The sequence below is a fragment of the Gossypium hirsutum genome, chromosome D11 (genome assembly GCF_007990345.1).
Source record: "Gossypium hirsutum isolate 1008001.06 chromosome D11, Gossypium_hirsutum_v2.1, whole genome shotgun sequence".
NCBI classification, from domain to species: Eukaryota; Viridiplantae; Streptophyta; class Magnoliopsida; order Malvales; family Malvaceae; genus Gossypium; species Gossypium hirsutum.
Genome location: NC_053447.1, coordinates 65,356,130 through 65,475,622, shown reverse-complemented (window position 1 = coordinate 65,475,622; position 119,493 = coordinate 65,356,130). Strand labels below are relative to the sequence as shown.

At 31.1% G+C, this 119,493-nt stretch overlaps 11 protein-coding genes, 1 long non-coding RNA gene and 1 pseudogene across 17 annotated transcripts; 7 read left to right on the top strand and 6 right to left on the bottom strand.

Moving 5' to 3' along the window:
• Positions 1–15,157: 15,157 nt before the first annotated feature.
• Positions 15,158–15,628, bottom strand: LOC107935645 (uncharacterized). The gene has a single exon (XM_016868268.2). It carries the CDS (start codon positions 15,626–15,628, stop codon positions 15,158–15,160), a length of 471 nt encoding a protein of 156 aa, XP_016723757.1.
• A 9,874-nt stretch (positions 15,629–25,502) lies between these two features.
• On the top strand, positions 25,503–30,306 carry LOC107935667 (cold-responsive protein kinase 1). Of its 3 annotated transcripts, XM_016868293.2 has the most exons (9): positions 25,677–26,008; positions 26,358–26,424; positions 26,548–26,607; positions 27,741–27,872; positions 28,100–28,215; positions 28,348–28,558; positions 28,638–28,875; positions 29,030–29,180; positions 29,630–30,306. In XM_016868293.2, exons 4-9 carry the CDS (start codon positions 27,797–27,799, stop codon positions 29,996–29,998), a joined length of 1,161 nt encoding a protein of 386 aa, XP_016723782.1. In that variant the 5' UTR covers positions 25,677–26,008; positions 26,358–26,424; positions 26,548–26,607; positions 27,741–27,796; the 3' UTR covers positions 29,999–30,306. The 3 variants fall into 3 exon arrangements, with proteins under 3 accessions (XP_016723780.1, XP_016723781.1, XP_016723782.1); XM_016868291.2 differs by lacking the exon at positions 26,358–26,424 and having other exon boundaries at positions 25,503–26,008; XM_016868292.2 differs by having other exon boundaries at positions 25,509–26,424.
• A 2,061-nt stretch (positions 30,307–32,367) lies between these two features.
• On the top strand, positions 32,368–36,162 carry LOC107935621 (uncharacterized). Its single transcript, XM_016868244.2, has 5 exons — positions 32,368–32,459; positions 33,240–33,432; positions 33,608–35,030; positions 35,320–35,474; positions 35,766–36,162. Exons 2-5 carry the CDS (start codon positions 33,340–33,342, stop codon positions 35,964–35,966), a joined length of 1,872 nt encoding a protein of 623 aa, XP_016723733.2. The 5' UTR covers positions 32,368–32,459; positions 33,240–33,339; the 3' UTR covers positions 35,967–36,162.
• Positions 36,163–37,344: 1,182 nt separating this feature from the next.
• Positions 37,345–39,519, top strand: LOC107935659 (uncharacterized). 3 transcript variants are annotated; one of them, XR_001694236.2, is made up of 3 exons: positions 37,345–37,437; positions 37,575–37,665; positions 37,768–39,519. It is a non-coding gene; the product is annotated as an uncharacterized lncRNA (long non-coding RNA). The 3 variants fall into 3 exon arrangements; XR_001694237.2 differs by having other exon boundaries at positions 37,345–37,482; XR_001694235.2 differs by lacking the exon at positions 37,345–37,437 and having other exon boundaries at positions 37,489–37,665.
• Positions 38,012–42,022, bottom strand: LOC107935658 (sodium/calcium exchanger NCL). The gene is made up of 7 exons (XM_016868278.2): positions 41,499–42,022; positions 40,343–40,528; positions 39,696–39,877; positions 39,371–39,516; positions 38,988–39,264; positions 38,598–38,906; positions 38,012–38,517 (listed from the first exon to the last, which is right to left on the bottom strand). Exons 1-7 carry the CDS (start codon positions 41,884–41,886, stop codon positions 38,269–38,271), a joined length of 1,737 nt encoding a protein of 578 aa, XP_016723767.2. The 5' UTR covers positions 41,887–42,022; the 3' UTR covers positions 38,012–38,268.
• An 11,521-nt stretch (positions 42,023–53,543) lies between these two features.
• LOC107935654 (basic leucine zipper 61) lies at positions 53,544–56,426 on the bottom strand. The gene is made up of 4 exons (XM_041104876.1): positions 55,856–56,426; positions 55,601–55,691; positions 54,741–54,867; positions 53,544–53,829 (listed from the first exon to the last, which is right to left on the bottom strand). Exons 1-4 carry the CDS (start codon positions 56,308–56,310, stop codon positions 53,669–53,671), a joined length of 834 nt encoding a protein of 277 aa, XP_040960810.1. The 5' UTR covers positions 56,311–56,426; the 3' UTR covers positions 53,544–53,668.
• Positions 56,427–58,332: 1,906 nt separating this feature from the next.
• On the bottom strand, positions 58,333–61,667 carry LOC107935665 (probable E3 ubiquitin-protein ligase ZFP1). 2 transcript variants are annotated; one of them, XM_016868289.2, is made up of 7 exons: positions 61,484–61,667; positions 61,289–61,345; positions 59,870–60,716; positions 59,326–59,690; positions 59,123–59,224; positions 58,864–59,031; positions 58,333–58,739 (listed from the first exon to the last, which is right to left on the bottom strand). In XM_016868289.2, exons 3-7 carry the CDS (start codon positions 60,681–60,683, stop codon positions 58,593–58,595), a joined length of 1,596 nt encoding a protein of 531 aa, XP_016723778.2. In that variant the 5' UTR covers positions 60,684–60,716; positions 61,289–61,345; positions 61,484–61,667; the 3' UTR covers positions 58,333–58,592. The 2 variants fall into 2 exon arrangements, with proteins under 2 accessions (XP_016723778.2, XP_016723777.2); XM_016868288.2 differs by having other exon boundaries at positions 59,870–60,719; positions 61,484–61,638.
• Positions 61,668–70,337: 8,670 nt separating this feature from the next.
• On the bottom strand, positions 70,338–72,804 carry LOC107935626 (uncharacterized). Its single transcript, XM_016868247.2, has 4 exons — positions 72,198–72,804; positions 71,878–72,090; positions 70,840–70,865; positions 70,338–70,765 (listed from the first exon to the last, which is right to left on the bottom strand). Exons 1-4 carry the CDS (start codon positions 72,549–72,551, stop codon positions 70,549–70,551), a joined length of 810 nt encoding a protein of 269 aa, XP_016723736.2. The 5' UTR covers positions 72,552–72,804; the 3' UTR covers positions 70,338–70,548.
• Positions 72,805–76,113: 3,309 nt separating this feature from the next.
• Positions 76,114–76,653, top strand: LOC107935644 (cell wall / vacuolar inhibitor of fructosidase 2). The gene has a single exon (XM_016868267.2). It carries the CDS (start codon positions 76,114–76,116, stop codon positions 76,651–76,653), a length of 540 nt encoding a protein of 179 aa, XP_016723756.2.
• A 2,372-nt stretch (positions 76,654–79,025) lies between these two features.
• LOC121223249 (cell wall / vacuolar inhibitor of fructosidase 2) lies at positions 79,026–79,565 on the top strand. Its single transcript, XM_041104384.1, has one exon. The coding sequence runs from the start codon at positions 79,026–79,028 to the stop codon at positions 79,563–79,565; it is 540 nt and encodes a 179-aa protein (XP_040960318.1).
• A 1,169-nt stretch (positions 79,566–80,734) lies between these two features.
• Positions 80,735–81,274, top strand: LOC107935643 (cell wall / vacuolar inhibitor of fructosidase 2). The gene has a single exon (XM_016868266.2). It carries the CDS (start codon positions 80,735–80,737, stop codon positions 81,272–81,274), a length of 540 nt encoding a protein of 179 aa, XP_016723755.2.
• A 9,574-nt stretch (positions 81,275–90,848) lies between these two features.
• On the bottom strand, positions 90,849–96,241 carry LOC107935630 (probable disease resistance protein At1g58602; annotated as a pseudogene).
• Positions 96,242–104,038: 7,797 nt separating this feature from the next.
• LOC107935637 (probable LRR receptor-like serine/threonine-protein kinase At3g47570) lies at positions 104,039–104,903 on the top strand. The gene is made up of 2 exons (XM_016868258.2): positions 104,039–104,534; positions 104,860–104,903. The coding sequence occupies exons 1-2, from the start codon at positions 104,039–104,041 to the stop codon at positions 104,901–104,903; spliced, it is 540 nt and encodes a 179-aa protein (XP_016723747.2).
• Positions 104,904–119,493: the final 14,590 nt, after the last annotated feature.

Below are 119,493 nucleotides of genomic sequence, written 5' to 3'. Positions count from 1 at the left end.
AAATATAATTCAGCCACCCATAACCCATTATGTTGCTAACATCAATAGACAAAAAATAGTAAAAAAAAGTTGAGAAAAGAGCGAAGAGGTTTAAAAAGTAAATTTTAAGGGTTTTAAGTAAGGTTTTCATAACCAGATTAGTAATGTTCGGATGCTAGATTCAACCGATTCGCATGTCAGTCGAACCAACTCTTTATTTCATACTGATACCATAGGATCCAATTATAAAGAAAGTGCTTTTAAGGATGTGTATATATTGTAGTAAAATCGTGATTTCATATTGAAATATACAATATAAAAGTCAAATGCTCAAATTGAGATCAAACATTTTAAAAATGTTTAAACATAAAGTGTGGCATATTGGTTATTCACCTCGTCCTTTAATCATATATAGTCAGAAGTTCAATCACTACTCATGAAATAGAGTACATTTCATGGCTAACCATTTACCTCTTTAAGGAGCTCCCGTGGCAAGGGATTTAATCACTACTGCCGATGTGAATACTCTGATTTTGACCAAAAACGTTTTAAATTTGTTCATAATAAGAGCCGGTTTTTTAAATGACTTAAATAAAGGTTTTAGATGCACTTCAACCTAGCTTAAAATACATAAATAGATGAATGTAGACGGATTAGAATAAAATATATAACAAGTGAGCCCTATATTACTCCTAAGAAAAAGGAAAAAATGAAGACATAATTTGGAATTTAATATACAACATTTGAAAAGCATTTATTTTAGCCCATTTAAAAATATTTGGTCTTTTTTTTTTACTAATTTAAAAGGTTTGATCTTTAAGTGAGTAATCTAAAAAAGTTTGATCCAATTTGAGCATCTAGCCTATTATAAATAGAAAAGCTTAATTAGATTTGTTTGTTACCCGAGCTCGAGCATGACTCAAAAATCATTGAATCAAATTCGAGTTCACACTTAAAAGCAATGGAAATTCATCCAATAACCTGGGCAAAAACAACATATCAGTACAAAAGAATCCTTTCTAAATCCTCACTCTCCATGGTAACAAGTTACTTTTTTTTATTGGGGTCACACGATTTGAATTCGTATCAAACGAGCGTCTAGAAAGAATTTTAACCACCGCTCTATACAAACCAATATAGCAACAAGATACATTAATTATTCATTTTAGACTGGTCCACTATGTACATATATTTAATATAAACTAGTATGGTTCACCTATGTTTCTCGGTGGATTGATTATTTGTTTGTGTCAAATTACAGGGTAAAAATTGAAGATTAAAGTATACTCTAAATTTTTGGCAAAAAAAAAGCGTATACTCTAAATCTCTATACACTTCTTACATCTGGAACTTAGTCCCCTACTTTTTTTCTCAAAAAATCGGTCCTCTACTTTTTGGATCTAAAATTCTACTTTTAAATTATAAATAACCACATAACATTTTAATAGGAAAGTTAACTTGTTAACTATTTAGACTAATTAATAATATTATAAAATATAGAAACCAAATTATGTTAGAAATTAAAGTGCAAGGATGATATCTCAAATTTAAGCACAATAGAGAAACCAGAACTAAAATTTAACTATTTTTCTATAATGCAAAGAAAAAGAAGAAAACAACATCGTCACGCTATTTTTTGGATTTTAAAAGTTCAATTCGTTGTTGTACTATTAAAATTCTTCTATTAATTTTTTTTAGTGTGAAAATGATTATTAGTATTTTTCTTAAAAAGTACTCATTTGAACTCATCATAATAAACTTTTTTTTTATTAAAATAGTGTTATCAAAGAAAATCGACGTTACCATTTTGATTGAAATATTTATCAATATTAACTATTTAGATTTACTAATGATATTATAAAAGTAGAGGGACCATTTATGTAAAAGAAAAAGTTAGAAGTATATAGATTAAATATCAAGTTTCAGCATAATTTAAAGGCAAAATTTTGAAATTTGATTAATAGGAAGCCACATGTCACTAAGGATCTCAAAACATTTAAATTATGTATAATCACATAATATATTTTAATAAAAGATTAATGATATTAATTATTTAAATTAATTAATAACATTATAAAAATATAGAGATCAAATTATATTATAAATAAAAGTGTAAAAATTAAAAACACCAGGAGACCAAAACTAAAATTTAACAATTTATTTATATTGTAAAGAGAAAGAGAAAGCCACGAAAGACACGTGGCAGATGGAGAACAATTATTTACATCACAACTTATGTTAGGTTAATTATTTATTTATGTCAATTTATAAAGTAAACTTTTTGAAGGTTAAAAAATGTTTTAAATTTTTATGTACATTTTACATTTGAAATTTAGTCAATTATTTTTATTTTAAAAATATAGTTTCTACTTTTTGAATTTAAAAAGTGCAGTTGTTACCACCATTAGATTTTTAAAAAAATATTTACTTGATAGTCATATAACAATAAAAATATTGTTTAAAATACTTATTATATTTTTTCTTAAAAATATCCATTTGAAATCGTCATGATAAAATAATTTTTTTCATGTGTTTACAGCATATTTCACATTCCATTTTCAATTCACTATATCACTTCAATTTCTCAAACCATGTCATTTCAATATCAATTATAGACATTTATTATTTATTTACCCTTATTAACACGACTTGAACTCGGACGGATAGACGGATCCAACCAACATACCAGTTTGGCACTCAGTGCCTTACCGAATAAATCTGAAGTAGTAAACTCGAAGTCGAAGAAATCTCTGAACTCTTTCTATCCTATGGCATGTCATATATATCAGACTCAGCCCGATATAGTTAATAGGGTTCCAATTCACTTTCCAAATACAACCAATATCTAATTATCATATTTGCACATTATCACATTTATATATATATATTCATTTCAATTCAAATAATCACTACATTCATAATATATATACCAATTCAACCCATTTCAATCAACTCTAATTCAATTCAATATCAAAAGTTCCAAATACTCACCTCAATCACTTACCACGTGCATTAAATCAAAATACAACAATTAGTAACTAGGTTCGGATTATAGAAATACAAACTGTGAATTCCAAGCTATTCGACGTCGATTTTATTCTCCCCTTTTTAGTTAAGGATTCCGGTACAACGTTAGCTACAGAATTAAAACAATTAAAATTTATCAATACAACGCAATTCAATTTCATATTGAATATTTCAATTTTTACTCAATGTTAGCCTAAATTTCAATTTAGTCCCTTAATCGAGACTAATTTTTATTATTTACATTTAATTCTATATTTCCATACAAATTTCACTTTAAAATAATTTAAATTCTTATTTTCACTTAAACCCCTAAATTTTAATTTTTTTCATAATTTAGTCCAAATTACTCAAAATTTACAATTTATTTTACAATTTAATCCTTTTTCATTTCTAGCTTAAAAATCTATCAAATTAATCCCTAATACTAAAACTATTTAACATTAACAACATTTAAAATCTTAACAATTGCTAAAATTTCGACATAAGTCGGGTAGCCCTAGGTACTAATATTTAAAAAATATAAAAATTACAATAAAAAAAAAACTAAATTAACTAACCAATTAATCGCTTGTGAATCCAAGGCAGTGCGTGACTTATTCTTTCTTTTCTTTCTTCTTTTTACTTTAATTTTGCATGCCACTTTCTTTTAATTTCATTTTCATTTCTATTTCCTTTTATTATACTAATCATTATGATATAATAATACATATATACATTTAACTTAATAGTTAAGATTTCTTATTATTATAATATGTGCCGTCGACTATGCATATTTATATAGGTATAATTACTATATTAGCCTTTAATTAAATTTTAATCTATAATTCAACTTTTAACTCTAATGTGATTTAGTCATTATACCTAATTACTTTTAATTCAAGTAAATTCGCTTAACCGAAACCTAATTAACTACACAACTAACTTTGTAAATATTTATTAAAAATATCTACGAGTTTGATTTATGGAAACCGAGTCCCAGGAATATACTTTCCGACACCCCTGACTATAGGGTCATTACAAATAGTGTTCTTGAGAAAAATTGACCTCAATATTTTGATTGAAATAGTTAACAATATTAATTATTCAGACTAACTAATGACATTATAAAAGTATATGGACAAATTTATGTCAAAAATTAAATTATAAAGATTAAATCTCAAGTTTTACCATTATTAAAGGTCAAAATTAAAATTTGACCATTGTCTTATAATATAAAAAAAAAGTGGTGCAAACCTAAAAGAAATGGAAAGCCACGTGTCAATCTTTAAAACTCGTACAGTATTCAAGTTATATATAACCACGTAATGTTTTAACCGAAGAGTTAATGATATTAATCACTTGGACTAATTAAAAACATTATAAAAGTATAGATATCAAATAATGTTAAAAATTAAAGTACATAGATTAAATCTCAAAATTAAGTATATTGGAGGGACCAAATCTGATATTTAACCATTTTTATAAAATGAAAAAAAAAAAAGGGGGCCATGAGGTTGCGGCGTGGCAGCAGAAGGAAGGTCCGTTGAACTCATATATAGGCATATAGATACAGGATATCTTAATTTAAAAAAAAATTCAAAGATTTAAATTTTAATATAATGATAGATTTTATTAAATACCCAAAACAAACTCTTTTTTTATTACAAATATTCCACGCTCCTTCGAAAATAATTACTTAGTTGGTTACCTGCTCTAGATTAACTAATTTTACCTAATAAAGCAAACCACAATGAATAATAATATTCCAAACACCACTTTTGCTCTGGGTTGAAGTCAGATAAATTCTTACAGATTTAAAATTAAATTATATGTTTTTACGATAGTAAAAATATAATTTTATTATTTTTAAAAAATAAATTATTATTTTATTATTTTTAGAAGGGTCAAAATGTAATTTTATTATTATTAATTTAAAAGTTTATAAATTATAAAGAGGTCCGAATGAAAAACTTTTTATTTTAGGGAAATTGGGTACCTACTAGACCTGTCTATGGGTCGGGTTGTCTGAAAAATAGGAGGGTTTAGGCAAAAATATAAGTTCAAAAAATAAGTTTGGACAAAAAAATAATACCCGTTTAGAAAACGAGTCGGACCTCAGGTAAGACTTTTTTGACCAGGCTCGGCCCGACCCAAATTTACAAAAAGAAAAAAAAAAGGTGTTTTCTTTTTATTTTCTAAGTGCTTTTGCTGTCATTTCACTATTATATTGCTACTATTTTGTTGTTATTATTTAGATATCGTATTATTCTTATTTTATTGCTAATTTTACTACTATTTTAGAGGCATTTACTTGTTAAGTTGCACATATGTTAAGTGTTATTTAAGTATAAATATTTTTTTAAAATTTATTTTTAAATTATTGGAAAACATTTATTTTAATATTTTAGTGTTTTTAATGTATTATATTTTAAAATATATATATAAATTTTGTACGGTCAAACTAAATCAAGTCTAAATTTTAACATTTTTATCTAGATCAAATTTGGACAAAATTTTAAATCCATTTTTTTTGTGAATCTAAACTTATTGAACATACCTAAAATTTTGTCAATACCCTACTCAACCCATGTACAAATTTATTACCTACCCCAGCCTGCTCCACCACTGCTTTTGACCATTTTTATTGGGAAAGGTATATGGTTTTACATCTCGATCTTTTAACTTTTAAAATTAAATTAATTGAAGTCAATACCAGGCTGGTTTGCCAGGTTAGAATGGATTATAGGGTCTTTTCAGTTAGGTGTATATAAATATATTACTTATATTTTAGTTTTATGGAATAATTTATATTAAGCATCAATAAAATAGTGGGATATCTTCAATTTTAAAGATATATAAATATGATTATACATTTATTCATATATTAAGTTATATATTTTCTAATTTAATTTTAATTAAATTATTTTAAAATAATGAATTTTTTTATAAAAAGACAGACACATTGAAACTAATATGCAAGAAAAAATGGTGAGCAAAACAATTAAAAATTGAAAATACTGAAATCAATAATTAAAAATAAAAAATTGGTAAAAATCATAAGCAAAAAATTGAAATCAACAACTAAAAAGAATTTAAGAAAAACTAAAAAAAAAAACCTTTAGCAAAAAATTGAAAATTGAAAAATTATAACTACCATTGCTGGTGTTATCAAATTTTAATATTTGATTAAAAATTAAATAATGTTAAAATAGAAAATGAAAAAAATTTGACTATTAAAAAATGGTTGATGATTAAATTTAAAATAAAAATTAAAAAAATTAAAACATTATAAAAACTTTTTTTTATAAAAGTTTGAATCGATTTAAACTACCTTAAAGTTACAGTAAGTTAAAAAAGATATCATATATATTTTATTAATACTTGAAAATTATGTATTTTGTCGACTGAGTCTCTTTTTTATAGAATATTTTAAGATAATCTTTAATTTATGTGGTTAATAAAATTTGGAGATTATATTTTTTTTCTTTTATTATGTTTACCAAAAAAAAGTACAATTTTTCTAGAAGCCCTTTTCTATTGGTTGATTTTAAATATTTTGAAAACTAAAATTCAATCCTTTTTTTTTAAAGTATGAAAATTGGTTTAGTTTTTCAATTATGACAAAATGAAAGGAAATTAGTATTACAAATTTTAAACACAATATAATATGATGGAAAACCTGATATAATAGGAATATGAAGGTGTGAACAATTACAAAATTAATTGTCAAGATCTACTAGTTAATAATTTACTAATGGATAGTATTTAGTATATTAATAGGGTTAAATCTCAAAATTAGACATGAATTCTGGTTTAATGTGGAATTGTATGCATGAATTTTAATTTGGTGCAATTATATACATGAAATTTTGATTGTGGCTCAAAGGTATGCTATGAACTTTAGCTTTGATTCAATCATGTACATTTAAAGAAATAAATATTTTAATTTATTTTTATATCGGATATATATAATTATTTTTTATGCAATATATAAATATAAAATGATGTTATATCAATAGTTTGTGAGAATTTGATCAAATTAAAAATTCATGTACAAAATTGCACAAAATTAAAATTCGTGTATACAATTACATATTGAACCAAAATTCATGTATAGTTTTGAGGTTACCCCTATATTAATGACATATTCTTTTAGTTCTATAAATAGAGTGTTTGAAAGTTCTGTCCCATAGCATGCCAAGAGCCTAAGACCTTCAAACAAGGAAATGTTATTGGAAAATTCTAAAAAGTGCACATTGAGGCTAAAAGAATATGTACCATTAGATTAAAAAGTAAGTAATGTGATCTGAACCTTTCAAAAAAAAATAGTAAATTACACCAACAGTCACTCAACTTTAGGGTATTTGACAAAACAGTCATTTGGGTTTTAATTCAGTCACTCAACTTTCGAAAAATAACAAAACAGTCACTACTAACCATTTTCCGTTACAAACTTAACAGAGCTACCATTTTCCGTTACAAACTTAACGGAGCTGCCATTTTCCATCCTTCTCCCTCTTCCCCACCATCCCTCCCCCTACTCTGATTCTCTCTCCCTCTCCCCCTTTTTCTCACCATCCATCCTCCTACTTTGATTCTTCCCCTCTCTCCCACCATCTCAAAATTGAAAATGGTGCATTAAAGTTGCTCTTTGTCCTGTTCTATTATTGTTTTAATAGCAAAACACACACACACACAAAGAAGAGCTAAAAAGAACAATGTCGCAAAGTAAAGTGACGATGGAGGTTGGAAACGACGGCATTGCAGTTATCACCATCTCCAATCCTCTTGTTAAGCTTTAGCTATTCCAAGTAAAACTTTTGATTTACCTTTTTTTTAATTTCTTTATTTTTTATTTATGATTCTGTGATTTTTTTTTTGAATTTTGTAGTAATTGATGGACTGAAGGAGAAATTTGCTGAGCCGACGAGGCAAAACAATGTTAAAGCTATTGTTCTCACTTGTGAGTCTCGAGTTTTTAATTGAATCATCATTTTATTGTATGTTGATTCTTCGAATTTAGCTCGCTAACTTTTGTTTTTTGGTTTTTTTTTTTTGAATTGGTTGATGAAGGCAAGGGAGGAAGGTTTTCCAATGGTTTTGATATCAAAGTTTTCACGAAAGTTCATGGAACCGGTATGAGTTTATTAGTTAGGCAATTTCATTTGAGTATGAATTTAGTGATTTTTAAATTAATTACTTAAGTTTAGTGAGGGGTGGAAATTTAGAATATCTGAGTGTGAATTTAGTTCAGTAATGAAAAAAAACTGACATAAAAAGAAAACAATAACAGAACAGAACAAAGAGCAACTTCAACGCACCATTTTCAGTTTTGGGATGGTAGGGAAGAGGGGGGGAGAGGGGGAGAGGGAGAGAGAATCAGAGTAGGTGTAACAACCTAATTTTCAGTGGTGTTGGAAACAGTGATTCGAGATCACTAAATTCGACTACTGAGTCTTAAAATTTAATAAATTAGTAATTATGGGTCAAGTGTGAATTTAGAAGAATTTTTGAATTAGTGAATTTTGTGATTTATTGAATTTTGTGATTTAAAAAGAATTTAATAGGTAAATTGAGTCTAAAACGAGGTTTTGAGACCTCGAATTCATAAGCCGAGCCATAAATATTTTATAAATATTTATGGAGTGTCATTGAGTTAGTATAAAAGTTTCGTTAGAAAATTTTAACGTTTGAATAGTCAATTAATTAAAAAGGGCTAAATTGAAAATAGTGCAAAATTTGTTAACTTGTGATTAAATAGCTTAAGTAACTAACAAGGAGGGATTTAAAAGGCAATTAGGCCTAAAGTATATGGGCTGGACGGTTGGGTAAAAAAATCAGCAAGAAAGTAAGGAGAAACAAGGGTAAAATTGGAAACTTTGCAAATTAAACATAAAAAAATAAAGACAAAAGTGAAAAGTCTAGAGATCTCTTCATAATTTATCAGCAAAAATGCCATAGGAGGTCTGAAACAAGCTGGTTTCTCATATTTTTATACCATGTGAGTTCAATCTTTGCTTTTTCCTTGAAATTTTTATGTTTTGTGCCTTTTACAACTAGGTCCAACTATTGAATTCATTAGTTTTTGATTCCATGTGTAATAGCCCGATTTTTAAAAATGTTGAAAACAATGGTACGAGACCACCAAATTCAGAAAATAAGCTCATAAATTTTATTATTTAATAATTACAGGTCAAATATAATTGTTAAGAGATTTTTAAATTAGTAATTTGTGTTTTTTAAAAATTTATCAAGTTAAGAAATTGAGGAAAAGAGGTATCGAGACCTCGATGTTATAAATCGAGCCGTAAATATTTTTATAAATATTTACGGAGTGTCAATATGGTAGTCTTAAAGTTTTGTCAGAAAATTTTAACGTTTCGGCAGTCAATTAATTAAAAAGGACTAAATTGAAAAGATGCAAAACTTGCTAAAGTGATTAAATAGCTTAACAATTAAATAATAAAGGACTAAAGGAGTAAATGGACCAACTTAAGTGGCAGAGGCGGCATACCGTTAAAAAAATCAAAGATTTTTATGTATTTAAGGATAAAATTGGAATTACAATAAAGTTTATGTGGCCAAATTTTATTTTAAGGATTTCAAGACCATTTCTTCTTGAAATTTCGGTGGGAAACAGCCATGGCAGAGGGTTTGGAGCTGGTATTCCATATTTTGGCTTCAAGTAAGTTTAATTCTTGCTTTTTCCTTGAAATTTTTATATTTTTAGACTTTTACAATTAGATCCAACTTAGTATTCTACTAGTTTCTCATTTTGTTGAAGGTTTTGGAAGATAAAAATGATAAGTTCATATGATTTTTGTTATTTTATGATGAAATTGAGATCTTAATGGATGTTTAAAGGTGTTTTATTAAAGAATTTTGGATGAAAACATGTTTTAGGGATTAACTTGAAAAGTATTGAAATTGTGGAGAAATTCTAAAATTTCATGGAATCCATGGGCTGTTATTGATATGTATGAGAACTATTAGGCTTGGATCAAGGGTTGAATTGCAAGAATTTCATTTTCCGAGCCTAGGGATGAAATTGTCATGTGTTAAAAGTTTAGGGTCAAAATGGTAATCAAAATGTTGCACTAAAACAGTTTTGGGCAGCAGCAGTGTGCCAACTTTGAAAAATCACCAAAAATCGTGGGAATCGAATTAGAATATGAGTAAAATATGAAATTAAAGCTTATCGAGTCTAGTTTCTCATAGAAGAAACGGTGTAAGCAATGGAATTGTAAATCATGACATATAATAAATTTTGTGAGGCAGAGTCAGAATAATTTTGGAATCCCCTGTTCTGACTTTGGAAAATCATTAAAAATTGTACAAAATTAATTAGGGGTTAAAACTTATAGTTTTAGAATCCTAAACGAGTCTATTTTCATTATAAATAAATGGGAATACCATCCAAATTATGTACAATGAGATAATCAATTTTTAGTGAAGAGAGGTCAGAAGTGTCGAGCAGTGCAGCAGGGGAAACTTTAAAGAATAAACTGTACTTATTGGCTAAACCAAAAATTATAAAAATTTTATGGTGAAAAGATATGTGAGTCTAGTTTCAGGAAAAATTAACAGACCTTAATTTGGAGCTATGTAGATTGAGATATAAATAAATTAGTGACTCTGACTCAGATAGACAGCTTGAATTTACATACAGGAAAATAGTGATAGTATGGAAAATGTTGCTTAAATGTATTATACACATTAAGGATGTGGAATGGAGAGGAGGAGGAGGAAAATTAGAGAATATATAAATGATTTGTCTATAATTGGTCATATGTTCGATTATAATTGATAAACGATGAAATAGAAATGATACTTATATTTGTGCATTATTGGTCATGATTTAAGCTCATGGGGAAAATAAAGTTTTATAGTATGTGTGTATGGTATATATATGTGTGTGTGGTAATTTAGATATATGGATGTATTTTGGTTGTGGATTGATCATGATGATAAATGTTAGGTATATTTGGTCTATTAAGTGACATAATTGAGAAGTATGATAGGTGGGTCATTCTATGTGTGAGATGATGGTATAATTTGGCTTGGTTAAGTAAGTTAAAAGGATGATTACATCATTGAGGTTGCACTGATTAATCTGGTTTATGTGATAGCAATATCAAATACATTTGTATTTGATGCATGATAATTATTTAATGCCATGAGAATTTGTTTATTGGTGAGGTTTAAAATGTATCTATATTTTGTTATATAATTTGTTTTGTAATTTATTTGACAAATGATAAAAATTAACTCAGTTACTATCTGAGGTGAATTATGATTTGGGTAGCACATCTATATTCTGCAATAATAGATAAAATATATTTATGTCATGGGTGAATGGTTAAACACTTGGGCTAATTTAAGGTGTATATTTAGTAAGGGTAGTTGGTAATGAAGTAACATGTTTTGATTTAACATCGAATAGAGAAAATTTGTTCCATCTTTGTGGCTAATATTGATAGTTGTATGGGAGATGAATGGATAATGTATATGTGACACTTTGATATATTACAATAGTTAAATAGGAAAATGTGACGACATGAGAATATGTAATGATACGGATCAATTCAGGTACTCGTGATGAATTCAATAAATAAATGGAAATTTTTAAATTCATACAAGGAAATGAAAGATTGTGAGTATATTGGGCTATGTAAACCCTAATTAGCGAATTAAGAATAACAATTTGAAAGTTTTAGTTTAGATGAAATTTTACATCTCGGTTTAATATGGTTAAAAGTGTATATGTTCTGGTAATACATCGTACCCTATTCCGACATCGAATACGGGTAAGGGGTGTTACACCATGGGTGATTTTTTAAGTTACCATGAATAAGTTCTGGAATTTTATGATGAATTATTATAGATTTTAAGTTTTAATTTCATTATATTACGATCTTATTAAGTGATTTTAGTAGAAAATGATTTTTAGGACCTAATTGTGAAAAAAAGTTAGGAATTGGGGTTTGTACTGAAATTATGAATATCAAAGGCTGTTTATTAGTCTAAAATGGTTGGATAAGGTGTTAATTGAGAAAAATTAGATCAATTGAAGGGTTAATTGAGTAAGGACAAAATTGTAAAAATTGTAAATTTTGGGGGTAAAGTGTAACTTCAAAAATTGAAAGGCATAAATTGTGAAGTAAATTAGTATTGAATTAGATGCTAATGAATGGAAAATTTTATATTATAGATCGGGAATCCAAAGATAAACGCGGAAAAGAGAAAGTATTGAACTAGTTTCTGAACTTTTACAACTCTTGCAAATTGGCCCAGGCAAGTTCATATGGCTGAATTTTTATGATTAATTGTTAATGTGGAAATGATATAATGTATCAATCTGTATATTATTGTTGAATTATGATTTTGGTAAAAATGAGAATGAAATGAGATTGTTAGTTTAAATTAAGAGATACGCAGGATTGAGTACATACGTTCAGTAACCAGTGATGAATTGACGGATAAGTCCATGGTGGATCCATGGCAAAGTGTGAAAAATAGGTATGGTATTTCGATAAGAAAAACCATACTGAGTTGTGAAAAGTAGGTATGGTATTTCGATAAAGAAAACCATACTGAGTTGTGAAAAGTAGGTATGGTGTTTCAGTGAAGAAAGTCATACTGAGTTGTGAAAAGTAGGTATGGTATTCCCGTGAAGAAAACCATACTGAGTTATAGCAATGTGAAATATTCAAGCAAATCGAGGCACCGGGCAAACGATGTACTCAAATCCGTAAGACGATCTTTAATTTGACAGGTATTTGTAAGTGCAATTGAAGCTAAATGTTGGAATATAAGTTGACATCTGACATCGAGCTCGATTGGATAGATTCACTGTTTGAGATTGTGGTTGCCAGGAAATGTTGAATTTTTATTTGTCTATTAATATTGTTAGTGAAATTGTGGTAAGATTTTATTATGAGCCTATGAACTTACTAAGCTTTCGTAAGCTTAGTTGTGTGTGTCTATTGTTTCTTGTAGATTGATATATACATATACGTTTGGAGGATCGGATCTACATCAACGATCACACTATCCAGATTTACTCTGGTAGATTTTGTTACACAACTTTTTTATTTATATGGCATGTATAAGGAGTTGGTCAGTTTGTATGTAATCTTATGATATAGCTAATAAGTAACAAGTAAATATTTGATAATGATTAGTTATTGAAATGGCTATATAGGAATGTGTTTTGGTGTTGTGTCTGCTTAAATGATAGTTAATGAAAATTAATGATAAAAGAGTAAAAATTTGCAATGAAATAGTTTTTTTACAGCAGCAGTGATGTGATTTTGAAAAATCACCTAGGATAGTATAAAATGAATTAGAGGGTGAATGATATATGGAATTAAAGTTTGTTGAGTCTATTTTTATATAAAAATAACGATGTAGCAAAAGGAAATATATATTTTAAGATATGTGAATTTTAGTGAGACAAGGTCAGACCTGTTTTTGGAGTCCCCTGTTTTGAGTTTAGAAAATCATTAAAAATTGTACAAAAATATTTTTGAGCTGTATCTTACATTCTTAGATTTCTTAAGGAGTATATTTTCTGTAGAAACAAGTGAGAACATAATATAAAAATCCTAGAATGAGAAAATTTATTTTTAGTAACAAGAGGTCAGAATAGTTGAATGGTGAAATAGGGGAGACTTTAACTAATAAACTGTACTAATTGGCTAACCAAAAATTCTAAAAATTTTATGGTAGGAAGATATATGAGTCTAGTTTTAGAGAAAATTTACGGAATTAAATTTTGAGCTTTGTAGCTCGAGTTATAATTAATTTAGTAACTGCTGCGCGATTGGACAGATTTGCTGTAAATAGTAAAATTAATTTTCAAAGAAAATTTTAATGCTCCGAATTAGTAAGATAAGCTAAGTAATGCCTCGTGATCGACTCCAGAAAAGGTCTCGGCTAAGGGGTGTTACATTTTTTTGGTATCAGAGCTTAGGTTTAGCTGATTCTCTGAATGAATGTAATGAGTAAAGTGTCAAAAATACATGCCATATAAATATGTGATAGTGTGATGTGTATGATCCGATCTGATTTTTTGTTATTTTTATAGATTATAAAGATGTCAAATAGACCTGAACATGCTGAATAGGAAAAAGATAACTGTAGAGTACAGACCTCTGAACAAGGAACAAGCAGTAATGTTCCAATCTCTCTGGTTCAAGAACAAGATCTTAAAAATATGATATATGGAGTGATGAATCAATGGTTTACCGATGTAATGCAAGGAAGAACTCAAACTCAACAACCTCCTCCCCCTACTGCACCACCTGTGGCACCCTCAGTTGCTCCTCTGCCTCATTCGACAACTGAATCTAGTAAACGTTCTTCGATTGAAAAGCTTAAGAAGTTTGGAGCTGAAGAATTTCGAGGAAAATCGGACGATGACCCTGTAAAAGTTGAGTATTGGCTACAAAGTCTGGTAAGAGTTTTTAAACAAATGGCTTGTTCTCCGGATGATTATCTGAGATGTGCTGTGTCTTTGTTAAAAGAATAAGCATATAATTGGTGGGAAACGGTGGAAGCAGTAGTATCTGAAGAGATGCTTACTTGGGAATTTTTCCAGAGTGAGTTTAAAAAGAAATATGTCGGTAATAGATATCTGGACAAGAGGAAGAGGGACTTTCTTAACTTGCGACAGGGAAATCAAACGGTAGCTGAATATGAAAGAGAATTTGTATACCTCAGTAAATATGCTCGAGATATTGTGTCGACTGAAGAAAAAATGTGTATTAGATTTGAAGAAGGGTTAAATGATGAGATTAGAATGATGATTGGAGGCACAGAAATTCGAGAATTTGTTACTCTGTCAGATCGAGCCCAGGAGATGGAAGAAGTATATAACAGAAAGAAGCAAAGAGAGAGTCGAAATAAAGAATCTTTCAAGAGGAGTTATTCCAGAACAATATCGGCAGTTCCAGCTAAAAAGTTCAAAGATGATTTTAGCCGGCCTACTTCAACTTCGGAAAGATTGAATAAAAGTAGGATAATTCAAGGGAATGTTGGATTAACTATTAAACCTGCAGCTAGTGTTAGCAGTGTACACTTTCCCTTGAATTATCTTACTTTTATTCAATCTTTCCGAAGTTGAAGTAGGCCGGCTAAAATCATCTCTGAACTTTTTAGATGGAACTGCCTATATTGTTCTGGAATAACTCCTCTTGAAAGATTCTTTTTTTCGACTCTCTCTTTGCTTCTTTCTGTTATATACTTCTTCCATCTTCTGGGCTCGATCTGACAGAGTAACAAATTCTCGAATTTTTGTGCCTCCAATCATCATTCTAATCTCATCATTTAACCCTTCTTCAAATCTAATACACATTTCTTCTTTAGTTGGCACAATATCTCGAGCGTATTTACTGAGGTATACAAATTCTCTTTCATATTTAGCTACCGTTCGATTTCCCTGTCGCAAGTTAAGAAATTCCCTCTTCCTCTTGTCTAAATATCTATTACCGACATATTTCTTTTTAAACTTACTCTGGAAAAATTCCCAAGTAAGCTTCTCTTCAGATACTACTGCTTCCACAGTTTTCCACCAACTATATGCTTCTTCTTTTAACAAAGACACAACACATCTCAGATAATCATCCGGAGAACAAGCCATTTGTTTAAAAACTCTTACCAGACTTTGTAGCCAATACTCAGCTTTTACAGGGTCATCATCCGATCAACCTCGAAATTCTTCAGCTCCAAACTTCTTAAGCTTTTCAATCGGAGAACGTTTACTAGATTCAGTTGTCGAAGGAGGTGGAGGAGCAACCGAGGGTGCCACAGGTGGTGCAGTAGGGGGAGGAGGTTGTTGAGTTTGAGTTCTTCCTTGCATTACATCGGCAAACCACTGATTCATCACTCCATATATCATATTTTTAAGATCTTGTTCTTGAACCAGAGAGATTGGAACATTGCTGCTTGTTCCTTGTTCAGAAGTCTGTACTCTACTGTTAGCTTCTTCCTGTTCAGCATGTTCAGGTCTATTTGACATCTTTGTAATCTATAAAAATAATAAAAATCAGATCGGATCATACACAACACACTATCACAAATTTATATGGCATGTATTTTTGAACACTTTACTCATTACATTCATTCCGAGAATCGGCTAAACCAAAGCTCTGATACCAACAAAATGTAACACCCCTTACCCGAGACCTTTTCCGGAGTCGAGCACTAGGCATTACTTAGCTTATCTTACTAATTCGGAGTATAAAAATTTACTTTGAAAATTAATTTCACTATTTACAGCAAATCTGTCCAATCGCGCAGCAGTTACTAAATTAATTATAACTCGAGCTAAGAAACTCAAAATTTAATCTCGTAAATTTTCCCTGAAACTATACTCATATATCTTCCTACCATAAAATTTTTAGAATTTTTGGTTCAGCCAATTAGTACAGTTTATTAGTTAAAGTCTCCCCTGTTTCACCATTCGACTGTTCTAACCTCTTGTTACTAAAAATAAATTTTCTCATTCTAGGATTTTCATATTATGTTCTCACTTATTTCTACAGAAAATAGACTCCTTAAGGAATCTAAGAATGTAAGATACAACTCAAAACTATTTTTGTACAATGTTTAATGATTTTCTAAGCTCAGAACAGGGGACTCCAAAAATAGATCTGACCCTGTCTCATGAAAATTCACATATCTTAAAATGTAAATTTCCTTTTGCTACACCGTTATTTTTATATAAAAATAGACTCAACAATATTTAATTACGTATATCATTCACACTCTAATTCATTTTATACTATCCTAGGTGATTTTTCAAAATCACATCATTGCTGCTGTAAAAAGACAGTTTCATTGCAAATTTTTACTCTTTTATCATTTCTTTTCATTAACTATCATTTAAGCACACACAACACCAAAACACATTCCTATATAGTCATTTAAATAACTAATCATTATCGAATATTTACTTGCTACTCATTAGCTATATCATAAGATTACATACAAATTGACCAACTCCTTATACATGCCATATAAATCAAAAAGTTGTTTAACAATATCTACTAGAGTAAATCTGGATAGTGTGATCGTTGATGTAAATCCGATCCTCCAAACGTATATGTATATATCAATCTACAAGAAACAATAGACACACACAACTAAGCTTACGGAAGCTTAGTAAGTTCATAGGCTCATAATAAAATCTTACCCCAATTTCACTAACAATATTAATAGACAAATAAAAATTCAACATTTCCTGCCAACCACAATATCAAACAGTGAATCTATCCAATTGAGCTCGATGTCAGATGTCAACTTATATTCCGACATTTAGCTTCAATTGCACTTACAAATACCTGTCAAATTAAGGATCGTCTTACGGATTTGAGTACATCGTTTGCCCGATGCCACGATTTGCTTGAATATTTCACATTGCTATAACTCAGTATGGTTTTCTTCACGGGATACCATACCTACATTTCACAACTCAGTATGGTTTTCTTTATCGAAATACCATACCTACTTTTCACAACTCAGTATGGTTTTCCTTATCGAAATACCATACTTAATTTTCACACTTTGCCATGGATCCACCATGGACTTATCCGTCAATTCATCACTGGTTACCGAACGTATGTACTCAATCCCGCGTATCCCTTAATTTGAACTAACAATCTCATTTCATTCTCATTTTTACCATAATCATAATTCAACAACAATATACAGATTGATACATTATATCATTTCCACATTAACAATTAATCATAAAAATTAAGCCATATGAACTTACCTGGGCCAATTTGCAGGAGTTGTAAAAGTTTAGAAACTAGTTCGATACTTTCTCTTTTCCGCGTTTATCTTCGGATTCCTGATCTATAATATAGATTTTTCCATTCATTAGCATCTAATTCAATACTAATTTACTTCACAATTTATGCCTTTCAATTTTCGAAATTACACTTTACCCCCAAAATTTACAATTTTACAATTTGGGCCCTACTTAATTAACCCTTCAATTGATCTAATTTTTCTCAATTAACACCTTATCCGACCATTTTAGACTAGTAAACAGCCTTTGATATTCATAATTTCAGTACAAAACCCCAATTCCTAACTTTTTTCACAATTAGGTCCTAAAAATAATTTTCTACTAAAATCACTTAATAAGATCATAATATAATGAAATTAAAACTTAAAATCTATAATAATTCATCATAAAATTCCAGAACTTATTCATGGTAACTTACAAAATCACCCATGGAATCAAAAACTAATGAATTCAATAATTGGACCTAGTTGTAAAAGTCACAAAACATAAAAAATTTCAAGGAAAAAGCAAGAATTGAACTCACATGGTATAAAAATATGAGAAACCAGCTTGTTTCAGACCTCCTATGGCGTTTTTGCTGATAATTTATGAAGAGATCTCTAGATTTTTTCACTTTTGTCTTTATTTTTTATGTTTAATTTGCAAAGTTTTCAATTTTGCCCTTGTTTCTCCTTACTTTCTTGCTGATTTTTCTTACTCAACCGTCCAGCCCATATACTTTAGGCCTAATTGTCTTTCAAATCCCTCCTTGTTAGTTACTTAAGCTATTTAATCACAAGTTAACAAATTTTACACTATTTTCAATTTAGTTCTTTTTAATTAATTGACTATCCAAACGTTAAAATTTTCTAACAAAATTTTTATACTAACTCAATGACACTCCATAAATATTTATAGAAATATTTATGGCTCGGCTTATGAATTCGAGGTCTCAAAACCTCGTTTTAGACCCAATTTACCTATTAAATTCTTTTTAAATCACAAAATTCAATAAATCACAAAATTCACTAATTCAAAAATTCTTCTAAATTCACACTTGACCCATAATTATTAGTTTATTAAATTTTAAGACTCACTGGTCAGATTTAGTGATCTCGAATCACTGTTTCCGACGCCACTGAAAATTAGGCTGTAATGGAAAATGGGAGAGCGATGGGAGAGCAGTGATAGAAGGATGGAAAATGACAGCTCCGTTAAGTCTGTAATGGAAAATGGTAACTCTGTTACGTTTGTAATGGAAAATGGTTAGTGGTGACTATTTTGTTATTTTTAGAAAGTTGAGTGACTGAATTAAAACCTGAGTGACTGTTTTGTTAGCTACCCCAACGTTGAGTGACTGCTGGTGTAATTTACCCAAAAAAAATAACTTATAATTCAAACCAACCTACTTTTTCTTAAGTTAGAATTACAATTCATAATCACAAATAGTGCATATGTATGACAATAATAGGAATCAATTAATTCAATACATTATATAATTACAATTAGAATCGAAGTATTAGAAAGTACAAGCGGATGGACTACCTAACATATTATTAAAATACATTCAGTTTGGACTAAAATAAATTTGGATACGATTTACATGTAGTGGGACTTAAATCCAAAATAAAATCTAGATTGAGAATTCACACATGCGTAAATGCGCATGGTGAGACTCAAACTTGGATACTTAAAATCCTAGGACCTTAACCTTTGCAACAATGTCAATGCTTTAGTAAAAGTACAAACGGATAGACTAACTAATTACCTAACTGATGATTGGAATACATTCTATAAAATCTAGATTGAGAACTCATATATAAGTAAATACATATAATAACACTCAAATTTGGATATTCAAAAGTCCAACAATGTCAATGCTTCACTAAATAACCTGCTTTATTGGTTAACTCATTAAAATTTAGTTACTTTATAAGTGATAATAATTTTGTTAAAGAAAATAATAAATTTTAAGAAGTTAGTTAAACATTACAAAGGTATAAAAACTTCAGTAACTTTGTAAAAAATTTGGTAAATTTGTTTACAAAGTAAACATTAGTAATTTTGTAAATATTCAATAATTTTATAATAGGTTTAGTAGTTTTATAAGAGATTTAATAATTTTGTAAGAAATTCAATTATTTACAAAGTTGTAAGAAGCTAGATAAACATTACAAAGATGTAAATTTTTCGGTAATTTGGTAAGAGATTCAATAATTTACAAAATTATAAGAAATTAAGCAAGTATTAGTAATTTTATAAGAGATTCAAAAATTTACAATGTTATAACAAACTAGGTAAACATTAGTAATTTTGAAAGAAATTCAGTAATTTTGTAAGTGATTCAATAAATTTTAAGATGTGCAGTAATTTGTAAGGATTCCAATAATATATATAGTAAGGAATTCAATAATTTACTAAAAACATTACAGTGTTATAAGAAATTTAGTGATTTACAAGGTAAGCATTACAAATTTGTAAGAAATTTAATAATTTTGTAAGAGATTCAGCAATTCAATAATAATTTTAGTAATTTATGTTGTAAGAAATTTAATAATTTACTAAAACTTTACGATGTTATATAAATTCAACAATGTTTTGACATGTTTCATGCACAAATGAAAGTAAGGATCGACATAAAGGTAAGTTGCACAAAAATTATCAGAGTAGATGATCGAGTCACAACAAATGACTGAAACTCAAAAGAGAGACTAAAAGTTCACATGAGAGATTATTGGTCCAATACAGCTCGGTAACAATGGAAGCAACGAAGTTGGTATTCCGTTTTAGTGGAGGGATGAATCATGACTATCTGCTTCTTTGGAACTACATGAGATTAGAGTACGACCAATATAGGTCATATAAGGATCGATGAAAGTGTGGTCAACTTTGTTATCTACCTAGTCAACCTCGAAAAAGCATGAATTGTTAGTATAAGTGATTCATCAATTGTGGTCTTTTTATCCCATAAAAATTCATTACGCAACTATTAAAGGATTCCTCAACTACTTCCATGCACTTTCTTTTTCTTTTTTCTCACAAGTGATGTTGATTGGCGGGAACATTAATGAACGCAAATTTTTACGTCCCTGCTCAACGGGTCGTTCTTGCAGTCAAGCTCCCTTTTGTCTTTGCATTGGAGGGTCAATCTCCGTCTAGCCCGAGGAAACCTTTGCATGCCTCCGTTACCTTTTGGGAGGCCTACCCCCATAGAAACTGTCTACCTGAGACAGTCCCTTGGTCCATAGGTCTTTGACACAAGGTTAGAATTCTAGCTCTTCCAGAGTGGTATCCCACTGATGGCTTGGGCCCCCCGAAAGGAGGCCTTCTTCGCCTTCCACCTAAGCTGCGCAGGAAAAGCCCAAAGCCAATCCCAAGGAACAGTGAAGCTTCATAAGGTCTTAATGTCAAGGTGCGAGTAGTCCGCATCTTCACATACATGTCTATTTTACTGAGCCTCTCTCCGAGACAGTGCCCAGATCGTTACGCCTTTCGTGCGGGTTAGAACTTACTTGACAATAAATTTTGCTACCTTAGGACCGTTATAGTTACGGCCGCCGTTCACCGGGGCTTCGGTCGCCGACTCCTCTATCATCAAGTCACCAACTTTCTTGACCTTCCGGCACTGGGTAGGTGTCAACCCCCATACATGGTCTTTACGACTTTGCAGAGATATTTAAATTTTGTAATTATTTCTTTTAATAGTGTCATTTTTAAAATTTAAATTTATGTACTTTTTCAAAAATATAATTTTTTTACGATTGTATTCAACCATTTACTGGTACTGCATGAGTAAATTAGAATAGATTGGACTTTTACTTTTCTTATAGAAATATATATTATTAGTCAATAAAATACAATTTAATTAGCATCTTTCCATTCAAATGGATCTTCATAATTTAAATTTGAAATATACTATTAATTTGAAATTAATTACTTTTGGTTCTGGCTCCATATTCTATTTATCTTTTAAGTTTGTTATTTACTCACAAAATTCTTTTTCTCAAATAAAACAAATTAATTTGATCCAATTGCGCAAAATAGATGATATTCTAAATAAATATAAAAAAATGAGCAAATTTCATTAAAACTTATGATTTCACTAAATTGAACTTTGTACCCTTGATATGACAAAAATTGCACATTTGGCTAATTTCTATCCACAAAAAACTTCAATGGATGAAAAAATAAATGTTTGAAGCTTTCATTGAGTAATATAATAATAACAATTTTAAGGTTAATTTAAGTAATAATTAATGAAGTAGAAAAAGCTTCTTAATTTTGACTTTGATTTTTATATAATTTTATTTCTTTTTTCTTCGAAAAAGGTTAACTCATAGTCCATGAGTTCCTTTTTGACTCGAATAAATCTTCACCCTTCATTCTTTTAAAAATATTTTTTTTGTTAAATTCTTTAAATATATAAATTTATGATTTTGGTTTAAGATTTAGAGGTTTATAACATAAGATTTAAAACTTAATAATAAAATATGTAACTTATAAGTGAAAAAACACGTGTAAATTAAAGAAATATGTATTTTTATAAAATTTAAGAATTTAGGTTGTGTTTTTTTTTAAAATTTATTAGTATATGCCATTTTTGGATAGAGAAAGTGACTATGTCAGCTAAAAAACGCGCACTATAGAACATGTTTTCACTAAAAATTAATAATTTATTTCTTTTGGTTAGATGGTTCAATGTTAGTGTTTGTGTCTTTGAATTCCGGTTCGATCTCTCTCTTACTTACATTTATATTTTTTATTTCATGTTGTTTCAAGCTTTTTTTAATTAATATTTTTAACACGTTAGTTTTTTGGGTTAGATAGTTAGATAATTGCGATTTCATCTTTTAAGTCTCAAGTTCAATTCCTCTTATAAGCTTTTTAATATTTATTTTTTATTTCATGTTGTTTCGAACTGTTTTTTAATTAATGTTTATAATTAATAAGTATATTATTTTCAAGTTAATTTATTTTATTTTATTTTTAATTAATAACTCTTTTATTTATAAAATTAAATAACAAATATGTAATTATCTTTTAAAAACATCATAAAATTCTTATATATATTTTATATATAATATTCACATGTCAAAATTTTAATTTCTCCGCCTCTATTATGGGTATGGTGATTTCTAATATGGATTGAAAAATAAATATTACACATATAAAAATAATGATATTTGCAATAATTATTTAATTTTATAAATAAAAGGGTTATTAATTAAAAAATGAATTAAAAATAATAAAAACTTGAAAACAATATATTTATTAATTATAAACATTAATTAAAATTAAAAAAATTTAAAGCAACATGAAATAAAAAAAACATATTAAAATGTTTGTAAGAGGAATTGAATCTAATACTCAAAGATGAAATCACAATTATCTAACTATCTGACAAAAAAAAAACTAATGTATTAAAAATATTAATTAAAAATAAAAAAAAGTTAAAACAATATGAAATAAAAAATACAAATGTGAGTAGAAGAGAAATCGAATCCATAACTCAAAGTTAGATAAAGATAGTAACATTTAACCATCTAATCAAAAGAACTATATTGTTAAATTTCAATGAAAAAGCATATTATAAAAAGCGTTTTCAGCTAATGTAACTAAAAGCACACCTGTAAGAATTACTCGAAAAGCAACATCTTAAATAATGAAAAAATATCACCATTATCTTAAACAAAATAGAAAAAGAGGAAAGAAAAAATGCCTGTGGGTCTTCTTTTCTTTTTGGTGAAGAATGCATGTGGGTCATTAAGACTTACGGATTGTGAGCATAATGTTGTCCTTTTTATTTTATAAAAACATTAATTAATATTTGAATTTTAATTGAATAATTTGATTTTTATAATGTTGACTAGAAATTTCAAAGTCATTGACGTCCAATCGCTGGGCCGATTAATAAAGGATACATCAATAATACATGTGTTCACACGCTGTAAACATTTATGGAAAAAGTCATTCTTACAAAATAAATAAATTAAATTTATGACAATTCAAAAAGGTTAGGTTTCAGTTGAAAAGACGAAAAGAAAAAAGTTTAAGGAGGATAGAATTGTAATTTGATTAATTTTTTATTTTTGAGAATTGATTAAAAAATATTGTTAACATGTACTTCAAAAGGATTATTTTAAGGTTAGTTATGAGATTATAATATCACCCAATATTGTTACAAATGATGAATATGTTAATTCTAAATAGTAAATTTTTGGTGAATTATAAGAGGAGAACAAAGCTCTAACAGTAATGCAATTAGCGCGAATCAAATCCAGATCATACTTGAAGTGTTGCTCTAAATACTATATTAATGGATATTGGCAATGTGTTAAAATTAAGTATAGAAAAAAATATTGAAAAATTAAGTATTATAACTTAAGTTATAAAATATTATTGATATATTATTTAAAATTAAATAGTGAATATAGTTAGATTATTTGATAAATGATAATATAATCTTAAATGAAATGAAATAGAATAAAATAAAAATAATTGAATAAGTAGGTTTCTATCTACTTATAATTTTTTACAAAAAATTCTATCTAGTAATTTTTATTTTAGGTTATCAAACGCTGTTTAAAAAATTAATTTATTAAAAATATTAATTTTTAATTGATTAATATTTTAACAGGGTCTTAGTATTTTTATTATGTTAAAAGGAGATATCGACCCCTAATGTAAAATCAATCTATTTTGTCAGGCCCCAATAAAAAAAAAAGGGGGGTAATTGTTGGACCAAAGATATATTCATAGGTATTACTCGGTCAAGAGACTCTTTCATTACCTTCATAGTCTTTACTAGCCCAACCTCTTTGCACTATTCATGATGTACATTGCTTGCTAACTTAAGCATGACCCCTAAGTTCACATTCATCTTGCAAGAATTTGAGAGGTTTCGAACCATTTCACCTTCTCAACACTAAAAATGTTTTTATTTTGACTTCGTTCCAACTCTGATAATCGAAATATTATTAAAACAAATAACTTGGTTTATAACTGAAAAACAATTCCATTCTAACGTCTGTTATAATAGAATCAAACATAACAAATTAGAGGCATGGCTAGGAGGGCTGGCAGGGGCTTCTGCCCTCTAAAATGAAAATTTTTTTATTTAGGCCCTTTAAAAATTTTAAAATTTAAAATTTGTCAAGATAAAATTGCACTTTGTCCCCCTAAAAATGATAAAAATTTGATTTAATACTTTAAAAATTATAAATATATAGGCTATTAAAATAGTAAAATTGTATTTTTACCATCGTAAAAATTACAATTTAATTTCGACCCCCTTAAAAAAAAATTCTGACTTCACTTCTGTAACAAATTAAATGCAAAGTAAAGCTAGGAGCAAAAGTAATGAGGGAAATAACACTTAATATTTGTTAACGTAATTCAGATTTACTAATCCTATTCTGCGAAACTTCACTTAGAAAATAATTTTATTCCACAATCCGTTCGAATAAACTATCGTTAAAGCCCAAACTACCATTACATTGACGGATATTTGCAACCCCAATATCAAACCAAAATTGTTACAAATCATAATATTAAATATTAAATCTTAATTTTAATCATAATAAATGGACCAAAACTGAAATTTTCCACTTTCCTAAAATGCACCAAAAAAAAGAAAGAAAAAAGAAATAAGAAAAAAAAGATGGGGGGATAGTGATTAGTGAACACTTGTTTATAGATTGTAGACAGTTATTTATGATACGTCAAGAAATATATCATTAATTATAGATACCTTATATTATTAGTATTAGTGAAATTTTGTATAATGTACTCAAATCATTCAAAAACGTATTCAGATATAAAATAACAAATCATCTTTACAAGCAAGTCTTATCAGAGGAGAGATAAGGCGGATTTGACTTTTCAAAATCAGAATTTCTCGGATACGAAAAAGATTTTCACATGGAGATAGTAACTTATTTTTCTTAATTTTTTTTATTTTTACAAATCATATAAAATAGCGTCATAAATCATGAGAATTGATTCTTTCCAAGAAGTTTCAGGGACGAAATTGGGTTTTTCTGTAAAACTTTTGGGGATGTCTCAGAATTTTGCGCTTGTACTTACATCATATGCCTCGTCCAATTTTATTCATTAATGCCAACTTGAGAAATGGACCAGGATTGACTGCAAACTATATTGTTTAGTTTATTACATGATGCTAAGCTTGTCTAAATCATTGGTGTAGCTTTTGCAAGAGTATCTAAGGTGAGTTTCCTTTCTGGGTTTTGTTTGGTGGCCAAGAAATTCTGGGTTATGCTTATGCTTCTTACAATCATTTATCCTAAAAAATGTCATTTTTAAGAGTTTAATGTCTTCATCTTTGGTTGGTTTACTTGATTATGCTAAAAAAAGTAGCTTACTTAGCAAAATTCTGATGCTTGGTCTTCATTGGTGTTTGTTTTTGTTTTCCTTTCTTGGATTCTCTGTTACTCAAAAGCAGAAATTCGAGATTCAATTTTTCTGTATGTTCTTAACAAAACACAAAAAATATGAATGCTGGTTTTCTTTTCTTTTCTTTTTTTGTTATTTTGGGCTAATGTTATAGTGTTTTTAGCTTTGAATTCTGGTGAAAAGGACTTTTACAAGTTCTTCAAGTTTGTGTAATGGAAGATTTTACAATGGTTAGCCATCTTTTTTATGCCTTTTCAAAATATGTTTTTATTTGTAGTTATAATGATTTTAGATCAGGTTATAATTTCTTGTTAGCTCAAAATTTGACCTGTTTTTGGATTTTGATCTCACAGGGGGGCTTTCCTGGAGTCTCTTTTAGGTCTTATATACCTTTCAACTTTCAAGCAAATTTGGTATGTTTCTAAAATAATTCAATTAGTGATTTTGTTAATGTAATTGTGCTCAAAATCCTCTTTAGATTCGCCTGAACCGATTTTCGAGTAGGAATTTTTATCGGTTTATTCGTTGAGTTATTCAGGATTTCTTTTGACTTCCTTTTGTTTGAACTTATATTAACACCTTTACTATTTGATCCTTCATTCAGTTCCATCATATTTTCTTTCATATACTAATGATGTACACATTTGTAATACTATCTTGAAATTGTTCAATGATCATATTATTGTGAAGAACTCTTACAAGTCTTGTATCGAACTTTTCACCTGTTAGCGAAGTCTTGCTAATGTTGTACTCTTGCTGTTGTCTTTGTTTATGTTGAAAATGGCCAACCATGCTGCTGTTATGTTTTTGTTAAAATGCATGGTACTATGATGATTTTGTTGAGTGCATACAGCTTGTATGCATGCTGCAGCATTTGTGCATGCTGCAGCATTTGTGCATGTTGCAATGTAATTTAGTTTGGTTGAGAATGAACTTTGATGTTGATGTTTTGATGGGTTGATTGAGCTGATAAGTTAGCTTATCCATGTGTACAAGCAATGTTTATCAAGTTACTAGGCTAACTAGTGGTAGTAGGTAGTATTTGCTGATGTATTTTGACTATAAATGTATTGTTTTCATATTGAATGAGTAAGCATATCAGTTGTGAAGCTCAGATTGCTTCCTTGCTGCACGTTTGTGAGCAAGTAAATTGTTTTTGTTTCTTCCTCCTTTGTTCTCTGTCTTGTTCTCTTTCTTTTTGCTGCTGCTATTGTTCCAACAGTTTACGAGTTCTTTAAGAGGTAGTTTTTCCTTTTTATTGCTTAAGATACTTAAAATGTCATATCGCATGCATAAATTGTCTTCCCCTATGCTTCTACGAGTGTAATCTACGGAAAAAAAGTTATATTTGATCTTAACACAGAGCTTATATTAAAAGGATGTTGATCATCATCATACATTACTCGCAGAGATAGATTGACCTTTTTATTTATTGTTTTTCTTTTCCTATAGGAATGGTTTAACAGTTATTTAGTATATGATAAGGCGATTCTATACTCTTTATAATGGACATAGGGGATGATGCCTCTTGTTTGGTGCTTTACAGTGGTTCGGTAGAGTTCCCATTTGTGTTTAGGCATTCAGGCTGAACAGCAGCTGGTGATGACTTGTTGCTCGTTCTTATTTTCACGAAAGAAGACAGCTCGCTCAGCTGAACATACAACAGAAATTGATGATGGTATGCTGCTAAACTTTTTTAATGTCTTGACTATAAAATCCGGCTTGGCTGAGGATACTGAATTCACTGAAGTTTAAGTGAATTCGACATATTAGGTTTTGACTTCTTTTAGAATTATTGTGCCCCGAGCAAGATGAAACCCGCCTCCCGTCCCGGAAAATGCTTCCAAGTTCCTTCCATGTGTATAATTTGCTTGCAAATGTTCCTAATTCATACACATTTTACAGAGGTTTCAGGTATTCAGAACACTAAACTCTTTCCTTACAAGGAGCTGAAAATGGCAACTGGAAATTTTCATTTCTCCAATAAAATCGGAGAGGGAGGTTTCGGTGTTGTCTACAAGGTGATTGCCAAGTTCGTTTTTTTCCCTTTTTTTTTCAAACGAAGGCTTTAATAAATTCTTAAATAAACTAAGCCTGTTTTATTATTTTAACATCCAATGCTAACTTCTTAGCAATCGTTTTTGTTTGAATAGGGAACTTTTAGAGATGGTACTGTGGCCGCTATAAAAGTTCTGTCAGCAGACTCAAGGCAAGGGGTGCGAGAATTCTTGACTGAAATAAATGTGATCGCCGACATAGAGCACGAAAATCTGGTTAAGCTGCATGGTTGTTGCGTGGAAGGAAACCACAGAATTTTGGTATATGGCTATCTCGAGAATAACAGCCTTGCACAAACTCTTCTCGGTAATTTCTTCTATTCCGGATTTGTCTTTGTTAACTGCTTGAACAATAGTAAGCTAAGGCATTTTTTTTCTCGTTTTAGGTGGAAGCGATAGCAGTATGCAGTTCAGCTGGTCTATGAGGCGTAACATTTGCCTCGGTGTTGCAAGGGGGCTTGCTTTTCTTCACGAGGAAGTTCGACCATATATTGTTCACAGGGACATCAAAGCCAGCAATATCCTCCTTGATAAAAACCTCATGCCCAAAATTTCGGATTTTGGTCTGGCTAAGCTGTTCCCTGACAACTTGACTCATATTAGTACACGTGTTGCCGGAACAACGTATGTTCTTAAATTGCTGTATATGCTTGTCTATTCTATCTCTCATGCTTAGATTTGAGTTAGAGTAACATAGATTAGATGCATAAGTACCTTTAATCTAGGACTTCCATTCAGCATTATTAATTTGATTTTATCTTTTTTGTGGTTTATATAGAGGTTATCTAGCACCTGAGTATGCAATACGAGGTCAGCTAACGAGAAAAGCCGATATTTACAGTTTTGGTGTTTTGCTATTGGAGATTGTGAGTGGTAGATGCAACACGAATAGGAGATTACCTGTGTCAGATCAATATCTACTTGAAAGGGTATGAATTTCCCATATGTTCTCATCGTTGTAGCCTTCCTTGCTAGTGTCATTCGAGTCTTAATATATTGTCTGCATTACACATAGCTCGAGTAGTCTCTAAATGCAGAAACATATGAATTTCTCACTTTGAGCTTTCGTATTCAATCTCCATTGATCTTACAGTTTTTGGCTTAAACAAACATTGAAACATTTGTGTGTGTATAAATTGTGTAATGTGGAAGTGTCTCCTTATGTTACTCTGCTTCATTTTCCTAGAAGTATCCGAGACCATTGCCCATGTCTGACACATATGCGGAGCTGGTATGATCATTCAAATATGGAAAAACTTGTTAACCCGTATCCAACACTTGCCTCATTAACCCAAATGTGTTTTGTGTTTTTGTGTATTTTTGAGCTTCGTAGGTTTGAATTCAGTTTCTTGGTTGCTAAGTCGATTTATAACTGCAGGCATGGGACTTGCATGACCAAAAACAACTTGCGGAATTAGTCGATGTGTCAATGGGTGGAGACTATAACAATGAAGAAGCTCATAAGTTCCTAAAGGTCAGCTTACTTTGCACCCAAGACGTGCCAAAGCAAAGACCATCCATGTCCAAAGTGGTGAAGATGCTAGCCGGTGAGGAACCAGTGGATGAACAGAATATATCAAGACCTCGCCTACTTTCAGAATTCATGAATTTAAGAGCTCACAAAGAGAAGTCCGACCTGACTTCAGAAGGCACAAGCAAAGAAGGGATTTTATCTTCATCAACGGAAAATGTTACCATGTCGTTCGCTACAATGACATTCAACTCGATATACGATCGAAGCAATTAGGTTTGGCGTGATTAATCTTTTGGTATTCTTTGGCTAATGTTCTGATTTTTTTTTTCTTGTTACTTTTTTTTTCTTATTAAAAGTCCAGGCCTCCGGAAAGCATTGGCCAAAGCATACCTTGTTCGCCCTTTCGGTTTCTTCGATTAGCAATGCTGGAAATTTATGTAAATTGTAATCAATTGAACCCTAAAATTTTGATTTTTTTTTTGTGAACTCAATTTAGGAGTAAGAGTAAGAAAAATGTACTGCAAAGCCTGATTGGATTGCTATACTTGGTTACTTCATGTGAATAAAAATGCTTTGGTAAATTTTTCATCTTTTAACTACTTTGACTCATCTTATACAAATATTGATCAATGTTTTTTCATGTCTTGTGCGTCAAATATAAATATTTAATACGAATATCTTAAAGAAAATGAAAACAAAATAATATTCCTATAAATGAATCACCCTCATCATTTGAATTCATCAGGAGTTGGGGTGGGTGTGTTTGGGTGGCAATGTAGGGGGTGCTGGTGGGCATGGTTCTGGACTTGGTGGTCCATATGGTGGACCAGGTTCATCTCGATATGGTAGGTTGAGTGGTGCTGGTGTAGGTAGTGGGTTGACTGGAGCTGGTGCTGCATAGGTTGCCACCGAGTTCTGTCAGGATGCCATCTGATGGGGTATCCGGAGAGTACTCATTATAGCATGTATTCTTCAGCTGCTTTTCCTGGTCAGCATCACCAAGGGGCTGGGACATCCCCTTTAGCAAGAGTTCCACCTGGTGGAATGTGTTTATGCTTGCTTGTGTGCTTTATTGTTGATATTGTTCTGTCTGATTGCTTGAAACTTTTTCTTCTTTTCAAGCTTTGTTTGTTCCATCTGATGTTATTTATAGCATTCGTGTTACAACTGTTGCTCTACCTGGCATTATTATGTGTTAAAGTAGTTGCGTTGGCAGGAGTTTTACCAGTATTCTTCTGATACAATATTCCTTTGTTCACAGTGGAGGTATTTCCGGTTTCCTTAATGTGTATAAACTTGATGGATGCCTAAAAAAGAAAGGATTTTTTGAGTAGTTTCGTGCAAAATAATGCAATGTATAGGAGCAGCAACTATTTCGTTTAGGGTGCCCGTGATTGGTCAGTTGCTTCTTGATGTGGTGGTGCTAGTTGTTGAGTCTTGATGTTCATAATGCCCAAAATGAGCCCTTGCTGTGATCTCTTACCGTTTCATTGGCAACACATGAAACGAGTAGCTTTCCCCATCTTTGGTGACTTTCTTTGTTAGTAGATAATTATCGTGCAAGGTGGAATAACGGATCCTACGGTCTGCATGCATTGTAACTTAGGTGCCTGCCTTGATAGGTTCAACGTGTGACATGCTCGGTCGCCAATTTCGACATCTGCACCTGTCTAAGTCCTTTTGGCAGAACCCCTCCAAAAGAAGTTCTTGTTGCAAATGATGGTTTTAATTTATTGGTTAGAAACCCTTTTACAATACGATTCTTTTGTTAATCTTAAATGTCTTCTCTTAGATGTTAAATGGAATATATATATATATATACACACACATAAAATATTGGTGGGTACGAAAGTTGAAAGTGTGACATGTTTGTGATGGTGGTGGGTGGAATAGATGCTCTGTTTTTAAGCTTAAATTTCAATGGTATCTTCTCTTTTTCGTTTTGGACAATTGATGTGGAACACTGAGAGAGGGAGGGTAAAAGCAGCACAAGAGATAGAAGATGGAATCTGGTGGAGCACTGAAAATTAAGCCAAAGATGTATCGTGCAAATGATTCAGTATAAATAACTCTGCTAAAACATTCTTGTATAATTCCAAAAAGACAGCAAGCTTTTTTGATAATCGAGGGAGGAGAATGTGGTTATTTGGGATCAAACCCAAACTTTCATGTCTATAATATAATGTTTTTGTTGATAAGTGATAAATTAAAGGGATAAATATCAAAATTATACACAAATTTTGGTTTAATGTGCAATTATATACATAAATTTTTTATTTGATTCAATTCTTACAAATTATTAACACTATTATTGATATTACATCATTTTATATTTGTATATTACATCCAGAAATCATTAGATTAATTCCATATAAAAATAAATTAATATATTTATTTCTTTAAATATACTTGATTAAATCAAAATTAAGGTTTCATATATATGTTTGAACTACAATCAAAGTTTTACGAGTATAAATACACCAAATTAAAATTAATGTATCAAATTGCATATTGAATCAAAGTTCATATATAGTTTTGATATTTATCCCTAAATTAGAATTAGAAATAAAAGAAGGAAAAAACGGTGCCGTTTTACTCATTTTAAAGTAATAAATTACTACTAAAACCCCTCCGCTTTTTCTCATAAAACCATTTCTCTCTCTCTCTCACTCCAAACTCTGTTGGCCAAAGAAAACCAATGGCATCTGCCGTCCACCAACTGCTCCGGCCACCGGTATGCTACCGTACCTTCTTTGTCTTCTGTATATCTGGGTTTTTCTTATATTCCTCAGTCTTTTTGTTTTTCATGAGTAAAAATTCATCTAAAGATCGTTACTTTTCATGAATTTGGGTTCTCTTCCTATGCTTATCTATGTTTTTATACCTATATATTGATGTAAAGTCAAATTTTATTTATAAAAAAAGAAGAGTTGAGAATTCTGTAAAAGATTCAGTTTTTGGATGATTTTCATGCTGTTTATTCTATGTATATGCATGATACATGCATGTATGTATATGAAAAAGTGATGCACATTATCACTCCCTTTCCCACTGGAAAGTAAATGTAGTAAAATGAAAAATTACTTCTTTTTTGAAATGTTTGAAAGCAATATAAAAGGGGAAACAGTTTTCTCTTTGTTGTTGTTGGTTTTGGAGTGATGATGTTTGTGGGTAGCTAAATATGTGGAAACAGTTTTTTGGGAAGTAAAAACTCAATAAATTGAGTATATAACCAAAAAAAAGTTATTAGTTTTCTTGAAAATTGTTTCTCTGAGATTGTTAGCTATGTAGGGTGTTATAATTTGAATGCTACAATTTGAACTGTCAATTTGAAGAATAAGTGATGAAATGCTATTTTCATTACTTACAATCTATTTACACTTCTTAATTGGCATTGAGCTTACCTCATACGAAGTTTTTTTGAGCTCTGATGTTGATGGTATCATTTGTTTAGGATTGCTTGCTTTTCTTCAAGTTCTCTGAGTGATCACTATAATTTTTGTGAACTTTTCAGGCTAAATTAAAGATCCCGAAGCATGAATAATGGCATATACCTTTTTACTATTACTGAGATGTATGTGATATTGGCTTTGCCAGTTTGATATATCTCAGTGATGGATTTTAAATATAAAGGCATAGGCTGGGTAGGGGATGTTTATCAGACGTTTGAAACGCTGTGCCATGAGGTGGATAATATTGTGAATCAGGTATTAATTCTTTGACCAGGGAACTGCTTCCCCCATTTCCCTTCCATCTTCATCACCTTTGCCGTTATGACTTGGCTGAATGAAATCATGGGTGATTGGTAGTGTTTTATGACCTAAGAATTTGCATTGCTTGGTTTGAAATTCTTTAATAATTTCATAAATAACTTATCTGCAGGACTCTGTCAAGTATGCTGAAAATCAGGCAAAGAGTGTGGGTAAAAGCATGAAGAGATTTTATTCTGATGTCATACATGATATATTACCTCCTTTAAAACACGAAAAAGAAAGGGCGGCTTTAAAAAGAAGTGCTACAATCGATACCTATGTTAAATCCACAGCGGCTATTGAGGAGGATCACATATACACTGTTGATAAGCTATCACATGTTGAGGCTGTTGCAGTAGATCCCATTGAAATGCTGCTTGGTCATGCTTCTAATGAACTTTGCCTTTCAGATCAACTCTGTACTCCGGCATTTATTGATGGGGCAGAGTCAGACATGATGCCGGGACAAACTAGCGATGGTTTGAAGAATACATGTTCCGATGTAAACATAGAAAAAAATGGCCTAATGGAGAAAACATCTGGGTCTGATGTTGTAGAGTTGATATCTCCTAGCGAGGAAGAATCCTTTGGAGCTTCATTGGTGAATGAATGTATTGATTGTAAAGATAAAAATACATGTGCGGTTGTGGGTGAAGTTTTTCATACTATTTCAGTGCATGATACGGAGTTTCTAACCCCTGAAGAAGAGGGAACAGTTAATGGTAGCATCGCTGTTGATGTGGTCCAAAAACAGCTTTGTTGTGCTTTTGGTGAGCTTTGCCTTGTAGACCAACCAGGTAATTCTAATTCTGTGGGTTCCCTTTTGGGGAAAGGACACGGAACTTCAAAACAAGTCGATGTTTTGAAAGATACAAAACCTGAAGTGAATATGGAAGCTGCCACAATGGAAAAGTCTTCAGCATCTGAGGTGTTGGAGTTGATCTCTCCTGTTGACAAGGAATTCTGTGGTGCTTCATTGTTGAGTGAATTCATTGATTGTAATGATAAAGAACCATGGCAGGTTGAAGCTGAGGTGTCTCCTGCTACTACAGTTCATAATGTGAGAATGCCCTATGCATCTGATGTTTTGGAGTTGATCTCTCCTAGCGAGGAAGCATCTTTTGGAGCATTGATGGTTCATGAGTTTGTTGACTGTAATGATAAAAGTGCATGTGTGGTTTGCACTGATGTTTTTTGTGCAACTTCAGTTCACAATGACCAAACCACAAGAACGGTTAAGAATGACCTTGCAAATGACTCTGACTGTGTCTCGGATGCTTCAGCTGGTATTACTTCTTTGCAAATGTCTTCTTCAGCCATACGTTGTCATGAAAATATGGCCGAGGTCAGAGTTGGTTCTTCTTGTGCTTCAAGAATTAAGGACTTCTGTTTGCCTCAGAATCCACCAGACAACTTACCTGCATACAAACATCTTTATCATGACTCCATTGATGCGTTATCTTCCTTGTTGACCCCACTTTTATCGAATGAGAAGAAGTTGACCGGGGCATTATCCATTGTGTCTAGCAATGAACTGTCCATGGAATCACTTGGTTGGTGTCCTGTTCTTATGTAATGATAAAGATTTATTTTGTTTCTTTATATAATTGGTTTTCATCTCATTATTAATTTGGCAGAAGCTGATGTCACTAATCTTTGCCCAAGATAAATGGTTTCCTTTAATGTTATACATTTTTTGAGGACTTGATTTGAACCATACAATAAAATGTTCTAATTTACAGTAGCTTTTGATATTTTTCGTTGGAGTGAATGAAAGAACTTCTGACTTGAAAGCTTTATCTAGTTCATTACCTTCTCTCTAATTTTGAAAACCATAAACAGGATCAATAGATGATTCCATTGATGATGTCAGTATATCTTCCATGGATACCATTCAATTATGTGACGAGATGAAGCTTGAGGATAGCTGTGTAATCGTTGACAGCACTGCACTTTATGCCGCCTCTCTTATAATAAGAAAGCACAGATCATACAAGGTTTCTCTCCCACTCTCTCCCTCTTTCTCTCTCTCTCACACACACACACACACACACAGAGTTAGTTGGACTTGGGTGGAAATGTAGGATATGGCTATGTTTCTAACACGGATAATAGAGGTATACGTTGAACATGGGTGCAGACACAGTACTTCAAGTACACAAGCTGCCTACTACTTTGTTGCGTCGGTCTGTCAGACAGTTGTCTTTGATAAATGATAACCATCTCGAGTCTGAGTAACATTGATCTTGCTAATTCGAGTTGCTTACTTTGTTGTTCTCTTTCAATAGAAAAGGATCCAGGATGCTTTAACTTCAAAAAAGAGGTTGGCAAAGGAGTACGAGCAGCTAGCGATTTGGTTCGGAGACACGGACACGGGATTAAACCACGAATGTTTACAAACCCTACGGCCATCTTGCACGATGGCAATATCAGAGTGCAAAAATATACAAACAGAAGTTGTAAGTGATTCCGAGTGGGAAATCCTCTAAGTAAAGAAACTCGGGTTTCCTCGAACCTTTTGCTTGTGCCATTAGAATGAGTTTCAGTGTGAATAATCACGTTCAAAAGTTTCACCTTCTGTGAATAAGCATGTTTAATCAATCTGTCTTGTACATCAAGTAGTTTACCTTACCATAAGTGGCTCAACATTTCAACTCTTGATGGTATATATTTTTCTTATATGTATATTCAGAGGGCAGGAGCCAGTTTTTCTTCATAATTAAGCTTTGAGAGCTCTCTTTTTGAGACAAAAAGGCCACAGTTTGGGATGAGGGGAATGGTTATTGTGTCTGAGATTTGAACCTGAGCTTGCTAAATACCTTCTTTTAAGAGTGATCGTATGAATCAATTGGACTTAGTCATGAGTTCGATAACTCACTTTTAACTATGCATTCATTCGGGTCTGGTTAATATAGGATTTTGCTACTTGAGGCTTCTTAAAATTTATCATGTAATTTTTTGTTATTAAAAATAAAATTTGAAATAAAAAATAAACTGAAAAACAAGGAAAAAAAGTTTTTTAAAAAATCCCAATCCCACCTTATTTTTACTCAAAAAGATTGATTCTTCTTAAAAAGAAAGATTGGTCCCTCTTAAAAGGGATTCTTAAAAGGTCAGGTTGCTCTCAAAAAAGATTCATTTTTCTTAAACAGAATCTCTCTAAAAAAACTTAAGTAATAATAAAATGAGTTCCCTTATGTCTAACAAAAATCGTTATGTTTAAGCTAATATTTATTATTGATGTTTATGGGTCGGGTTAGGTTCGGGTTAAGTTTAAGTATGATACTAATATATTTTATGTTTATCTAAGTTTGACTCAAAATATGTGCCTAAAATCTTGCCCAAGCTTACTCATATTTGCAAAAGAGCAATCTAAATTCATTTTAGGCTTATTCATATTATTTTTATTTTTTTTAAAAATATTTATATTATTTTAATTTAATATTTAATATATTTTTTATTTATTAAAACTTTTATTTTAATTATTTTAGTATTTACATTAGAGTAGTATTGTATATTTAGTATATGTTTATTTTCCTAATGTGTTATAAATTACATGATACATAAAAATAACATAATATAAAGTATTACAAACTTAAAAATGGATTGCGTTGGGCTTGGGCCTTGAATATTCAAGTCCGAGCCCAGGTTATATTTTAAACCGGCCTAATTTCTTATCTAAGTCCATCTTTTGGATCTAATTTTTGCCTTAGCCTATTTTTCGAGTCTAATATTTTTGTTCAAAACCATCTCAAATTAATAAAAATATTTATATTTAAATTTAATTATAAAAATATATTAATATTACTCTAAAATCATTTTTTAATTATTTTTAAGCAATAAAACGGGCTGAGATGAGAGCAGACCGAGTTGGCTGCCCAACCCATCTCGGATAAATCTTTAGGGAACCAAAGTACCAAACACTGCAGCTGGAAAAGTGACTAAAATGGATGGAAGAAAGTGAGTGCAAAGACATTTATAGTGAATTACATCAGATACCAAATGGTTTGATTAAACAAAGACTAGCATTTTAAGTCAAGTCAACATTATACTGTATTTTTTAAGATGATAACTAAGCCAGATGTTTTCCACTGCAGGCTGCAGCAGCTTCTTTTCTCTCTCTGCAATTCAGTTCAACTCCCTAGGCCTAAGCTACCTTCATCAGCTCCTCTTTTGCTTCCCATATGTGTACGAGCTTTTGACAGTAAACTTGCATGCTCTTCTTTTTCGACATCACAGCAATTGTCTCAGAGTCTGACTGCAATTTCTTTCTTGTTACATCACATGCAGGCCGAGGCTGCCTTCAATTCGACTGTCTTAGCATCTCAATATTGACGTTCCAGGTACTGTTCTCTTTTTCAACTGAAATCCGTCATTGCTGCTCTCTTTGGAAGACTGGGTTGGGTTTAGTTTTCATTTTACCTTGCTTCTTTAAGATGGGTTGAATCTAAAACTCCCTTTTAACATTTAAAAATGATTCATTTTTCGAATAGCTATGAATGCTTTAAAGAAGATGGAAATGGAGAGTTCGGAGTATCACAAAAATAAATATTTTTTTATTATTGTTGCTTAAAAAAGAAAACAGAAAACTGACATAAATGGAGCTAATATAAACTGAGGTATATACTGCTCCAAATTACAAACACCATAACAACAAATCCGGAATAGTCTTCTCTGAAAACCAATGTCTAAGGGAAAAAGAGTTTGACAAGTTCATACATTGGGAAAAACCATGAAGGCTCACAAACAAATGGCTTTACCCTCCTAAACTACCATCTCTATTCATTGAACCTACGACCAGCCGAAGACATAATCGAGAACATAAACGAGCGCCAAGGAGAAAGGATAAAGGATGTAAGCGATTGAACATGTCCAAAGAGGGAAAGTAGTTCGGAAACTAGCGAACGCGCCCATCACAATGCAAACAATGAGAATCACCAGCACTTCGGATGAGAAGTCCCATGTCAATCCCCGGACGTAAACGAGTGCCAAGAAAACCGACAGGCAGAGAACGTTATTCATGGTTACTGCTCCGTAAAGCTGCATTGAGGAATTCGAAGATTAGGATTTATTTATACGGCAGCTTGATGATCAGACAAGTGGGGTAACAAGAAACTAACCTCGGAAAATGTTAATGATGCAGTTCTCTGCTTTTTGCGGGTAGCGAAGATAATGGCTGATACGGCTTCACTAGAGTTCGTAGCCAATGGCAATGCAATAAATGAGATGAAGAACGATGGAATACTTGTTGCGGTTGAAAAGTTATCGACAGCATCTACGAGTGGATCAGCAAATGCAGCTGCAATCAAGGTGCCTACTAGGAGCATCAGTACTGCTTTGAAGGAGATCCACCTTGGGTTTTCAACATGTTCAACAACCTCATCACTTTGTTCCTCTGACCCCAACAAAGCATGTTCTCTCTTGGTTTGCTGCAGATTTGCACGATAATTCGAAGAAATTCAGTTTGTGTTAATTATAATCTCTAGAGAAGTTGCCAATGGTCGACTTACCTGGTGAAATTGGTCAATAAACTTAAACGTTCCGGCGTTAGGTTCGAGATAAGCACCCCCAGTTTGCTTTGCTTCATTAATCCACTTTGTGATTCCTTTTACAAACTCTTCTTCTTGAATATAAGAGTCGAGGGAGGTATCAAAATCTGCCATTACTTTCATCACAGCGTCTTCCTTGTCGAAGTCTATCTCTTCAAATCTGATTCCTATAATCAATGCTTTCAACTCGGAAGGTGAAAGATGACCGTCACGGTTCTCATCGATTGTCTCGAACAACCTATCCAATGTTGTTCAGAAAGTTTGTAAATGTTAAGAGTAACCGGAAGGAAGTACCAGGAGAAATTGGAAGCTTTTGCTTTAATGTTAAAAGGTTCAAAACTAACTTTCTTATGATCTCTGTGTTAGGTTCACCATCCTCGGTAAGAAGCTTTCCAAAAGCTTGCTTTTTCAAGTGTCTTAAGATCCCCGATATAACATGTTTGTGCTTCGCAAAAGCTAGTCGTCTTCTCTGGATCCATGGCTGAAATACCTGCAAATTACATATACCATAAGATACAACTACTAGAAGAGTAGAAGTGTCATGAAGGTATGTCGCTCTAACTCTTCATTTTTCTTTAAGCACTCATTTAATAACCGTGTCTAATGCATACCCGAAATAAGATATTGAAACATGTGATGATGGAATTCCTTCTTGAAAAGTTTTATTACCTGATAAACACAATAAGAAACCAACATTGATACTGATATGATCAGTGCAATCAAAACTGCTAGGTGTCTTCCTGAAGTTGAATTGAGAACTTGGGGTAGTTGAACAATAACAAAGGGGATAATTGATATAGCCATTATACTTGCAGCATAGCAAGTCCAAATATCGGTACTCACACCAGTCTCTGCAATATTGTACACACTTTAGATTAGCAAATATTCTGCCATTGAAGATTAGAGTTGGACCTAGTTTTCCAACCCATTTTCTGAAGTTATTTTGACTTGTGTTACTTCGATTTTTCATTTTTTCTTGAACTACTTGTATTTGACACATATAAATACATGTTTATAGGGATATGGCATACTCACATTTGACATTTACTCGTACCAAACACTTGCACTCAAGTCAGTAATATAGAACTCAGTCAAACAGACTTGGTAACTGTATAATGCTTGCTATAACAATCTATGTTGCTTCAACTCATTTTTTCTCTAAAGTACCCATGTCTGCCACTTGTATTTGACATATTCAAATATGGGTATAGGAGTAGGATTCCCTAAAGTACTTCTGAGTCCAAGTATAGAAGATAATAACTTCGCAACCAGTCATAGTAAACTATCTAAGAATGATGTAAAGCAGAGTTGTGCACCTGTTAGGTGAAATCCTTTAGTAATAGTTCCATCAACCGCAACTGAGTCGCGAATATCACACCGGCCAACAACAACACAGGAACCCCATATCACAGTGAGAAGCATGACAGTTGACCCTGCTAGCAACCCCATTCCTACGGAGACCTGATCTTGAGCTGTTTCTGCTGTTCCAGAAAGTCCAGATACTGGCAAGAACAAACCAAATTAAAACCACACTAGATGTAAAACTACTAAGTAAGTGAGGCCAAATGATGGCCTGATAATCATTTAAAACTAATTGCCTCTATGAATCAATTACTAGTAACATAAGCAACATGCTTTGGACCTCATTGAGTTTTTATCTCTTAATTTCATTTTTTTCATTTATTTAACTGTTTTTATATAGAAATTAGTAGTGTGATTGTTAGTATGTTGTAGCTCATTTTAGTGAGTAGTAATGGCATGCTTGATAAGGGAAAAGGAAAGTAAAACAAAGTTATTTTCCTCCCTTCATATAATATCCATTTTCTTTGTAACAAAAATATTTATATATAATATATCATTAGCTTATTAATTATATTTCATTCTGTAAGACTAAAATCTTGCTGGGAAAAGAAAAAAAAATAATCTGGATAGAGTTTACTTTCACTTCAAAAACCCATTTTTATTTATTATTGTGGGGATAAAATCCAATTCTTGAAAGAGTCAAAAAGGGGTTGCTAAAAGGTCTATTGAAAAGAGACATTTGGCAATGGCAGCAATAAATTATTCTATGCACTCTGAATCATATGAAAATGTTTAAACATAAGTTCCAAAAGCATAATTTTATATATAAAAAAAAACTTACACTAAAAATAAAATTTTCTAGAATAATAACCCTTCAAGTAAAAAAAAAAAAAAAGAAGGAAAGAGGGTAACAAGTAAACAGAAAATTCAACCCAAAATTTGCTAATGTTCCGGGAATCTTAAAATCTGAATATTTAAGATCTGGGGTGTTCAAAGATTCTTCCTAGGGAAAAGACAAGATCTAAAATTTTTCGACTTTCCTGATCCATTTTCTGATCAATCAACCAATGAAAACTAAAGATACAGAGCAGTAACACCTATTTTCTCCTCAACCAAACAAATAGAATAAAACACAATTCAAACAAAAGAACAAAAAGACTTCAAACTTACCAAGAATAAGCATTGCATCGGGAAGTGCTCCAAGAATAGGCAAGAACAATCCTCCGACAATACCAGGACCGAGGATCTCAAGCAAAAGCTCACTTCCATTAGACAAGTAAGTAGCAGCTAAAAACATAAGGTATCCATAAACAATGATCAAAAACAAGTTGCCGAGAACTGTGGTGGTACAGGGTAAGAACCCATAGGTTTGTTCACACGATTCCTCCGCTGAAAACAGGGGCTTGAGTGAGAGGAAAGGTGGGTTTTTGACGGTGGAGATTCCATCGGAAACGAGATCGGTGGGGGATGAAGGACCGGTGATAAAACGGGCAGTAGATGGGAAAGAAGAGAAATAAAAGAGGAAGATGAAAAGGAGCAATAAACGCTGTGGAGCCATGGCTTTCTGAGGGAATTCTAGGACATGGGAGAAATAGTTTGAGACTAGTAAGTGTAGGATTGAAGCATTTATCTATGTATACGCGCACTTACGCAACTTGGCACCGTTACAATTTTATTGCCAATACTATTACTTAACACAGTTGACAAAGGTCCAACTTCGGGTTAAATGTAATATATTAAATTGATCATATTTTTATAATTATATTGTATTATCAAAACAAGGGCTGAGCGTTTAATCAAGTTAAGTCAAATCGAGTGAAATTTTTTGAGTTAATCGAGTTAACGAGTCTTATTTTATCACTAATTCGATTTGAAATTTTTTCGAATCGAGTGAAATTGTTCGAAATTAAAATCTTATTATAGTATAACTAATTCCGTGTTAGAGTACATAATTTTGAAACCATATATATTTGAAAACTTTTTCAAAAATCAAAATAAAAAAATTTAAGGTACTTTAATATGATAATCTTGAATCATTAATTAACTTATTGCCGAAATTATTATTTTACCATTTTAACTTTTTTTAGATTTTTTTTAAAATCTAAATTTTGGAAATTTTTAATAAACATTTTGAATTTTTAAAAATTATTTTGATTTTTTTGTAATTTTTGTTAAGAGAGACCAATTTGCTCATTTTCAAAATTGGCAGAGCCCAAAAGGATATTTACACCAATTTGTTATTCAAATTATTTCAACTGTAAAATTCAACTCGAATCGAACTCGAAACTCGAATTGTTTATTCTAGTCGACTTGAATAACTCGATTTGATCAACTCGACATTCGAAATATTTTTCGATTTTTTCGAATCGAATCGAGTTCTCTGTTCACCCCTAATCAAAACATATTTTAGAACTATATGCTCTTTTTGATACAACACCTAGAATTATCCATACTCCCTTTCTAACCCTTAACTAGGAGGATAATGCGCTTCAGTGTACTCGAATTCACGTCCTCCTAGATTGACAATAATGACGATACCAATAAAACTAAGATCCAATCGATAATATTCATTATTTGATTAAAAACCAAAATTTAAATAATTTTCTTAATCAAGATCCCAACTTAATTAAGCATATTAGGAAAGTATAAATAGATAATTGTATTTGTTTATATAAAAAAACTGAAATTGACTTGATAAATCCAAAATAATATAAAACAATTTTAGTTTTATATTATTTATTTACATCATAGATTAATGCAAATTTATTTTTTTGGTAAATATGTCAATTTAATTTTAATTTGAGGTAATCTTTTTCTTTTCAAAATTAACAAAGCTAAATCATGTAGAGAGTGTGAAATTAAAGGGTAGAGGGAACAGAAAAGGAAATATATTTATTTTTTATATATTGTTTTGGTAACTAAATCCAGATCTGATGTATTTATTTATTATTACTTTTTTAGTCCACCAAGATTCTCGATCTGTAAGAAATACGTACTTTTTAAAAGGTTAAAATTGTGCCATAAGTCCCTCTATTTTTTCAAAATTTTGAAATTTAGTCTTTGTATTTTCTTTTATTTTCATGAATTCAATCTCTCTACTTTTTCATATTTTAAAATTCGGGTACAATTTTTAACATTGTTGATTTTTTTTAAATTTGTTAATGTGGCATTTTGAAATAGAAGAAATATTCACTTTATACACATGTAATTACAAAAAAACGTAATTAACAAAAAAAATTACCAGTACCAATAGAACTAAATTTTTGAAAATAAAAATATAGAGATTAAATTTTAAAATTTAAAAAATATAGAGATTTATGAAATATTTAAAAAATATTGAATGTGGACACCAAATATCAGAGTTTATATCACTTATCTCGAATTTGTAATGATAAGTGTACGAGGGTGTTCATGTCTATTTATATTTTATATAAAATCTAAAATTAAATACATGATAGAATTTGAACTTAACATAACATGATTTTCAATATCTCAACTTTATCATTTTAACTAAATTTTTTTTATTTATTTGATCAATTTTTATTAAATATATTTGTTATATATATATATTAAATTTAATAACTTTTAAATACCTTCTATGATAATTTATTACAACTTCCATTTATTTATTTATTTTCACTATTTTAAAGAAAAAAATTACTTTCTTGGAATTCTATAAGTGAGTCTTTAAATTTTATTTAGAATTTTTTTTACTACTTAAAATTATTGTAAATTAAAATTTGATCATTAAAACTAAAATTAAAATTTCAACATAATATAATTATTAATCCTTTTTTTTCAATTATGGCAAACATGATTAAATGGTAATAAACCTAATCCCATTAAAAAAAATAAACCTACCCCAAAAGTTTCCATTTACTAATTAATTATATAGAAGGTGTAAAGGACCTTCCCTCTGTTGGCACATGGCACCTCATGCTGTGGTGTTACTTTTATTATAGATTCATGACCAAATTTTAGTTTTGGCCTTTTTATTATGTCTTAATTTACGATTTAATCTCTATGTTTTAATTTTTAACTTAAAAGAGAATGGTCAAATTTTAGTTTTGGTTCCTATGTTATGCTGAAACTTGAGGGTTAATCTATATACTTTAATGTTTTTTATATAATTTGGTCCCTCGACTTTATAATATCATTAGTTAGTCTAAATAGTTAATATTGTTAATTATTTCGATCACAACGTTGAAACCGATTTTTCTTTAAAACACGGAAAAAAATTATTATGATAAATTTGGACGAGTGTTTTTAAGAATTTCAACATTATTTTTATTCTTACATGACTACCGAATGAATATCTATTTTTAATTTTAAAATGTTACTTTAGTAAATTTAATAGAATAATTTTAATAGAGATAATAATTGAATATGAATTTTTAAATTCGACAAGTAGATGACTAAATTCTTGAAAATAAAAGTAGAAGACTAAATTCTAGATGTACGTATAGAGACTTAAAAAAACATATTTTAACCTATAATTTAACACAAATGAATAATCAGTTCAACACGAAGCGAGGAATAGTACTAGTAATAAACTATTTTAGTTTTCGAAGGGCATGTAATGAAATAAGAAAAAGTGGAAGAGTTGCTAAAGAAATTGCCCAAAAACTTGCCTAAAGAAAAAAAAGGTAAAAGCCATAAAAATTGAAGATGGAGACTTTGATTGTGTTGGTAATACTGATTATGTGAATTCTTTTTAATTATTTTGAATCGAAATATTAATTTAATTAATTATTTAATTCTTAAAATTGTTGGTATAATTGTCATGAAAAATAATTACAACAATGACTGACAAAAAGTAATGCAAGAAAGTTTGAAGGGATAGATATTTTATAAAATAATTATGTAAAGGGTAATTTTATTTAATAAAAAATAAATATAGACAAAAAAACCCCTCAGGTAGGACACAAACTAATAATTATTATATGCCAAGCATCATAAAAGAATAATTAAATTCCATTTATTCCTCGATTTTAGAATATTTTATTTCTGGTGGTCAAAGTTTATTTGTGTGGATATTACGTGGCCTTTTAGCTAACTGATGTTACACGCGGCGACACGTTATTATCACGACTTTGATTTTCATTTCATCAAATTTTGGGATTTTTCGCCACCTAACTCAAATCTCATTCATTACTCTCATTAGATAAGGATAATTATTGTGGATTTTTTATTACAATATTCATAAAAAATATTTAAGTTTATTTTTTAAAATATATTTTAGAAAAAAAATATTTTTTAAGATTATTTTGATATTTATAAATGTCAAAATTCGCGATGTAATAATGGAGATTAATTCCCTCAAGAGTAGACAATATGTGCAAATTAAATAGCTACCACCCAACCATGGCTGGATTAAAGTTAATATTGATGGTGCCTCAAGTAGGATTGGGTATTGGTTTGCGATAGGTGTTATGCGGGACTTTCATGAGAATTGGATAGTATGGTTCAAAAGATTTATTGGGAGGAGTTCTACGATTAATGTTGACTTGTAGGCGATCATCATGTCTAAAGAAGATATGCTGAATGAATTTTAGCAAAGTGGTTGTTGAAAGCGATTGCTCGACTGCTGTAGAGTTGATCAAGGACATCTCCATGAACGTTCCTTCTATGGCCCTCATTTAAAAGATTGACGAAGCAAGAAAGCAACTTTGGATGGTTAAATTCTAATATGCACCAAGAGAAGGTAATATGGTAGTTGATTGGCTAGCTAAAAATTGCCTCGTACTAATGTTAATTTAAGAATTATTGAATTTCCTAATTCTCATGTCAAGAGATTATTATTAAACGATAAATTTAAAAATTCTTTTTATAATAAGCGATTGATTAAAGACATTCGATTGCTTTCTTTTAATTAAATAAAAAAGTTCGTATGAATTAAGTTCTTCACAAAATTTATTTTTATTTATCAAGAGAAGTATCGATAAAATATAATAACAAAACCTTAGCCCTAATAGGTGATAGGTTCAACTAACTCATATAATACACCGTACTTCCCCACTTTAAATACTTCACTTATTTTCTTTTGTTTTTATCGAAAATCTATAAAAAAAATTCTTTCAAATTTGCTATTTTCTCAATATTTGTAGGTTTTTTATTAAAATATTATAAAAATTGCTTAAACTTATTTATTAAAAGAAACATGTCTTTTAAGATTATCTTTGACATTTATTGATGTCAAGGACTGTGCAAATTAAATTTTCCATGAAATTCATATCTTTATTTGTGAGGAGAAGGATTAATGAAATATAGAAATACATAATCTATTTGTCGATAAAATGATTGGAGGTGAATATAAAGGGGGCACAAACAAGGTTTGACAACCTCTTATTTGTAGCATGAACCCTAGAATGTCCCCCTAAAGCACTGCTATGAAAATGACCAAACAATGCCCTCTTGAGATCCACATTTGCCCCCGCAACTAAACTCCCTCTTTCTCCTCTTAAAACGACCATCCGATGTATATTTAGCTTGGCTTCTAGGAAAAGCTTGTATTTGAGGCACCAAGTCAGAAGCTACATACTACAACCAAAGAAGATAAGATAGCCTTACCCTTAATTGGCCTTCTGGACAATGCATTAGCTACCATATTGGTAGCACCTTTCATGTAGCAAATCTCAGTCATAACCCAGCTTTTTACCAACCCGCTGTTGTTGAAAAGGGGTTACAGCCTGATTACCAGTGAGAAATCTCAAACTCTGATGATCAGTGTAGATTTTAAAATGTTTTCCTACTAAACAGGGACTCCATTTCTTCACAACAAACAACACAACTAGCACATCCTTATCATAGATGGATAGGGCTTGATGCCTTACTGAAGTAGGCCAATGGCCTGCCCCATTGTTGCAGCACTACACTCACCCCCCACACCAGAAACATCAATTTCCACCTCAACGGCTTGAGTGAAAAATAGTAAAGACAGAATAGGGGCTGAACATAAGCCCTGCTTCAACTGTTGAAAAGCTGCTCCAGCAGAATCAGACCATTGCCACTGATCCTTCTTCAAAAGGTCAGTTAGCGGTTTGGCTAATAACCCATAGTGCTTCATAAAACGTCTGCAATACCTTGATAACCCCAAGGAAGCTCTTAAATCTTTGACAGATTTGGGAGTAGGCCAATGCAACATAGACTGAACCTTTGACTGATCCATTGCCACATTACCTTTAGAGATGATATACCTCGGATACTCAACTATTGTGGCCCTAAAAGAACATTTACTTCTCTTAGAAAATAACTTATGTTGCCTTAACAAAGTCAGAACCTCTCTCTAGTTCTCAAGATGTCTAGAACAATCTTAGGAATAGATATGAGTCGGAAAAACTGAAAAACAGACCTTAGAAAAAGTCAAGGAAGTAGTTCTAGACTTCTTACGGCCAGCAGCAGAGATAGCTGAAGACGCAACCCTCAATGGCACCACAATGAATGATATAAAGAAGGATGGTATGTTTGCTGCCTTTGAGAAGGTTTGAACACTGAATATCAATGGCTCTGCCAATACTCCCAATATAATTATCCCAATCACCATATACGCTATAGCTTTAATCCATGCCTGTTTTGATCCATTCTCACCAACTCCATTGCAATTACTCTCTTCTTCCACCAATTTATCTGTTTCCTCTCAAGTTCTCTAGCATTTCATAAAGCAATTATAAGCATTTAATTAGTCAAGTCAAAAGAAACTAAGTTATCTATGCTTGTGTTTAGATATAGATCTGTCCATAAATTGGATGATCAATTTGGTCCGATAGGTTCAATTAGATTCTAATTAGTCTTTGGCTGGCTTGGCCTAAATTCGATTCAAATAATAAAAATAATTTGGTTAAAATGTACTGTTAGTTCTTGAACTTATATGGAATTTGAGATTTAGTCTCTATATTTTAATAGTTCAAAAATAAATCTTCTTACTTCTCCAATTTAAAAATCCTAGCTCAACTATTATAGTTATCTGTCAAAATTTGCTAATTTTAACTTATTTATTTTCTGTCAGTCATATGTTACATCAATCATATGAGGACAGCCTAATCAAAATTTTAAGTTGACAAATTTTGTTGAAATGTAAAGATTAACAACCCATTTTAACCAAATATTTTAATTTGAATTTAATTACTATATATATACTAATATAAATGTATATTTTTAATATTTTATTAATACGTGCACAATAAAATTTGAAATTGGGTGAGGACTAATATATAGTTCTACTGATGTATAGAGAAAGAAAATATAACTCCTTTTTGTCCTCGCTCATTTTTAATTTTCAATTTTTGTATATTCAACCCTTAAGTAGTAGGGGTTGTAAATCTATCTTACGATGTCGACTCTGTTAATTTTCTCCGGATAAAGGTTTGGTTGAACTTGGAAAGTAAAATCTTGAATTTAGTAACTCAGTATGAGAAATTATGTTTGTTTGGAAAGAAAATTAGACCTAGAAAAGGAAAATGAGGACTTACTTGGTAGAAATCATGTTGAGGCTGAATTTCTTTTTGAGATGTTTTAAGCCACTTTGAAATCCCATTGATGAAGTCGTCTCCACTTGTGTCAAGATCTTCAATTACTTTGGCAACTATCTGATTTGGATTTAAAGGGACTGTCTTGTTCTGATATGCAGTTATCCCCATCTTTATCACTTGTTTCCGATTGCCTATTTCAATAATAAATACACTATCTAACAACAATAACAATAATAAAAACACTATCTAATATAATTGTCGAAATTGATTATGCTCTAGCTGTTGAAGCTCTTAATGATAGGCTCGAAATACAGATGAATAGAGATTTGATTATGAGAATTTAAAAACTTTGTAAGAGAGATTGGAAGGTGAGAATTCAGTAAGTCTCGAGGGAGGCAAATACCATTGCTCACACTTTGACTAGATTGATTGAAGAATGATGGTCAAAATTTGATTTATGATTCTAATGTTTGTTTATACTTGATCTATAATTATCTTCTAAACAAATATTAACGTCAGATATCTACACCTTCTTATCTATATATGATCATATCTGAATTTATTCTAAATAGGGTTAATAGCACGAATGACCCCTAAACAATAGCAAATCTTTCAATATAATATATATTCTTTAAAAATGTTTATTTTGATATCTTAAATATCATCTATTATTAACATCTTTAAATAAGAGTAACACATGTCATCATTAACATATCACTTTCATTTTTTTTAATTAATAGAATTTGTGGCACCATCGTTGATACATGTCATCATTTGTGGTGCCATGTGTCAAACTGTTTTAAAAAAAATTACGATTTCAAACTAATTACTTTTTATTTGAAATGTGGCACCATACAGTGGTGCCACATGGCATCATTTTATTAAGTCACTTGTTCTTTTTAAATAATTATTTTTAATTGACATATGGCACCATACAAAATGTCACATTCCATCATAAAAGCTTGCCACATGTACTTTATTTTAAAATTATAAAATAAAAATAATTATTTTTGACACATGGCACCACATAATATTTTCAAAAGTCAAATTTTAATTATAAAAATTTAAAAAATAATTATTTGTTCTGACGTGTCACATCATTATATGTGACCACATATCTTCTTTCCAATTACGTTAATGGCAGGTAACTTCTTTCCCTAATTTTTCTTCAATTTTTTTTTTGGTACCAAGAAAAGTACTAATTTTTGCAAAATTTCTCATTTTTTGGTGCTAAATTGAAGAAAAAAAACAAGTGTAGCTCTCAAGTTGAAGTTTCTGTGAATTTTATATTCCATGTTAATATAATGTTGGGTTAAACTATAAAATTAATCCTTCTATTATTAAATGAATCTATTTAATCTTTATACTATTAAAATAACATTTATTATATCAAAGATATCTTGAAAATTATCTTTTCAATTTTAGTTCAATTTCATTTACAGAACCATCTTTAAAAAAACAAAAACTTTGTTAAGCAAAAAATGATTTTTTTTAAACAATAAATATTAATTCTATTCTAATTTGACATTATTTAAATTTTTTTTACTAGTACAGGGACTAAATTGATTCATTTAATAGTAGAGAGACTAATTTATAATAAAGGGACCTCTCAAGTAGATTCACCTAAAATGTTACTATCTAAAATTCAATGTTTTAATTATTATATATCATTAGTACAAGGTTTGGTGATTATCTTATATATTATGGAATTTCATAATCCAAAAATAAAAAATAAAAATTCAATGGTAATATTTTTTTATTAAGATTTATTTATCTTACAATAAACTTGGCCGTAGAATAAAAATAATTTTTCATTGATAATTTACCAAAGAATAATACTACGTGAGGTGTTATGAAAATTGAATATGATCTTTTATTTTTTTTAACCTTTTAGGAGAACAAATAAAATGGTACGAAGATTGTTGATTGAGTATTAGTTTGATTGACATTGGTATTATTGTTAGCATGGGAGGACATGAGTTCGAGTATGCTGAAGCACATTATCCTCTTATTTAAGGGTTGAAGAGAGGCTATAAATAATTTTAAGAATTTATATAATAAAGAGCAGAGCGAGAGATTTAATTGTTTGAAGCAATTATAGTTGCAAATTAGACCGTGTTTCCTTCACTAAGTAATATATAAAAGAAAAAGAGTAAGTAAACCGTAGAAGGGATCGTTCATCCATATTCCACATCCATGCAAGGTTTCTTGATATCGAAGGATCCGATAATAAAATTAATTATAATGAAATTAAAAATAATGGTGTTAGAGATTATTTATTGTAATGTTAAAATTAAATTAATAGCGAATATGTGTCTAAATTTAAAAGTAATAATGATATTGAGTTTGAAATAAAGAATATCACTTGTATTATATAATTTAATGTGTATATGTGATGGGGTTAAAATTTTAACCAGATAGATTACTTTGCCTTAGGTGATTATGTTGCTTCAAATCCACCTAAGTTAGCCGCACGGAAACTTAATGGAAATAAACTCTTAAGCGAAGAAGAGACGGATGAACGATAGAAAATATCACAAGAAAACAATGCACACAAAATATTTGGATAAATGCTCTAAAAAATATTCAATTACTTTGAATGAAGTATACAATTCAGTGATTACAAATGAGGAGAATATCTCTATTTATAGTTGAGTTCCCTAGATCCAATAGTACCATTTAAATTACATCAGTGACTAAGATTAATACCTATCTAAAAGAGAACAATTCTAAGGGATTTAAACTCTATATAATCTTATCCCTTAGGATTACAAATATTCATCACGGTCACTTTAAATTATTGGAGTGTTTACACTGAACAACCAATGCTTCAAGTAAATGAGTTTCTTCCTTTGTTCCATGAATCAGCTTAATTCTGAGTTCAATTTAATCATTTGACCTTGTTGGGTGATTTTGTGCGCATTCATCATGAATTTTAATCCGTGGTCCGTGACATATATATATATATAATAATTAAAAATAATGTTTAAATGTAAAAGAAATCCTCGTAAAAAAATTAAACCGCTAATAAACAAATTATACTCAATTAGGGCCTTAAAATAAAAAGTTAGCAATCAACTAAGCCTTTTAGTTTCATTCAAGCCTTAATGGTTTTGTTAAGTGGTGACATGACAAATAGGTGTGGTTTAGGGGCTTAATTGATTTTTTTAATTATTTTACAAGAAATTTTTTAGCATTTATGGAAGTATGGTGCGACTGTTAGAGCGGATCGTAAAAGGGGTACAGGAGGGTCTTGCCCTCTAAAAAGTTTTGAAAATTTTCATTTCTTTCTTGAATGTTTTAGAAAATATTAATTAAGGCCCAAGGTTTTTAAAAATTCTCATTGTACTTTTTTTAAATTTTTAATTAAGCGCTCTTAATATTTTTATAAATCCTCATTAATCTAATAAACAATTTAAAAAAATTAATTAGACTTTTTTTTAACAAAAATTCATTAAATTTTAAAAATTCTACTAAACCTGCCACTGAGTTAGCTTTTTAAGAGTAGAAACATTGTTGTTCAAAAATAGCATGGCGAGTGTGTCGCAACTCCCAAGCCATCTTCGGGGTTGTGGCATCTGGAATATGCTCTAGCACATCCTCTTTCAACCGTCGACTTCAAAATAAACAATTGCCTTGTTGCTTTTATAATTTATCTTCTGCTTTCGATTGTGTCACCTCGCTACCGTTGACTATCTCCCATAGATCTTGTCTTTGCATGTATCTTCCCATCATGTTATTGTAGTTTTACTAGTAGTTTAGCTTTTTCGTTCAGTCGATAGATTGTAGGTTCATCATTATGTCGACGACAAAACTTTTACAAATCTACAATCGAAGTTTTTAAAAAATAACCTCACTCTAATATCAAATTGTTGAAAATAATAAAATTATAAAAGTGGTATACATTAGAACTCACAAAGACGACAAAGCTTCCAAGGAGCAATATATATATTAATCTTTAAATTAAAAATTTTTGTTAGAGTTTATATGATTCGAATATCGTAATTTGTTGATGAAATAAATATAGTGATAAAATATGGGTATCTTATTTGATTTGGTACTTGTCAAATGTTTTTACTAATTACTCCAATATATTAATAATGTTATTTTTTATGAAGTAGCAAAAATAATCAATGTATGACCGGCATATGACAAATGATATTTTTTTTATATGTTCAATTAATTTTAATTTTATTTATTTAATTAATTGAAAATAATAAATTTTTTTAATTTGGGGATTTTAAAAAAAATCTTATTTAATATTAAATTCATTAAGCATAGCTCAATACCTATTTTTTTAACATAAATTTCCTCTAATATTAACAATATTTTTGTAGCATAGCAAAATTTTAATAACACCGTTAGTGTTTTACATAATTTGTATAATATTTAATAAATTTAGGTACCAAATTGAACCTAAAAAAAAGCTTAGGTAACAAATTAGGGAAAAAAATGCCAAGTTCAGGTACCAAATTGAGCACAAAAAAATTTAGATACCAAATTAGGAAAAAGTATCAACTTCCGGCACCGAATTGGGTCAATAAAAAATTATTTAGGTATCAAATTAAAAAAGTATCAAATTCAGGTACCAAATGTTATATAAAGCCATTAAGTTTATGTTAAAAGATATCTTAAACCCAATTATATTAATATTTCATAATAAAATTTATATAAAATATATTACAAAAATAAAATAACAAAATTCAAAAAGATCTTTATTATCTTTGTAAAAAAAATAAACCACACCCACAAATGTTAATTAATCAATTTTTTCAAAAAAAAAATCCAAAGCATTTCACATTTCCCTTTTTTTTCTTAGCCATAACTTTTCATTGCTGTTTCCTTTGATCTCTCGCTCCTCCTTTCTTTGAATCAACTTATAAGTTGTCCTTCGTTCGGTGGCGGTGGCAGCAATGGTTGCTGCTGCTGCGGTGGTGGTGGAGGATGGTTGTCGTTCATATTCTTGAGGCTTTGTTGTTGTTGATAAACTTGTGTTAGTCTCTCAATTTCCTTCTTCAATGCTTCTTGGTGAGCTGCTCAAGGTTTTAAACATATCAATTTAGTCCGTATACTATCTAGAGAAATAAAAACTTAGAGTGGGTTTGATAGGGATTAAATCAAAATTAATCTATCTATTATTAAATATATCAATTTAGTCCCTATACTGTTAAAATGAAATAATATGTTAGAATTGTAACAGAGTTAAAATTTGTTGTATAAAAATATTTTGACTTTTTTTTTAAGTGCAATTCATTTCTAAATAAAAGATTTCATTTACAAAATCATAAAAACTTTTAAAAAAATTAACTCTATTAAACAATAAATGATATATTTTAAAAAATAAATGTTAACTTTTTCCAATTTGACATTATTTGATTTTTTTAATAGTATAAGGATTAATTTGATATAATCCCTATAACATAAAGATCTCTTAGGTATTTTTCACCTTTTTATTTACATTCTCTTTCTAGAAAAAATGTTTTCTAGGAAAATTAAAAATTAATTCTTGAAAAATAAAAATATGTTAAAATAGAAAATAAAAGATTCATTATTTTTGCTAAAAATGTTTTACAAAATTAGAAAAGTTTTTTTTAAAAAAAAGACTTTTAGTTTTAAATTTAATTGATAAATTGATTGGTTGAAATTCATATAAACACAAATATATATTTTTCAACAACTTTTAAATATTAAATCACTAGTTTAGGTTGAAGTCCATATAAATGTAAGCCTTATTTTAGTTTATTTATTATGTTTTTATTATGATAAACTATATAATAGATGTATTTCTATATTTTTATTTTCATTTAACCAACCTAGTTTTCAATATTGAAATTTCAAAATTTGTAAAGTACAGTAAATTAAAATTAGAATAAGGACTAAATACAAAATTTACCCATCAATTAATAATAATAATGAAGAATAATTAAGGAAGAAGGAGTCGTACCATCTTTAAAAATCTTGTCTTGAGCCAGAGCTGCAATCCTCTGCTTTAAAGCACTATTTTCAACAGTAAGAACCACTCTTTGATGATCCAGAAATGCAACTCTTGGTGATAATGTTGATACTTCAGTCTCCATTTTCCCAACAAATACAAGAAAATTAAAATTAAAATTAAAACTAATTAAAACAACAAAAATATTGTTGTAAATAAACTATGGAACCAAAAAATTTAAAGATTACAAATAGTAATTAGTATAATTTATATAATTAATTATGTATTATTAATGTTATCAAAACTTTCAATTTATTATTATTATTTTGACCAATCTCATTATTAGTTCTGATCATATCTCTTCTTTTTAACAGAATGGCTAGAACTACCCATAATTTCTTCCTAACTTGTGTCATCCTATATTGAGACAATGTCCATACCAATTAAGTTAAGAAGAATACAATTGACATTAAAATTTATTTTTTAAAATAAACCCAAAATTTCTAATTTTCTAGGGATTATATAAGTATTTTAAATAATGAAAATTTGTCTTAATGAAATTTTTATTTTTCACGGAAAAATATGTTTTAATAAGCTGGTTGGTAGTTTAATTTTTCAAATTATCACTTTTTAATTCAATTGATTTAATCTACAATAATTAAATAAATAATTATAAAATTATAAAAATGATTTTTTTAAAAAAAAATTTGGTGCAATTGATGGGCTGGTCCAGTCAAAAATATTTTATGAGTTTTACGTATTCGATAAAAATTTTGGTCCACGGATACCAATAAAAAAAATTAACAGAAAAAATTGGAGAAAAATAAAAATAAAAATTACAGCTCTTTTTATTGATTAATATGTATATATACCTGTAATGTTGTAACGCTTCTTTCAAGCTCTGAAATATATTGCAGCTTTCTCACTCTTGATCTTTGAGCTGATTGCCGGTTTGCCAGAATTCTGGTTTATCACTCAAAATAAATTATTTATTTATTTTATTATTAACATAATCAAAGAATTGTTATCTAATGCCTGCAGATTAAACAACTCATTTGTTGAAAGAATAATATTTAAGCTGTTTAATTATAATGGGTTTTAATTTTTTTTAATTTTTAATTTTTTACCTTTTGACCCTCTTTGGATCAGTGATAGGATCGCCGCCGTTGGAGGTTGATGGAGGCTGTGTTTCATGTAATTTATATGAGCTTTCCACCTCTCCTGGTGTTGGCTTCTCGTCATTGTTGCTATTTTGATCAGACATCAGCGGCGTCGATGACGAAGAACCCATTGTAGTAGCCGGCATTGTCAAGGAGACATCGTCGGAGAACATTGACTTGAGCTGCTCGTCGTCTAGGCGCTCAAACATGTTCGGTTCCATCATCATGGCATTACCGGCCCTATTTTCTTCCTCTAATGGTTGGTCAAGGAATGCTATGAAGTCGCTCATAGAACGGCGTTTGGCTCCGCGACGCATCGACGAGAAGTCGAGGAACTCGTCGGCCCACGACAGTTGATGGTTAGAGTCTTTCATCATGGTGCTGGTGGTGGAGGAGGAAATGAAGTTTGCCATTGTGGGCATGTTTCTTTTGATGAGGAAAATAAAGCCAATTTTGGGTTAATAAAATAGGGTATTTTTTGAGGTACATTTTTTCCATTCTATGTATGTATATGTTAAAGATAAAATATCTAGATTAAAGGTCGAATCAATAAATTTTTAATAATAAATAAATATTTTAAAAAAACATATATTCAATTTAATACTAACTTTTTCTATAAAAAAACTCTTTTATTCAATGTAATATTAAATTAATTAATTGTTCAATTATTTAATATTAAAATAACCATGCTTCCTATCAGCTTATGAAACATCAACTATAAGGTCATCACCAAAATCATGGTCCAGAGAATTTGGCCTCTCAGAAGCTCATTTCCCCTTTGCTAGGGTAGATTTGTGCATGGTCATCAGATAACTTGTGATTGTACAGGAAGATGATTCCATGGTGATTAAACTTGATATGGGAAAGGCATATAACAATGTTGAGGTTTCATTCACGAAGTGCTTACTTAAATTGGATTTCTCTTATTACGGATGGTATTTTTTCTTCCACCCTATCGGTGTTGGTGAATGGGCTTGAGAGTGTTATTCCTTCCAGGGGTATTAGACAAGGGCCCCTTGTTGCCGTATATTTTCATTCTTTGTATGTGTTATGGTGCTCGTCATCTTCGATCTGTTATCTAATTATCTGATTGGTCTTGACCCAATTTGTATGGTTCACATCTAGGGTTCGCATGTGAGTTATTTGCATTTTTTAATGAGCTCACACAAGGTGGGTTCGCACCACTATGCACGTGAATCCACATGTAAAAAATACATGTTAATCCTAAAATATGATGTGTTGGCATGCATAGGACTTACCTGCGACGTCACATCATCCAGGAACCGTGTCATATAAGATTTGTATGTGAGGTGTTCACATCCTTTCATGAGCTTGCATGGGGTGGGTTCAAACTACCATGCACACAAACTCACACGTAAAAAACACATGTTAATCTTAAAATAGGGTATATGTTGACATGCAAGGAAATCTACCTACGACGTCATATCATTTAGGAACCGTGTCTTATAAATAGAGAAACCAACACATTTTAAACATGTACTAAAACACTCGACAATATGCAATATAATAAGAATTGAAAACCGATTAAGATCTCCAAAAGAAGCTCTAACTTGACCCATCTCCTCTCTGCGAATGACATTATTCTCTTTGCTAAGACAGTAAAGAAGATAGTTGAGCCCATTCAGAAAGTGCTTAGCAATTTTTGTCATGAATCGGGTGTTGGAAAAATAATTAATAATTATAATTATATAAGTTTTTTGGTACAAGCATTTATATAAAATTTAATAATTAATAATTAATAATTTGTATTATATAATTTATTAAAGTTCATATAAGTTGAAATTACTTTGATTTTGAGTCATGTTTTTTTATTCATATGTTGCATGTTATAGTGTTCCAAATCTACATTTTGTTTGAATTTCCTTAATTAATCGTTTTAGCCAACTATTTCTTTAACTATTAGTATATTTTTATCGAATTGGCCACCAACCCATAATTAGGCTTAATTATAATCGGGTCGGCCTAGTTCGAAGTAATAATACAGAATTTTAGATTCGTTTTCTAGGTCCAATTTAAAAAATGAATTTAAAATTTTGTTCAAACTCAATTTATATTAAAAAATTAATTTCGAATGTAGCTGTAATAATTTTTTATATAAAAATAAGTTTTAAAAATATAATACATCAAATAATTCTACTTGATAATCGACCTATGCAAATAACGGATATTATTTTTTATTAAATCTATTTTTTGGACGGAGTTTCGGAACATGTACAGTTGACTATATCCCATTGTCAGCTCTGCTCATAATAATCTAACCCCCATTTCGGATGACGACTACGATTACTTGTTCAAGGGGGAGTTGGATCAGAGATTCGGGTGTCGAGGTGTATTTGAACCTTGAAGCCAAACTTACGTACAAAAGAAAAGAAAGAAGAATTACCATATATCCCTATTACATAATGAGACTGCATTAATAAAAATTAAAGAAAGGAACAATGAAAACCCATTATATAGCCCTGCAAGTTAATATTACATAAGAGACTGCATAAAATTTGAGTCTGTACAATTATTTGATAATTACAGAGCCAACAAATAAATGATTTGACTGTTAGATATCTGCAAGTTCATGTACAAAATACTTGGACAAATTATCAATCAGGTTCATAGCAAACAGATGAGTCATAAGACTTCCGGGAAAGTTTTTCTCCGCCATCAACCCTTCTTATGTAATTTATTACTTTTAGACATCCTTGGACTTGGTGGTTAATGCCTCGGATTTGCAGATGGGGCAAACGTTCTTCACAAACAGCCACTTACTTAAGCAACCTGCATGATACTCGTGACCACAATCTAGAGTTCCAATTTTCTCTTGGTTCTTGTAATCCTCCTGCGAATTCCAAGAGAAATGGCAAATGACATGTTAGGAGCGAATGGTGATGCGTGATGAAAATGTGTGCTTCGAACTTGAAGAACGAAAGAATAGTATGGTAGCTATAAGCACACTGAATTACCTGGCAAATAATGCAAGAATCCGGTTCTTGATCGATGGGTGCCACCTCTTCCAGATTAATGTTAGTTACAAATGTAGAATAAGTTCTTGTTTTCAATTTACTTCTAATGGTTTCCTCTGATAATCCGGTGTTAACTTTGCCAATCCGCTCTCCCAGAGCAAGTAGCTCCTGTGGCCATTTAGAAAATTTTCCAGAAAACGGTTGGTAAAAATAAAACCAAACCATGCAAAAAGAATGACATTAATCAGCTTCGACTTACCTCATAAGACATATCTTCTATATCCAACCGCATATCCCTATGATGATCGATCAAATTCCCGAGTTCGTCATAAAATTCTGGGAACTCCAGCATAGCAACACCCTGTATCAAATTGACCAAAAGATACCACTATAGTTTCAGAAGTGAAAATAAACAGAAAACAATGAGAAATAACATTTAATAAATGAAAATTTGGTACTTACATCTGGTGGAATAACTCTCAAATGAGGAAGATTGCGGTATCTCAAACTTGTCTCAGGTACAGCCCCACCTTCTCGGCGAGAATGATATATCATAAAGCCAGTAGGTGGAACCGGCCGACGATTCCTACGCCCCATCTCCAAATTATCTTGTGATGGATTCATGGTGCTCTGTGAGGCATAATTTGCTGGAAAGCGATAAGGAGCTGCTGCTACTTGTGGGTGAAGATTAAATCCGTGGCTTCTTACACCCTCAATAGGTGGTGCAGGGTGATGGTGGTTATGGTTCCGAAGGTCAAGAGAAGAAGAATGTGAAAAGTTCATGGAACTTCTATACCTAGTCTCGATAGGTCCACCAATGTTACCACCTGGATAAATACAAGTTAATAACGTGTCCATGGCAATGAGCTTCAAGGTAAGAACAGACTCAAAAGACCTCAAGTACAAGGAAGCCGCAAAAAATGGAAAATAGAAATCCATGACAAACAAAAAATTAATAAAATATATAATAACCTTGGAGGAAATAATATAAGGTTTGAGAAACTACCATGCATATAAGGAACAGCGGGAGCTTGAGTCCAAGCTGAGGCTCCTCCATCTGTTATTGCTGGCTGAAAGGGCTGAGCCATGTAATTTCCTTGCAAGAAATGGTTAGCACCATGCATCAAAACAGGATCCACGGCGGTCGCGCCTAATCTGTTCCTCACACTTCTTTGAGACCCTGCATCTCTGATTGGTGGAGGGTCGTTCCCCCTATACTGAGGAATGGTGAAGGATGCAGGATCAACTGGGACAACCCCATCAGGATGCCTGGTATTTAGCTGTGTAACTGAGGAACTCGAGCTTGATGAGGCATTAAAATGCTGAAAGTTTGCTGGAATCCCTTCAGAAGTCTTTCTCTTATACGAGCCTCTAACATTATTCATGAAGTGGAAATTCCTAGCATATTCATCAGCAGAAACTCCAACGGGACCGTAATTGCGAGAAGATGGCATCTGATCTAAAGGTCCATGATTCATAGGAACACCGGAAGAAGGGGTAGCCACATAGGGAATATAAAAGTTGGAAGCATTTCCGATACCAATATCAAGGTTTGGAGGATGTTGACGATGTTGAACACCAGGGACAGGGTACTGGGGCATCCCATAGAACATACCATTTTCATAATGCTCAGGCAAGGGATGAGCATCGAGACTAGTTGTGTTCCCAGGAGCTATCACTGTCATCGGGATATCAGGTGGCGGGTAGTTCGTGATATTGCCCAAAAAGGTGCAAGGCTCATGACGGAGATAGCCATGGCCTTGCTGATCCATTTCTAAATCAATCATTTGGCTAGGGCATAGCATATTTCTTTCGCCCATGGTGTTCCAATAAATTGTAGTTGCAATTTATCCCTACTTCAAAATTATAAATCATGTTATCAGTTTCTTTCTAAGATCATCTCAATTCTAAATTTCTAAAGGTTAATATTCCCCATAAATATGATACTGTCATTCATCTCCTATCTTATCATCAACCATACAATAAGACACCATAAACATCATTTAACCTTTAATTTTCACTCGGAAAAAAGAAGCAGCTAAAAGAACCATCTTTACTGGCAAACCCATCATTAAAAACTTCAACAGAATTGAATATATCAAGCTTACATCAATGGGGGGAATTTCCAATATCCAGCAGTAATACTATATTAAATATGCTGATTTAATTGAAAAAAAAAACCCAAAAAGGATTTCAACTTTTTATTCCTAATTATCCTCAATCCTAAAGAATCCAACACAAATGAAGCTTGGTTAGAACCCACAAAAAATAAGTTTGAAAAGGAAAGAACTTTTCAAAAGTATATCTTAATTTCACCAAAATTGTTAAATACCCATTATTTATAGAACAATTATCAAGGCACGCAAATTCAAAGCATGGGAAATGAAAAAAAAATGGTTTGGTTTCATTTTTATCTCAGCCGTACCTTATATTCATAAACAAAATCACAGCCCAGAGACAAAGAGAACACCTGCTTCTCAACCTGAAAAAACCCAAAGAAAAAAGATGAACTTTTTTTTTCCTGTTACTTGGAAACGGATTAATCAGAATCCAGACAATGTATATCGAAGGATTCAAAGATTAACCGCTAAAATCTCATGAAAAATAAAGAAAGACCAACCTAATTGATGCGAAATTAGGGAAAAGAAGAGGAAATGTGATCGAGAGATCTGAAAAAGATTGAAAATTTTTTAAAACAAAGAGAAAAAATATTGAAAATAGAGAGAAAAAGAGAAAGACATTCCTACTTTTATCTAGCCCATAGTTTTTCGGTTTTTTTTTTAAAATAAAATTTCGTTTAATGGTTTTTTTGTTTGAATTTTAATAAATTTATTTTTATTAATCATTTTATATATTTATCTTTTCGGTATAAAACGAAATGATTAAAGAAAAGATGATTTTTAATTATTGAAATTTTAATTGTATAATAAATCAACTATGAAGTCATTAAATTAGAAAATGTATAATTAAAGCGGTAATTTGTTAATTTTTTATATAAGTAAATTGGTTCGGTTTTAAGTTAGGAATAATAATTTTATTATTTGTTGTTTTTGTTATAACCATTAAAATTACTTATGGTGCATCCTAACCCTTAAATAATAGAAAGATAATGTATTTTAATACATTCGCCTTCTTCTATAGACAATAATATTAATATCAAACGAGCTAAACCTTAATTGGTTACAAATATTAAATTTATATTAAAAATTATTTAACATACAAATTATATTATGTTATTTGATAAAATTAAATTTGTTTTTCAAAATTATTTATTTCTTCAATTTAATCATATAAATATTTTATTTTATTTTTTATTAATAATATTTCATAAAAATCAAATATAATAAAATAATAATTTGGATATCTCACTTTTTACATACTTATCTTATTCATCACTTTTTATTAAAAAAAAATTATTGATTAAAATTTAATAAGATTACTAAACATATTTTTTAAAAAAATAAATATTGAAAAAATTCATTTTGGAATTCATCATCGGATTGCCACTCAATTACCATATTTTGGCATTGTTTTTCGTTACATTTCGGGTTTCAAAAGTGTTTTTCCACCCAAACGCAACAATTGAGATTTAAGTGTTTTTTACTTTTGTATTTGAAAGTAAAAAATTGTCAAAATACCTTTATTTACATTAACTATTTAAAAATATAAAAAAATTAGATTAATTTATATTTTTGTATCATTATATTAAATTATTTAAATATCATTTATTATTATTTTTAAGTTTTTTAAAATATGTATAATTAATTTTATAAATAATTTATATTAATTACTTCAAAAGTATTTAAAGCTTACAATTTATGTACCATTAAATTAAATTATTTAAATATCATATAATTTAATTAATTTTTTTAACATTAATCTCATTATAAGTTAATCTTTAACATTTCTGCTCTTCTTGATACAATGGTTAGAACTACCCATAACCCCTCCCCAACCTTTAAATAGAAGGATAATGCGTTTCAGTGCACTCGAATTCACATTTTCCTGCACTGACAAGAATGCTAATGCCAATCGAGTTAAGACTTAATCGACAACTTACTTAATTTTTAACTTTTCATTATCATGTACAAACAATATATTTTAACCTTAAACCACACATTTTTACAACAACAAACACTAAAAATTAATAAATCACGTTTTTTCCCAATACTTTTCGACGACATTTTTTAAAAGTAGTATTATCTTGTCAACAAGAACTAGCCCTTCGTTTCTGCATGTCCGAGTATTCCACAACAATAACAAAAGATCGGGAGATGCTTGTATTTGATCATCCCCTTCACCAAAGTAGCAGTTTGGGGACTTAAATTTCCACTTGTATGCGCAACTAACCTCCTTTAGCCACCCATAGATATCTCAAAAACTCCGATGTGCATATCTTTTGTCAGCCATTTCAGCGGCATCCCATAAACCCTCACCCAAAAGGAAGCATTAAAGTATCATCAATTGGCCTAAGATCACCATTATAGTCTTGGAATAGAAATAAGTGTTTATCAAATGTCCAAGGGTGACCGTCCAATACATAAGGTGATGGAAATTTAGGTAATCATAGGTGTATTCCCCCACCATTTTCAGCAAAAGATACGTTTAAACGTGCTTATTACGATAGCAATAATGCCAAATAAATTAAGATTGAATCTACATCTTTCAGCTTCTTACATCTGATAACCAACCTACCTAAAATCGAACTCCTAAGCAAAAGCTATTGGCCATTAGGATTTGGCTGCCAAAGGGGTTGGGTTTGGGGGAAGAATTGGCGTAGAGTGAAGGGAAGGTACAAAGAAATTGGGGGCCTAACAAATGGTTTTTAATATTGGATGCGATCAAATGTTAATGTTGTGTAAGGACGAGTATTCGATCAAATTGAGTAAAAAAGTTTGAATTAATTGAGCTAAAGAGTCTTATTTTATCATTTTAATTCGATTTAAAAAAATTTCGTATCGAGTTGAGTGAAATGAAATTCAAGTTGAGTCGAGTCAAATCCAATAAAATTGTTCGAGTTAAATTAAAAAAAATTAAGCATGTCAAATTAAAATCTTGTTAGAATATAACTAATTTCATGTTAGAGCACATGAATTTGAAACCATGTATATTTTAATACTTTTTCAAAGCAAAATAAGAAAAAAAGTATTTTAGTATGATAAACTCGAATAGTTAATGAAATTATTTAGGTCCTAAAATTATTAATTTAGAAAAAATTAATTTTTTTAACTTTCTCTGTATATTCTTTAGGATTTTTTGTTTTTATAATTTTTTTTAAAATGTAAATTTTAGAATTTTTATAAACATTTTGATTTTTTTGTAATTTTTATTGAAAGAGACCAATTTGATCATTTTCAAAAATGACAAGGATTAAATGGGTATTTACACAAATTTGTTCTTCGAATTATTTGAGTAATTTTAATTATAAAATTCAACTCGAGTTAAACTCGAGACTCGAATTACTTATTTGAGTTGACTCAAAAAATTTAAAAAACTCTATTCAATTAACTCAAATTCAAATTCTCTTTCAATTTTTCAAATAGAATTAAATTTTTCACATGCCTTATCCATCCATTCCTATGACAAAAAAAACGGCTTAAAGCATGCAGTTTTCAACACATTTTGGTATGTGGGTCCTCGAATTCCTAGCCGCACAAACACACACAAAAAGAAGAAAAAGATAAAAAATAAAAATCAAAGGAAGAGTTAAAAAGGGGTATTTATTTTCTCATGGATGTTAATTTCATACCCATATTATTTATATTAGTCAAAATATTTGTAAATCGAAAACAAAAAGGTATTTAAAATTCATTTTGATATAACTAATTGAGTGTTAACTCGATTGGTATGAGTATTGTTATTAATACAAGAGGATGTAGATTCGAGTGCATTAAAGTGTATTAAATATTAAATATTTACAATTTATTTAATTTATTTATAAATATTAAATATTTTAGAAAACAACGATATTGATACCAATACGCATCAATACTAATAAAAAACAATACATCTATCAATTGTAAAAATATCATAAAAGATATTTGTATTAAGAGTTGGATTGCATTTTGCATTCTTTACTAAAAAATGGGTAAATAGATCCATGTACATTAGATTAAAGAACAAGTTGGTCATTCATTTAAAAATTACATCCATTTTTAGCTCATATTACACATAAAATGAATAAAATATTTAACATAAATGATCAATTACTCTTTGATCTAATATATAATAATTAATTTATCATTTTTAATAAAATACAATTCGACTCTTGATATAAAATCCTTTAAAATACTATTACCTCTATCAATACAATAAATACCACCTTAATTTTTATATGTATGGTATAGGTAATCTTTTATGTCATAATACATTAAATCATTAAAAGAGAGGGGGGAAGGGAAAAAATGATTGGACCACACTAACTACATTGGTAAATTAATTATGTGAAGCCCTTTACTCAATATTTGTTGAATGTTGAATAATTATTAATTTAAAGGTTGAAAGTTAGGCCATTTGAGCAAATGATGAAGTGGCCATGTTTTTCTTTCCTAAAAAAAAAAAGTAAGAACTTCAACATGATGTGAAAAATGTTTATACATGATCTTCATCATTTCATTTCCACCTTTCTTCCTAGATGTCTATCAAATTTCATTTCCCATGGACTAAATATTATTTTAAGGGTTTATGATTCATCTTTTTCTAAGAGGGTTAGTAATGTATCAAAATAAAGATAATTATATATGATAATTTATTTTTGATATATTGTCTAGAACTTTTTTAAAGAGGATAAAAATTACAGATAAAGGAGGCTTCGGCTTTTCACTAAATGAGTAAACAAAAGGAGTGTATAATAAGGAGAAAATAATCCTAAATGTACTAAACGTACAATACCAAACCTTGAAAACAAAACCCTAGCTCGGGAACAAAATTCTCTACATAGTTACCATGAAACTCTCACAAAAACTCATATGAGACTAAATCTTGCCGCCCTCAAAACAAAATTCTCTACATAGTTACCATGAAACTCTCACAAAAACTCATATGCGATTACATCTTGCCGCCATCAAGAAAAGCCCTTGCTCATTGGCATATCAAAATAGAGATACAATGGTCCCTTCAAATAGCCTTAGATTAGAGCTCTAATCATATAAAAATATCCCTGGAATAATCAAAATTTAATTGGGAGAAGAAACCCAGTTTATGTGGGGAACACATCGCAACATCCACATTCGTGTCATCATGATGTCGTCCATCTCTGCGACGTCGGAAAACTTCTTGTCATGACGTCGCTATCTGTTTAATTGAAAATACAAGGCACACCTCACAAAATACAGTCAAAATATTAATATTAATAAAAAAAAAACTAAAGAAGGAAAATACTACACATTACATTCAAGAAGATATTGTATATGTTTATCATTTTACTTTTAAGAGATTTCTCACCCATTCCAGGTTCTATTTTTGATTAAAAGTATATCAATTAATTATTTTTCGATGGTGAAAATATTTTAAAAATTAAAACTATATTAATTAAATTATTAAATATTTTTTAAAATTATTAATTATTAAATTTACTTGTAAAATTGCATAAAATATTTTCAAAACGATTAAATATAAAAGCTAAAAATTAGAAATACCACTATTATTAATTAATATTTATAACACACTATTTGGTGGGTTCTCTGGATTAATGACTAATTATTTGATACTTATAAATGTAATAATTTTAAATTTAATCTTTAAATATTAAGAGATAAATCTCAAAATTATATATGAACTTTAATTTGGTGTAATTATACATGTGAAACTCTAATTGTAATTCAAATGTATACTTGAAACTTTAATTTTGATTTAATCATGCACAGTTAAAGAAATAATCATATCAATTTATTTTTATATTGGATAAATATAATTATTTATTTATGCAATATATAAATATTAAATGATGTTATATCAATAATTATGTTAATAGTTTATAAGAATTGGATCAAATCAAAATTTCATATATAAAATTACACAAAATTAAAATTCATGTATAATTGCACATTAAACTATAGTTCATGTATAATTTTAGGATTTATCCCAAACATTAAATTATAGTTATTTTGATTAAATACAGAGGCGAATCTAGGGGGCTGGCAGGCCCCAGCCCCTCTAAAATGGAAAATTGCTATTTAGGCCATTAATTTTTTTTAAAATAAATTAATAAATATAAAATTGCACTTTGGCCCCCTAAAATTATAAACATTCAATTTAATCATTTAAAAATTATAAAGATATAGTCTATAAAAAATTAAAATTTCATTCGGGCCCCTAAAAAATTGTTCTGGCTTTGCCCCTACTTAAATAATGGTTTAAAAAGGCACACACATTTCAAAATTTAATGCAATCATTTAATAAATCGGTTGATGACTTTTATTTTAAAAATCGAAAATGGAGTCGCCACCAATCTTTTTTTATTTAGGCTCGATTGGATCACCTCAGGGCTCAGTCATTTTAATAAAGCGTTAGATTTACTAAAACGGTAATATTTGGTCTTACAAATCAAGAAAATGAGTTCGAAAGTCAATTACGTATGAGGAAGGATTAACACCCTCATAACGCCCAAAATTGGTACCTAGTTGATTACTTGATATTTTGATGTTGGAAGTTGAAAATTAGAAGAGAAATTAAAATACGATCCCTTTTTGCATGATATTCTTTTTAAGTAAAATCACTTAACTAAATTAAATTTTATGAACAGGTCTTATTTCGAGTTAGTCGAGAAGAAAAGATCATACCCCGTAAGTTAGGACATGATGCTTTGAATCCTCGAAAATAAGAATAATCACCATTTAGTCCTTACTTAAATCTCGTTTTTATTTTTTTAAATAGGATATTCGATTACTTCAATTTTAGAATGAGACTATACCCTGTAAGTTAGAAGCACGACTCCTAAAATTCTAAAAATAATAAATATTGCCTTGATTTTAATTATTTCCTATATGTCGAATAAAATGAATATGATTTTTAATACGATGTACAATTAATTTATTTAAACATTGTTTGATTATGAGCAATGCTTAGCAAAAAATAGAATTGCTATATGAGTACAAATAAAATAATATTACAAATAAATAATAAGAAATAAAATAATAGTAGCGATGGCAATAATAGTACAATATTAATAATACAGCTATAATAATAATGATAATGACATTGATGAATAATAATGAGAATGACAATGATAACTCAAAAATAAAAATAAAATAAAAGATACATAATTTAAAGGGGTAAATATGAACGACATGAAAGTGTCGGAAATAATAAAAGGATGATAATAAAATAAAAATAAAATAATAATGATAATAATAATAAATATGCAAAGGATTAAATTGAAACCTAAATGAAGTTCAAAGTATAAATTTTTTAAAAAAAGATAAAGAACAACAGACAAGGGACTGAATTAGGACAAAATAAAAAGTTCAGGGACGTAATATGTTATTTTCCCAAACCCAGCATGCGTCATTCCCTCGTCAAGTCAACGCTAGGTCAAGGGATTGAATAATAAGAAAATAAAATAAAATGGATAAAAATAAAACAATATAGGGAGAAATTGCAAGAAAGCCAAAAAGTGGAAGGACTAAGACATAAATTAGACCCTTTTTTAAGAAAACACGCAAATCCTAATGATATTCAGGTTGGGTCCTTGGGTCACGTCAAAACGACGCCGTTTTGGGTGCCTGAGGTCAAACCCAAAACTACACCATTTTAAGGGCCTATAAAAATCAAAATTCCTAAAAAAAATAAATCAAATTTACTTGTTTCTAAAAAAAAAAAAAACTTTCTGCTCTCTTGTTTTTCCCTCAACACTCTCTCTATGTTCGACCATAAAGGACGGCAGACATTCGTCGTGGCCACTAGTCATTGGTGACAACGACCGTCACCTCTGCTGGTAGGAGTTAAAATTTTTTTTCCGTTTTGCCCCCTAGGACCCAGATCTAAAGGCAATGCCTTCTAAACTTAAAAAATTGTTACATTTCCTTAATATTTTTTAAAAATAAAAAATAAAAAAGATAAATGTTTTTAAAGTTATTTGTATAGAAAAAGTTCACCCTAAATATATCAAATAAAAAATAAAAAAATAATTGAGAGAATCTTACCTTCTTTATTTGTTTTTGGTTTAATTAGTGGGTTTATACTTTTATATTGTGTCTTAGGTTGAATAACATATTTAACAATATTATATCCAATATCCCCTTCAATCTTTTTCTTTTTTACTTTCTTATACTTCCATAAAATAAGGTTGGATGCTTATGCCGTCTTTTTGTCTATTTTGAAGGCTACCCTACACCATTATCTTCAACTTCTTCTTTATATATATTTTATCTTTTTCATTTATTTTTTATATGTGATTTAATTTAATATTCCTTTAATATGGTAAGCATTATGTTGAATATCAACACCAATTTCCAAAAAAAAAATATATTTTGTTAGTGATTTATATTGTATAAAATGTAGCTTGCGTATAGATGTTTAAAATGTTTTTTCAGTACAGAATGAGTTTTACATTGACTAGAAACAAAAGGTAAAATAATTATGAGTTTATATAAAACACATACCCATACTATTTAAAAAAACAAAGACGATGAGACTTTGATTCTATATAAAACCTACGTTGTAATTCCTTCCAGTGCTGTGGGTTGGTGTTTTAAACCTTGTTTTCTTTCCTTTTTGAAAACATCCTTTCCAAGCTTTTATTTATGACTTAAAATATAATTACTTCAAGAACATGAGATGACACAATATGAAGCCCCCTCTTAAAAGAACCAACTTTCTCGTACTTATCCTTAAAAAATTATTTATTTGAAAAATCTCAAATTTAAATATAACACAATGATAAATTCGCATAAATTAAGTTTACGTGAAGGTCACTGAATGATTAAATTTAGTGTAATTGATTATATAATTATTGTAATTAATGGATTCTATTTTTCTTTTTGAGGGTGACATCTCTCATTGAAGTCATTGTAATTGGGACAATTGAGACATTTCTCAAAAGAGGGTGAAATTTGGAAAAATTACAAATGATATATTCCCTTTTTTCGTTCAAATATAAATTCACGATTGTTTTATGATGTCCAGAAACACCCTAAAAAATATAAACTAAAGTTTCAATTAAAGTTATTCATAGGTCGAACCGTTGCTCGATTCTAAAAAGTTTCAAGCCCAAGTCATTTTTTGGATCAACCGGCCCAAAGGCTCACTTTCACTATTCAAAAATTAATATTTTTTTATTATTTAAAATAAATTTGGCCGAGTTGGGATTGAACCAATTCAAAACATAAAAATTTTAATCCAAATCCGGTCCAAATCAAACTGAGCCTACCTGCTCAACCCATGAACAGTTAAAAGTTTCGTTACATGGATTATATCATTTGCCTTTCTGAGATTAACTAAAACTATAGTTTGTAAGCCTTAAGAAGAGAAGCAAATTGTAACAATGGACCGTCCATTGCATAATTCCAATAAATATTGTGAATGTTTTCTGCTGTGTAAATGGATTTACAATACAAAAGCCTATGTCCTGTACTTTACAATTGATTATATTTAGATCTAGTAATCTGAACACTATAGAAAGCTAGTAAAACACGAATAAACCATAAGTGAAAATATACGTAGTCATTCTTGCTCCCCATTTCGACTCTAATCCTCCCTCTCCCTGCTACTGCTCAATTCACTAGCATTTTGTTTTACTGAACTTACTGACCCTACATTCTCTTCATCTTTATTCTTATTTGCACTCATCATGGAACCTTCCATGATTGGATTTAAGGCAAGTTGACCAGAATAAAGGAATAAGCCAATAGAATTGAAGCCATAAACAAATGTTGCAAGGTAGCACAATCCATTCACAATTGTCCTACAAACAAAACATGTTTAAGGGATAAGAACAACATTCATTTACGGACAAGAGAAGTAATAATAAGGAATTACCTGATAGTTATTGTTATCTGACGAACCTGCAAACCATGGAGATGAAAAATGTTTGAGAAGAATGACAATGCTTTAAGTAAATAACAATGGCATCCTGTACTACATGAGGTCTTCTATTGTCCATTCTGGTTTTTTTGTCAAAAATCAAAATTGGTAATAGGCTATGGTTATGAACTTACACTCCACAATTTCATAAGCATAAGCTCATTCCATTGTATATATCATTGTAAATACGTTTAAGCACATTCGAACCCACATTTTCTTAACTGCTGTAATAATAATGATGCCAACCGAGTTAAGGCTCAATTGGCAAAGTGAATGATTTGACCTTACTTTATCATATAAAATATATAGTAAATATATGGTACTGATAGTCATCTGTAAAGGCCAAGACTAACTAGGAGTATTAGTTAAAGCTCTTGTTTAGCACCTAACTAACAGAGGTTCAAATCTGACATCCCTTTCCTCTTCTCCCAATGATCACAAGGTACATCAAACAGATTTAAAGGTATTCTTATTGTCCCACATAAGTCCACGTCTTTTAGTATCATGGAGGCGTTTATACTAGAAGTTAGATTGCATTTTATTTCCTCTACTAAAAAATTGGGCAAATTAGTCCCTACACGTTAAAGATATTCTTATTGTCCCACATGAAGTCTATGTCTTTTAGTATCATGGAGGCATTTATACTAGAAATCAGATATGCTTGTGTCATGTGTACCTTATGTTAATGTACAATGACCAGTTTTTAATAGCAGAACGGGATGAAATCATTAATAGAAAGACCAATTTACTCTTTAATCTATCTTACAATAACTAATTTGCCCTTTTTTGAGTAGCTTTTACCAATAGCTTTTCCATTCAATAAAGAATGTTGTGGGACAACACCACATAATGCCTATGGACAACCAAAACCCTTTTCTATCAACATACCAACATAGACACATGGAGTGTTCAATACAAATGAATCACTGAAATAATTAAGCAACTAAAAGTAACAAGAAATGATTAAAAGCAGGGCAATTAAAAAGAACAAACCGAGAAATTATCAGAGACTGTTTGGCGATTAAGAGCAGCCTCAATAGTAGTAGTGAACTTATACAGAAAAACAGCAATAACACCAGCAATTAAGCTTCCCAACAATGCATCAACAGGTGATGGTGTGGATAATTTTTTGTTTTTAATCGAAGCGGACCCCATTGCTTTCAACCTATTCAATGACTTTTCCTTCAATGATTTCGACCTCAATCTCTACATACACCAAAAAAAAAAACAAAAAAAACAGAGAAACCAAATTGAAATATAGCAGATAAGGGGAAAAAAACCCCAATTTAACACAAGCTAAATAGGATACTCACAAACTCTTTAGCACGCTTAGCACGGCGTCTAATGGATCGAAACAAGAAGGCGGCAATGGCACCGGAGAGCAAAACGGTGGTGGCAGTTTGGAGAGGAGAAGAAGAAGAAAAGGAAGAATAAGATGGTGGTAACTCAATTGGAACCTCTTCTTCTTCTTCTTTTTCTTCAGCTATGGGGGTAGTGAAAGGTTCTTCTCGAGGTAGAGCTAATAATGGGCGAAGATGGACATTGGAATGGGGAAATAAAGGGGAGAAAAAAGTGGGTTTTTGGAGGAGTGGGGAGCAAGATGGGTTATGGAAGGGAGGGAGAGAGAGAGGGGAAGGAGAAGAAAGGGAAAGGAGAGATTGAAGCATTTGCAGGAAAGTGTTTTTTAGTTTCAGAGAAGGAGGAGGGAAAAAGGATGAATCTTTTTTCCTTATTTTTCGATGGGTTTTGATTTGAGTTGTTTGTCATCAAAAATCTTTCATGGATATTTTCCCCCTTCTTCTACTGCATTGAAAGTGAAATGAATCTGAATGGTTTGAAGTTTGCAAAATATCTGTTGGATGTTACCGTTGTTGTCACTGTTAGGTCCCAACAGCTTGAAGGTGTTCTTTTCTCAGACATGCATTTTTTTAGAAAATATCTATTTTACATATTAAAAAACAGGGTAAACTCCACGGAAGTCACTAAATTATTAGTGAATTTATATTTTGGTTAGTTAATTTTAAAAAGTTTAAAAATGGTCACTGGACTATTAAAATCTCTCTTGTATCGTTTCTCTATTCACACCACCTGGACCAATAAAAAACTTTCCTTCCCATTCTCTTTAACAATTTAGTCTTATTTCATGAAATAATTTTAAATATCTCGAATCTACTTATTGATGGGTATTAATCCAACGTACGGATTGTTGAATTGTTGCTTGAAGGCCGCTAGCTAAACTTTTATTTTTTAAATTTAATAGCTTAGTGACTTAAATAAAAAACTTTTGAATAGTTCAATGACTTAAATGAAAATTTTTGAATAATTTAGTGACTATTTTATAAAATTTTAAAATTAAACAATTAAAATATAAATTTATTTATAGTTTAGTGAACTTAAGTGTACTCTCATGATAATAACAAAATAATATTTAAAAACAATAAAAAAATTATTAAAATGGAAAGCTCTTTGAAGAAGAGAACTGTTTATTTAAATGGAGAAGATGACATTTTTATTTATGTAAATTTAATATTTATTTCTTTTTTATTAATCACATTGAACATTTTATGAAAGTACATGTACTAAATGTGACAATATTATTGTAATTTATAAGATTTAAAAAAAAATCTTATTTTATTGTTTTTATAATAAAATTCATTTTTACTAATAAGTATAATTGTTTTTACCAAAAAAATATTTATTTTTTATAATTTAATTTATTTTAGTACAAATTTTTATATAATAAAACATGGACCTATCTATTTATTATAAACATTTTAATACAATATTCAGAATCCAAAATTTTTCAATTTATTTAAAATTAGCATCTCTATTTAATATTATATTTCAAATTTCGTAATAAAAATATTAATTATATATAATTAATATGTATTATTAAATTTTTTAATGTTAGGATTAAATTTATATTATTTTTAAAAACAATTATATCAATTAACACTATTAACCCGTGCAATGTACGTATATGCAAACTAGTTATTATATATTTTATTGTTAAAATATATTTATTATTTTGAAAATATGCATTCATTGTACGTGTCATCTACTTATTATAGATAAAGTAAATAGTATATATTTGGTTAATTATTATAAAATATGAGCTGTACTATTACTTAAGGCAGTAATCTACAGCTATTTCTATTAATGTTCATGTCTGTGGTTATAAGGCAACTTTAATCGCATAAATTTTTTTACAACATCTATTTTTATGATATTTATTTTTCTTTATAATTTTCATTTTAAATAAGATTTAATATATTATTTAATGATTAAATTAACAATTTTAAAAATAGAAAAATTTTATTGATCTAACATCGATAATTTAATATGTAATTTTAATATTTTACAATCTCAAGCTCAATTTAAAATGAATGTTATAATGTAATTAACGATATTTAATATATTGTGAGTAAATCAAATAATAATACACTATCTTTGTAAAAATAAAATCAAGCGTTTAATTCACTGAAAATATATAAAATTCTACACTATCAGGCCTATAGCAATATATATAAGTTGTTGCAAACAAGAAAATCACCATTCACTCAATCAGAACACAAAGAAAAAGGCAAAGTTGTAGCTTGGGAAACTTCAACAATGGTGAATTTCAGGCTTTGTCTTTTCACTATTTCCTCCATTACCTTAACCTTCACATTGCAACCATTTCATGTACTGTCAGATGAAGCAATGATAATCAATGTCTGCGACAAAACACCCGACCCTAGTCTTTGCCAGACATGTCTTAATAGTGATCCGAAAAGTAAAACAGCCGATTTTAGGGGCTTGGCAATGATTTCGATCACATGCGGTACACGCGATGCCGATAAACTATACAACGATACGTATAACCTGTACACGAGCACGAATGATACTGCACTTCATAACCTTCTCGATAACTGCTGAATGAGATTTATAGGCGCACGAAATGGTATAGACGGTGCCGGACGGGTTCTTCGCGATTAAGAGTCCAATGCTACGAAGTTAACTATTACTCGGAATGTTATTCCGATGATTACATTTTGTTCGGATCATTTTAAGAAGAACCCAGAAGTGGCTGTGCCGAAATTTATAATTGATGAGACGAATGTTGTTAGTACTGATTGTCAGATTATATTGGGGATTTTGAATAACTTTTAGGCAGTGTGGTTCATGTGGAGAGAGCAGCAAGATACAAGATTTGAACATGGTTGTAATACTAATAATATGCTTTAATTCCCTTCTCCCTTCCTTTTGTCGTTCATCAATTTTAGGTGCTTTCAAAAGCTTTTTGGATATTATTGATCAGATTTGTTCCTTTTGTAGTTTATTACTCGGGATAATTCCAACAAGAATTAAGTTAAACAAAGATGTGATTAAAGTTCCAATAAATAAGTTATATTAGTATATTCTTTATTAAAGACTTATTTCAAGACTATGTTTATGAAATTAGATATTCAACCAATAATTATATGAAACAGAGATATTATCCCTTTCTAATAGTTTTATGCAACGTCAGTAGTTTTAGCCTGAATTTTAGTATTTTAATTTGGATTTTTTTTAGGATGAAAATACTGATATTCAAGATAAAAATGCTGATGTGGCATAAAATTATTGAAAAAAAGGATACAGATGACGTATCGTCATTGTCTACAATCTTATCCCAATAAATGTTGAGGATTAAAGGAGAAGGGATGGTATAAAGCTATGATTCCACGTCATCTCTATCTATTTTCAATAGGATAATGAAAAATTAGATTTTTCCTCCTGATTTTCAGCAATTTTCTCCGGAAAAAATTTAAATCCAACTAAAAATACTGAAAATCAGGTGAAAAAATCTGATTTGTCATTATCCTATTAGAAAGGGATAGGATAACGTGGAATCACAGTTTCATATAATCTATTCTCGAGTTAAAGTTGCAGTTATATCAATTTTAAAACTTGTCAAGTATCTTTGTGTAGTTTAATGGTTGTTGATAAAAAAAAATCAAATAATTAAGTAATTATTTTATAATTTTTCATGGTTAAATAACAAAAAGAGAAATTAATAATTAAGTAATTACCAATAGAATTTACCTTAGCTTGTCAAGGCAACTTAAACGCATAAAAGAAGATATATAGTAGAAAAAGAAAAAACCATTCACGTAAGGAAACCCTAGCAATATAAATATGTTATTGCAAACAAGAAAATCAGAACACAAAGAAGGCGGCAAAGTTGTAGCTTGAGAAACTTCAACAATGGCGAATTTCAGGCTTTGTCTTTTCACTCTTCCCCTCATCACCTTAACTTTCATATTACAGCCATTTCATGTAATGTCTGATGAAGCAATGATAATCAATGTCTGCAGCAAAACACCTAATCCTAGTCTTTGCGAAACATGTCTTCACAGTGATCCGAAAAGTGCAACAGCCGACGTTAAGGGCTTGGCAACGATATCGATTACATGCGGTACACGTGACGCCGACAAACTATACACCGATACGGATAATTTGTACACGAACACGAAGGATCCAGCACTTCATAACCTTCTCGATAACTGCTGGTGGAGATTTCTGGGGGCACGGGATAATATTGACAGCGCGGGACGGATGCTCAGTGATAAAGGGTCGGATGCGGCGAAGCTAGCTATTACTCGGGATGCTATGCCGATGATTACATATTGCTCGGACCTTTTCAAGAAGAGCCCAACAGTGGCTGTGCCGAAGAATATTATTGATGAGATGAACGTTGTTAGTACTGACTGCCAGATTATATTAGGGATTTTGAGTAATTTTTAGGTAGTGAACCGTAGAGAGCAGCAAAATACAAGATTTGAACGTGCTTGTAATAAATAAATAATATTGACTCAATATAGATTCTGCATTTTCCCAATTTTTTTTGGACGAGTCACACGAATTGGTGTTAAATAAAAGCTATAATCACCATTTCATATAAATTAAGAAAAAAAAATAGTACATCAGGATAAGTAATTACAGGAAAAGTAAATAAATTTAAAATAAAATATTATTTTTAAAAACAATTATATCAATAAACACTATTAACCCGTGCAATGTACGGATATGCAAACTAGGGGTTTTTTTACTGGAATAAATTAAAAAAAATTATATACTGAAATAGGTTGTCAGATAGATTAATTATCGAAATGACATTTTTTTAATGGAGCCTATCTGAAAGGCACCAATGAATATTTTATATTAAATTTTTTTAATAGCGCCTATCTGATAGGCGCCAATGAATTTTTTATATTAATTTTTTCTTTTAATAAAATATCATTAATTTTTTTCCCAAGTCAGTATATGACCTGGGTATAGATACAAGAGTAGTGGCGCCTATCTCAAAGGCGCCAATGGTGGAGCCTATTTGAGAGACGCCACTATAGTTGTGTCATGTTGAGAGGCGCCAATGGTGGGGCCCATAGCTGCTTATTTTTTCTCTATATATACCCCCGAAACACAGATATAAATTTTAGCAGAAGAACGGAAGTAAGAAGATAGGGAGAAGAAAAAAAGAAAGGAAAACAAGAAGAAGGATAAGGTATTTTGGTATATGTAGATTAGCCAGTCATAATCGGAGCAAATGTCCGCTCCGAAACTACCATGTTGGACAATCGTCTCAATCGGGTAGAAATTGAGATGTAGTTCATTGCATGTTGAGATAATTGAATCACAAATTTGTTTACAATTTGTTGCAGTTAATCTAATTTGAAATTGCAAAATAAAAAAAAACCATAAAATTTTATTTACAAAAAAGGCAAAAAAGTCATTATATAAATAAACAGTTGACTATTTAAATTGCAAAGGCAAAAAAAATTAAATTGATAAATAAAATGCCAAAAAATTCATTACATAAATATGAAGTTATTATTTATATTACAAAACCCCCTAATATGAAGTTATTTATATTACAAAACCCCCTAAAATAAGAAGTTATTTATATTACAAAACCCCTTTAAAAATGTTAAGTATAACCAATTTTAATTTTTTAATATATTCAATATATTTTTTAAAAATATATTTTAAAATTTTAAAATTTTAAAATTTTCTCTGTAAAATTTTAAATATATTAAAAAAATCTTTTTATTGTCTTTACCTATTAAAAAATATATTAAAATTTTAAAATTGGTTATTCTTAAAATTTTTTTAATATGTTTAAAAAATTTAATATATTAAGTATATTAAAATTTTAAAATTGGTCATTGGCGCCTCCCTCTGAGGCGCAATTAGTGGCGCCTATCTGACAGGCGCCACCCGAAAACTCATTTTTTACCCATATTTTGACTCGTTGACCGTATTTTGACCCGTATTTATATTTAAATATTTTTAATAAAAATAAAAAACAACATTTTATTTAAACAAAAAAATATAAAATATTCATTGACGCTTCTCAGATAGGCTCCATTAAAAAAAATATACAATTTCGATAATTAATCTATCTGACAATCTATTTCAGTATATAATTTTTTAACCTATTCTAGTAAAAAACCCTGCAAACTAGTTATTATATATTTTATTGTTTAAATATATTTATTATTTTGAAAATATGCATTCATTGTACGTGTCATCTACTTATTATAGATAAAGTAAATAGTATATATTTGGTTAATTATTAGAAAATATGAGTTGTACTATTACTTAAGGCAGTAATCTACAGCTATTTCTATTAATGTTCATGTCTGTGGTTATAAGGTAACTTTAATCGCATAAATTTTTTTACAACATCTATTTTTATAATATATTTTTTTATAATTTTCATTTTAAATAAGATTTATATATTATTTAATGATTAAATTAACAATTTTAGAAATAAAAAAATCTTATTGATATAACATCGATAATTTAATATGTAACTTTAATATTTTACAATCTCAAGTTTAATTTAAAATGAATGTTATAATTTAGGGATGTACGATGTAATTGCCGATATTTAATATATTGTGAGTAAATCAAATAATAATACATTATCCATGTAAAAATAAAATCAAGCGTTTAATCTACTGAAAATATATAAAATTCTACACTATCATCAGGGCATAAAATATAAATCAATAAACCCTAGCAATATATATAAGTCGTTGCAAACAAGAAAATCACCATTCACTCAATCAGAACACACGGAAAAAGGCAAAGTTGTAGCTTGGGAAACTTCAACAATGGTGAATTTCAGGCTTTGTCTTTTCACTATTTCCTCCATTACCTTAACCTTCACATTGCAACCATTTCATGTACTGTCAGATGAAGCAATGATAATCAATGTCTGCAACAAAACACCCGACCCTAGTCTTTGCCAGACATGTCTTAATAGTGATCCGAAAAGTAAAACAGCCGACGTTAGGGGCTTGGCAATGATTTCGATCACATGCGGTACACGCGATGCCGATAAACTATACAAAGATACGTATAACCTGTACACGAGCACGAATGATACTGCACTTCATAACCTTCTCGATAACTGCTGGACGAGATTTATAGGCGCACGAGATGGTATAGACGGTGCCGGACGGGTTCTTCGCGATCAAGGGTCCGATGCTACGAAGTTAACTATTACTCGGAATGTTATTCCGATAATTACATTTTGTTCGGATCATTTTAAGAAGAACCCAGAAGTGGCTGTGCCGAAATATATAATTGATGAGACGAATGTTGTTAGTACTGATTGTCAGATTATATTGGGGATTTTGAATAACTTTTAGGCAGTGTGGTTCATGTGGAGAGAGCAGCAAGATACAAGATTTGAACATGGTTGTAATACTAATAATATGCTTTAATTCCCTTCTCCCTTCCTTTTGTCGTTCATCAATTTTAGGTGCTTCAAAAGCTTTTTGGATATTATTTATCAGATTTGTTCCGGTATGTTTTGAACAAAATTGAAGATTTTTAGTAGTTTATTACTCACGATAGTTCGAACAAGAATTAAGTTCAACAAAGATGTGATTAAAGTTCCAATAAACAAGTTATATTAGTATATTCTTTATTAAAGACTTATTTCAAGACTATTATGAAATTAGATATTCACATTAATTATAATTTAACAAGCATATAGGATGACTTGTTTGGTTTGTATATTCGAGTGTGAGAGAATTTTATTTGTTCATCTAATAATTGTATGAAACAAGGATATTATCCCTTTCTAATAATTTATGCCAAATCAGTAATTTTATCTTAAATTTTAGTATTTTAATTTGGATTTAATTTCTTTTAGGATGAAAATGCTGGTATTCAAGATAAAAATGCTGATGTGGCATAAAATTATTGGAAAAAGGATACAAATGACGTAAAGTTACTGTCCCATACAATCCTATCCCAATAAATGTTGAGGATTAAAGGAGAATGGATAGTATGAAACTGTAATTCCACGTCACCCTTATCACTTTCCAATAGGACAATGGCAAATTAGATTTTTCCTCTTGACTTTCAGTATTTTTCTCCTGAAAAATTTAAATTCAACTAAAAATACTGAAAATTAGGAGAAAAATCTAATAGGAATCACAGTTTCATACAATCCTTTCTCAAGGTTAAAGTTGCTGTTATATCAATTTTAAAACTTGTCAAGTATCTTTGTGTTAGTAATTTAATGGCTGTTGATAAAAAAGAAAAAAATAAAATAATTAAGTGATCATTTTATAATTTTTCATGGTTAAATAACAAAAAGAGAAATTAATAATTAAGTAATTACCAATATAATTTACCTTAGCTTGTCAAGGCAACTTAAACGCATAAAAGAAGATAGTAGAAAAAGAAAAAACCATTCACGTAAGGAAACCCTAGCAATATAAATATGTTATTGCAAACAAGAAAATTACCATTCACTAAATCAGAACACAAAGAAGGCGGCAAAGTTGTAGCTTGAGAAACTTCAACAATGGCGAATTTCAGGCTTTGTCTTTTCACTCTTCCCCTCATCACCTTAACTTTCATATTACAGCCATTTCATGTAATGTCTGATGAAGCAATGATAATCAATGTCTGCAGCAAAACACCTAATCCTAGTCTTTGCGAAACATGTCTTCACAGTGATCCGAAAAGTGCAACAGCCGACGTTAAGGGCTTGGCAACGATATCGATTACATGCGGTACACGTGACGCCGACAAACTATACACCGATACGGATAATTTGTACACGAACACGAAGGATCCAGCACTTCATAACCTTCTCGATAACTGCTGGTGGAGATTTCTGGGGGCACGGGATAATATTGACAGCGCGGGACGGATGCTCAGTGATAAAGGGTCGGATGCGGCGAAGCTAGCTATTACTCGGGATGCTATGCCGATGATTACATATTGCTCGGACCTTTTCAAGAAGAGCCCAACAGTGGCTGTGCCGAAGAATATTACTGATGAGATGAATGTTGTTAGTACTGACTGCCAGATTATATTAGGGATTTTGAGTAATTTTTAGGTAGTGAACCGTAGAGAGCAGCAAAATACTAGATTTGAACGTGCTTGTAATAAATAAATAATATTGACTCAATATAGATTCTGCATTTTCCCAATTTTTTTTGGACGAGTCACACGAATTGGTGTTAAATAAAAGCTATAATCACCATTTCATATAAATTAAGAAGAAGATCAAATAATACATCAGAATAAGTAATTACGGGAAAAGTAAATACATTTAAAATATAATATTCTTAATTAGGTATGTAAATAAAATTTTTATATTTCATAATTAATTCATTTTTACAGAATTATTTTATTCATAAAAAGAAAAAATTGTACATAAATATAATAATATATTTTAATGAATTATTTATTAGAAACTTAGTATATAAATTATTGTTTTACTTTCTATATTTATTTTTATATAAAGTAAAAAAAAACCATTTTTATAAAATCTATAAAAAATTATAATTAAAACCACTTTACTTATAACATAAATTATTATTATTTTTAGAAATAAAAGGAATACATACTAACATATATTGCAATTAGATAGTGGCACATAGAGGTGTTCATGGGTAAGATTGGGTTGGGTTTGAGCCGGGTTTAAGTATGATATTAAATATTTTATGCTTGCCTAAACTTGGCCAAACCCTGGGCCTAAAATTTTGCTCAAACCTATCCATATTTGCAAAAGATTAATTCAAGCCTATTTTAGGCCCACCCATATTATATTTTAAATAAATTTTTTAAAAATATTACTTTTATTTTAATACTAATAATTTTTTATTTATTGAAATTTTTATATAGTCATTTTAACATAATTTAATATTTATATTAGAGTAGTATTATATATTTAGTATATGTTTTTTTTAATGTGTTACAAATTATATAATATATAAAAATAACATAATATAAAATATTATAAACTTAAAAATGGATCAGGCCGGACTGGGCACGAGACTCGAATGTTCAAACCTAAGCTCGGCCCATATTTTAAACGGGTCTAATTTTTTGTCCAAGCCCATTTTCCGAGCCTAATATTTTTACCGAAATCTTCCAAATTTCAAGCAAATTTTTGAGCCTGGACAGGTAACTCAACCCGTGAACAAGTCTAGTTACACTTATCATTCATTGCCACGGTGGCGCTACGGCGGTGGCGCTACGGCCAATAGCCATGGCCGGTTAGAGGCCTGAGAGAGAGAGCGTTGCTCTCTGTTTGTTTTTTTTAAAAGAATGATGAAACTGATTTTTTGAGGTTTTTTTTTATATTTATATTAAGCTTGAAGCGACGTCGTTTAAGCCCCCATGACCCGCGCGCGATCTAACCCGCTCCAGGGGGATCCGCGTGTTTTCATGAAATGGGTTATTTACGCGTAAGGCCCCTCTGCTTTTGTGCTGTAATGCAATCGGGTCTTTGAGGTTTTTATATTTTGGCAGTGTAATTTTTTGATATTTTCATTTCAATCCGCGCTGAAACGCTGTGCATTTGGGGTTGGGAATATTTCCCGATTAGTCCCTCGTGCCTTCAGCGCGTTCTATATCAGTCCTGGGTTACTCCTTTTTAATTTATTTGCGATTTAGACCCCAAAGTTCTGTTTTCAGTTTAAATTAGTCATTTTCTTTGTGTTATACTTTTTGCTATTACATTAATTTATTTCAATAATGTAACCATTATTTTTACTATTATTGTTTTTATATATTGTTATTATCATTATCATGCCTATTATTATACCTTTGTAATTTTAGATTTAATCACATACATATATTTTTTATATACTTTATAATTCTAACATACATATATATATTTTTATAATTTTATTCATTTCTATTGTTTCATTTGGTGTTGATTCATTTATTTATTTATTTACATGCTCATTATTATTATTACTTATTTAACTGCTTTAATTGTTATTTATTTACTTTTATTTGTGTATACATTATTGATTTCTTTTTATTATATATTTGCCGTCTTATTTATTTATCTTTTCTTATTTGCTTGTATTATTTTATTTGCATTATTATCAATATTATTCTACATTCATTTTTACTAGAATTTGTCAAAAACAGAAAATTTCAAAATAAAAATAATACTTGATATTTAGAATCTTCGAGAAAATCGAGCCCTAGCATATTGGGTTCCGATTTCCTTCGTTGAATCTAAATAATCGAAACCTCTTTTTTATATAAAACATAACTAAAAGCTCGTTATTGGGAATTCAACACGTAGTGTCCTAATGTATTGGATATGACACGTTGTTTTCTCGAGACGAGGATTTTCCTTATAAATGCAATATTCAAGGTTTAATATTTTGAGAAATTGTACCCTAACGTGTTGGGTTGCAATTCTTTCACATGACCTAAACAATTGAGCACCATTTTAAATTTTATTGCGTAAGTTTTTAGACAAGCTCATTTCGGAAGAGGTAAAATATCGTGCCCTAACTCATTGGGTGTGATATTTTCTCTTTCTGAAACGAGAAAGTCTTAACGAGTGCCTGGATTTATACAAGTTTTAAAAAATAATAATGATAATAAAATAAAGGATCGTATTTTAAATGTTTTCAAAGTTCTTAATTTTCGACACTAAGACATTAGCTAATCAACTAGGTACCAATTTTGGGCGTTACGAGGGTGCTAATTCTTCCTCCTACGTAACCGACTCCCGAACCCATTTTTCTAAAATTCGTGGGCCAAATTTGTTGTTTTAATAAAACTAAATCGTTTATTAAAAACAACCATTTTACGAGGTGACCCGATCACACCTCATCAAAAAAAGATTGGTGGCAACTCCCACTTTCGTTTTCATTTTTCAAAACCTAAGCCGACCCCGTTTCATCAAAAAAATGGTGTCAATAGTGCTAAATGGTAGGAAGGACATAAAGGTGATTAATAGTATGAATATTGTGTTAATTCCTAAAATAAATTCACCAAGGAGCATGGGTCAATTTAGGTATATTAGCCTTTGTAACGTCATCTATAAGATTATATCCAAGGTACTAGTAAATAGATTTGGAAATGTACTTGATATCTGCATAAATGACAATCAAGGTGCTTTTGTGTCGGGTAGAAAATCACCGATAACATATTAGTGGTATATAAAATTCTACATTCGTTCAAAAAGAAGAGTGAGGGTTCGGCGGGATCCTTTGTCTTAAAACTTGATATGAGCAAAACATATGATAGGGTTGAACAGAGTTTTCTCGAACATATATTGCGCTGATTGGGGTTTTGTAATGAATGAATTACTTTAGTAATGAGGTCTGTAACCTCTGTATCTTATTCGGTGGTGCTGAACGGAGTTAAAAGGGGGTGAATTTAGGCCTACAAGGGGCTTGAGACAAGGTGACCCATTAACCCGTATCTGTTCATTATTTATGCTGAGGGCTTCTATACTTTAGTTAACATGGCAAAGTGTGAAGGATTAATTGGTGGGGCTAGAGTGGGGAGGGTGTTGTTCCAATAGGGTCGGAAGCGTGTAAATTATTGTACTAAAAAATCACACAAAGTTCAATTCCCAGGGAAGAGAGGTGGATCACATGGATCTCTTAAATACCAAGTCTTTCCTTAGACAGAATATCCCTACTATAGTAATTTAATAGCACAATTAAATACTACTATTATACCCTCAAATATTGAAAGAAAAATAGGACAAGAAAGAACACAAGAGATTTAACGAGGTTCGGTAAATTATACCTACGTCCTCAGGCACTAGCACCAGATGATAACTTTACTATCTCCAAAATATTACAAACAAATAGAATTCCTTAAGAATTCTCAAATGGGAGAAGAGAGAAAACTAAGAGAGAAAGATTGGTTGGGATGGTTGAAATGAGAAATGGTTAGGCCTATTTATAGTTGAAGTTCAGGGACTAACTTGCAAATGACCTAAAAAATTAGGGACCAAAATTGCAATTATCCCTTTCAACTTTAAACAACTTGCCAACTATTTTTTTTCTTTCGGTGCCAATTGCACCTCCCACCATTTTTGACTTTTCAACCCCTTTTTTAATTTAACTTATCAACAATCTCCACCTTGAAGATTTGATTAGGATAATCACATCTTCACACACTTCCTTCAACTCCCCAAATTCGATAAAGCTATCTTTTGTAGTGCCTCCAAATGCGCTCTCGAGCGCCATACACCTAAAGGTGCTCAAATTCTCAGGATGTTAATCAAGTTCAAACAATGATTGAACTTGATTGTTGTTACCACCTTGGTCATCATATCTGCGGGATTATCTGTTGTCGGAATCTTCTCAAGTAGAATTTTTCCTTTTTCAAAGACTTCCCGCACAAAGTGATATCTTACGTCGATATGCTTGGTTCTTGAATGATAGACTTGATTTTTCGCTAAATGAATAGCGCTCTGACTGTCACAATATAGACTAATGTGACTTTGAACAACTCCCAAGTCTTTCAATAATCCATTAAGCCAAATAGCCTCCTTAACAGCTTCTGTAACTGCCATATATTCTGCCTCTGTAGTAGACACAGCTACTGTAGACTGTAAGGTAGACTTCCAACTCACTGGGGCTTTCGCAAGAGTAAACAGATACCCCGTAGTTGAACGACGTTTATCTAAATCACCAGCAAAGTCGGAATCAACATATCCAACTACAAACTGACCAAGTGCTTCATCCTGTTCAAAAATTAAACCAACATCTACGGTTTTTCGAAGATACCGTAGAATCCATTTCACAGCTTGCCAATGTCCTTTTCCAGGATCATGCATATACCTGCTCACAACTCCAACAGCTTGTGAAATGTCAGGCCTCGTACACACCATCGCATACATCAAACTCCCAACTGCATTAGCATATGGGACTTTCGCCATATATTCTCTTTCATCTTCAGTCTTCGGAGATAATTGAGCACTAAGTTTCAAATGAGAAGCAAGTGGGGTACTTACATGTTTTGTGTTTTCATTTACACCAAAACATTGTAATACCTTTTTCAGATATTGCTTCTGATTTAAACAGAGCTTGCCTCTCGGTCTATCTCTACTTATCTCCATGCCGAGAATCTTCTTGGCCTCACCTAGATCTTTCATCTCGAACTCTTGATTCAACTGAGCCTTCAGCTTATCTATCTCATTTTGGCTCTTCGAAGCGATTAACATATCATCAACATACAAGAGTAGATAAATGAAAGATCCGTCATGCAGCTTCTGCAAATATACACAATTGTCATATTTGCTTCTTGTGTACTTCTGCCTTCTCATAAAGCTATCAAATCGCTTGTACCACTGCCTCGGGGATTGCTTCAATCCATATAGCGATTTGTTAAGCTTACAAACCCAATTTCTACCACCAGCATCTATGTATCCTTCTGGCTGAGTCATATAGATCTCCTCTTCTAACTCACCATGCAAGAAAGCCGTCTTAACATCAAGTTGAGCTAGCTCCAAATTCAACTGTGCTACCAAGGCCAACAAAATTCTAATGGAGGAATGCTTCACAACAGGGGAAAATACATTATTGTAGTCAATTCCCTCCTTCTGAGCGTAGCCTTTAGCTACCAATCTTGCCTTGTAGCGAATATCCTTCTTGCTAGGAGATCCATCTTTCTTTGCGAATACCCACTTGCATCCGATTGCCCTTTTACCTTTCGGTAATTGCGCCAACTCCCAAGTATTGTTCTTCCGGAGAGACTGCATTTCTTCATCCATGGCGCTTTTCCATTTATCACTTTCTAAGCTTTGCATTGCTTCTTGATAAGTGATAGGAATATCATCAACAACGGGAAGGGCGTAGGCCACCATATCAGTAAATCGAGCAGGTTTACGAATTTCTCTCCGTGGCCTTGCAACTGCAACTGGTTCTGGTGTACTTAGTGGTTCTTGGGTCAGAACCTCTTCAACCTCTAATTCCTCCATTGTGGCTGGAGAATTAGACTTATTAACTGGGCAAATCCCCATCTGCTTAAACTCCACCTGTTTTGGAGTACACTCCACCTGCTGTGGAGTATTGCTCGTCTGAATATCTTTATCTGCTACCTTTTTCAATGTGGCAGATTCATCAAAGGTAACATCTCTGCTACAGATCATTTTCTTTGTGCTTAAGCACCAAAGACGAAATCCCTTCACTTCAGAAGTGATTCCCATAAAGAGAGCTTTCTTTGCCCTCGGATCTAACTTTGACTCCTTCACATGGTAATATGCAGTGGATCCAAACACATGTAAGGAATCATAATCTGTAGCCGGTTTTCCAGACCATACCTCCATAGGAGTTTTTCTTTCTAATGCAGATGATGGCAAACGATTAACAAGATGGCCAGCGTATGTCACAGCCTCAGCCCAAAATTGCTTGCCCAACCCAGCATTGGACAACATACATCGAACTTTCTCCAGCAATGTTCGATTCATACGCTCTGCCACTCCATTCTGTTGTGGTGTATCCCTAACTGTGAAGTGTCGAACAATACCATACTCTTGGCACACATCGAAGAACGGATCACTTTTATATTCCCCTCCATTGTCCGTCCTAAGCCGCTTGATTTTCTTGCCAGTCTGGTTTTCGATCATAGTTTTCCATTTAAGAAAAACTCCAAGCACTTCATCTTTAGTTTTCATGGTATACACCCAAACTCTTCTGGAAAAGTCATCAACAAAAGTAACAAAGTAGTGTTTTCCTCCCAACGAAGGTGTTTTGGAAGGCCCCCACACATCTGAGTGAATATATTCCAAAATACCTTTTGTATTATGGATAGCAGTGCCGAATTTCACTCTCTTTTGCTTTCCCAGAACACAATGCTCACAAAATTTTAATTTGCAAGCCTTTGCACCTTTCAACAATCCTTGCTTTGCCAGAATTTGGAAGGATTTTTCGCTGGCATGTCCCAACTTCATATGCCACAACTGCATTGAGTCCAAGTCTTTGTTATCGGAAGCTGCAGCGACTGCTCCAATAACTGTACTACCTTGGTAGTAATACAAGTTATTTTTCCTGATGCCCTTCAATATCACAAGTGCGCCAGATGTCACTTTCAAAATCCCATCTCTCATAGTAACAACTGAACCATTGGATTCCAAGGCTCCCAATGAGATGAGATTTTCTTCAAACTGGGCACGTACCGAACATCAGTCAGAACTCTGGTTGATCCATCTTGATTCTTTAATTGGATTGAACCTATCCCAACAGTTTTACAGGCATTGTCATTGCCCATATAAACAACTCCTCCATTTAGTTCTACTAAATCAGAGAACCACTCCCGGTTAGGGGACATATGATAGGTACAACCCGAATCCAATATCCACTCATCTGAATGGAGCGACGATGATGATGCAACCAGTGATAGTTCAGAGTCACTAGTATCATGCTTAGCAACACAAGCATCTACAGCAGCTTTTCCCTTATTCTTCAGCTTTGGACAATTTTTCTTCCAGTGGCCTTTCTCATGACAAAAAGCACATTCATCTTTCCCGAGTCTGGACTTTGACTTTGATCTCCCCTTTTGAGTTTTCTTCCGAGTGTATGAACGACCTCGGACTACTAAAGCTTCTGTATCTCTGATTGAGTTTTTCTGTTTGTCCTTCTTTCTCTGTTCATAACTGTATAAGGCCGCACAGACTTCGCTTAGAGATATATCACTCCTGCCATGAAGTAGAGTAGTTTCTAGGAACTCAAACTCCTCAGGAAGTGACCCCAAAAGCATCAAAGCCAAATCTTCATCTTTGAATGTCTCATCCATATTCAGCAAATCAGTGACTAACTGATTAAATTTGGTGATGTGATCATTCATTGTGGTACTTGGGACGTATGTGAAGCGAAACAGTCTTTTCTTCAAGTGGAGCTTATTTTGACTGTTTTTCTTCAAAAATTTTTCTTCAAGTGCCACCCACAACTTATTTGCAGAAGTCTCCTTTGAAAAAGCATACCTCTGCTCTCGAGAAAGGCATGATCGAATTGTGCCACATGCCAACCGATTGATCGCCTTCCAATCTTTCTCCTGTACATCATCTGGTTTCTCTTCATCAATGGCAATGTCTAGACCCTGCTGAAAAAGGGCATCTAGAACCTCACTTTGCCACATACCAAAATGGGCCGTGCCATCAAAGATCTCCACGGCCAATCTTGCATTTGCAATTGTCGGTCTTGTCCACATGGACGATGTTGAAGCTCCTACACCGACCGTTTTCTCCATAATCTTTCAATATACCTAAGGAAATCTTTTCTGATGTGGAAGATCAGTTTAAACTGCAACCACAGAGCATACTACGATTAACCTTCGGCTCTTGATACCACTTGTTGTTCCAATAGGGTCGGAAGCGTGTAAATTATTGTACTAAAAAATCACACAAAGTTCAATTCCCAGGGAAGAGAGGTGGATCACATGGATCTCTTAAATACCAAGTCTTTCCTTAGACAGAATATCCCTACTATAGTAATTTAATAGCACAATTAAATACTACTATTATACCCTCAAATATTGAAAGAAAAATAGGACAAGAAAGAACACAAGAGATTTAACGAGGTTCGGTAAATTATACCTACGTCCTCAGGCACTAGCACCAGATGATAACTTTACTATCTCCAAAATATTACAAACAAATAGAATTCCTTAAGAATTCTCAAATGGGAGAAGAGAGAAAACTAAGAGAGAAAGATTGGTTGGGATGGTTGAAATGAGAAATGGTTAGGCCTATTTATAGTTGAAGTTCAGGGACTAACTTGCAAATGACCTAAAAAATTAGGGACCAAAATTGCAATTATCCTTTTCAACTTTAAACAACTTGCCAACTATTTTTTTTCTTTCGGTGCCAATTGCACCTCCCACCATTTTTGACTTTTCAACCCCTTTTTTAATTTAACTTATCAACAGAGGGGTGGGATAGTGGTGACACATTTGTTTTTCGTTGATGACACTATATTGTTTGGTGAGACTACAGAGGAGGGGGCGAATGCAATGAAGTCAGTGGTGGTCGAATATGAATAGGTGTCAGGTCAGTTGGTGAATTTTAAAAAAATTGCTCATATATTTTAACGGCAACGTGGGGGATGGAACAAGAGAGCAGGTGGGGAGAGCATTCAGAGTGAGTTGATTTATAAGGTTTTTTAGTATTTTATTAATTGAATTGGTGTGGAGTTGATTCATGATACTAATTTAGTCACACACTAATTCCGGACATATTTTACAAAGTTTTTTATTTTGAATTATTTTCTGAAGTTTGTCACTTTGATACAATTTAGAGGAATAATTTTGTTTTAGTATTGCGTTTCAATTTTATGTTAGATTTTATATAATTTATCACTACCATTTAATGTATAACAAAATGTGGTTGTATTATTTTTGCATGTTGAAAGTATTATATATTTATGAAAGAAATCTACACGTTAATAGTTCCATTTATAAAATGCCTTTTGATTATTTTTTTTTTGTAAATATCTCAAATCAATTTATTTTTTTAATTATTGTTATAATGATACAATTTTACCTTTAAATTCATTTACTTAAAAATTGAATAAATGCATCAGACATTAATATTAATATCATATTATATTTTTTAAGCAGTTACAAATTTGAAAATTATACCAAAAAGAACAAAAAAAAAACAATTTCACCTGAAAAACAATAGAATCCACACATATAAAGACTACAAGATAATTTCCACTCTCCAATTTCACAATATAAAACTCTCACATCACGTACACAATTTCACACAGTACTGTTACAACTTTTCTAAATACATTTGGTCCCATGAAGAACAGCAGCAGAATAAAAAAAAAAAAAAGGGCAATGGCTTCTATACCTCAAGAGGAAAAGTTTAAAAATGTCAATATCATATGAAGTAGTTGAAGAATCATGTTGGAGAACAAAAGATAAGACAACACCTTTTTTCACTTGAAATAAAAGACAATGCCAGTTAATTTCAATCTTCCAAATTCCATCTGCTGACCCTCACGAACGTGCTTAACATGCACACTGTTGAAAACATTTTCTACCACTTTTAATTCAAATGACAAATCCTGTGGGAATATGAGACATTGCCAAAAACAGATCGTATAAGAAGCAAACCTAGAAAGAATCTAAACATGCAAAATAGTTTATATATAGACAAAAGGGTTAAAGTATTTCCTACAACAAAGATTTATGAGTTACCTGGCATTAATCATAATTACTATCACATGCAGTCTTGGAATATGATAGAAGGAACATGTCGGACTTTGCAGAAATCTTCTCCCCCTTCTGCCACTTTATCCTTGAATGCCTTTGGCATTGATTCAATCTTCAGTTCTAGGAGGGTTGCAATGAACCTCAGTCCATCTGGAAGCTTTTTTAGCTGTCTGCATTTTTGTATCTCCAATCGTTGAAGAGAAGCCATGGCTTCTTTACCCACCTTCCACTCCTCCAGATTGTTAAGCCCCTTAAGGCTTAGAGACTCAAGTTTAGCAAAAGCTTGTCCACAGCAAAACATTTCCTTTCCTATGAAAGCTGCTTCATGTAATTCAAGCATCCTTAAGTAAAGCAGTTTCTCAAGTGTTGGCATTGGATCTTCCTCAAGCTTGCATCTTCTCAACTTTATGTAAGCGAGATTTGAAGACAAGTAGTGGTACTCTGGTAACCTTCTTATCTCCACATCTAACCTCAACTTAGAAATGTTTTCGCAACTCAAAAGGAGGTGTGCCAAATGTCCTGGATCTATTCTTCCTTCATCATTGATAATAGACAAGGAATGAAGATATTTACTTTGGATGATAGGTGGATTCTTGTCCAACTCCTCCGTGTTAAAATCTTCAATATTGAAGGACCCTCGAATCTCCAACTCTCTAAGGTTTGTCATGTTGATAAGATCCTTTACATAACAATTCTTGGTGTTGAAGTTGACAAGTGTTTGGAGGTTTTTCAATGTACCCAACTTCAACTTTGTTTTACGATTACATTGCTGGGGGAGATATAGATGTCTTAGTTGCTGCATCCTCCATAACAAGTTAGGTACATGAATAGAGTTTGAACACTCGCTTTTGATTCTTAAATCCAATGTTTGCAAGCACCTTAAGTTGCCTAGAGATGATGGAAACTTGGAACTCACGAAGTTCAAATCCCTTAGTCTCAAGAATCTTAAATGGATGAGTTTACCAATGTCATTGGGTAACTTGCACCCTGCATCTCCTCCACTTTCGTAATCTAACACTCTAAGAAAATTAAAATTATTGAACATATATTTCCAAATTCCCCTAAATTTAGTACCTAACACACTTAAACCAAAAAGTGCGACAAAGCAAACAAGTGGATTGAAAATTTCATCGTCGTGGTTGTCGAAGTAGCTCATCATTGTCAATGGCAAAATATTGTCCTCTTCCTCCCTCGGTACAAACTTATCGAAGAACAAAAGTGATCGAAGGCGCGGACTTTTAATGCACTGTATCCAAAAAAATTTGTGTGCAGAAATTCTACGAACCCTCCCAATAGTGGATAACTGGCAGCATTTGACTGATCTGCAATATAGAGGAATTTTTGTTGTTTTCCCTTGGACAAGCAAACATCTCTCATTAGATCATGCATCTGAAAACTTCTTATCTTTAAGGTTGCAATGTCTCTTTCTCGTACTTGAATCATACATCTTTCTGCAAGCTCCAGCAAATGACCTTCAGCCACATCTTCCGCTATTTGCCCTTCATCTCCTTCTTGCTTTGATGAAACAATACCTTCGGCAATCCATAACTGAATCAATCTATCCACAGGTATCTCATAATCTTCCGGAAAGTGGCTTAAATAAAGAAAACATGGTCTTAAATAGGGAGGCAAATCATCATAACTTAATGCCAACACATCTCTTAGTACTTCACCTTTATCATTGTTCAAGTATGATTTTACATTTGCAGATACCTTCAGCCATTCAGTTAATGAAGGATACTTTGTAGCCAAAATTCCTCCCAATATAATGATGGCTAATGGAAGCCCTGCACAGTGTTTAACCATGTCCTCTCCCAACTCCGTCATTTTCGCATCAATTTTATAGCCTGTATAATACCAAAACAAAACTTCAAAACCAGACTACAGTTTAGTAATTAACCACATAACATTGACATCTTAAACAATTTCAAATAATTAGTGAAGCAGGATGCAATGCAAGTTACCCACAACATTACATTTTAGTAATTAACCACAATTTTAAAAGTTATTAAAAATAAATAAAATGTTTTTTAATTAAAAATAAATGGAAATTCTTAATACAACGCCACTTGAGCCTAGTTTTATAATATTTTTATTTGTTCAAAGAGTATCAAAATTTAATTAACTTCATGAAAATGTAATAATTACACCATATACTAACTTCTATTGCCATATGTGTTGCATGTGATTTTACACCTTTAATATTTAATCAAAATTTTAAAATATTTAATTTTTAATTACAATAACTAACGTAAAATGATATTTTTATTTAAATTATTGAATATAATAACTTATGAATTCAAATATTATAATATAAAAATTTCAAATCAGAATTAAAATATTTTAAACATATTCAACATATAATATAATTTTACTTTATGTAATTAATGTAAAGAAATATTATTCAAAATAATAATTAATTAAGAGATAACTAATATGCTTAAAATTTTATTAAGTAAGAATTCTATTTTTCATTAATAAAATTAACACTACTCCTTTTTTACATCAAAATAGTTTAACTAATAATTGTAATTTAAATTGTAATTATAATTATCACAAATGTTTTCCTATATTTTATTGTTAGAGTTACATTCAAGTAATAACTTTATTTTAAAATTAGTATGACTTTTTTTAATTAATAATTAAAACTTAAATTATATTTATTTTTAAACGTGTAATTATCACAATTTTTATTAAATTATAATTAAATTTTATAATTATCTTAACTTCTAGTGCACTTCAATTTTTTTTAAATGTGAATTTAGTAATATGATAAAAATAAAGGGTATTCTAAATTATAGATACAAATTATAGATATATTTTATGGTTAGAATTTTATTCAAGTAATAACTTTATTTTAAAATTAGCACAACTTGTTTGAACTAATAATTTAAAATTACATTATAATTATTTTTAAAATTAATTTAATAATATTATAGAAAATTAATGAATATTCTCATTGAATTTCTCCAATCTTGCACTTTTATATAAATTATAGATTTATAACATGAAATGTTAAAGATTGCAAGGAACCTAGAAATGTTTATAGGCCACCCAAAGTAACGTTTAGAAAAAAATTAAAATAAATTAATTTCTCAATTTGAAAATAAATTTACAAGGCACAATGATTTATTTGACCTTTTGAACGTTATAAAAAGGGTCATTTTAGCCCATTCAATTAATTTTTTGGTTCTTTTAGCCCTTAAACTTGAGTTGTTTGTCAAATCATCCTCAAAATAGATGAAAAAATTAACATCTGTTAACTTTGTTGAAGTGACATACATGTGGGTTGCATGTGAATCTGATGTCAATAATTAATTAACTTTTAAAATTTTAAAAATTATAAAAAATATTTTTTAAAAATTAAAAATTATCAAAACACCATAAAAATTATAAATATATATTTAATAAATTTAATTTTAAAAAATCAATTAATTGCTATTGTCAATGCTATGTGGATGTCGCATCAACAGAGTTAAAAAATATTAACTTTTCCATCCATTTGAGGGTGGTTTAACAAACAATATAAGTTCATATGTTAAAAGAGAAGAAAATTAAATAAAGGGATAAAATGACTTTTTTTTTTGTTTTTGTAAAGTTGGTGAGTAAAATAAATCATTGTGTTAATTTAGAATATAAAATTTTTTTAGAAAAAAAAGAAGAAGAAGAATGTAGAGTAATTGTTGCAGTATATATTAAGATAGAATAATAATTTCACGATTATGAAATCAATAAACATATTACCTGGAGAATTTGTTGGGGGAATGGCAATCTTTTGGAATAGTTCCCAACTCTGTTCGTAGTTTAGGCACTGCAATTCATATAGGAAACCATTTTTGTCGGCATGTGAAATTATCTCCTTGTTCCGAGAGGTGAGTAAGATCTTGCTTTTCGTCTCTCTTGCCGAAAATGCTGGTTTTAAGTTATCCCAAACCTCGGTGTTCCAAATATCATCGAGTATCACCAAACATTTGTTTTTCTCCAAGAAACTCGATAACTTCTCTGATAATTTTTCAACCTTCATCTTCTTGTCAGCTTCACTTAAGATGTTAAGATCAGATAAAATGTCTTCCCAAACTTTTCTTTCTTGACAGTTTTGAGAAACATATGCCCAAGCCAAGTGTTTGAAATGACCAACAACTTGGCTTTCATGATATATTTTCTTGGCAAGAGTGGTCTTGCCCAGACCACCCATTCCGCATATGGAGATAACCCTACATTCACTTTGCTCATCGAGAAGCACTGGGACAAGTTTCTTGATATCCTTACCCAATCCAACAATGTTATCATCCATAACGTGAGGATAAGACCGCCTTGACACCCGCCTTTCAGTTGAAGAACTTGGTCCTTCTCCATCAACCCCGAACTTTGATACATCATACGTCTTTAATTGTCGAGTCAATTCTTTGATTTTAGCTGTGATTTTCTCTATCTCTGACTTGATCTGGTGGAGCAGGCACCCCTCCTTGAGGAAACAAGCGGATCTTTTGATACAATTTGAAAATCCACCTTTCCTTTTGGAAGCAACTTTGAGGGAAAACGTCTCGATCACATCTTCAGCATCGTAGGCCAACTCTCTGATCTCAACAACACTGGTACGTATCAGCTCATTGTCAACTTTTATTCCATCTGCCACCTTCAGGAAGCTTTGCATCCATCTCAACTCACTTGCCAAGCCCTCAACTTGTTCATCAACGCCCCACAAGGATGTGACTTCTTGTGTTAGCTCGCCGATTGTTTTGAGAGCAGAAGAAACAGCAGAGAAATCCATGAGAGAGCAATTTTTTTTTTGTGACCAAAGACAGTTGATATATTGGAATTTTTGGTTTATCTTACAAGTGATTATATGGTTCAAAGCTAAATTAAACTAAACAATTCTTGCTTGTGGACATAGGTTTAGGTGATTCCCGTGGAAGGATGAGAGTAGTGCACAAGGGAAATTAGATTCCAATCCAATTGCTTTGGAAAGTATTCCTAATTAATGGAAGCTAAAACAAAGAACAGCTAATTTTATTGAAACCAATCTTTTATTTTTATTTTTATCAATTCCTTGCTGCATGTTTAAGTAAAGCACCGAAAAACGATGTATATTGGCAAAAGACAACATTGTGCAATGTTTGAACCATAAATTGTTGCTTGTGCAATAGGTTTAAGTGATTCTCATGATGTAACAAAGTACTTTGCAACGAAAATTGGATTCTTAACCCAATAATGTAACAAAGTGATTCTGAATAAATAAAAAATAAAAAAAGGCAAAAGGCAAAAGAATAAATTGATGTAATCAAATTGACCAAAAATAAAAGGGGAGTCAATAATATTTGATTACCAATTAAATCAGATTGCACTAATTGCCAAAATAGAGTTATTCTTTTCTCATGAAAAGATACGAATAATATACTAATTTTTTTAAAAAAATTGTATATTTTAAAAAAAATTATTTTATATTCATGTCTAAATATATGTAAAATATAAATGTTAAAATCATTTAAATTTCAAAAAACTTTTTGGTTTTCCATTTGTTAATGCACGCTTGTTTGCTTAACGTTTTTGAAGTTTTAATTGGTTCTGATTGCAGCATTCAAGAAAAAAGATAAACCTTTTAACTTCGGTAGAGAATGAAGTTATAATTTTAAAAGTTGTCATGAGAAGTGAAATTTAAGTAAACTGCATATATTTTCATTCAAATTTGACGAGAAATATATTTGCATCTTGGATGTAGTAATTTTATGGGCAGAATATCTGCTCTGTTCTTGTAGCATTCTTTGGACTTCACCGTGCTTCATGTCTACTTTATAGAACAGAACAAGGTCATCGGTGACGAACAAATGCGAAATTTGTGGCCTATCTTCAGACAGTTTGATGGGCTTTCATTTGTCACCTTTAACCACGTCATCTATGAGGTGTCCTAAATGCTCTATGGCAATGGCAAAAAGAAAAGAAAAGGTGAAAGGGGTCATCTTTTCGAACACCTGGAATGGTTTGAACCCATTTCAAATGGCTGGTATAGTAGTAGTAATACAGTTCATAATTATCCGAATGGGGTTTTTAAGGAGCCTCAGTCTACAATGAAGTCCCACCACAGCCTATCATGGGCTTTCTTCAAATCCTCCTTAATAGTCATCCAACTTGCTTTAATTTTCCTTGTTCTGAACAGAGACTCAACTTTAGCAAAAGCTTGTCCACACCAAAGCATTTCCTTTCCTATGAAAGCCTCTTCATGAAATTCAAGCATCCTTAAGTAAGGCAGTTTCTCAAGTGTTGGTATTGGATCTTCTTCAAGCTTGCACTTTCTCAACTTTATGTAAGCGAGATTTGAACACAAGTAGTGGTACTTTGGTAGCCTTCTTATCTTCACATCTAAGCTCAACCTAGAATTGCTATTGCAGCTTGAAAGGAGGTGAGTCAAATGTCTTGGATCTATTCTTCCTTCATCAGTGATGATAGACAAGGAATGAAGATATTTACTTTAAACGATGGCTGGGTTCCTACCCAACTCCTCCGTGTAAAAATCTTCAATATTGAAGTGCCCTTGAATCTCCAACTCTCTAATATTTGTCATGTTAATAAGATCCTTTAGGTAACAATTTTTTGTGTTGAAATTCACAAGTGTTTGGAGGTTTTTCAATATACCCAACTTCAACTTTGTTTTGCTTTTACATTTGCTAGGGAGATATAAATGTATTAGTTTCTCCATCCTCCATATCACGTTAGGTACACGAATAGAGTTTGACCATCTTCCTATAATTCTTAAATCCAATGTTTGCAAGAACCTTAAGTTGCCTAGAGATGATGGCAACTTTGAACTCCAGAAGTTCAAATCCCTTAGTCTAAAGAATCTTAAATGGATGAGTTTACCAATGTCATTGGGTAACTTGCATCCTGCATCTCCTCCTCTTTCGTAATCTAAGACTCTTAAGATAATTAAAATTATTGAAACATAAATTTCCAAACCAGTGGATTGAAAAATTCATCTTCGTGGTAATCGTAGTACCTTACCATTGTCAATAGTAAAACCTTTTCCAGTTCCTCGTCCGGTAAAAACGCATCGAAGAACAAAAGTGATCGAAGACATGGACTTTTAATGCATTGAATCGGAAACAATTTGTGTACAGAAATCCTGCGAACCCTCCCAATTGTGGCTAACTGGCACGCATTTGACTGATCAGCAACATATAAGAATTTTTCTTGTTTAGCCTTTGACAAGCATACATCTCTCATTAGATCATGCATATGAAAACTTCTCATATTTAAGGTTTCGACGTCTCTTTCTCGTACTTGAATCATGCACCTCTCCACAAGCTCCATTAAGTATCGTTCTGTCACATCTTCCGCTATTTGCCCTTCATCTCCTTCCTTCTTCTTGCTTTGATGAAACAATACCTTCGGCAACCCATAACTGAATCAATCTATCCACAGGTATCTCATAATCCTCTGCAAAATGGCTTAACTAAAGGAAACATGATTTTAAATAGGGAGGCAAATCATCATAGCTTAATACTAACACATCTCTTACTACTTCACATTTATCGTTCTTCAAGTATGATTTCATATTTGCAGATACCTTCAGCCATTCAGTTCATGAAGGATACTTTATAGCCAAAATTCCTCCCAATATAATGATGGCTAATGGAAACCCTGCACAGTGTTTAACCATGTCATCTCCTAACTCTTTCATTTTCGCATCAATTTTATAGCCAGTATAATACCAAAACAAAGTTTCAAAAAGATGAGTGATAATTTCAAAACCAGACTATTTTTTGTTCTTTTATTCCAGGTAAAACTCCTTTGACGTATCAACTACCGTAGGGCAGGAGGAGTTCTATTAGACAACCCATGCTTTTTTCTTTTTTCTTTGCACAAATGGAGAGTTTCGGATGCAATTCGTATACCGGATAGATTACCATATATAACACAAAATTTCTCCACCGATTCCTTCTAGTCGAGCCTCCCGGTCTGTCATTATACCCCGAGAAGTAGAAAGAATTACAATCCCCATCCCGCCTAAAATCCTAGGGATTTGTTGATAGTTAGAATAGATTCGTAGACCTGGTCGACTGATCTGTCGTAAATTTAAAATAGTTCTATGTGGTCCTTTTCTATTCCTTTTATGTCGTAGGGTTAAAACCAAAAAATATTTGTTGCGTTCCCGATGTTTCCTTACGTTATCGATAAAATCTTCTCGTAAAAGTATTTTAACAATGTTTTCAGTGATGTTAGTAGATCCTATTTGAATTGTTCCTTTTCTATTCATATCAACAATTCGTATAGAGGTTATTATGTCAGCAATAGTGTCTTTAGTAATTAACCATAACATTGACATCTTAAACAATTTCAAATAATTAGTGAAGCAGGATGCTATGCAAGTTACCCACAACATTACATTTTAGTAATTAACCACAATATTACCACCAATTTAACAATTTGAAAAGTTATTAAAAATAAATAAAATGTTTTTTAACAAGTGATTTCTTGCATGTGATTCACTTATGCACTTAGTATATCAAATGTAAATTATTAATACAACACCACTTGAGCCTACTGTCTTTAAGTAAAATGAGAAATTAGAAAGTTTTATTGTACTAAGTTTTAAGGCTATATTTTAATAGGAGAAATTAAAAAATAGATCAACTAAAAAGATTGCGAGGAGCAATTATAAATCATACTTTTATATAGATTTTAGACAGATTACAGATTATAGTAAATTTTTTTTGTAAAATTAACACAACTTATTTAACTAATAACTCTTCACTTAATTTATGAGATGAAGGATGAAATGATTGAAAAAGTGAAGACACATATATAAGCATGAAGGAAAGAATAAGGAGATGAAAGATCAATATTTTATGAAGTGGTGTATGATATTCTTATTCGTTAGTGGACTAAGAGTAGTACATCACTTTATTGCATGGCTCATTCATTGAATCCGAGGTAAATTTTAATGACATATCTTCGATTGTTAGTTGTTATTATAAGATAAAATATATGATATATTTTTTTACTTATTATAAATTAATAAAATTTGATTATATTTGTTTATATAGGTATTATTGTAGTTTTCTTTTACTTGTTATAAATTAATAAAATTTGATTATATTTGTTTATATAGATATTATTGTAGTGAATGGCTTGATGAAGTACCAAATCGCCTTCCTCTATATAAGGATGTAAAAATCTGAGAGGAAAGGAACTAGTGTTGAAAATGATATTTTCCTTCTACCGAAGAAAGGAAGATGATTTTTCAAGAATTTGCTAGACTTTCAAGAGTACTTGATAATTTTGATTCATTTGATTCACTACAAGATAGATGACTTTTAGATCTTAAGTCTTGGAGGTTAATTCACGGGGCTTCCATACCTAACTTCAAAACTTGACCTTAAAAGCTTCTTGGACAGCCTTACTCATCATCTTGTTGTCAGAGGAATTGGAGCACATATTCTGTTATCCACTCAATGAGGAGAAACAAGATGAGTCCTCAATGTGCAGAAGATTTAGTATTTGTGCATTCTAATCTTTAATTTCTTTCAAGAAATACTCATCGTTACAAAGGAGATGATAAGGTATGTGATATTGGAGGTAATGTATTTGACTCATTTGAAGGAGTTGGAGTTCTTAAAGTTGCTAGCTTATCTTTTGATAAACTGGACAAGAAGATGGTAATTTTTACCAATGATGAAGAGATTGGAAATGCTAATGCTATGAATTGAACTTAGAGAGTGTTCTCTTTTTGCCTATTTTTGTACAAGCCTTTTTATTAGCGGTATAGATTGAACTTGAAAATGACCTTTGTTATGAGTTATGACATATTTTGTTTAATGAAATTGAACTTAGAAATGTATTACTTATGTTATGTCATATTTTGTGTAATGATAGAGAGCTTTATGTGAAAACAGAAAAGAAAAAGAAGAGATTATTTATTAATGGGAAGTATCAACATTTTCATTCACATGAAGTACTTTAACATAATATATATAAAATTTTATTGTCGTGTTCTGTTGTACCCGTATCCGCAATTTAAAAAAATTATTGTGTCGTCGTATACGTATCATGTCATACCCGTATTATGTGTCTATGTCAATTACTGTTTTGTTCAAAAATTTGTCAAAGGTGAAAATTGCAGAAGCATTTTTGAAGGAGTGTCTGTACTAGTGCTAACTAGGAGTAGCACTGGCTACATAGATAACTAAATATCTTTGGGCTGTAGTTTTTTATTATTATCTTGGGCTATCTGTCAGCCCATTCTTAATATCCAAACTTCACTTAGCAAGAGTTCTTGGAGATTTGTTTCGAATGGATCAAAGCAATCATCATCCCTTAACTTATGTATTGGATCAGATCAAGCCATAGAAAGAAGGATATCCGGTTGATTCAAGCCATAGAGTCTTACATTTGTTGTATGAGGTTCTAAGATAATAGATATTTTCTCTAGCTAAGGCCCTGTAGATGTAAGGAACCCTAACTACATAAACATCCCTTGCGTTCTTTATTTTTTTTCCTGCATTTTTCATTACTAGTGCATGAAGGAATTGATGCGGCTCTTAACACTGCTCGAATCAAACTTCAAATATCAATTTCATCTCAACAACAATAATAAACATTTCATTAAAACATAATAATTAGCTGAGTTGTCTAACAACTTGATAATATCGTAACAAACGGATTTTTCTTTAAACCTCTGAAATCATTCAACGCTGAATGATTATTTTACGTCCATTCACTTAAGAATGAATTGAAAAAAAAACTGTGTCCTGTAAATTAAAGGACTTAAGAAAAAGAAATGGAAGAAGAAAGGAGAAAAACATGTACATGAATTAGAAAAAATAATAAAAGAAGAGAGAAAAAGGTTAAATTCAATTATTAGTCCCTATACTTTTTGAATTGATTAATTTCAATCTTGACTCAAATAGTAGCAGTTAAATCTGTTTGGTTATGTTCAATTACTAGTCTTATACTATGCACACAATTATAGATTTAATCCATATTCTCTAACTAGATCATTCTAAGTCCCCATATTTATCGAATTTTGAAATTTCAATATTGACGCAAAAGATCTTTATTAATCCATTAACTAATTTTTTAGTGAGTAATATGTAAAAAAAAACTAACATGACATTACACATATGATAATATGTTTCTCACATCAAAGTTGGAAAATAATATAACTTAATTGAATGAAATTAATAGTTCACCATTTGGAGGGGACTGAAATTTTAAAATTTGAAAAGTAAAAGAACTAAAAATAATCAAATTAAATTACATGGATTAAAAAAACTTTCACAAAGTACAAAGACTAATGACAAAGTTTAACCTTTGAAAAAAAATCCAAAGTTATATATACAAGGGTACTTTTGTATATATCTATGGGTAGGACGAGGCAAATTATTCCTAAACTTGAACTTGTCTTGCCCCGACTAATTTTAAAACCAAAATCCGTCCCATCTCACCCCAAACCCGATTTCAAAAATAAAAAATTTGACCCTAACAAATTGGGTTGAGTTGAAATCTGTCAGATTTATTTTTTTTTGCCATCCTTAAGTATTAACAACCATATTATTATTGTTGCGTAAAGTATTTGACAGCCACATTTTATAGTTGTTAAAATAAATTATTGGCAATGGTTTACAAACGTCGCAAAAGTAATACACAACCAATTAAATATTGTTACAAAATAATATTTGACAGTCAATAGTTTTATTGTTATGTAAGAGATTTAGCATCTAAATTTACATTGTTGCAAATTCTAATTTGTAACCAATATATTATTGTTAGGTAATAGGTTTTATAAATAAAATATTATAATCGTGATAAAGATATCGTAAACATTTTTAGACAAATAAATGAAGTCATTGCTAAAAAAAAATATATTTGAAAATTACATAATTGTCTAATTTGCAAAATCGTCGTGTATATACTCAAGAAAACGAAAGTATATACATCATTTAACAATGACATTTAGCATTAGAATTCATATTAGCATAGACAGAAGTTAATTGTGTGAGGTTAGCAGGATCTTTCTCAGCTTTTTAGGATCATTTATTTAAGGCAACACGAAATATCATAAACAAACTTAATCTTGGATGTATTTGTGGAAAACCAAGATAATGACAAAACAAGAGTGCAGGATTCCGTCACTTGAGAATTATAATACTCCATGTGAACAACTTTTGCATTTTACATCGTTCATCGGGTCTTTGTTTACAAAATAATTTTTTTTATCTTGAAACCAGGATCATTCCATCGATGTGTCCTTTTCAATCTCATTAATTTCCTCTAAATTTTCCTCGAATTTTTTTATTGAAGCTTTAATAATGTACATAATTTTACGGTATGACATGTTAATCATAATGTTTTCTTTTTATCAAAATTATTAAGATTTAGAATCTATGACAAAATATGGAAGTAGGGTGCATAGTCAACGCGGTAGATATGAGGTTTTCATTTTTCACCTTACGTCAATTGTTTAGACTCTTTTTATATTTGGAATTTTCGCAGAATATGATAACCTTTTTTACTTGTACAACGATTGGAGGCCTGAATTATTATTATTATTATTATGATTTATGAAGGGACTGGAATCGAAGTATTTAAAGAATATTCAACTAACATTACGAAAATATTAAATTCAGCCGTTTTGCTCTTTATGATTTGCTTTGTACCCACACCCAACTTTATGGCTAAAACCATCTTCCTCCCCTTTCCTATGTTTGCGCTGTTGGTGATTTTTGGTGCTATTTTGTCTGTAAATTCACTCAATATCACCGCTGATCAATTAAATCTTCTAGCACTGAAATCTTATATAAGTCATGATCCTCATCTCTTAGTAACCAATTGGTCTACTTCTACTTCAGTTTGCAATTGGATTGGTGTCACTTGTGGATCCAGACACCACAGAGCCATTGCTCTGAATTTGTCAAATATGGATCTCACAGGCATCATCCCTTCCCAATTGGGGAATTTATCTTTCCTTGCTTGGCTCGACATTCATAACAATAATTTTCATGGCTCTTTACCCATTGAGCTAACTAATTTACATCGTCTGAAATATTTAAACTTTAATAACAACAGTTTCAATGGAGAAGTCCCGTCATGGTTTGGTTACTTTCCTAAACTTCAAAGTCTATCTTTATCCGATAACTACTTCAATGGTGTTGTCCCATCTATTCTAGGTAATTTGTCAAAATTAGAACACTTGTTATTGTATAACAACGATTTTAAAAGATAAATTCTTAGAACGATTGAAAATCTTTCAAACTTGATATCGGTATATTTGAATGGTAACTCTTTTCAGGTTTCATACCTTTCTCGATTTTCTTTTTTAAATTTGAACCGATTCAGCCCTCAGCCGATTATTTGATGTCAAATAAGTACCATTGTTAGTCACGTCAGCAATTTTAGTTCAAATTGTGTTATTTATTGCATGTGGGAATTTTATCATAGTGATGCCCCTTGTCTAAATTGTCAGTTAATGAATATTGATTTTATTAACTGCAGGTTCTGTTCCTTCCTCAATCTTTAACATTTTTCCGTTGCAGTAGCAAAATATTTCACTGCAATACAAAAAATCTTTTGGTTATCTCTCTTTGAATATGGTTGATTACTTTATCTTGACTTTTTTGGACGTCAACTTTTTGGGAAAAAAATCCAAAAACTTCATTCAATATTTGGAGAGCATTTAATTATAAGTTTGAGGAAAAAGTTCAAAAATTTCAGAGAGTTCTAGCTACGATTATAGGTCTTACCGCAAAGATACTCATTCGCACTATTATACTGAACAAAACAAAACATAATTCTATCACCAAATTAATTTGACAAATTTAATTATATGTTTCAGGCGATATTTCATCAACTAGAAGAAACGTGACTTCACTCAAGGTCATTGATCTTTCTATGAACAACTTAACAGGTACAAAATTGATTTTCTTTTCCTTGTTACAATTATGCAATCTTTTTCTTTTCTCGTGGCACTCTGTTATATATTATTCATTACCTTTATATTCTCATCCCCGATGCCTTTACCACTAACGGTGGCTCCTTCAATTTGTTCCAAAGCATTACGATCCCTATCCCTGCCTCAATCCATCCGGATGTACATCAGACTACAACAAATCTTGACTACTGTTGGTACCACAAGTATTTTCCAAGGCCACCGCATTAATTGCTTCTCGAGGCACATGTTTCCTTCTTCTATCCATTTTTTGCTGCCAGTCTCCTCTAATGAAGATGCACACTTCATAGAGACCTTTTGATTAGCATGAACACTAAAACAGATTCCATGAACCCAATTTTTTAAACTTCCCTAGATTCTTACAAGTATGAATTCTTCATTGAATGAAACTATAGTGACCCTTTTTTTTTGTGATCTCTTGTGGTGTTTTTTTTCCACTTAGGGATTTATAAATTTTAGGTTTCTTTTCATTATAATTAAATTGTTTGGTGCTATCTAAGTAGTATTAAATTGAATGAAATTTACATTTAAAAAAAAAAAGAAGGAAAAGAAAGCATATGCCTATAGTATACTCAACAAAGAAACCATGGGTATGCTAGAAAAATATTAATAATTTTTAACATATTTAATTATATATTTCAGGTGAAATTTCATCCAGTATTGGAAACTTGGCTTCTCTCCTTTACATCGATCTTTCTTATAACAATTTATCAGGTAATATCACATTTTATATATTATTAATGTAAGCAACTATTTTAGACGCATATGCCTTGGAAATCTTTTAAACTTGACTTGGTTATACTTGGATAACTTTGATTATCTTGAATGTATTTTTCCATAAAAAAATTGGTTTGACAACTAACAAATTTTTCATTGCAGGTTGTCTGCCATCAAGAATATTTGATAACTTTTCGAAATTGCAAGTACTTAACTTAAAATGGAATCGGATTTTCGGTAAAATTCCAAGTAGTTTATTCAAGTGTAAAGAGCTGTCGTATTTATCATTATATAACAACGCTTTGGAGGGAAGTATACCTAGAGAGATTGAAAATTTGACTTCGCTCCAAGATTTATATCTTGATTACAACAACCTCAAGGGTAAGCAATTCCTCATTATTGTTTTATTCATTTTTCTTATATAATTTCAATCAACAATTGTTTTAAATATTGAAGTATGGAATTAAACAATAACTATTTAGTTTAATGCTAATAAAAATGAACTTAGTCATACAGTAAATCTTTATTTGTTTTTGTGTCAATTGAGTCATCTTATCAAGTATGACTTCACTCCTCTTGTCAGGTTTGCCATCTTATAAGGACTCGTTTTAAGCCTTTAACTGAACTCTTCAGATTTTGCACTTTCGTTTCCTTAGAACTTTTTAATTGAAGTGATGAATATCATATTTGTTAACCTAGAACTAATGTTTGTTCATATTGATGGTGACCATTGTTATACGATGTCTTTTCGAGTTCAGTGCTCGATAGATTTTTTGGATGCTTCCGTTTTTTTCTAGTGATCTCTTGTGGTGGCTTTGTGGCAGAGGGTTTTATAATATTTCGGTTTTCTTCTGAGTAATTAAAATTAGTTGGAGCTGGCATAAGTACTCTCAAATTGAATGAAATTTACATGTTAAAAAAAAAAAAACACAACAGCATACGCCTATAGTGCTCACGAAGAAACTGAGGATATGGTAGAAAAATATTAGAAAATTTTAATATATTTAATTATATGTTTCAGGTGAAATTCCACTCGTTTTTGGAAATTTGACTTCTCTAATTACACTCAGTCTTTCTTATAACATCTTAACAGGTATAGTATGGTATTTTTATCTTTTCTTTTTGGTACATTTATGCAAATCTCTTTTAGTTGCAATAGAATTTTGTTATATTATTAATTAGCTTTATAATTTTTTGGTTTCTTAATATAATACTATTCTTTTGGTACCTTAACAATTTTGACATTAGAAAATGTAGGAAATACTGATAAATGGGAGAAAATTCAATAATTTGAATTAAAAATTAGTTAAATTCAATGATCCAAATATGAATTACTTGAATATTAAACTCAAATGAATCTATTCCAAAATTATTTAGACAATTGAATTGATTTTTTAAACCATGTTCAAGACAAAAAGAAAAAATTGCACAGAGAGAGAGAGAGAGCGCTCATATCATCTAAGTTCTTACTAGTTTCTTTACTGCTCGTCTCCTGAATCCCTGTTCTCTTAGAATCTACAATTCCTTAAAAACTTTAATGTCAAAATTACAGCAATGGTATGACACATTGCATTCTTATGGGGAGAACGTAGGTTCAAACTTTGGAAACAATATTGTTGGGAGGGACAGCCATAAATTTCGAACATGAACCGCAAAACGAACATGCATAATATAAAAAAAAATGATACATGTTCTGTTGCATTCGAATTCTCCTTTTGGTTTTTACAAGTCACCTTCGTCCAAAATATGGTTATAGCAAATTTGTCATCAATACGGTTGCCCAACACCCTAAACCTATTCAACATGTGGTTATAGCCCTTTCATTACACGACACTATAGAGATCTCTTTCAACATCAATGAAAAATGTTTTTCTTATTTTTCCTTGGTTGGTAAAATTTTTTGTCCACGATTTGATAATTTGTTCAAGGTCAAGTTGGTGTTGATATCATATACACGTAAAAATTTCAAAAATATGTCCTTATGTACAATATGGTTGTTGATTTCCTAGCAAAAATGGCATCCATATATCTTGTTTGCTTTATATACGTGGTTGTAGAAGAGTGACCTGTTTTGTAATTGTCATCTTTATGTTTAACGGAATATAGCTATGATTTTCTTTATGGAAAAAATTGTTCATCCACAATTGTTATGCCTTCTTGACTGGAATGAATTGAAGTGATGAATTTCATTGTCTTGGTTGATTTTTGAGATTTTTGGTGATATCTAATCCTCCTCCTCTACACCTATGAATTGTGTTATATGGTATTTTCGTGTTCAGTGCTTGAAACTTTTTTGATGTCTTGGGATAGGGATTTATTAAATTTGAGTTTCTTCATAATTATTAAAACTATTAGATGCTGTTATAAATAATATAAAACTGACTGAAATTTACATGTTTACAAAATAATAAAGGAAACAGATGCAGAAATTCTACTAGAAAAATGTTAGTAAATTTTAATATATTTAATTTTATGTTTCAGGTGAAATTCCATCTGTTATTGGGAAACTCACTTCTCTTGTTATCGTAGATTTTTCTTTTAACAACTTAACAGGTATAATTTTTTTTTTAATTTATGCAATCTATTTTAGCTTCTTAATACAATGCTTTTGGCTTAGAAAAACATGAGACCTACAAATAATAAAATTAACTTGAGAATATAAGAATTAGTAGAAAGCAACAATTAGGATCATATATAGAGAGATTGGTAATAATTTTATTTCTTTAATAAACAAGAAAAACAAATAAGGGGGGTTTAGAATTAAAAAATTAAAACTAAAATTAAATAAAGTAAAAAAAATCATAAGATAAAATAAAATCAATGTGGAAAAACTCTAGCCAAAGATGAAATCTCCGTTTGATTCATAGATTCGATCATTGACGTAAGAATAACTTCAATACCTTTAATAAATTAGTTCTAGCTGCTAACTCAGTGTCGAATAACCAATCTCTCCTTATCTATTTGGTAATCAAGAAGCAACTCATTTGAAATTAGGTCCCTAACCGATAAATAACCTTGTAACTCAGTGTCCAAGATTTAATTTACCGGTAGCATTAAGAATGAGAAAGACCTAATTCTAACCAACAAACTCACCTCAGCGGGGTTCATTTAAGCTAGATCACACATACACACCATATAATCACAAACTACAACATAAACGAGTTATGCAGTTTGTCACTAGTATTAGAATGAATTAAACAATTACAAATTTAACTATTTTAATTGACTAGACAATTGTTCTGAGCTATCGAATACTGGTCACATACTTAATAAACTTGAGCAATTGTAATTGAAATAGAAGATGGATAAATACCAAAGAACATAGAAGAACTAAAGCACAAATAAGTCTTACGAATTTATTAAATCAAACTTTGATAAAACCCTTGACTATAAAGGTAGATTTAGAAATCCATAAAATAAAGAAAATAAAATAAAACTAAGAACGACTAGGTCTCTACCTTTTTTTAACCTAATAATATCTATTTATAGGGAATAAATATAATAGATAAAATACAAAAGTGCCATTAATTAATTAATGCAAAAGTTTTCAAGACTTCTTGGCAATTTTCGCTTCAAACTGCCAGACCATTTTTAGGAGCCTTCTTGACATTTTTGGGCTTCATCTATGAAATAACATTTAGATAGATCTTTTAATTTCCTTCGAATTGATATATTATGGGTCCAAAATGGAAGTTTATTACTCAAGTTACAACCAAAATACCAAAGTTGCACTGTGTTGAAAGTTCAAACCGCAAAAACTTGTCAAAAATAAACTTTAAACTCCTTTATCTTGAAGTATTCCCTAACTTAATAATAAATGAAATATAAGCATATATAATATAATTAAGAACATAAATAGCATAATTCAAAAGGAGAAATATTGTAAATAATTAAGAAATTATGCACTTGTCAAAATACAAGCACAAATATATTTGTTCTTACCACTACACTCAATTTAATTATATGTTTCAGGTGAAATTCCCTTAGTTATTGGAAACATGACTTCTCTCGAGAGGATTTTTTTTTCTGGTAACAAATTAACAGGTATAATATCAATTTTCTTCTCCTTTTTGATGTTACAATTATGCAATCCCATGCAGTTGCATTAGTTATTTGTTATATATTATTGACTAGCTTTACAATATTTTAGTTACTTAATATAATATTTTTGGCTTTAAAAAAATTAATTATACATCTTATACTTTGACCTTAGAAGCTCGAATTAGTAGCTTTAACAAACACAGTAGGTTGATCAACTTTCTTACTTGCTAAAGGATAACCAAGGCCCTTTATGACCAAACTCGAATCTCATTGTGGTCAAGATTTCATCAAGCTTTTCACTCTTCCCACTGAACCTCTTTAGAATAACTTCGGACTCTCAGTAAGCTCTTTCTTAATATTCTTTAAAACCTCATCTTTCTCTTGCTCTAGTCTTTCAAACTTCCCCTTTTTTTTCCCTTCAAATTGCTCTCTCTTTCTCTGAAGTCATCATTTATTTGACACACAATTTTTAATTTTTTGATCATTTGGAAATATGTATCTTCAAGTGTTCCAATGTCATAATCAGGTTCTTCACTTGTTTCATAACCTGTCTAGATAGGACTTTGAACAGCAACATTGAAGGCCTCATAGTTATTTATCTCCTCTTTAGAGTCTAAAAATTCACTTTCATCCTCTTTGTCACTCCAAGTAACTGTTTAGAACTTCTGCTTCTCCTTAGTGTTGGTGTGAAAAATAGAACATTGATAATGACAATGTATCGCAAAGAAAAAAGAAAGAAAAATAAAGAACACACAGATTTTTACGTAGAAACCCTTTCGGGGAAAAAACCACGGGCAGAGAAGAAGATAATTCACTAGGTCGAATTCGAACGAATACAAGAGGAGTAGACTATGTCTATTTATAGGCTTGAAAAACCATATTCTAATAGAATGAGTGTATTAAGGTTGAAACACCTTATTCTAATCAATATCAAATAGAAGAAGTGTAATAAGGTTCAAAAACCTTATTCTAAAATAAAATAAATGAAGTGTAGTTATATATGGAATTTACTTTTATTTTATTTTACCACTGTGTTTTATTTTAACAAGGATTCGGGTCACTCAGTTCTAATAATCTTTACCTTGACACGAATTCTCAATGAACAAGTTCTTTACCTTTTCCATGAAACCCCTTAAGGGGTATTTTTTAACAATGAACACCAACCAAGTCTAAGAAATGCTTAAACTTTGTTATGGGAAGTGACTTAGTCATCATATCTGCAGGATTTTCATGAGTCTAATTTTGCTCACAACAATATCACCACGAGCAATAATATCATGAACAAAATGATACCGAACATCAATGTGCTTTATTCTCATGAAACATTTGATCTTTTGTAAGAAAGATGACACTTTGACTATCACAAAATACTGTACTAATTTGAAGGTCTTTATTAAGTTAACTAAAGAGTCCCTTCAACCAAATGGCTTTTTTACAAGCCTTAGTAATTGCCATGTACTCAGCTTTAGTAGTAGAGAAAGTGACTATAGTTTGCATAGTGACTTTCTAACTAATTGCACAACCTCCAATTGTAAATACATAGTTCGTGAAAAATCTTCTTTTATGATGGTCTCTAGCAAAATCAGCATCAACATACCCAATGACTCCATTTGTAGTTCCTCCAAACTATAAGAAAACATCAGTAGTACCTCGTAAGTATTTCAAAATCCACTGAACTGCTTTCCAGTGTTCTTTACCAGGATTCGCCATGTATTTGCTAAATGCACTGACTGCATATGATAAATATGGACGTGAACAAACCATAGCATACATGAGAGATCCCACTACACTAGAATATGGAACATATGACATGTACTCAATCTTATCATCTGATTTTGGAGACAAGGCTGATGAAAGTCTAAAATAGTCTGCTAAAGGAGTATTAATAGGTCTAGCACTGTGCATATTGAACCTCTAAAGAACTTTCTCAATGTACCCCTTCTGACTTAAGTACAATTTACTTGTTTTTCTATCTTTAAGGATCTCCATACCAAGTATTTTCTTTGCTGGTCTCAAATCTTTCATCTCAAATTCTTTACTTAGTTGTGCTTTGACCTTTCTTATCTATCATTTATCTTTCGCTGCTATCAACATGCCATCAACATAAAGGAGTAGATACATAAAAGAATCATCACTGTTTTTCTTAAAGTAAACACAACTGTCAAAGTTACTTCTTTTAAAATCATGAGAAGTCTTAAAGGAATCAAACCTCTTGCACCACTATCTTGGTGACTGTTTCAAACCGTAAACGAACTTTTTCAACAAGCAATCATAGTCTTCTTTTTCTAAGACTGTAAAGCCCTTTGGTTGTTGCATGTAAATATCCTCCTCAAGTTCTCCATGCAAAAATGTAGTTTTTACTTCTAACTACTCAAGCTCCAAATCATGCATGGCCACAATATTGAGCAAAGCTCAAATCAAACTATGCTTCACAACTGGGGAGAACACATTTGTGGAGTCCACACCTGGAAACTGACTGTAACCCTTTGCAACAAGTCTTACTTTATATTCGAGTTCTTTAACTCTTTAAGTCCCTTCTTTCTTTTTAAACACCTATTTACAACGAACACCCATTTACAGCAAACAACCTTTTTGCCTTTAGGAAGCTTAACAAGATCTCATGTTTTGTTTTTGTGTAGTGATTCTATCTTCTCTTGCATAACAAATATCCACTTTTCTGAGTTTTCACAGCTAATCACCCTAGACTAATTAGATGGCTCTTGGTTTGTATCTATATTTTCAGTTACATTTAAAGCATAAGCAACTAGATTAGCCTTGGCATACTTTTTTGGAGGTTTAATCTCTCTTCTAGCTCTATTTTTGGCGATAGAGTATTGTGGTGAAGAAACAACTCTATTCTAAATTTTTGTACTGGCTTGAGGAGTCGGCTCTATTGTAGGTTCTGGATTAATCTGATGCTCCACCTGCTTTTGCTATTCTTTATTGGAAGAGTCTTTAAGAGATAAGTTAGGTAGTATAGCAGTTTCATCAAAAATAAAATCTCTGCTAATCATAAATTTTCTATTTTTAGGGTACCATAACTTATACCCTTTTACACCAGTTTTATAACCAAGAAAAACACATTTTTAAATCAGAATAATCAGCAGGATTACCAAACCATACCTCTTGTAGAGTCTTTTTCTCAATGGAAATGTATGGAGATCGACTGATAAAAGAACATGCAGTAGAGGCTGCTTCGGTCCCAAAACAATTTTGGTAAGTTAGCATTTGAAAACATGCATCGAACCTTCTTCATGTTTCTGTCCATTAGTTATGCAACGTCATTTTGATGTGGAGTATGACGAACTATCAAGTGTCTCACGATCTCTTTTGACTTGCACAGTTTATTAAACTTATCAGAAGAGAACTCTAAGCTATTGTTTGTGTAGAGGTGTGTTACTTGTTTTACTATATGTTTTTCAATCATAGTTTTCCAAGACTTAAATGCAGAAAACATATCCCTTTTCTACTACAAGAAAAACACTTAAAGTTTTATGGAAAATTCATCAATAAGTGTTAGCATATAATTAGCTCCACCTTTCGAAGGCACTCTTGATAGCCCCATAGATCAGAATGAATATACTCCAACATTACCTTCGTGTTATAGAATCGAACTCTCTTTTGCTTCCCAAAAACACAGTGCTTACGAAATTTCAGTTTGCAAATTCTTTACCCATCAAGAAGTCCTCTTTTGCTCAATTCTGCCATGCCATTTTCACTCATATGCCCTAGGCACATATGCCAAACTTTAGTAACATCATCATCTGACAAGGAAGAGGAAGTGATAGTTGCATCACCAATAATAGTAAAACCCTGCAAAACATATACTTGACAGTCCTTCTCTATCCTTTCATCACAACGAGAGAACCTTTGGAAATCTTTAAAACCCCACTTTCAATTGTGTTTGTACCCTTTTTAATAAATAGTACTAAATGAAATCAAATTTCTCTTCAATTCTGGAACATGTCGCATGTCACTAAGTGTTCTATCAACTCCATCAAAAATATTAACTTTAATTGTTCCAACACCTACGATTTTAGACGAAGTATTATTTCTCATCAAAACAACGCCTTCAGACACTATTTTGTAAGTTGTAAATCAATCCCGATTGAGACTCATATGGAAGGTGTAACCTGAATTAAGGATCCACTCCTCGCTCACTTTAAAAATTTTGACAGAAGCGACTAGGAGTTCACCATCGCTGTAGTCTTCTACAACATCAGCTTCATTAGATTTTTTTGGTTGTTTTCCCTTTTGATTCGCAACCTCCCTTTTGATCTTGTTCTGTAACTTATAACACTCAGATTTAATGTGCCCTTTCTTCTTGTAGAAGTTATAAGTTTTACCTTTGTTTGAAGACTTCAATCTACCCTTAGATTTACCACGAGGATTCTGTTTGTGTGTCCTTCTATGATCATCATCAGCATTGCGATCTTGTCTCTTACGAACAATGAGACCCTTTCCTTGAGAGTCGGGTTTAACCATAAGATGCTCTATCTTATCATGCGAGGTCAAAGAATCTTAAACATCATCACCTGTGAGAGACTCACGGCTATATAAAATCATGTCTCTAAAGATTGAACAAGACGAGAACAACAAACAAAGTAGAAATTGAATAAGACGAGAACAACGAACAAAGTAGAATCAACCCTAGATTTTCTTTATTATACTGAACTTCTACGACCTCAAGGTCCAAGAGAATTTCTTTAAACATTGTTAAATGTTCGCGCACAGACGCACCTTCCTTCAAACAATTAGCACAAAGACAGTGCTTCAAACGCAGCTTGCTGGTTAGAGTTTTCCACATACATAGCTGCTTCAACCTCTTCCATAATGCAACGACAGTCTTCTCCTTCACATCCTGTAAAATTTTACTAGACAAATATAGATGTAATAGTGTCAAAGCCTTTCGATCCTTACGTTTCTTCTCTTCATCCATCAATGTCGAAGGCATCTTACCTATCCCTAGTAGGGCATCCTTCAGATCCATCTGCGTGAAAACTGCCTGTATCTTAACCTGCCACAACACGAATCTAGTGTTGCGATTCAATAGCGAAATTTCATACTTAAGCGATGCCATTACCGTGATCGAGATAATCAACTCGAAAAGCTTTGATACTAATTTGTGAAAAATAGAATGTGGATAATGGCAATGTGTCACAAAGAAAAAAGAAAGAAAAATAAAGAACACACAGATTTTTACGTGAAAACCCTTTCGAAAAAACTACGGGCAGAGGAGAAGATAACTCACTATGTCGAATTCGAATAAATACAAGAGGAGTAGACCATGTCTATTTATAAGCTTGCAAAACCATATTTTAATAGAAGGAGTGTAGTAAGGTTGAAACACCTTATTCTAATCAATATCAAATAGATGAAGTATAATAAGGTTAAAAAACCTTATTCTAAAATAAAACAAAAAAAAGTGTAGTTTTATATGGATTTTACTTTCATTTTATTTTACCACTGTGTTTTATTTTAACAAGGATTCGGGTCACTCAATTCTAATAGTTGGCATATTCTGATTGAATATAGCCAAAACCTTTACATTCAAAGGACTGAACCTCTTTCTTCTTATTCTAAGAGTTTTATTCTTTTGGTCAAAACATTGAAGGCAATGTTCTTCTTAGGTTTCAACTTGTCATGCTTTCTTTAATATCTCAAAGGTTCTAAGAGAACCTAACAGCTCATGCAATCTAAGAGTGGTGATATCCTTAACTTCTTTTATTACTGTGACTTTGATAACAATGTATTCTGAAAGTAACCGCAAAAACTTTTCTCACCAGTTTAACCTTGAAAAACATTCACCAAGATGAAATATCTCATTAGTTTTGTCACATAATCTAGCATGGTAGTCATGATTTGCAATTTGGATATTCAAAAAGTTGCATTCTCTCTATGCTGGTTCTGTAAGATGGTCAAAGCTTCTTTTGTTGATTTACAAGTTGATACCATTTTGTATTGCCCCATGTCAACCCAACTGAATATAGTATACAAGGCTTTGGGGTTTTTATAAGCAACCCTTGCCCTTCTCTCATCAGCAGTATATTGATTATTTTCCTTAGCCTTTATTGTTCCATAAGAATCAATTTCCTCAAGTTTTGTCCATCCTTCCTTAATATTTTCCCATGTAGCTTCATAAATGGACATTATAAGTCCCTCATTCAAGTTTTACAATAAGCATAGTTTGAGGATCCAACAACTAATCTTAAGATATGGAACTTCCTGCTTTTATGGTCTCCATGGTAGCAAAATGTGATAGGATCATCTTCAAACAACTCTTGAAGCCTACTCTGATACCAATTGAAAAAGCAATAAGTTTACTTCTTGTTCAAACTGATGTCTAGGCACGAGTTTGAACAAGACAATGAACAAAGGCAATGACCAAAGAGAGTAAAGGAAGAGATAAACATACAAGCTTTATTAATACAGTTAAAAATAATACTACTCCGTAGAGCCTCGCTTGTGAATAATTTGTTCAACAATTAATCGAGTATCCTATTGACTAAAGCCCAATCTACTCTTACACAAGAATCATTCACTCAAATTACCTCACTTATAGTGAGTTTAAAACTCTCCAACAAACCTATGAAATAAGTGTTAAATACAAGTAAAAATCAACAACAAAGATACTAGCAAAAGCAACATAAGTAGTCCTCCAGAAATTTGTATCAAACTATGTGAATAAGCTGCCTATTTATGGGCAATATCAAAAACTCCCCTTGGTAGTTTTGTGAAGATAGGATTGTAATTTTAATTTCATAATTATCAAGGATAAAAACCTCCAATATTTATCTCAATATAAAATGTTATAAGCTAAGTAAAAATCAACAGCTTAATGACCAAGTAAATGACTTATAAGATAAACATAAGTCTTATGGGATAAGGCATGTCGATCAACCTCATTTAGGAAGAGATAAAACATGATTTAAGGATCATTTAGTTATAGAGAAAATAATTAGAGAGGTTAAAGTCAAAGCGCCAACAACGAACTCTACTTGAATTGTCCTAAAGAAATGTCCAAATTGTTGCCTAAAGGTTTGTCTGGACATCTATTCGAACATGGGAATAACCAAGGAATGCAATGAGCTATTTGAATATGAGTTGAAACATTAGCAATAGGACAACTAGAGTCCCAACAAGATTCGCAAATAAGCTTGGATTTCTGAAGTCATTGCCAACTAAAATTTCACAACAAAACAATGCTTAATCAATAAGCTCTCCCTATCAATAAAATTTTTGGTCTTTTTCATTTTTATATTTCTACTTTCACAACCCTTATATTCTTCTTTTTTACATATTGAGTCAAAATCCTTAGCAATGTGTCACGGCACTAGAACTTTAGTCTCGTGTCTCGTGCAGCCTTAGGAGATCATTTTGATACAAAAATGCCTAAGTCAGCCTAACCACCAAACAATTGGGGATTCATAAAGAATTCCCCCAAGACACCAATTTATATAGCGAAAGAAATTTAGCCAAAAGAAGGCTCAAAAGAATAGAAAGCCAAAGAAAATTATGCACGAGCGATGTTTGAGTAAATGCTCTCAATTGTATTACTTTCTCTCAAAGAATACAAGAAACAATGATAGAATGGAGTGAGTTACAAGTGAGGGAGAGAGTCTTTATCTATAGTTGAGCTCCTCAAAATCAATGGTCTAGATCAAGTTAAATCGACAAACAAGATTAGTCTATCCTTTAAATCTAGAGATTTACAAGATTACATAATGAATTTACATAATCAAATTAAATCTAAACTTATAAGATATGATTTCCCTCAATCTTTTAAGATTAGTATCCCTATTTACCAAGGTAGTCTATGTTGTCATATCTTCATCATTTGGCCACCTAGGTTTCAATCTAACAAGCTTCTCCAAAAGCTCTTTGAATCGGGCCAATTTTTGTAGGCCAAATGATCCCTATGTCAATGATAGACCTCTATGGGATGCATTATGTGTGATGGTCACGGGCTTTAAACTACGATCCGTGACATTCTCCCCCACCCGTTCTTGTAATGCCCTTTTTGTGCCTACGGAATGACACTGACTTGATTCACCTCGGTCTCGTCTTATCTCGACGCCTTAGCTTTTTCTTGACTAATCTTACTATTGGGTCGTCCCTTCCTTTAGAACTTTTACCTCGACTTTCGTCACCTCTTAACTCGAACCGTCCAACTCGTCAGTACATCTTATTGGTAAAAATCCACGGCTCTCTCTTGCCCACATTCTAACTCGCTTCTAATGAAATCCTCTTGATTCACAAAACATGGCTTTGAATTTCCTATAGTGTTTTTGTTTCCTTGCTTAAGAGCTTTGAAAGGGCCCCTACGTTCTTACCAAGTTAACAAGTTAGAATGTAAAATACTACCAAAGTGTTTGAAATGTACCTTACACGTCACATTTAGTTGAGTCAACTATCCAGCTTGCATCACCACTTTCCCAAAGTTTGATGCACAACCTACCTTACCTAAAGGTGGTAGCTCCTCCAATGTGTCAATAGAAGTGAGCCTCTTTGATCCTAGCTTCAAAGTTTGCATCGCTACTTTTTCCTCTAAGTCTGATGCACAACTCACCTCTTTTATGGGTGAAAGCCTCACCAATGACTTGGCCAACTCGGTCGCTTTACTCAAATTGAGTTTCATTGGTTCTAGCTTCACTATTTTCATCGCCACTTTCCCATAAGTCTGATGACAAACTTACCTCCTCCTTGGGTGGAAGCCCCTCCGATGACTCAATATGCTCCGATGGTTCTTTTTCTTTGACCATCATTTGCTTTGTATAATTCCACAACTCATGCAGACCACGACACAAGAATCACTTTACACGCTTCTTTTTGCTCCTCTTTGCCTTCTTGGCTTCAACTTTTCCCTTGTTTGAACCAAGATTTTTAAGCTCATTGTCTGACACATCGTCCCTTTTGATGGTAGACTTCCTCGGACATTTTCGCAACCTATGTGGACCATGACACAATAAGCACTCCACTGGCTTTTTCTCATCTTCGACCTCATTGGCTTCAACACTCTTACACTCGAACCAAGTCTCACAGCCTTACCTTCCAGGTTGTCCTTCTTAGAAAGCGCAGATTTCTTTGGACATTTCTTCAACAAATGTGACCATCATAAAAAAATCATCTCAACTTTCCTCTCTTTTTATTGGGTTTATTCTTCTTAACTCATGGTTTCACATTATCACTATCATTTTCATTGCCGTTGCCACTATCTTCCTCGTGATTCCTTTCACATATGCCCCTTTCCTTGGACTTGGAAGACTCAAGCTTGTCTTTCCCTATACTAAGCTTGACCACCGTTTCCACTATCGTCATGGCTTTCAATAGCTCTTGGACACCTCCTCGTTCCAATTCTTGTCTGACCCATGACTTTAATCCATTATTGAAAGCAAGCAATGCCTCTATCTTGGTCATGTCTA

What these genes read in the sequence shown, in the direction of transcription:
- LOC107935658 (XM_016868278.2), bottom strand. Translation starts at nt 41,886, where the DNA reads ATGGCTCCACAGCGTTTATTGCTCCTTTTCATCTTCCTCTTTTATTTC. An exon ending in TTTCTTATTGTGTTTATCAG is followed by an intron (nt 39,517 to 39,695) that starts GTAATAAAACTT and finishes TGTAATTTGCAG; the next exon opens with GTATTTCAGCCATGGATCCA. An exon ending in CATCATTAACATTTTCCGAG is followed by an intron (nt 38,518 to 38,597) that starts GTTAGTTTCTTG and finishes TCCTCAATGCAG; the next exon opens with CTTTACGGAGCAGTAACCAT.
- LOC107935621 (XM_016868244.2), top strand. Translation starts at nt 33,340, where the DNA reads ATGGATTTTAAATATAAAGGCATAGGCTGGGTAGGGGATGTTTATCAG. An exon ending in TGGATAATATTGTGAATCAG is followed by an intron (nt 33,433 to 33,607) that starts GTATTAATTCTT and finishes ACTTATCTGCAG; the next exon opens with GACTCTGTCAAGTATGCTGA. An exon ending in ACTGTCCATGGAATCACTTG is followed by an intron (nt 35,031 to 35,319) that starts GTTGGTGTCCTG and finishes AACCATAAACAG; the next exon opens with GATCAATAGATGATTCCATT.
- LOC107935626 (XM_016868247.2), bottom strand. Translation starts at nt 72,551, where the DNA reads ATGCTTCAATCTCTCCTTTCCCTTTCTTCTCCTTCCCCTCTCTCTCTC. An exon ending in CAGTCTCTGATAATTTCTCG is followed by an intron (nt 70,866 to 71,877) that starts GTTTGTTCTTTT and finishes CATGGTTTGCAG; the next exon opens with GTTCGTCAGATAACAATAAC. An exon ending in CAGATAACAATAACTATCAG is followed by an intron (nt 70,766 to 70,839) that starts GTAATTCCTTAT and finishes TTTTGTTTGTAG; the next exon opens with GACAATTGTGAATGGATTGT.
- LOC107935643 (XM_016868266.2), top strand. Translation starts at nt 80,735, where the DNA reads ATGGCGAATTTCAGGCTTTGTCTTTTCACTCTTCCCCTCATCACCTTA.
- LOC121223249 (XM_041104384.1), top strand. Translation starts at nt 79,026, where the DNA reads ATGGTGAATTTCAGGCTTTGTCTTTTCACTATTTCCTCCATTACCTTA.
- LOC107935665 (XM_016868289.2), bottom strand. Translation starts at nt 60,683, where the DNA reads ATGGGCGAAAGAAATATGCTATGCCCTAGCCAAATGATTGATTTAGAA. An exon ending in CGCTGTTCCTTATATGCATG is followed by an intron (nt 59,691 to 59,869) that starts GTAGTTTCTCAA and finishes GTATTTATCCAG; the next exon opens with GTGGTAACATTGGTGGACCT. An exon ending in TAGAAGATATGTCTTATGAG is followed by an intron (nt 59,032 to 59,122) that starts GTAAGTCGAAGC and finishes AAATGGCCACAG; the next exon opens with GAGCTACTTGCTCTGGGAGA.
- LOC107935654 (XM_041104876.1), bottom strand. Translation starts at nt 56,310, where the DNA reads ATGCCCACAATGGCAAACTTCATTTCCTCCTCCACCACCAGCACCATG. An exon ending in GATCCAAAGAGGGTCAAAAG is followed by an intron (nt 55,692 to 55,855) that starts GTAAAAAATTAA and finishes GTGATAAACCAG; the next exon opens with AATTCTGGCAAACCGGCAAT. An exon ending in AGACAAGATTTTTAAAGATG is followed by an intron (nt 53,830 to 54,740) that starts GTACGACTCCTT and finishes AACCTTGAGCAG; the next exon opens with CTCACCAAGAAGCATTGAAG.
- LOC107935644 (XM_016868267.2), top strand. Translation starts at nt 76,114, where the DNA reads ATGGCGAATTTCAGGCTTTGTCTTTTCACTCTTCCCCTCATCACCTTA.
- LOC107935667 (XM_016868291.2), top strand. Translation starts at nt 27,797, where the DNA reads ATGACTTGTTGCTCGTTCTTATTTTCACGAAAGAAGACAGCTCGCTCA. An exon ending in TACAACAGAAATTGATGATG is followed by an intron (nt 27,873 to 28,099) that starts GTATGCTGCTAA and finishes CACATTTTACAG; the next exon opens with AGGTTTCAGGTATTCAGAAC. An exon ending in GTTTCGGTGTTGTCTACAAG is followed by an intron (nt 28,216 to 28,347) that starts GTGATTGCCAAG and finishes TTGTTTGAATAG; the next exon opens with GGAACTTTTAGAGATGGTAC.
- LOC107935637 (XM_016868258.2), top strand. Translation starts at nt 104,039, where the DNA reads ATGGCTAAAACCATCTTCCTCCCCTTTCCTATGTTTGCGCTGTTGGTG. An exon ending in TGTTGTCCCATCTATTCTAG is followed by an intron (nt 104,535 to 104,859) that starts GTAATTTGTCAA and finishes TATTAACTGCAG; the next exon opens with GTTCTGTTCCTTCCTCAATC.
- LOC107935645 (XM_016868268.2), bottom strand. Translation starts at nt 15,628, where the DNA reads ATGGCTTGTTCTCCGGATGATTATCTGAGATGTGTTGTGTCTTTGTTA.